Genomic DNA, 121,896 nt, shown 5'->3' with positions numbered 1-121,896 from the left:
CTATGGTCAGTATGGACGGGCTGGGCCGAAGGGTCTGTTTCCGTGCTGTACATCTCTATGACTCTATGGTCAGTATGGACGGGATGGGCCGAAGGGTCTGTTTCCGTGCTGTACATCTCTGTGACTCTATGGTCAGTATGGACGGGATGGGCCGAAGGGTCTGTTTCCGTGCTGTACATCTCTATGACTCTATGGTCAGTATGGACGGGCTGGGCCGAAGGGTCTGTTTCCGTGCTGTACATCTCTGTGACTCTATGGTCAGTATGGACGGGCTGGGCCGAAGGGTCTGTTTCCGTGCTGTACATCTCTATGACTCTATGGTCAGTATGGATGGGGTGGGCCGAAGGGTCTGTTTCCGTGCTGTACATCTCTGTGACTCTGAATGGTTTGTGCCTTCGATTGTCTGACCCTCAGAACGCGCGGCCTCACCGCGCAGGCGCAGCTGGTGATCGTCTCTCGATTGCTTCAGTTTGGACCGTCCGATTGACTCTGGGATCGATACATTGATCTGTGGCCGCAACGTCAACCGTTTTCAATATGGCGGCGGCGGCGGAGATAGCGGCGGCAGCAGTGACAGAGATCGCACTCGGAAGAAACTTCCGGAGAGCGGCTCGGAGTTGAACACCGCGGCCCTGCCTACCCGAGGCTGATGGATGGGTCGCGACCTGAGCAAATAAGCGGCGCCCCAGGCGGAACTCAGCCAACTGGCCCTGGGCTTAATGGCGACCCGAGCGATGCCCCGGGTCCCTCTCCGTCCCGGAAGGTTCGGCTCCAGGCCCAGGACCGGGCGGCAGGTGAGAGCTGAGGGGACCGCCGTCTGGCTGTAGTTTTGAGGGTAATAACCGGAGTTGGCTTATTAACCTTCCCCCCCCCCCCCATGACCCCTCTTCCCCCCCACCATGACCCCCCCTCTTCCCCCACCATGACCCCCCCTCTTCCCCCACCATGACCCCCCCTCTTCCCCCACCATGACCCCCCCTCTTCCCCCACCATGACCCCCCTCTTCCCCCACCATGACCCCCCCTCTTCCCCCACCATGACCCCCCCTCTTCCCCCACCATGACCCCCCCTCTTCCCCCACCATGACCCCCCCTCTTCCCCCACCATGACCCCCCCTCTTCCCCCACCATGACCCCCCCTCTTCCCCCACCATGACCCCCCTCTTCCCCCACCATGACCCCCCCTCTTCCCCCACCATGACCCCCCCTCTTCCCCCACCATGACCCCCCCTCTTCCCCCACCATGACCCCCCCTCTTCCCCCACCATGACCCCCCCTCTTCCCCCACCATGACCCCCCCGCTTTCCCCTTTGCCTGCTTTCTCCTCCCCCCCCCCCCACCTTGTGCAACCCTAATCCCTTGCCCCAACCCTGTTTGCTTTCTTCCCCCCACCCCATAGTGCTTGGCATCTCCGCCCTTGTATCTTCCCCCCCCCCCCCCCCATCCCTTGACCTCTTCCTCCTTGCTCTAGTCCATATTTGACCAGTAAGCTTTAGTGAGTGAATTTACTGATTTTCAAATTTAGATGCATGCGTGCAAATGGCAGTGGCAAATATTTGTCTGAAAAATGTAAATTAATTCTTGAAAAGAAGCACCTAGTCGACAAAGTTGTGCAGTGTTCTGCTTCAGTGTGAATGGTGTGAATGTTATTTTGAAATTAAATTTGTGTAAATATGCTCTAAAACTAATTGGAGAATAAATCGATTTTGTTATTTATCAATAGTGTTAGTGTATGACAAGTATTATGACTGGGTGAAGCCAAAATGATTTGGCTCTCTTTTTAAGGTCTTTGGTCAGTGACAGCAATACTTTTTTTTTACGCAGCTCCTGCACTTCATTTAAAAGTAGCATTAGTCAAAATTAAAGAGCCAATTATAAAGCTTTCTAGAATTAAAGCATGTGGAATGTGTTATCTACTGACTGGACTAATGGTAAACCTCAACATTATACATACGTGCAGACTTAGGTAATAAATTTAAAAGAGAGACTGGGTATAAATGGGAAAAATGAAGATCCTTAGGATTCTTGAGGGGTTAGATTTTTAATCTTACACCGCAGTTTTTGAATTGTTGACTCATCCTCAGTAGTGGCAAAATTTGTAGATGTCTTTGAAGTCTTGTCATATGGTTGTTTCCCCAATTTGCTTTTCTTTTGAGAGGCTGATAGAGACTTTCAGTTCTTTTTGCAAATTCTTTCTTTATTTCTGTGCTGTTGCTCAAAAAAATGTAAAATATGATATTTCCAAGTATGGTTCAATAGTTTTCACAAGTTGAACCATTGTAGGCAGCCTTTGCCTTGTACATGCACTTATCTAATTAAATTGACTATTACATGATGTGAATTTCTTGATGCTGATGGCATGGTGGCACAGTGGTTATCACTGCTGCCGGACAGAGCCAGAGACCCGGGTTCAATTCCCGCCTCAAGCGACTGACTGTGTGGAGTTTGCACATTCCCTCCGTGTCTGCGTGGGTTTCCTCTGGGTGCTCCAGTTTCCTCCCACAGTCTAAACATGTGCGGGTCAGGTGAATTAGCCATGCTAAATTGCCCTAGTGTTGGGTAAGGGGTAACTGTAGGGGTATGGGTGGGTTCCGCTTTGGTGGGTCGGTGTGGACTTGTTGGGCCGAAGGGCCTGTTTCCACACTGTAAGTAATCTAATCTAATCTAAGTTACCTGGTCTCTGTGTCTTGAGGTAAAATGTTGATTTCTGGGCTGACAATTTATTCTATTCTAGTTTCTTGAACTTGCCTCAGTCCGTGATCATGATCAGGTAATCATAGAAACCATTTTAGGTCAGTATGTATCTTTTTAAAAATATTTGCCCTCTAAATGTTTTTGGTATTATAATCAGATGATTTAAATTAAAATTTGATCGTCCACATTTATTGCTATAATTTATCACCAAGTTATAACTTTTAAAAAATAAATCCAAATTCCTTAATAATTGAGAAATTCCATCTTGAATTTTTACTGATTATCCTGAAATCTTTGTCAAGTGATGAATTTAAAATGGCTGTTTAAAAAAAGTGGAAAAGTTGATATTCAAGGACCAGTGACTGTATAGATGTGAAAGTTCACTGACAGAGTATAAAGTTCATTCCAATTTGACACTTAACCATTAACTGTCTGCCAAGAATCAGTATTATATGCATGATATGGACTTAGGTGTGAAGTGTATAATTTAAAAGTCTGCAAATGGTTCCCAGTTTGAAAACTAAATCAACAATAAATTAGATAGCAGATAGCATGAGTTATTGGCTGGTTAAAGGACAGATAATGTGACAAATGACGACAATTTAATACAGAAGTGTAAAGCGACATAATTGGGAATGGCAATGAGGAAAGGCAGTTCAAAACAATGATCAATTTTTTTAAAATATGGGAACAGGCATATGAGCAGCTTAGAAACACAAATGTTGAAATGTGATGAGACAAAATAAAAAAGTTCTTAAGCTTTTGTTGTCTGTAAGTATAACATTTCCCTTGGTGTTTATAAAGGTGTAGAATGCAAGGAAGTTGTACTAAAGATTTACAGTTTTTTTTCTCATTAGAAATCTTAGAGGATGTTTTAGCCAAATTATATCAATGGCTTGGACCAACTAAATGGAGAGATGGGAGAAGTAAGACCTCAGTTATGCTGAAGAAAATATTTCCTCTTAGGGTTGTCTATCAATAAAACCTGCAGCTAGTTTTGTAACCACCTCAGGTTATGCCTTTCAAGAAGTTCTCCTTCAAATAAAGGCGATTTAATATCTATGCTTAAAATTGAGGTGTTTTGAGAGAGTTCTTTGGGCAAAACTGTTTGCACTGCCAGATGGATCATTAATCTGAGGATGTAGTTCTTAGGTCATTGGCACTGTAGCCAAGGTTTGAAGGGGGTATGGAAAGATAAAAGGTTTTCTTTTAATTCAGCCAGTTATGATCTAGATACATTGCCTGAAAGGATGCTGGAAGAAGTTTCCATGTGACTTTCCAAAAGTAATCTTATTTACTGTATTTGAAAGTAAATATTTGGAGTCTACGAAGAATTTTCTGGGGGCCGGGACAGATTTGTAATTCTTTCAAAGAGATGGCTAATGTAAAATTGGCCAAGTGACTTACCTCTGTGGTTCTTCTTACCCTGTGGCATCCTGATTCAAATTTTGTGCTATAAAAACATGCTTTGCTCAACTAGTCTGTGCCAGTGTCTATGCTCCAATTGAGCATCCTTAATCTTTTATCATTTAAGTCTACAATTATATCTCTCTTTCTTTATCCCTCATGCTTGATAGCTTCCCTTAAATACATATTGACTATTCATTTCAAAAACTCTGTGGTAACAAATTTGAATTTTTAGATTAGATTCCCTATTGCTGCACAAGTCCACACTGACCTTCCAAAGAGTGACCCACCCAGACTCATTCCCCAATCCGATACACGTCCTTAATACCGGGCAAGTTAGCATAGCCCATTGACCTGACCTGCACATCTTTGGATTGTGAGAGGAAACCGGAGCATCCGGAGGAAACCCACACAGGCACGGGGAGAAAGTGCAAACTCCATGCAGTTGTCCGAGCTGGGTATTAACCTAGGTCCCTGGCACTGTGAGGGAGCAGTGCTAACCACTGTGTCACCATGCTTCCCCAAATTTTTTGATACCTATCATATATTCATAGCTCTAGTTATGCTGTTCCTCCCAGAAGAAAAATTCCCTCTTTGATATGTATATCAACAATAACTGCAACCATTTTCATATCCACCCCAGCTTTTGTCCTTCAATCGCAGAGAGTGCTATCTTTGTAAGTTAGAATTCAGTGTGAGACATTTTGAAAAATCTATGTGTTCTGCTAACTGGCTACTTTTATTCTTAGTTTCTTCCAAACAAAATTAACTTTATTGGTGAAGGAGACCACTCATTGATACTGAGAACCTAAAAGCCTCTCATATTACCAAGTAGTTATCGAGCTATTTCAAATTTTCTTTTCATGTTATCGAACAGTTTTCCTATTGCTGAAGGCAAGTTTGATTCTATAAATTTGATGTGTTGCCATTTTTGGCTATTGTTGTATTAACATCTTATCAGTCTATGAAAAGAAGCTCTTGTGACATCATTAAACTGTTAAATGAACAAAGAGTTCAATTTGCAGATCTGACAAATTAGAATTTCCTCATCTTCTGTCTCAGGTTATATCTGCATCCATATTTACAAAAATTAAGGGTCTAAATTTGAGTATATAGCATCCAAGAACACAGTCAGGGAAGATTGGTGAAAAGCAGATATTTGAAACCTGAATCCGTATTGTTTCTTGTACATGAAGTGCAGTTCTTATTGGGGGGGGATGGGAAGTGCTGATCACAAGTTTAACTTCCTCATTGACAGATGAGATAATGGAGGATGTAGTTTGCAGTTGTGACCCACTGTACAAGAAAAGGAGTTGGAGAAGAATCTGTTTAGAAAATAACATTTTTGTAACTTTTGAAATTGAATGAAAAATTCTAGTTGTTGAGTTGGCACTGATGAACAGGAGCTCATATCAGGGTTAACTTTAAAACAGATTTGAGCAAAAACCATATTTGCATCAACTATCTGTTTAAAATGAGGATTTTTGAGGAAGTATACTTTGTTGGTCATCACACTCTTCAACAATATTGCTGGGCAAATGGGACACTTTCTACTTCAGTATTCTTGGCCTGATGCAAAGAGTCCTCACTTTCTATTCTTTTCAATGCTACTGTGAGCATTTTTGTTTTCCAAAACTTTATCAAATTCATTTAAATTTTACACTTGGACTGCATCTTGTAAACACTGCATTCAGATATTTCCAGCAGGCTCCATCTGTAATTGTCCTTGTTCAGTTTGCTTTTTTCCATTAATCTGGGTTGGATCTGAAAGAACTGGCATATTGTGTTATCATATAGTCTTGCTCAGCTTATTTCAAATCAAATGTCTTTCTTTCTCATTTAATTACTGTCAAAAATGATAGGAATTCCTTGTTGATCTGCAGTGAATGCTGTTTTGATGTTTGTTAATATTTGTTTCCTAATTATATATTCTGAAGGGAAGTATGCCAAACATTTTTGCAGTTTAGCAAGACAAAAAAGCAGCTGCTTTGCAATAGCTATTTTTAATTTGTTTTAAAGATATTTTTTGCAGCCCTTAGAGGATTACCAGAGGAGTTAATTGTGTACATTTTAGCATTGCCTTTAATTCTTTTGACTTCTTTCATATTACGGTGGCACAGTGGTTAGCACTGCTGCCTCACAGCGCCTGAAGACCCGGGTTCAATTCCCGACTCAGGCGACTGACTGTGTGGAGTTTGCACGTTCTCCCCGTGTCTGCGTGGGTTTCCTCCGGGTGCTCCGGTTTCCTCCCACAGTCCAAAGATGTGCGGGTCAGGCGAATTAGCCATGCTAAATTGCCCGTAGTGTTAGGTAAGGGGTAATGTATGGGTGGGTTTCGCTTCGGCGGGTCGGTGTGGACTTGTTGGGCCGAAGGGCCTGTTTCCACACTGTAAGTCTAATCTAATCTAGTCATATCTAGGATCCTCTTTATAATTCAAAATATTATTTATTTTTCTAGGAACTTATAGATACCCACCTAGGATACTGGAAGGAAGAATTTGCACGGACTTCACGACCCCTGCTGGACAGTGTGTCAACAACTGTGAAGTTGTGAATTTACAGAACTGTGATGTAAAGACAATGTGGTCTTTATCTGTACCAAAATACAAGCACAATTTGCACTGTTCTAGGTATGAAGACAGTAATAGCCTTAATTCTGAAGACTCTGGCATTCCCACGTTAGAAATTGGAAATCCAGAACCCATCCATTGTGGTGTATTGAATGTTCGAACAAACCATGCTGATTCATCCCAGACATCTGGATTGGCACCTGACAAACTTGGCCAAGGTTCAGGAAGTCTACCACCTGGCATGTGTTCACCGGCTGTACGTCTTGAGACTGACAGTGCATTGCGAAAATCTTCAACATTTCCACGATCCGGTTATGATAATGTGAAGCTTTGCAGTCTTTCAAACAGAGGAGCAAACAGGGCAGATGAGATATCTGTAAGCAGTGTTTCAAGCTTGAGCACGGAACTGTCCACAACTTTGTCTGTTAGCAATGAGGATATTCTAGATAGTTTGGTTACCAGTGACTCAAGTGCAATTGTAAATCTGGAAACTGATGAGGCACAGTTCACTGACATCAGTTTAAATTCTTCCAGAGACAGCTACAATCAAGCTGACAGTCCTTTGGAACAAGAGACCAAATATAAAAGACTGGGCACACTTGCCAACTTTTTTACCAGGTATCGTGTGTTCCAATTAAGTATATTTTTGAACCTTTTCTTCTATTCTGGAATCAGAAGGAGGGGTGGGGCTGGTGTGTTTGCTGTTGATATATTTTTGTTAACATAGTTGCCAGGAGAAGGGTAATGGCTTTTCTTCTTGAGCTACTGCAGCCTCTGTAATGGAGGTTTGCCCATAAAGCTATATTTTTATTCTTTGTTAATATGCATAATATTTCTGTATTTGTTTTGTTTTTGTTCTTTTTGTGGGATATGGGTGTTGCTGGCTAATTCCTTGTGAGAAGTTGGTAGTACGTTTCCTCCTTTTAACCACTACAGTCAATGTGTAGGTATACATAGTGGTATTAGGAAGAGAATTCCATGTTTCTGACAGAATGAAGGAATACCAATGTAGTTCCAAATTACAATAGTGTACAACATGAAAGAGAACTGAAGTAGTGTTCCCATGAATTTAGTACCCTTGTTCTTCTGTGTGAGAAAGATGGTGGATTTGAAAGGTGCTGTTTAAAGGCAAGGTTGGCACATTGCTGCAGTTCATTTTGTATATGATATTGATAGTGGATAGAGTGAATATTTAAATGGTGGGCGATATGCTGCATCTCTCATTAGGGAAAGATAATTGGTGGTGGTTTAACCTGAAAGTCACCACGTCTCCGTGAGGGGAAAGGTTGAGAAGGACTGTTCTTCATAATGACTTCAACAGGTGCAGGAATTGAACCTACTCTGTTTCACACCGCGTTGCTAACTGGTTGCCTAACTAGAATTAAAAACACAAATAGATCAGCCATTATCTTATTGAAGGCTTGAGGGGTCAAATGGCCAATTCCTACTCCTAATTGTATGTAAAAGTAATGGTAAATGTAACTTTCTTTTGTCAGACTGTCTAGATCTTTCTGTTGGCACAAACTGTTTCATTATCTAAGGAATTACAACTGTGTAGTGTTCTGTTCTCGTGATCAAAAATAATTCCCCTTTTGACCTTATGTGGCAGAAAAGTTTATTGGGAATTCATTTGGTCCCAGAGCACTGTTCAAAGGAGCTCCCACAGCATTGTTCTAGGGCTGAGATCATTGATTTCCAAAAATTGCAATTTTGTGAGACACGACTCATGAATTCCAAAGGTTTACAGCACTTTAAGTGAAGAAATCTCTCCGTGTCTCCGGCTTGAAGGAGTCATTGACCCCTTTATCCAAGACCCCAAGTTCCAGAGCACTGACAGCAAAGACATTTCTTGGTGTTTGCTGAGTACTTAAGAAATTTCAATTTCAAACTCTGGGGCAATTTACCTAGAACATGCTGCTTCCTTTCTTTTTATCATGTATGTAATTGTGTCACGACCCCCCCCCCCCCCCCGCAAAGTTGAAGCAAAACCCTCAGACTCAGTATAGTTTTACCACATGCATCTGTATTCCAAGTCCTAGAGGGAGAGAGAATGATCACCCATGTCCACAGAGACATGAGCTCTCCATCTTCTCTGGAAGAGCAGTTTCTTAATGAATTCATTTACAGAGAAGAGCATCCAGATAAGGCAACATGTATATTGATTGGGTGACTATTACAATCAGCGAGTATCAATAGCAAAAATTAACCCATCTGCAGTTACACAATGAATGTTCTTAATTTTAACTGGCTCCACACAATACTTTTCACCTTGTTAAACTGACCTTACATACTGAATGCTTCCAATATTGTTAAATGGCTCTACATAATTAATGTTTTTCCACCTTGTTAACCTATTACTCTTGCCTCCAGCACACTGTTGTTAACTGCTAGTTCTTATCTGATCCGCGTCATGCTCAGTTGAACCTCCTTGTTTCACAAAACTCAGAACTTAACTCTTTCCCTACCTGCTCATACTCTATACACATTCTCAATTGTTTTTGTATTAGTTGTATTAAGTATAATGCTGTTCCAGTGCTTGCAGTTAGTAGCATACCCCATAAATAGTAGAATTACATCAGGAAAGTAAATGCAATTTTAGCATTCATTGAGTTCTAGAACCTAAGAGCAAGGATGCACTGCTGAGGCTGTATAAGGCTCTGGCCAGACCACACTTGGAATATTGTGAGCAGATTTGGGCTCTGCATCTGAGGAAGATGTGCTGAACTTGAAGAGGCTCAGAGGAGGTTCACGAATGATCCTGGGAATGAAGGGCATGTCTTGTGAGGAAAGGTTCAGGGCTTTGGGTCTGTACTCAATGGAATTTAGAAGGATGAGAGATTTCTCATTGAAACCCTGAGAATACTGAGAGGCCTGGACAAAGTGGATGCGGAGAAGATGTTTCCACAAGTAGGAGACTATGACCGAAGGGAACAACTCAGTGAAGGGTAAATCCTTTAAAACTGAGATGAGGAATTTCTTCAACCAGAGGATGGCAAATTCATGGAACTCAGAAGGTTGTGGAGGCCAAGTCATTGAGTCTATTTAAGGCATAGATTCTTGATTAAGAAGAGTATAATGTTATGGAGGGAAGGCAGGAGAATGTAGCTGAGAAACTTAGATTGAATTTGTTCCATGATTTGATGGGCCAAATGACCCAATTCTGCTCTTACTTTCTATGGTCTAAACCAGTATGCTGCTTAGCAACTTTGAAGTTGCAAAATGTTTGCAATGCACAACTTGTGCAAATTCATCTCTTGATCCAAGAGGTTATAGGCTCAAATCTCTTTTGTGCTGTGATTTTGCTGCATTATAAGAGATACCATTGATGCAATATGGTTACCGTATCTCATCACAAAGCAGTAACTGCATAATAGTTTGAAGTACTTGGGGCAGCATTGTGATAAGTTATCCAGAAATGTGCAGGTTAGGTGAATTGGCCATGCTAAATTGCCCGTAGTGTTAGGTGAAGGGGTAAATGTAGGGGAATGGGTCTGGGTGGGTTGCTCTTCGGAGGGTTGGTGTGGACTTGTTGGGCTGAAGGGCCTGTTTCCACACTAAGTAATTTAATCTAATCTAATAAATGCAATGTCTTTTCTAATGGTAACTGCAATTTATCATCCTTTCATCCCCACATCTAGGGTCAGTCTGTTCATGATTCTTCATAAATAGGAATTTTGTTTTTTCCTCCTGATAAAACTAGAGTCAAAGGATATTTTGGTGGATGGATATTTTATTTGCAGCTAAATTTGCTGATTCAACTGATATTCTAAAAGCAACCACATATCAAGTAGTGCATTACATGAAGTAATATTTCAGATGTGGTCTTGTCTCATGGAGCTTAGAAAGTCTTATCTGCAGCTACAGGTTCTTTTCGAAACATTGTTTGGGCCAGACGTGTTTCAGGTTCATCTAAGTAGGTAGTAATGTAAGTGGACGCTGAAATGCATAAGGAATCCTCTTGGACGATCATGGTACTGTGCTAAGTTTATTTCTGGCTTGAATTCAAATAGTTCGCCTGAAACGCCAATGCTTTATGCACATGTTTATCCTGCTGCAGCTTATTAAACTGCTGGCAAATATCTGTGCACTGCAAAAGTTGGCATATTTGTGTAAGTGTTTTGAACTTACTTTTATGCTTAAGTCCTCATTTTAGGTTGTGAGGTCACTACTTGTGCTTTGTTTCTCAGGTATCATCTGTACTGTTTACAGTACTGTCAAATGCAGGTACGGTTAGAATTACATAGAGGTCTGAGATGTGGTTGGTTAATTTGTTTCATTATCAAATTGTGTTGTTCATGATTATTTGCCATTCCTCCGTTTTATTTACTTTCCCTCCAAATATAACCGTTTTCAGCTGAATATTTTCATGTAATTTTGACTAGAGAACCTGAGTGTTGCTTTGTCAAAATATAACTTCAAATTTCATTATCCAGGAACTTGCTCCCTAACAGCACTGTGGATGTATCTACACCAAATACGCTGGAGTGGTTTGAAATGGCAGCCACTACCTTCTCATGGGTCAGGGGAGATTAAAAAAAAATCATGGCCAAGCCAGCAAAGTCCACTTCCCATGAATGAATTTTTTAAAAATTAGAAACCTTAAAATCAACAGCACAATGTCTGTTGATAACATCGACTGTAGGATCTTTGGACGGCATGGTGTCTGTGATTAGTACTGCTGCCTCACCACGCCAGGGACCAGGGTTTGCCTCCAGCCTGCAACGATTGTGTGAATTTTACACATTCTCCATGTCTGCATGGGTTACTCCAGGTACTCTGGTTTCCCCCTCAGTCCAGAAATGTGCAGGTTAGATGGATTGGGCATGCTAAATTGTTGATGGTGTGCAGGTTAGCTGGGTTAGCTGTGGGGGATGCAGAGTTACAGAGATAGGGTAGTTGCGTAGGTCTGGGTGGTATGCTGTTTGGAGTATGTGAGGACTCAATGGGCCAAAGGATCTGTTTATTCACTTTAGGGATCCTTTAGGATTGTAGGATGGGGCTCTTGCCTTGTGAGCCCCTTACCTTTTTTTTTTGGATGCCAAATTAGTCGTAATCATTGAGTCATAGAGATGTAAAGCACAGAAACAGACCCATGGAAACAGATCCATGCTGACCAGATATTCTATTCTAGTCCTATTTGCCAGCACTTAGCCCATATCCCTCTAAACCCTTCCTATTCATATACCTATCCAGATGGCTTTTAAATGCTGTAATTGTACCAGCCTCCATCACTTCATTTGGCAGCTCATTCCATACACTCACCCTCTACGTGGAAAAAGTTGCCCCGGGTCCCTGTTAAATTTGCCCCCCCTCAGCCTAAACCTATGCTCACTAGTTCTGGATTCCAACTCTACCCCCCCCCCCCCCCCCCCCCCCCCCCCCCCCCCCCCCAAACCTAGGGAAAATGCCTTGTTTCTTTACAATATCCACGTCCCTCGTGATTTTATAAACCTATCAGGTCACACTTCAGCTTCCAGTGCTCCAGGGAAAATAGCTTCAGCCTCTCCCTATAGCTAAAATCCTCCAACCTCAGCAACGTTCTTGTAAATCTTTTTTGAACGCTTTCAAGTTTCACAACACTGATCTGATAAGAGAGAGACCAGAATTAAATCCAGTATTTCAGAAGTGAGCAAACCAATGTCCTGCAACACAACCTCCCAACCTTTTCTAGGAAGTTTCCCTTTAAACTGAAAGGAGATTAATGCACTGTCCATTGTTTAGTTTTTAAAATACGTAACTGACCCAGATAACTCACGTACTGATTAGATTGAAGTTAGCATTAAAGGAGTCACTTAAGGAAATAATGATGGATGGCATTTATGACTCATTTGATAGAGCAGGACACTTCAAAGAGGTTTCAAGAAAACTTTGTTCTTGTGTATTATTTGAAGAATTCACCATGATGTTAAGGAAAACTCAGTAATGTTTCTGGTCATTGAAGGTAGAGTTTCAAAGGGATTTTGACAAGTTACCTCTTGAGTCTTTTGTCTAATTAGCATACTTGGTCCCTCAAAGTTTCAATCACACCTAAAAGTCTCAAGTCAGAATTGTGATGAATGCTCACCCTGGATAAATCTAACGAACAATGCTCAAGGCTTAATGTTAACCATGATAAAGAAGTTGACAAATAGCCCAGCCACTGGACTAGTGCGGCTGCAGTAAGTGCAATGTTCATTATTGTGAAAATAGAATCTGACAAAGTTTAATTGAATCAACTAAAGTATTAGATTTTGAATGTTCTGCAGAACATAAGATCTGGTATTCTAAACTGTAAAAGAAGCTTAGTTGTATCATTGTGGCCATTGGGAATAGAGAAAGTGAAAGACTGATGGGACCAATGGCATTGTAACAATATGCTAGGGTTACTTCTACAATCTACCATACAAACAAGTCATCCACCTGCCTTTCAAAACTGTTGCAATATCTACGAGGTTCAAGTCAGGGAAATATTCTCCTCCGTTGCAACAATACTCAAGAAGCTGCTCATCACCCAGAAATTGATTGGGATCCCATCTATCTTTTAAAGATTCACCAAGTCTACCACTGGTGCACCCTGCCTGCACTGTACCATCTGCACTGTCACAATTCATCAAGAATTCTGAACAGCATCTCCCAAACTTGTGGCCTTCACCACTGGCAGGAGAAAGGTAGCAGGTGCATGGGCATAAAATCACCTGCCAAGTCCCCCCTCACGTTGCACAACATTGTGACTGGGAAATAATCATAAAATTCTTGCTGTGTAGATAGGGGCTATTCGGCCCACTTAAGTCTGTACCGATCCCCAATCCCCCCCAAAGCACCTAACTGAGATCTCTCCCTGTAATCCCGCATTAAGCCTGGCTGATCCACCTAATCTGCACATCTCTAGACACTACGGGACAGTTTAGCATGGCCAGTCCACCTAACTTGCACAACTCTGTATTGTACTATTATTCCTTCATTGTTGCAGTGTCAATAGTAAAATACCCTCCAAAACAACAGAGTAGGAGTACCTTCACTGCATGGACTACACCATTTCAAGATGGCTCCCCACCACCTCAAAAATATTTAAGACCAAGACCAGGTATGTGAAATTCAGCCTCTTGAGTCTTCTCCGCATTTGATATGATCACGGCTGATCTCCTCTTGGCCTCAACTCCACTTTTCTGGCTACTCTCAACCCTTCAACCCATTTCTAACAGTCTGCCTGTCTCATCAAATTTACTTGGGGAAAGGGAAATAAATGCTGGACTTGTCAGTATTCTGATTCCAATGAATCAATTTTACAAAGATGTGTAGTGCGCGAAGATGATAAGTTCTATTCCATCATAACTTGAACATGCAAGTTAATTCCATCATTGCTGGGTTAGAATCCTGGCATTATTATGTAAATTGTACCATCAAAATTGCTGCAATAGTTCAAAAAGAAAGCCCACCATTGTTTTATGTCCCATGAATAAGTGAAAAGAAAATGTGACATTAGCAACAGGAAGCCACATCCAGTTTTTAATATATACAAAGTTAATGACTTATGGCAACCAGTCAGATAGCTTTGCATGTTTCTTATGCTTTAGGAACTTTGACAAAAGCCTTCACTTCGATGAACGAATTAAAATATGTACTTTAATCACATGATGCATCAGAATCTGGAAGTGTGCATCAAGGTTATGAGAAATGTTGATTTTTACTTCTGATATGTTTATACAGCTTTTGAAAAAAATCTTTGAAGAAAATATCAACAACATTTGAGAAATATCTACAATTGTTTGTCTCTAGTGGGAACTCAGGATTGATTGCAACATTAGGAGATTAATTTTCGACAGATTTATGCATGATTGCAGACTATTTTAAGAAAGTGTTAAGTTCAGTTTAAATTGCTGAACAGATGTTTTAAAAGCAATGCAAAGACTAATTCTGATGTGTTCACGTGCACTGGGAATTAAATCCCTCAGTATATGAAAATAGGTGATCCACATTCAAATAAACACTCAAACCATCCTGAAGAGGGTGCAGAAGTACCTCAAGACTCACCTCAAGATCTCTTTCCTAACTGTATAGCCTCCCTTGACTGCACATGTTTATTCAGGAACTCAGTAAAGACATTGAATAAAAATGCTTGAGTGCCATTGAAAATGGTATTTCTTCCAATTCTCTGTTCTTCATTTTTTTTTCACTTTCTCCCTCAAACCTGGGCTATTGTGATGGAAATAAAACCACCTCTATGTTTACAAAAAACTTCCAAATGGATTGTAAAGTCAGTTCAAGAAGTTAGTCAAAGTCATAGAGATGTACACCATGGAAACAGACTGCCATGTAACTCTTGTTTGTAATTTTAGAAAGAAAAAGATTACATGCCAAACCTGTCTGCTTTCAATATTAAATAGTTGAGCATAACAGAAGAAATATGTGCAGGCATAAATGAGACAACCTGCCTATTGCAGAATTCCATGCATCCATGTCTCCAGTCTCTACTCCACAGCATGAAACATGCCAAGTTGCAGCTGTACAGTACTTTGGTTAGGCCAGTGTTGGAATATTGCGTGCACTTCTGCTCTCCTTCCTATCGGAATGATGTTATGAAACTTGAAAGGATTCAAAAGGATTTACAAGGATGTTGCCAGGTTTGAAGGATTTGAGCTAGAGGGAGAGGCTGAATAGCCTGGGGCTGTTTTCCCTGGAGCATCAAAGGCGAAAGGGTGACCTTATAGTGTTTTATAAAATCATGAGAGTATGGATAGGATAAATAGACAATCTTTTCTCTCGGGTGGGGGAGTCCAGAACTAGAGGGCATAGGTTTAGGGTGAGGGAGGAAGATACCTACAAGGTGCCGAAGGGGCAACTTTTTCACGCAGAGGGTGGTGCAGGTATGGAATGAGCTGCCAGAAGAAGTGGTGGAATGCATCTGGATGGGTATATGAACAGGAAGGGTTTAGAGAGATGTGGGCCAAGTGCTGGTAAATGGGACTAGATTAGGTTAGGATATCTGATTGGCATGGACAAGTTGGACTGAATTTCTGTGCTGTACATCCCCATGATTCTGACTGCAATCTGTATTGGGCTGGGTAAATCATTTAAGCAGAAAAGCTGTGAAGGATGTGTTTGAGGAGCTGCCTTACTGTTTTCTAGACCAGCAAGTTGAAATGCTTACTGGAGGGCAGGCTTTTTTGGATCCAGTAACATGTAATGAAAAAAGGGCAAATTATTTATATTTAATCATGCACATTACATTTTTCACCTTTCAAGATGTGTGACCACAATATGTAGTGGAGGTGCTGGTGCTGGATTGGGCTGGGCAAAGTCAAAACACTGGTTATAGACCAGCAGGTTTATTTGAAACCACAATGTCGGAATTGTGCATGAAATTTGAAAATGAGGTCAAATTGAATAAGGGAAATAATTTAAAGCCTGAAGCACAAGTTGGCTGAGCTGGGTTGGGCAATTATATTAAATCACAATACTGCATATAAGCAATGGACAGTCATTTGAAGTACTATTACATGGCTTACAGCAATTACACATTCCTTCAATGTGCAAAAGCCCAAAGGTCAGTCAACCATTGCTGACAGATTTTATAAGATTAAAAGAAAAACCTTACAAAATGACCAGATTAATAATAAATCTGAGGGTTGTAAAGATGTTATAATAGGCAAAAGAGGGCCAAGAAACTGAAAAGGAGGAACATGCAATCTAGCAAATGGGGTCATGGAATTTAATAGCCTTCACAGGCAGGGAAAAAAAAATTGAAGGTGAGTGAGGATCCATTAAAAGCACAGAGCAAGGAGAATTTATGAAGTGAATTAGAAATAAGAGAACCTAAATGGTGACTTACTTGCTTTTACTGAGCCAGGTACAGCTCCCAGAATTAGAAATCTAAGTGACTCCGGAGAACCAACATTTGAAGGAAGTTGGTATCAGGAAGAAAGTTGTACTGGAGAAACTAATCGAACTGAAACTTGATGAGTCCTCAGGACCTAATATATACAACCTAGACCCTTGAAGGAGGTGGCTATGGAGATGATCAATGCAATGATAATCGTATTCCAAAATTCCATAGATTCTGGAATGATTCCAGCACATTGGATGTGTGCAAATGACACCTGTTTATTTAAGAACAAGCAAGGAAAACAATTTGTGATCTGACCCTACAGCCGTAGATCTATAGGAGGGAAAATGCTAGAATTGTTTAAAAAGAACATGGCAAATGGACATTTGGACAAAATACAGTGATTGGGTATAGCTTGATTTGTGAATTGTAAAACCATGTTGGAACAAATTTGAGTTTTTAGGATGTTGCTAACAAAATTGACAAAGATGGGGGCATTAGATGTAATATATTCAGAAGGCTTTTGATAAGGTTCCCCACTGGAGTTTAATTATCAGAATTTTTTAAAATGCTCAGGGAGATAATGTACTTGGAGTAAGGAGTGGTTACCCTATAGAAAACAACAGGAACAAATGAGTCAATGTCGCATTGACAAACTGTGACTATTGGGTTCTCGCAACTGTTCACAATATATTTCAATGTACATTAGGGACCAAATGTAATATCAAATTAACAGAAATGAATGTTGTGAGGAAGATGTAAAACTTTTTCTAGAGGATTCAGGTAGGCATAGTGGTTAGGCATGGATATAATAAATGATGCAAAATAAGAGTTTTTCCTCTTTGGTATGAAAAACAGATGTGCAGAATATTTTTAAATGGTGAGAAGTTGGAAAAGTATAAATGTACAAAGGTGTACTTAAATCAATAAGTCACTGAAGGCTAACATGCAGATATAGAAAGCTATTGGGCATATGGAATACTAACTGATATCACAAAAGAATTTGACTACAGGAGAAGTGAGTCTTGCTCCAATTGTGTAGTTTAGTTAGCTAAAGTTTGGAGCTTAGTTAGCATGCATTTGGAATACTGTGTGCAGTTTGGTCATTATATATCAAGAAAGATATTTTTGCCATGGAGGGAGTGCAATGAGCGTTTATCAGATTGTTTCCAGAATGGCAGGACTGTTCTATGAAGAAAGATTGGACAAATTGGACCTGTATTTTTAAAGTTATGATGAATGAAAGTGATCTCATTCAAAGCTGTAAAATACCTTTTAGGGAGAGACAGGATAAAATGCAGAGAGCGCGTTTCACCGTCTTGAAGTCTTGTACGAGTTGGCATTATATAAAAGCAAAGCGGACCAAGATGAGTCCTTTTGAATCAGAGGGCGGTGGATCTTTGAAATTCTCTATACTAGAGGGCTGTAGAAGTTTAGTTTATTTAAAGTAGAGGTTGTTTTCTTATTACAATGGCAAAAAGGATTGAGGCGATAGTGAAAGTAAAAGGGTTTGATCAACCAGTGATGTTGTACATTTCTATGACTATGAGTAAGTAGTGGAACTGGTTTAATAGGCTAAAAGACCTTCTCCTGTTCCTGCATTCATGTATACTTGGAAGTCTAACAGACTGATTTTCAGTGAAACCAGAACCTACTTTTTCCCCTTGAGTCTTTTGAGCTGTTCCAAATCCAATAAACTGTAGAAACAAAAACAAGTTGCTGGAAAAACTCAGCAGGTCAGGCAGCATCTGTGCAGAGAAATCAAAGTTCACATTCTGGGTCCCATGACCCTTCCTTGGAACCAGTTCTGAGGCAGGTCACTGGACCTGAAAGGTTAGCTTTAGTTTCTCTTCACAGATGTTGCCAGACCTGCTGAGCTTTTTCAGCAGCTTGTCCCTTTGTTTCTGATTGCAGTGTCATCATGGTACTAAATGGAAATAATGTCCGCATCTGATTAAAAGGGATCATAATGTCTTCACACATTGTAGATATTTTTTAATCAACCTATCCAGTGACGTTGTTACATATCTGAGGAGCAGATGGGTCTTGAACACAAGCCCCCTGGACCAGAGGTCTGGATACTACCACTGCACCACAAGAGTCCATCATACTGTGGATATTCCATCTACATTTCTAATCACAGCATTAGCAAGAAAGTAACACTGAAAGATGTGTCTGGCAGTATACTCCAAAACTAGATTTTCTTAGCAAATCAAAAGCACAATTACAACTATGAGTAAGTTGTCTTCCCAACTCTTTCCATTGTATTTTTTCAAACGGAAAAGGGATCTATAGCCAGTTTGTTGCATTATAAATAAGTTACCATGGATCCTTGGTAAATTATCAATGTGCTGCTGCATTATTTTAATTTCTATGCAAGTTTTTTTATTAGACCATCTTTAATAAGGAAAGAATGACATGAGACTTGCGTAACAACATTAAATATTATAACAAGACAACTGTTAGCTCTTTCCTTTCCCCATCCTCCATGTTTAACATTCAGCTCCATGTCATCTCTGGTTACAGATTACAAATCTCGACGATCCCTGGCTCAAGCTACTCTGACAGATCTGTACAAATACTTACAAGGCACAAAATATTAACTATAAAGTTAGTTTAACTGCATTGGTAATGATTGTCAAGAAAGTAATGTTATGCCTGAATTGATCTGTGAGTAAACTTAAACTTTCCTTGTCATTAAAAGCCAGTGAAGAAATTGCAGTTTGTTCTTTGCGACATAAAGTACTTAATTGCTGTAAAGGAGGAAGTTTTATTTGTGTTCTAGCCAATATTCATCTTGCCACATAATGATAAGCAGATCAAATATTTTGTCTGCAGGTTCTTGTTATGTAGAATTGTGATTGAACTTCAAAAGTAATTTAGCCGCGTGCAGCTTTCTGAAATATCCTGAGCTGAAAATGTGTTGCTGGTTAAAGCACAGCAGGTTAGGCAGCATCCAAGGAACAGGAAATTCAACATTTTGGGCCAGAGCCCTTCATCAGGAAAGATTTTCAGCTCTAATCTCCAGCATCTGTAGACCTCACTTTTTACTGAAATATCCTGAGGACATGGTTCAAGTTCCCAATTCACTCTGTTTTCATTGGGACTTTCCGGGAAGTAGGTTCACCAAGGCAAAATCTAGAGTTATTGAACTTTGTGGTTGAAGATTGCCAAATTTGTGTTAGACACTGGAAATTAAAAAATAGAAGCAGTGCATTCCCTCTAGTTTACCATCTACCTGAGCAAGCAGGTTTTATTTTTCTACCTAATTCTTGTACTATTTTGTTCAATTTTTCCTTTCACCAAAATATTCTAATCACGAATGCTGGCACAGTTTTTGTAACAGTCCCAACCCTGGAAGTTAATTTCTCAAGATGAAGAGTGTCGTCTTGGTGGCAGAAAAAAACTACTGTTCTGTCCTAAATCTTTTGTGTTTAATCTGTATGGATGTGACATTACATTCTAAGCATCTGTCCACATATTTACAGTGTCGCATCCTTGAATAGTGTTTAAACTGTTAAACATATCATAGTCTTGTATTCCCACCACAGCCCCTCTCCCCACGTCTCCCAATCTGAGATTTTGTATTTCCTCATAGCAGATATTGGTAAGTAGAGGTAGCCTTTTCAAAGATGAGAAGAAGAATATGCAAAACTGGTTAAAAGTAATTATATTGTAACTGCTGGCATCTGAAACAAAAACAATGCTAGAATCTCTGTACCTCAGGCAATAGCCACAAAGAGAACTGTTTTCAGGCATGTCTTCTTCAGGGCTTCTTAAACATGTCCCTGAAGGCTCACTGAGTCAATACAAGTTACTCTTGCTTTCCTTTGTTTAGCTGATCTTTAGGGAAATTTTACTCTTTATATAATTGCAGTATCATGGTTCAGAATTATCAGGAAGGTAGTTTAATATAAAACTCCCTCATTCAGGACTTGTTTTGGCAGGTATCTGCCACCCCCCATCTTTATATCCAAGGATTTGGGAATGTTTTGGTCTGCAATATATCTAAATTTCCCTACAATCAGTCATTCAAGAATGCTGTCTCTCCATTCTTCTTGAAACTGACTACGTGTTGAGGGTTTCTGGATTAAATGCAGAATCATTGATTGATTGTAATCTGACACCTGTGAACAGCTTCATTTGAAAATGAGTTTCAGTGGAATTCTATTGCAATTAGCCACACCCAAAGGTATGATACAATTTTGCCCTGTCTTGACTGACAGCTCTGGCTGCTTTTGAAGTTATTGACTAAGCTTAATATTATTTTCTATATTGGAGTTCATGAATATGTACTAGATCACCAGTGGGCGGAGATTCTACAGTTGTCCATACAAAATATTTAGGAGAATGATACCAATGAACAGGATTGATTTTACTAACAAAAACTTGGCTGCATTTTCTTTACTCTTACAAATTGACAGGTACAAAGCCTCCGTGGGTGTATCATACCCTACTCATTCTTGAGTTTGAGTATGTTTGTTAATGCATGACCTAAATTGTGTCATTGGATCTGATATAAGCGCAGTAGGTATGGTTCTCGTAACGAACGATATAAATTAATATTTGCGCATTCTGGAGTTGAGTTTCTCCAAACTAATTTTTTTTTATTATTGCACAAATGTTAGCATAGGAGATAAGTATTTCAATATAGGTAGTTTCAATGAAAATTAAGGTGGTGCCGTAGTGCTATTGTTGCCCAGAGACACAGGTCTAAAACCTACCACAGCAAATGGTGGAATTTGAGTTCAGTTTTTTAAAAAAAATCTGAATTTGAATCTAATAAGGATTATTAAACCATGGTCAATTGTTGTAAAAAACAATCTGGTTCACTGACATCTTTGAGAAGGGAACCTGCTGTCCTTAACTGATCTGATACATGTGCAGAACCACAGCAATGTGTTTTACTCTTAACTGCCCAGTTAGGCACTTTGGTCAGTCCAGTACTTAGTCCCATCATATGTTGCCCACATCATGTGAAAGAATTAACAAAAAGTAATGCTAATCCAGGTTGTTCTGCGATAATATACATTCATTAAATCAATTTCACTATAACAATTGATAAATTGGAGATGTTGTTTCTAAAGTGCAAAGTTTTAAAGCGTGTATTGGTTTTAACTTGATTCTGGCCCCATTAGTTTAAATGGTTCTGGTATTATGTGATTTTTCTTATAACACGAGATTGCATGAGAATGGAATTACCATGCTATAGCAGAACTGACGGTATAGTACTTTTATCCATAGCTGCTATACATGTTGAGCAGAATGAACATTTATAGCTCTTAACCATGTAGGATAAATGGGCCGAATGGATTACTGAACAAATACTGATTTTGGATTCTTTGCATGACTTGAATCATTATAATAAAAACAAAATTCTAGCAGTACCCAAATCCAACAGAATTTGTAGTAAGATTTCAGTTGTAACCTGAACATGAGTTGTATTTGCTTAATTTCTTTATTTCATTTTTCAATCTTATCTTTGATATCTATAATTTTTCAATAACCTTGGTATAATATTCAGCAGTTTTTAAGATCCGAAAATTCAAATTTGAGAACAAATTGTGTAAAATAGTCAAAGCAATAAAAAAATTGGATTTAATGAATAGGGGCATATAAAAAAGAAATTAGCGTATCGGTTTTGCTTCAGTAGTAGCTCTCTAAAGGGCAAATTTAAACCATACATTGTCTTTATCTTACGTTTTGTTCTGGGCATGCGCTTTTTAAAACTTTTATATCTGTGTTGGATGTTGTGTCTTTATAATTTATCACCGGGTTAGCAAGTAATAAAATTGCTCTTTCTTTCACTCAAGCCTTTCGACTCCTGATTTGATTCCGGCCAACTAACAAACCACATTTTTGTTGGAGTGGTATATAGCTGTATGTTGAGGAAAATCAAAATGTTGTGGCGAACCAAAGATAGAAGAGGGGATCTGATTCACCCCTCTTCACCTGATCTTAAGTGTTAATGGAAATCACTTAAATTCAGTATGAACCTCAGTTCAAAGTTGAAATTAGATTGCTGTGTCCATTTCCAGACCCACTGGCAAAATTGATTGAATGTTTTTGCAAGTGTTGACTAAATTTTTGGTGCAAATTCGAGCAGAATTTATACATCTAATGGTCTGGTTTTGGGGAGTGTTGCTGAACTAAGAGACCTTGGAGTGCTAAGTTCATTTCTTGAAAGTGGAGTCGTAGGTAGAAAGAATAGTGAAGAAGGTGTTTGGTATGCTATCCTTTATTGGTCAGTGCATTGAGTATTGGAGTTGGGAAGTCATGTTGTGGCTGTACAGACATTGGATTGGCCACTTTTTGGAATATTGCACATAATTCTGGTCTCCCTCCTATCAGAAGGATGTTGTGAAACTTGAAAGTGTTCAGAAAAGATTTGCAAAGATGTTGCCAAGCTTGGGTGATTTTAGCTAGAGGGAGAGGCATATTAGGCTGGTTTAGGGTGAGGGGGTAAAATTTTAAAAGGGACCTAAGGGGTAACCTTTGCATACAGAGGGTGATGTGTGTCTGGGATGAGCTGCAAGTGTTGGAAGCTGGTACAATTACAAGATTTAAAAGGCATCTGGATGGGTATATGAATAGGAAGGGTTTAGAGGGACATGGGCCAAGTGCTGGCAAATGGCATGGAATTAGACTGGGATGTCTAGTTGACATGGACGAATTGGACCAAAGGGTCTGTTTCTCATCTCTGACTTTGTACGAGCTTGCACCCATCCTCTTGTGACTCAACCACCATCACCACTTCTTTTATTTTTACTGCCCCCCCCCCCCAAAAAAAAAATGGTCATGGGAACATACAATCTGTCACTTTCCTGCTCCACACATCAGATTGTTAGTTTGCAATGTCAGCTGACATTTGTTTGCATTATTTCAAGTTTATATTTATTTTCCTCCTTGTATAAATCTCCTAGCTTGATAGCCTAGCCTTGAAATGTATGCCTTTATGAATAGCTTGTAATGCAACAGAGTTAGAACACATATACATTGAAATAATTCCATAGAATACAAGTCTTCTAGTGCTTCACTCAAACAGCCATATGATATAGCTTGGTTTTTACTATTATGGAATGGTGAGAGAATTTTTCTTGCTTTGCAGAGCCAAGCATGTACTTGCAGCAGAGACCACAGATAATGGTGAAAACTTTGCCCAGATGCCATGAGGCCAACATAGACTTGTGTTGAGACTGACACTTCCTTAATTTGAATACTTTTTAACCTGGATTGGTATTGGGTGCAACATTTAATGTGAATTCTCCAAACTGATGAAATTACACTAAAAAGACCAATTTTTGTGGGACCTTAAGGCAGCTAAATACCAAGTCTTTGTAGTTAGCTGTAAATCCCTTCTGGTTCAGAAGGGCCTAGGTTTAAGTCCCATTCCGGAGACTTAAGTGCAAATTCTGTGCTGACATTCCTATATTGGAAAACACTATCAGAGTGCTTTCTTTTGAATAAGGTATGATCTGCCCTTCAGTGGATTGAAAAAATACCACAAAACTATTAAGAGAAGGGTTATCTTGCTGGCGTTCAGGCCAACATTTATATGTCAACAGTATGACCTAGATATACTGTCTACCAGTTCTCACATTGCTGGTTCTGGGATCCAAGTTGGCTGTTATATTTCCTGCATTATATATAATCTTGAAATGCTTTAGACTGTAATGGTTTCACTTTGTGCTTGGATGTGTGTGTGTGTGTCTGTGTCTGTAAGTATTTTTCAATCTATAGGTAAAAATGCATTGTAGATTGTGGATTTGGATGACTGATATATTGGCTTACCCTTCATATAATTTGTGTAAGATGATGTCATGCAGTCACAATTCACTCTGTTTTGAACAACTCTAATTTGTATAGCTATCAGTAACCATTTGAATTAGAGGTGGAGGTTCATTTGAATACTGCTTTACTGGACTCAAGTTGGATCAATGGAGCATTTACATGTTTTTTTTAAACTTGCTTTTACAAACAATATGCTGCAGCTACAGTCGTAACATTTCTCGATGTAAAAAAAGTTGCTGTCAACATTTCAACACTTTAAAAATGTTGGTTTTTTTGTGATAATTTGAATCTTTCAATTTAACTATCTTTGTCTTCACTAACAGTCAAGGAACAGTTCACAAAGGTATTTCCAATAAATCATAAAATTTCACTGAGCTGTGAAAAGGTTATTGTCATCAATGATCTGTTTTTGTTCAGATGTGACTTGAGATGGATGTAACATGTCAGCCTGCATAAAAAGTACAAAAGTCCTCATTGTAAAGCCAGACCTGTTCTGTAATGTTAGCACACTGCTTTCAAATCTACAGTATTTATTTTGTAGTGAGTTAGTACAGGCACACCAGACTGCCTTGTCTATCCACAGCCTGTGCAATAGAACAGTCAGTAGCACCGAAAAGACCAAGTAGAATTTCAGCAATTGAAGTTTCTTCTCCTAGAATATTCCAAATTGGTGTTCTGCTTCTCTTCACATCATGGTTTAATTTGTCTCCTCTTTACCAACTGATGAACCTGTTGTGTATGACTGACACATTCTGATTATTGCTTTTAGATTTTCATCATTCGCAGTCCAAAGATGTGGAGATTAAGCGGATTGCCCATTGTGAATTACCCCATAATGTTCAGGGATGTGTATGCTTTGTGGACTAGCCATGGTAAATGTAGGGTTATAGAGATATGGGTTAGGGGTTATGGGAGGGTTAGTGCAGACTCGGTGGGCTGAATGGCCTCTATCTCCACTGTAGGAATTCTGTTAAGCTTATTCACACGTATTTGCAGCATTTGTGCCATAGACCAAGCAGGGAAACTGTCTTTTGAATTGGTTTTCAACTGCATTCATGTTTTTATTGCATCTTATACTGTTGAAGTTAAGTGTAATGAAAATATAATTTTTTGTTTATTTTATGTTACTGTTCAGGTACGAGTCATCAATTTGCAAATCGGGTAGTTCTAACTAATGTCTGTTTGTTCCCATTTTACAGGAGTTTGTTTACAAAGAAGCTTAAAGATTCCATACCATTAGAGCAGAATGTTCAAGGTTGGAAATTATTTGGGAGGATGCCTGCCAAGGAAAGCCCTCTTAAAGAGTCCAAGAAAGTTCAACAGGTAGATAGTGATAATGCACAAAACTAAGCTCGCTTGCCTTTTTTAAAGTTATTGTACTTCAAAATGCTATTAGTCATCAGTAAGAAAGATCATCTTTTAGAAAGATAGTTCTCAACAAAGTATATACTGATCTTGGTTACGTGTGTTAATTATAATACGCCAATTATAATACAAGAGCAAAGAGTAATCTACGTTATGGTGCGGTGGAAAGAATAACTTTTCATTCTGGAGGGAGGAATCTTCAATTCTAATGAAATGACAGCAAAGTTTCCCTGCCTTCTGTAACACTAAGTAGTGTAAATGTCAACAAACCTAAATAAGAGACTGATAAGAGCGTAACTAGCTACCACAGAAGTTTGTTTTTGGAGTGTGAAGCCAGTTTTGTAGTGAAATTGACCAAATAGTTATTTTAAGTTTTAACAAACTTAATGAGATTTTAATTCTACCTGGACTAATTACTGTTTCAAAATTATATTCATTGACAGTTTTAACTTTCATGCCCAATTTCCTATAGTTGTATGTACGCCTTAAAATAATCAGTAATCTGCTTATAATAATACTGTGTAATGGGGCAAATCAAAATTGCTGAAACAGTGACTTTTTAAGTTTTTTTCTGGAAACCATACCAGTATAAGCATTGTAGATTTTTGAGTCTGTTTTGTAATCTGACTCTAACTTGCTGAAAGAGAGCTCAGATTCCAAAGGAGGTTGTAAGTATGCATTAAATTTGGAAATCTTATCTTAAGTATTTGAAGATTTGAAGATTTTGACGTAGGTGTTACCTACTCTGAGATTACTTTACTTTTCCTCAGTCATCATGCCCATTATTTATTTTGTAGTCCCTTTCCAGACCTTGAGAGCTCCTTTGGTAAACTGTACATGATTAAAAGGAATTAAAATCAAATCTGCTCATGTAAGTGAGTTTTGTAGTGTTATGTCAATATGTTTCCACTGAAAATGTGTAATTTACTCTTCCTGTATAGAAGAAAAAGGGGGAAAAAATAGCTTGAGCTCTTCCGAGCTAAATCTACACTTAAGCTCTCATAGGTACTTTCACCATAGAGATTACAAAAAATTGTTGGTATTTATAGGTTTAAACATAAAACGGCCTTTTTTTGGTCATGATTGTCTCTTCCATGTGCATAGGTTTAAAAATGGAATGATTATTACAAAAAATTCTGGGAATGCGATTTATTTATCCCCTCGTAATGTTCACTCAAACAATAAAGTTTGAGTTTGTTTCTTGGAAAGTAAGAATTATGAACTGGGCATAAAATAGTTCAAGTCTTCTCTTCCTGCAAGGAGCACATGTTGCTAAGTTGAAGAGTAGAGCAATTTTTTAAAAAAAATAAACAAATATATTTTTGTTTTAGAAACTTGAATTTTTAAAATTGGCAACAGCAGTTTTGAGCTCCGACATTTTGTCCAGTGTGCCTGAAGTAATGTGAAGGAATGAAGAGGAGGAAAAATAAAGATTTATTTTTTATTTTGCGTCCCTGTTTAGAGTTGGTAGTTTTCTCTCTTGCAAGAAAAAGTGGACTTTAAACACAAGTAAAGTGTTTTAGTTGGGGAGGGGAAGGATCAGCCTTCAAGTGCAAATTTTACATTGACCGAGAGAATTGCCTTTGGTGTTTGTTGGCTAGTGCCTCATGATGAAATGTTCACACTCTTGAGATGGATTATGAAGTAAATTATTACAAAATACGAACAGAAATTGAGGTTACCAACCACTGACCTGCTAACATTTATTTTTACGGAATGTTGTTTACATAATTGAAAGCAACTGATTGCACCCTGTGGTACGGAGGTAAATTAAACAGCAATATTTGAAATGTGAATAATATGCATATATATGTTTAAACAAAGCAAATAGTGCAAGGATAGGCAGCAAATTTCCATTCTCTCGCTTTGTGTTACAGCTTTCATTTCAAGGGAGGGGAAAATCATAAAGCAGTTGATGGCAAACTTAAAATAAAATTTTCTTGTAAAATGTAACTTTCTTTTTAAAATAAAGTGAATACATTGCTAACAACTCTAACCAGTTCTGAAAAATGGAACGCATTTCAACATTAAACCTAATGGTCAGATGCAAACTGTATTTTAATCGATTCAATGACTTTGTACTGCAGTCAGGATATTTTCTTAACAAAACTATCCCGAATGGATGAAAACCTTGATTTGCAATTATGCAATGAGATCAGAATGGTTCTTGGTAAGGGACCAACTTTTGTAGCTGAAGATTTGAACTTAACAAAAAAATTCTGGGACAATGCAAAGCCACACAGGATTTTTGCAGTTAATAGAAGACTGCTTTATAGAATACAATAGAAATTTATTGTCATATGTACTGATACATGAAAAATATAGTGAAAAGTTTCATGTTGCCTGACCACAACACCTATTTTAAGTCAGAAGTCATTCACAATGTCTGAATTTTTAAAAATATATTAAAGTTCATCACAGTTCAGTCAACAGCTCCTGGACCTGACATTTTGTACCATGAAAGAACTGTCAATATGGAACTACGGCCCTGCATTTCTGAGGAAATCCTGAGAAGTGTCTTCTCACGTATTGCAGAGCTCCCTTGTTTCATAAAAATGAAGGGCTGGATTGGAATTGCCACTCCTTTAGAATATCTGACCCGATGAAGATAGTTACCAGGATGCTGAAGGGTAGATTTTGGATTATAAAGAGCATTTATGTAAACTGGCATATTCTCAATGGGTATAGAAATACTTGGGAGTTGGTATAAATGGCCTTTTTAAGTTCTGAATGGATTTGGTTATATAATTTGTGAGAATCTATTTTATCTTGTCTAACATAAAGCCCTCAAGGGTGGGTGAATTTCAAGCTAATCTGCAGAAATAATATTATAATTAATAATTTAACTATGGAATAGACTTGTCAGAAAGGTACTGGAAACAATTGTAATGTTTTATTCAAATACGAATTAAATAGAATCTTTCAGAAACATTTTGCTGTTTCAGACATGTCAAACGTGAGGAGGAGCAAGCTTTTGCAGGAGTAGGTAATTTTTGCTGTTTTTCAAACTGGCATTGTGTCTGAGTCCAATGTGGATTGATCAGCTACGGTTGTTAGTCTACATTCTGTTATTGTATCATGTTACTAGAAGATAAGCAAGATAAAATTTTGTGTTTTTACGTTTACTAATTTGTATGGACGTCACTCTCCCTTACCGCCTTTGGACTGAACTGTTTCTATTGCATTCAAATGTCTTTTGATAAACAATTCAGTCATTTTATGGCATGAAGTAAACCATGCATATACTCTTTCAGGATTGACTTGATTTAAATGTGGATTTCGAAGTTAACGATGAAATTCTGCCATGCTAATAGACTTTGTAAGCAAGTTGTCTGTTTAAAAGATTTTGGCCATGTACCATATTGACATAGGAGTGCCAGATGACAATATAGGGACAAACTACATTTTTACCTAGTCATGCCTAGCTTTGCATTATCAAAAAATGCATAACAAATTGATTACTGGAAGATAAAGAAATCATACGGTCTACTTTCAGCTGCTGCATTTGTTGCTGACACCAACAGCAAAATATAATAGTAATAAAAGTAACATATATCCAAATACATCAGAATAACAAGGTGTGAAGTAATGCAATCCCCAATCAGCCGTGTATATATAAAACCCCTCAATTTAGATATTCTCCCTTGAAGTGTGCTATTTAATGTTTGTAATGTCTTTATTCTGACTATTTTGCTGGACCTTAAACCTGTGTGCCTTTCTCAAAATCCCTTTTTAATTTCTTCCAGATGTTCCTTTTGCAAGGCAAAGTGGATCTCCTATTTTGCTAATCAGACATAGCCATTCCTCTGACGGATGAAGAGTCATAGATTTCTTTTTGTGGATAGTAACCAATTCCATTGTTCCTACGTGCATGAACGTTTGAGCTTCAATGCAATGTGTCGAATCATTGTTGAGATAAGACAGGTTATGATCTTTCAGGGACTTTGTGAAACAATATTCTCCTCCAGGTGCATATCCAACTCTGATTATGTTTTCCTGAGTGGTGCGTAAAATTTCAGGCGTGCAGTTCACTGTTTTATTACTACTGGAATCAAAACCACATGTGGCTTGTTCAGTTGTGTAGATGGAGTAAGGATGAAAAATAGTTTTATCAATCATTTGCATTCCTTAAGTGTTGTCCCTGCAAGTCCAAAAAAATTAAAAGGGACCTAAGTGGCAACTTCATACAGATCGTGGTACGTGTTTGGAATAAGCTGCCAGAGGGAGTGGTGGAGGCTGGTACAATTATAGCATTTAAAAGGCATCTGGATGGATATATGAATAGGAAGGATATGGGCTAAGTGCTGGCAAATGGGACTAGATTAGGTTAGGATATCTGGTCAGCATGGATGAGTTGGACCGAAGGGTATGTTCCTGTGCTTTAAGTCTCTACAACTCTGACTCTTAAATCTTCCCTCCCTTTTCTATTGCATAAATTGGAACCTCCTTAACTCTTATTCATGTAGTGTTTGGATCACTGCAATATTTTGAACTATTGTAACATTTAACGATTTTTTTCATCTTCGAACATAACCGGTATCCTTAACCCATGATTTATTCTGCTCCCTCTCTTGCATAAATCACTAGTCAACGGTTTTGTTAATCAGCTTGATTTTACTTAGTTCCTGCCTGACTACTTAGTTTAGTGTCATTATTTATTGCATCTAGTATACCTTCAACTTGAGAAAATAATTGATCACCTACAGCATTGATGTCTAGGCTATCAAGTGTAGAAATACCTGAACCGTAAATGCCTATAGCATCTCCTATTAAACCTCGGTGCTTCCTGTTTTTTCTCTCAATTCTGTAACCATCTTGATTATACAGCACCTTGACCAGTTCATTATAACTGTTGGGTAGATGTTTTGGGTGCCATATTGGAAACTGATTACCTGAGAGATTGAGCATTACTGATACCAATTAACGTTGGATATCTTCACACAATATTTTACCTGAGCTTCACTTGACAATCTGACCTGTGGGTCCTTTTGTTTCCTATATGACTCTCTACAGGGGTTTCAGCCTCTTACGATGTAATTCTGAGTGATCTGAAGTTCTGTGAACATCGTTAGGGGAAAATAGTCTTGACTTGCATAATGTATGCAGAGTGCACGAAATTGTGCATGCAGATGTTTCTGAATGCTGCCAGTCCCTTATTTGGTTATTTGTAGAATATTTGTACAAATATTCTACAAATAATACAAATTTGATCGTGGTTTGGTTATTTGTAGAATAACACATGCATCATATTAACTATTATACAAACCTTAATGGGTCCTGCCAATGATCTGGTTGAGTTCATAGACTTCTGTGTCTCTGACCAAGGGGGTAGGCTAGTGTTGTGTACCCATGGAGAGGCTTATGGTTACTATGTCTACTTCCATTAATCGATGCTAATCTATACTTGACTTGTGAAAGTTAACATTACAATTCAAATAATCAGTTTCATAGTTTATCTAAACTCAAACAAAAGATGAGGGTAATTTCTGCTTTTATTTACAGTTTGTTTACACAGTTCCTTAATCTGAATTTTGTTTTCCAAAACTTGTACTCCTTGTCTGTGAAATACTCGATATGGACACTTCAAACAATTTATTACTCCACAAGCACTTTATCCAGTGCTCTTACTCCACGAGACAAAGGAACTGAGGTTCAAAATTAATTGTACCATTTTAAAAATTTTCTTTCTCTTGTGTTTGTCGCAGGGATAGGGGAATCGATTGGTTTTGGGGTCTGGCTTTTGCTAAATTCCCGTTCCAGTTCCTTGAAATCTAAGGCATCTCAGAAGAATAAGTTGCACTACTCTGACACAGCAGGAGAAAGGTCTCAGCTCTTTGAGTTATTGATTCTTGAATTTATCCACGCCCTCAACTAGTCTAGTCTCAAACTCTGCTGTTTGTTTGTTTCACTGTTCAAAACACCTGGTTTCCAGCCTAATACTGGTTGATTGCCTCTATCTTCATTTATGTTGCTAGATTTTCATTAAATCTTTATCCTTTATTTTGAGCTTGTACCAGACTGGTATATGTGGGTACAAGGAACCTTTACCCAAGTATGACGGAGGGTGCTGGGGTTGAGATCGGGATTATAATGTTCCCTGCCTGCTTCAAATAGCATGCGGCCTCACCCTCAAACATTCCCCAATTGCCATTGCCCCTTTTTTCCCCTGATTTATGTAGGGGTCCCAAAGTACAGAGAAACCTTCGCTGGCTGGAAAGCTGTGACTTCAAGTCTCTTGTTGGCATCTGGAATGATCAGCATTCTGCACTTAATGCAGTACTTTAAGTGCTGGCTGGAGATCTTCACGTTTACTTTCAAGTTCTTGAGTTATTACGTCTGACTCCCGAATCTGCCTCGGTGCCATTTCGGCCCTCCTGTTAATTGTCTCAAGCTGGCTTTTTGATAATTTGAGTTAAATTATCTCTTCCTGATTGTCCATCTTTCTATGCATTTAATTTTTGCATTTAATTGTGTTTTTCAGATGGAAAAACTGTCCTTTCCTGACAGGAAACCTCTAGAGCTTCAAATTTCTGTTTTAGCTCTGTTTTTTGACTGTAATTCCGAGTTTTCTGACTTCAATTCACTGATCTCAGCATTTCTCCTTTTTAATGCATTTTTTACATCCCAAATCTCCGCATAAGAACATGAAATTTCCATCAGCCTGTGTTCTTTGGCTGCATGCTTTCCCAAGGACTTGCTAATTGATACTAGCAACAGTTTGGTGCACAAGGGGACACAATGTCACAAACTTCAGAATACTCCATCCACTTAGATTTATCTTTCAAATACTCCTTAACCTCCCATTCAGGTCGATTTGTTTGTCATGACTTCACAACCAAGTTTCAATGCCAAATTCAAGATTACAAAAATTCCGATGAAATCTGAAAGAAGATGTTGGCATCCCTGGAATTAGGACCACTTGTTGCCTGTATCTTCATCTATCCACTTGAATCCTGGCTGACACATGGGGCAGCTGTCTCCTTAATCAAGCTCAAGATTGATATTTTGAATACAAGTCTGGTGGGTACTGTTTAGAGCAATGTAGGGCCTGAAGGCCAACACAAGGACATCAGTTGTCGTGTGTGAATTACCCCAAGCTACCTTTAATTTTGCCACTTGTTAAGAAATTTCACAGACAATCTATTCCTAAAACAAATAAAGTTTATTGCACATAACAACCAAATAAAACCCCTTCAGTAGCAAGTTAAGCCTCACACAACTCAACTTTGCTATTTCCTGATTAATGATGGACTTTAGCTACACTTCCAACCAATAGCATGTGTGTCTGGTTGTCTGGGATTCAATCCTTGTGTAGCGTGATTCTTTGAGGTTCTGCTGAAGAGTCTGGAAGACTAATTCTTATAAGGTTTTGTATTGATTAATCATGTGGTGTGACATGATTTGTGACACTTCTGAAATCATCAAGTCTGTAGCTTGCTTTCTCATCAGGAGCAGCTTCTCTGTTTCTTGTTACATTCAATGTTCATTGTTTGTGTGAAATGTACTCTGTTACACCATTAACTCTTAAAATTTTTATGCAGGGAATTTTAATTGCCCATTTGTTATAACCCTTTGTTTATATTGCTTCAGCTCCTTTTTTCCCAGGAGTGGTTAATCGGCATATTGCTTTTAATTTCTTGTCCCTTTATCTCCGGCAACATTATTCCAGAAAACTAATGCATATGCTTTCAAACCATGAGCCATTAATCAATTTTAAAGTTTACTTGTCATTGGTATGCCTTAGTAAACAAAAATAATATTGCATTGTGAAAAACAGAATTAAATTGTCATTAAAGGATGCAACAAATGCAATAGTTCTGAAATATACTTTTAAAATATCTTTTGCATTTCCTTAATGCATTCTTAGTCATTCCTTGGTCAGAAAGTTTGCCAGTAATCAGTAAATGGTGGTGTGTCTGGGTTATATGGCATAGCAGAGTTTTTTTTTGCTTCTGTAGCGATTTGGACAGCCTTTGAAGCTAATCATGTAGATCAAACACCTATAAATTCATTATCATAATTTTAACATTTTTTTGTATTGGGTTTAAATGGCTCCAATTTTAATGGTGTCTACATAGGGAACTTGTTCGGGAATTGACCCTCGCATACAAAAAGTAGCAGAGTGCAGGTTAAAGTTATCCTTTGTTTGGTTTCCATAATCTCCAGCTAAAAAGAGAAATCAGTGAAATGATGCAGCATAATGCAGATTTGCAATTTGCAGAGCAGTTAGAAGATCCTCGTGTTTTACTGAAGTCGAATTCGGTAAATGCAGTTTCCCATCCTCATCACAGAAATGGGAAGCACAAACAATCTGAGAAACAAGACTAGGTAAAGTGAAAAGTGACGCTAGTCCCTGTAAAATTTTATTTAATGAAGAAATGTGCTTCCATTTCTGAAAATGTACAAATGAAATCCATTGGTGAACGCCTGTGAACTTTGTCTTTTCATTACCTGCAGTGGGGCTGGTTTGTTACAGAACGTTTTAAAAAGATTTCAAAGCATTTCTGAACATTTGAAAATATTTCCAGTAGATTGATTGAGCTTATGTAATATTTGAAATGATTCACAATTGTCTCTTTGACCTTCGACCTTGCTGCTGTTTCTCTTCCTCTTGTCCAAGATCTTTCGATGGTTGTGTCTGAAGTAATGAGATGAGTGAGAGTTGCTTAGTTGTGTGCTCTGCATGTTGATTCTGGCATTTGAATTGTTTGGTAGTGTCTTCTAACTCCTGCAGAAATCATGCCAAGTACTAAGCGGGGCAAAATAATTTTGATGGCTCCCTTCTCTCTCTTTGTCCAATTCCCATCCTTGAAAAATATAGAATGCGCTTCCTAGAAAGTGCAGCAATCGTTCGTTGGCTGAAAATACTTTCTTTTTAGTCAAGTGTTCAAAAACAGACATGTTAACCCTTTCTCAGAAAGTATGGGGTAACAAGCCTGTACAAATATAGAAAATAGGCCACACAATTCAGCACATGGAGCCAGTGAGATCATGGCTGATTACCCTATTCAGTATCCTGTTCATGCTTTTTACCCATACCCTTCAATCTCATTAAGACCATAAGACATAGGAGTGGAAGTAAGGCCATTCGGCCCATCGAGTCCACTCTACCATTCAATCATGGCTGAAGGGCATTTCAACTCCACTTACCAGCATTCTCCCCATAACCCTTAATTCCTTGTGACATCAAGAATTTATCAATCTCTGCCTTGAAGGCATTTAGCGTCCCGGCCTCCACTGCAGTCTGCGGCAATGAATTCCACAGGCCCACCACACTCTGGCTGAAGAAATGTCTCCGCATTTCTGTTCTGAATTGACCCCCTCTAATTCTAAGGCTGTGTCCACGGGTCCTAGTCTCCTCGCCTAACGGAAACAATTTCCTAGCGTCCACCCTTTCCAAGCCATGTATTATCTTGTAAGTTTCTATTAGATCTCCCCTTAATCTTCTAAACTCCAATGAATACAATCCCAGGATCCTCAGCCGTTTCTCGTATGTTAGACCTACCATTCCAGGGATCATCCGTGTGAATCTCCGCTGGACATGCTCCAGTGCCAGTATGTCCTTCCTGAGGTGTGGGGACCAAAACTGGACACAGTACTCCAAATGGGGCCTAACCAGAGCTTTATAAAGTCTCAGTAGCACAACAGTGCTTTTATATTCCAACCCTCTGGTAACTATATCTAATTCCTTGAAATTGATGTATTGTTATCAACCACTTTCAGGCAGAGCAGTGTACAGGCTCATGACTCTGGTGAAGAAATTTCTCCTCATCATGGTACTAATTGCCCCACCCCCTCCCCCATATCCTTAAACTATGACCCTGGGCCTGGATTCCCTGGTCATTGGGAACATCTTTGCTACTGCTGGAATTTTATAGGCTTCTACAATACCTGTCTCCCCAACATTCCCTCAAGCCCATTCTTCTAAACTCCAGTGAATATGGTTCTAACTGATCGTGCATCAGTCCTACGTTTCCATGAATCATTCTGATAAATCGTTGTCGCACCACCTCCAGAACATTCATCCTTCGATAAGGAGACTGAAACTGCAAACAGCATACCAGTTATGGTCTCCTGAAGACCCTGTATAATTACAGCAAGACATCCCTGCTCTTGTATATGAATCCACTCAATATGAAGGCCAACATAATATGTCCTTCACTGCCCATTGTACCTGGATATATAATTTCAAAGACTGGTGTACAAGGGCACCCAGGTCTTGTTGCACCTTCCCCTCTCCCAATTTATTGCCATTTTGTGACTTCTGTTTTTGCTATCAGTGTGGACAATCTCTCATTTATTCGCATTATCCTTGAACTGATATCCATTTGCCATTTACTCAAACTGTCCAAATCACTGAGGTATCTCCACATCTTCCTCACCGTCCCACATACCTTTAGGATATCTGCAAACTTGTAGGCATTACAATTAGTTCCCTCATTTAAATCATGAATATAAATTGTGACTGTGAAATCCAAGCAATGATCCCTGTGGTACCCCACTAGACATTAACTGCCATCAGAAAAAGACCCACTTTATATATACTTAGAACATAGAACATAGAAGGATACAGCGCAGTACAGGCCCTTCGGCCCTCGATGTTGCGCCGACCGAATCCTACCTAACCTATACTAGCCCAATAACTTCCAAATGCCTATCCAATGCCCGCTTAAATGACCATAAAGAAGGAGAGTTCACCACTGATACGGGCAGGGCATTCCATGAACTCACAACCCGCTGTGTGAAGAATCTACCCCTAACATCTGTCCTATACCTACCACCCCTTAATTTAAAGCTATGTCCCCTAGTAACACCTGACTCCATTAGCGGTAAAAGGTTCTTAGTATCTACCCTATCTAAACCCCTAATCATCTTATACACTTCTATCAGATCTCCCCTAAACCTTCTCTTCTCCAATGAGAACAGCCCCAAGTGCCTCAGCCTTTCCTCATAAGATTTTCCTACCATTCCAGGCAACATCCTGGTAAACCTCCTCTGCACTCGTTCTAAAGCTTCCACATCCTTCCTATAGTATGGCGACCAAAACTGCACACAATACTCCAGATGAGGCCTCACCAGAGTCCTATACAACTGCAACATGACCTCAGGACTCCGGAACTCAATTCCTCTGCCAATAAAGCCCAGTACACTATATGCCTTCCTCACAGCACTATTTACCTGGGTGGCAACTTTCAGAGATCTGTGTACATAGACACCAAGATCCCTCTGCTCATCCACACTACCAAGTAGCCTACCATTAGCCCAGTAATCCATCATCTTGTTATTCCTACCAAAGTGAACGACTTCGCACTTAGCTACATTGAATTCCATTTGCCACATTTCCGCCCAGCTCTGCAACTTATCTATATCCCGCTGTAACCTACCACTTCCTTCCTCACTATCCACAACTCCACCGACTTTTGTGTCATCCGCAAACTTGCTCACCCAGCTTTCAAGTCCTTCCTCTAGATCATTTATAAAGATAACAAAAAGCAATGGTCCCAAAACTGTTTCCTGTCTGCTGACCTGTTCTCTATCAATATCCGTACACTACCCCCAACCCCATGCACTTTAATTTTTCATGCTAATATCTTTTGTGGGATGTTATCAAAAGCTTTCTGAAAGTCTAAATAGACTGCATCCACTGGCTCCCCTTCTTCAATTCGCTTCGTTAGAATCATCAAAATTCCAGATTCGTTCAAGCATAATTTCCCTTTCATAAATCCATGATAACTGTATCACTATTTTCCACGTAATATGCTATTAAATCTTTTAGTATTTTCCCCACTACCGATATCAGGCTAACCAGTCTGTACTTCCTGGTTTACCCAACATTTTTGGGTTGTTATTTGTGTCCTCATTTGTGAAAATTGAACAAATAAGTCTGCCATCTCTTTCTTCAACTACATTTTCCCTTATTTCTGACTAAAAGAGACCTGTGTTCAATTTCACTCATCCATTTTCTCTTCACATACTTATACAAGTATTTATCATTTAGTTTGTTTTTGCAAGCTTACACTCAGTGTTTTTCCCTTACTAATCCTTTTCTCTTCCTCTGGTTCTTGTTCTTGTGTCTGCTTTTTTTCTTTGCATGGCCAATTTGTCTGCCCACTTCACGGATCTAATACAATCCTTACTTTCCCTCGTTACTGTGGTCAGGCCACATTTTCTGTTTTACTTTTGTGCTGGGCACAGTATGCAAAGTTAAGAGTATGTAAAAAGAATGTGGAAAAGTCACAGATGAAGATAGACTTAAAAAGCAACACTTCTTTAAGCCCAGGGAGTGGTAAGCTATTCTAAAGTTTGGAGAGAAATCTGCTTAAGGTTCAGGGTAATTTTAAGTAGCTGAAAATGTAAGTACACTCTTAAAGCTTGAGATTTGTGACTTCTGTGAGAGTGATCTAAAATTCCAAGGCAAACCTCGATAAGGAGAGGTTAGAAATGAGAGTGCTAACTTGGTGCTTAATGCGGAGATGGCAAATTACTGAAAGTTATTGATTGGGTCATGACTGAAATACTGAATACAATTATGGCGTATTATTAGAATTTTGCTCAACCTATCCTGAAGTTTCAGTAGTACGCTCAAAATAAGAGGTGGGTTTGAGGCCACAAATAGATTAGCCGTGATCTTATTGAGTGGTGAACAAGGCTCATGGGCTCTATTGGTCTACTCCTTCAAATCTATTTTCATATGTATTACATTGTGAACCATGATTAACATTATGTGCATTTCTTCCAGTACATGCCCTGTGCAAAGTGTAGAACAAGCACAGTGTACCATCTGTTTCATTATCATATTTTTCACTGGAATAGATCTATAATAAATTCAGAACTTTTTCATAGTTTTTCATTTTTGAAATTCATTTTCAGAAGTTAATTGTTGGAATGAGGAACAAGGCTGAAACTTCCCCTCGGGAATAAATTACCATGCCAAACTGGACTATATTTTGACTCGTAATCCCAAAGAAGCTCTATCACCGGGTGTGGATCATAAGCTATCAATCGTAATTTTACACAGTAGACTTCTAAATCTGTGGCAGATATATTTTAGCATTCTGGACAATTAGTTTTTCCTGCTGTACTTTCACTGGCCCAGAAAATCTCAAGATATGTCCTCTTCCTCTGGAAAAATCAGAGGAAGAGTCGACATTTCAGGCATAAGCATTCCTGATGAAGGGCTTTTACCTGATATGTCAACTCTTCTCTGCTACCTGACCTGTGCTTTTCCATCACCACACGTTTTGACTCTGCATAAGAACTCGAATGGGAGTAAGTTCAGACTGTTTAGCCTTTTGAATCCATTTTAGTAAGATCTCAGTTGATTTTATAAGTCAATTTCACCTTTCTTCACCTTATCCACAGATCTCTGAATATCCAAAATTGTATTTATTCTGTGTCTTTGGGGTGCCTTTCGTCTTGATGAAGCATTCGTACCTCTGTAATGATAAATTCGAGAGAGAGAGAATCCTCTGAATGAAGAAATTTCTTTGTTTCAGACCTAGATCATTCGCCCCTATTTTGAGACTCTGAACCCAGTTCTGTGGCATTGAAAGACCTTCTATTATTTAATGTGCTGAGCTTCTAAAGAAAGCTGTGCTTTAAATGCATTACTTCACAGTATCTTAAGCTTAGGAAAAATAGGCTCAACCTACTCAATCTCTCCAGACAAGGCAATCTTCCAAGCCCAGAAGATAGTGTTGTGGTCTTTTATTGTACACCCAGGAAAACTGGTGGACTCTTCCTTGTGGAAGGAGACCTGAACTGTACAGAATATTTCTGATGTGGTCTCAACGTGGTCCTATATACTGTACTTGTAGTAAATATCTTCATTGATGTGCCCCAATTCCTTTGTAATGAAGGCTAAAATACTACTTGTATTTGAAATTGCTTGCTGTCTGCTTGTTAACTTTTGAGATTTATATGCAATGTGCCCTGAAATCCTGAACAACATTTTTTAGTCTATTTCCATTAAAAAAAATCTAATTTTCTATCTTTTCCAATGAAAGTGAATTAATTCACTTTCTTCCATATTATATAATCCACCTGTCATGTTCTTGCCCACTCCCCAAATCTGACGATATCTCTTTGCATCCTCCTTGCTGCTTTCTTTTCATCTAATTTTTGATTGTAGACAAATTTTGTCTACATTCACTTGGTTCCCTCATTTGAGTGATTGATACAGATTATAAATAACTGAAGTGTTTCAGTACCCAGCTAGTTACCGCCTATCAACCAAAAATTAATGTCTACTATCTGTTTATTAATTTTCAATTCATTCCATGTCCTGTGAACCTAATTGCTAAGTGCCCAATCAATTTTGAACAAGGAATTTCATCTATTTTGTGCAATTAATAATGAAATTACCTTAAGTGGCTAAATCTTTCTTGAAGGAACACTTTTTTTTCTTTCATTTCTCTTTCACATGGCACCTTTCTGTTGAAAGGAAACCATGGTATTCTATAAAGATGAAACTGCAAATGAAAATACAATTTTAGTTTCATTGCCTTTTTTGGTCAGATATTTGTATAATCAATTAAAGAAACTGCTGGTTTGAATGCACTTTAGGATAGAGATAAAATATTGATATAGTTCTGGCAAATGTAACTTTTTTTTATGCATTACAACAGTTGGTGAGTGAGACGATGCCTCCCAATCCACTGAAAATTTTTGAAATCCAGGATTCAGTCACAAACATCCACTTGAATATGAGATACATTGAGAAAACTTTTTGTTATGGATAATTTCAATGTACAAGTAGGAATCCAAAATAATTGCAAATGCAAACATGAACATCAAACGTGCATTCAAGTTTATGACCACGCTGCTGTTCAGGGCTCAGCAGTAACTATTTCTCTCATGTGATGAGTTAAATATTTGTTGTTCTTGTGTGCTACCCAAAAGTTGGTCCATGGTTTATGGTCTGCTGATGCTTCATCTTGAGCTGGTTTCTTGGTAGTTGGCTTGAGTGGTGGAGTTTTGGTCTTATCTATTCATAATTTCAGTTTAATGTTTCAGATTATTATAGTCATCTATATACTGCATAAATCAAGATGATACATTTTCCCCATCCACTAACTATTTTTTCTCCCTGTCTCTGATAAATGAGATGACATTTCTTCTCCAGCAGATTAGTAACATTGCTATCAGTTTATCTTTCTTTATCTGCATTGGCCCAGGTATTCTAAGGATTGGCAATCAGTTAGTGGCTGCACCACTTACTATTTTATGTTACTGCTGAGTTCAGCATTTCTAGCTGAAAATTGTGATTCCAGTTTCAGAAATGCATAGTGTACCCAGGACAGCCATACACTTTGACAGCTCTGGTTGTAGGTTTGCTCGCTGAGCTGGAAGGTTTGTTTTCAGATGTTTCTTCACCATACTTAGGAAGCACTGGTGATATGGCCTGCTTTCTATTTGTGTTTAGGTTTCTGCGGGCTGATGATGTCATTTCCTGTGGTGATGTAATTTCCTGTTCTTTTTCTCAGGGGGTGGTAAATGGGATCCAAATCAATGTGTTTGTTGAGTGTGTTCCCTTTGAAGTGCCATGATTTTAGGATTTCTCGTGCGTGTCTCTGTTTGGCTTCTCCTAGGATGGATGTGTTATCCCAGTCGAAGTGATGTCCTACCTCATCTGTATGTAAGGAGACTAGTGAGAGTGGGTCATGTCTTTTTTTTATGGCTAGTTGATGTTCATGTATCCTGGTGGCTAGTTTTCTGCCTGTTTGTCCACTGTAGTGTTTGTTACAGTTTTTGCAAGGAAGAAAACTAGCCACTGGAATACATGAACATCAACTAGCCACAAAAAGACGTAACTCACTCTCACTAGTATCCTGATATACAGATGATGAAGGACACCACTTTGACTGGGATAACACATCCATTCTAGGAGAAGCCAAACAGAGATGCATGAGAAATCCTAAAAGCATGGCACTTCAACCGGAACACGCTCAACAAACACATTGACTTGGATCCCATTTACCATCCCCTGAGAAAAAGAACAGGAAATTACATCATTACAGGAAATGACATCACCAGCCCGCAGAAATAGAAAGCAGGCCATACCACCAGTACTTCCTCCAGTGGCTCACTCTTTATGTTACCTAGTGTGGTGAAGAAACGTCTGAAAACAAACCTCCCAGCTCAGCGAGCAAACCTACATCCAGAACCTCAACCTGAGCTATGGATCTTCTCAAAACTCACTAACTTTGACAGCTGTTGTGAAACTATAAATGAGTAAGTACAGTGTTAATATGCCAGTTGCTTAAGGACGCCAGGTGGGTGATGGAGGTCTGAGGGTAGCTAGGGCCAGTGGAGTGGAGGATGTCCTTTTGATTCACGTGGATTGGGGAGAGTCAGTTCTTGGGGTTCAGTCACGGTTGGGTACGAGTGGCGAAGTGTTGTTGGAATTATTCTGGGTTGTAAAGATTGTTATCAGGTATATGGGATGAAACAAAGTGCAGCTTCTGGTGGATTTGGGTTGGCAGATGGGTGGTTCAGCTTAATGGCTAGCTGGGAGATTAATTAAGTTTTTAATTGTCTAACCTTTCCTGGGTAACTATTTACCTAATGGAAGCAAGGCCCTTTAAATTCTCTGACATGAAGGGTTTTTATGAGAAGGGTCCAGATCCAGGGATATGACCTATCAGAGTCTTCAGTTTCTTGGGTCGTTCCCACAGAGTACATGACATCTGATATTCTGCAGGGTCCTTGCAAGTAACTCCAGTCTATGCAGCTTCAATGACTGCCATCTGAGCCAATGTTAGCATGTAGAGAGCTTTCCAGCTTTTTGTGATTTATCTTAAAGTACCTTGTACAATTCAATGTTCTCGGTTAAAGGCATAAATTTGATTAGAAACTACACGTGTATAGGTACTTGATCGAAATTTAATGAGCAAGTTTGGGACTTTTTTTTGATTTAGTTAACTACATTATAAGGTTGCTGTAGTTTTTCCAGGAGACATTTAAGTTGATTAAGTATTTTCTATCTGAAATCGGCTGTAATGCCTCTGCAGTCAGCATTTTAGTTTAATCTTCTGATATGCTGCAATGGTACATCAGTAAATGCCGTTAAGCATTGGAGACCTGAATGCTTTCTGAATCACATCACTGATAAAAGACGAAGGCATTAGAGTAGAAATCTGAGAGAACTGATTGGATGCTTCCTCTCTGCAGATGATTAATATGGCTGCAGCCTTTTTCCTCACTGACGATGGTTAACTGCAGACCTCAGTGATTTTGTTTGCAGTTAGATGAACTTGGGGAGAGAAGGTCACAACAGATGAGTTAACTAGCCTGATATGCTGTTGAGTCCTTTGCAAAAAAAGAAGTTAGAGCTTGAAGGCACATAATGAAGGGTTTTCATTGTTGCTTTCCCCTGGATTGTTTTGAGGCCAGCTTTCATGGTAAGTACACACCTTTAAAGCTGTGATATTAGCGTGCCTTTTATTTTTAAAACCAAAGACCGTCTTTAGTTACAGTCTGTAGTTAAATTGATTAGCAATAACTTCTTTTTGACACTAGTTTTCTTCCAGATCTGTTGTGCACATATCGGAACAATGCTGATGAATCATTCTGTAGTTGGCGCTGTGCTTTCAGCTTCATTTTATAAAGATCTCCTCTTCCTGTCTGCTTTGGGGCGGGAGTCTTTGTGATACTGATAGAGTGGCACTGCTAGAATGTGAGACAAAAATTCATGAGCTGGATAATTACTTCATCAAATTTCATAAGTTTTAATGTTTGAATTTATTAGCTGAGTACATGATGTATTTTCTTTAAGGTGAATTTGGTGCTGAATGATTTGAAGTATGTGTTCACTTGTTCAATACTTATTTAGTACTGTATTTTCAAATTAAATTTGCCTTTTTCTTCGAACAGCTGCAAAGGGACAAGCTATAAAATTAGTTGGTTTGTGTGCTAGATATATATCAAATCTGTATAATGACCATAGTTTAATAATTTGTTTGTATTTCCATGCTTCAGTATGTGAAAAGTTTGAAGTCTAATTAAAAGGGAAATCTGATCAATCTACTGGTACTGCTAACATACACTGTTTACTAACCGGATGCAGTCTTGCATAGACGTGAGTGTAAAGGGTAATAATACAATAGGAGACAGTTATGTATGGAAATTAATACACCTTAAATAAGGCTCAGAGCCACATTTACAGAATGAATAGATTTGTCTCTTAGGTGCCATTGTAAATAATGGAGCACTGTGCCAGGTAGTGGACTGAATACATTTTAATTACATTTGCAGATGGTGTATTAAGGAAGTACATTTTGTCTTAAAACTGTTTGACTTTAAAACTATTGAACGCAATGCATCTATTAAGAAAGTGTACATTTGGCTTAATGTTTGTGACGAGAAAAATAATTGAGTAAAGCAAAATGCCAAAATTACATTGAAATCTTGATATTTAATTTAGCTAATTCTGATCCAAGTGCATTATTATTTAATTAGCACAGATTTTATTTGGACTAGTATTTTTGGTTACGCTGAGTAGACGACATTGGATTAATTTCTTATTTTGCAAACTGTCTAGGATAATTTCAGCTCTAAAAACAGATTGGCTGTGATTGTTAGGTTTTGCTTTAATGACTCAGTTGGTGTCTTGGGAACAATTTTAGAAATGAAAAGACTGTGTGCCTAATTTGATTAACCATGCCAGAAAGGTATTAAGATTAGGAACAGGAGAATAAAAGTTGGCTGTATCTACTGACTACTTCAAAACTACTTGGATAGCACTAGTGAAATGTGAACATTTGAAGGTTTTGAAGGAAATATGATCAACACAAGAATTTTCTATTTTGAGTTTCTTTGCTTTAAGTATCAAGAAGGCTGGAGAATGGCAGTTTATCTGCCTAAACAGTTCAGTTAGCAGCTCATCGTGTAATGAGACGTAGAAAATTCTAGATTCTTGTGTTCACTTGAATATCCTTGACCAGGCAATGATGGCAGCACAATTGTCTTCATTATCACCTGAGTTAAAGAAAAGTAAAATTCAGTTTGGGTTTCTGCTCCTTATAATCTCTCAGAATTGTTACTGTGCAGTAGGAGGCATTTGGCCCATTTGCACTTTTGTCTTTTGGGTTTCAGCTTTGTGCTCTCAATAAATACATATGCATAATTGCCCAATGTTCAGACCATTGGTACTGTTATAGGAATTTTCCTAATTTGTAAGACTGGAAACAGCTTTAGTATTGGAGTTCACCTTGCTACATCCTTTTTTAAATGTTATTAATAAGCAGTTAAGCACTGAGCATTATCACATGGAATCTTTTGGTGTAGTATGAATTGCTGTCCCTTGCTAAAGTCCACATTTCTGCTTTAGCTAAAAACAAATTTCAATTTAAACATTTAGATATAAATTGTGAACCACTATCGAAAAAATGATTTAAATTCTGTTCAAATTTGCTAACATTAAGATCTAAATAGCATAAGTTATTCATCTCTCATGAAATATGTGATCAGCTGCAATCTGAAGGTACAACCAATTATTTTAGGTGAGAATAATTTAAATTACTGGTAAAGTGACCACTTTGCTAATTCTGTATACATATTTGACTGTAAATATGTTGATATATTCAGCCTAAGCAATATTACCATGTAATATTAGCATGCAAGCATAGCAAATAGGATGAATGGAATTTTGGCCTTTATTGAAAGGTTGTTGGCGAGGCCACATTGGGAGTATTGTATGAAGTTTGGTTCTTGTAATTGAAGAAAAAGATATGTTGGTGTTGAAGGCAGTTCAAAAGCGATTCAAAAGGCTGATTTCTGAGGTAGAGATTGATCTATCAAGACTGGTGAAATTGTTTAGACCATTATATATTGGAAGTTAGTAGAATGAGGGGTGATCTTAATAAAACATACAACTTTCTGAAGGGTCTTAACAAATAGATGTTGAGAAAGTGTTTCTACTAGTGGAGGAGTCTTGAACCAGAGAAGTAAGGGGATGCTCATTTAAAACTGAGATGCAAAGGAATTTTTTTCTCTCGGTAGTGCATGTTTGGAGTTTGCTCCCCAGACAGTTGTGGTGGCTAGAGCATTGAAAGTATTTGGAGATTGAAATATCAAGGAGTTAGAGGAGTATGAGATGCTGGCCCAAAAATGGAATTGAGGCCCAGGGCAGATCAACCATGCTTAGGTCAGCTTTGAGGGGTTGAAAGGCCTTGCATCACTCCTATTTATATTGTATTTCATTGTGAGGTAGATACATTAGATTTAACTGTTTATCAATTAATTCTAATTAATTTTTGAAATCGAACAATCAATTTGTCAGTAACAGTAAAGGTGCAGGAGGACGTAGATGGAAAAATTAATAATTATCAGAGATATTTAATACTTTGCATCCATCTTTTCTGGAAAATGGGATATCAGAAAGAAGACCTTTGGAGTAGTTATTGCTGAGGTGATTAATATTGTGAAGTATTAAGGATAAATTTCAGTTGTCTTAGTTTGTGTAAGGGATAATAAAATACCTGAACAAGATGATGTGGGATCTTGAAACAGTTCATGCTTGAATTTTTAGAAATTGTATTTCAAGATACAGTTGGGTTTAGATATCTGAATGACAAGTAAACAAAATAGTACCTGTTTTTAAAAGGAAGTTAGGAGTAATCTAAGTAATTTTGGGCTTGATATTGAGAGCACTTTTTTAGAGACTTTAAGGCTGCACTTAGCACATATCAGAAGAAGAATCCCTACAGTATGGAACAGGCTATTTGGCCATACAAGTCCACACTGACCCTCTGAAGAGTAATCCTCCCAGACCCATTCCCCTACCCAATACTCTCGCCTAACCTACGTGTCCCTGAACACTGGACAATTTAGCATGGCCAATTCACCTAACCTGTACATTTTTGGATTTGGGAGGAAACTGGACCACACTCGTGCAGACACTGGGAGGATGTGCAAACTCAACACAGTTCATGAGGCTGGAATCAAGTGCAGGTCACTGGTGTTGTGAGGCTGCACTGCTAAACACTGAGCCACCGTACCACCCTAGATAAAAGAAGAATAGTTTAGCTATCACACACCTGGAACAACCCTCCTTGGTTAATAGAATTTCATGGAAAAATTACAGGTATTGTACATGAGCTAAATGCACTGGATTTGTTGCACACAGATTTAAGCAGTGTTTGCCGTGATGTCACATAGCGTTACTGGAGAAGACCAAAGTCTATGAGTTTAAGAGGATGCAAGAAAACTGGGCTAGAAGTTATTTAGAAGGATGAAAATGATCGTGCTGTCAACTGAAGCTCAAATTTTAAGTTTTAGAGCTGATGTGAATAGTTCATCCTAGCACACTCTGCCTTGTCCCTTTACACTACCTAATGGTTTCATGTCTATTCAACTGTGTGTGATATATAAAAGCATAACTAGAATTTGGAGTGGGCAATTGAGCCCTTCAAGCCTGTTCCATCATTTGATATGGTCATGGTCAATCTCATCTCTGCTTCAACTCCCTTTTCCTGCACCGCTCCATAACCCTTAAACCCATTTCTAATTAAAAAATCTAGCTCCTCAAATTTACTCAAAGTATCAGCATCTGCAGCATTTTGACATAGTAAATTCCACAGATCTGTGATCCATTTAGAGAAATAATTTCCTTAAACAATGTCTTCTCATTCTAGATCACTGCCAATGAGGAAATATCTTTCTATGTCTATTTTGTCAATCCCTTCTAGTACCTTCCAAATCTTAATTAAATCTCCCCTCATTCTTCTAAACTTCGAACATTACAGTGCAGTACAGGCCCTTCGGCCCTCAATGTTGCGCCGACCTGTCATACCAATCTGAAGCCCATCTAACCTACACTATTCCATGTATGTCCATATGTTTGTCCAATGATGACTTAAATGTACTTAAAGTTGGTGATTCTACTAGTGTTGCAGGCAAAGCATTCCATACCCTTACTACTGAGTAAAGAAACTACCTCTGACATCTGTCCTATATCTATCACTGCAAGTATCGGCCTGAACTGCTCATAAGAAAAACCCATCATCTCTAGAATTAAATTGCCTCCAGTACAACTATGTCCCTCAAGTAATAGAACCAAAATTGTGTGCAATACTGCAGGTGTGGTCTCAGTAATGCTGGTTACAGTTGCAGCAACACTACCCTACTTTTATACTCTAATTTGATAGCAGTAAATGCTAAAATGCCGTGCTTATGGACAGTCCGTTTCTCAGTGTTGGTAAGTGCTGACAAAATATCGTAAATTGACTTGATTATAAATGAGCTATCTGCACTTATGATCTTGATCTATGAGTTTTACTGTTCTCATTTAATCTAGGCACTGTATTAAGACCAATCATCTTTGTAATTTGTACTGATAATTCTCATACCATTGTCTTTATAATGATTAAATCTCAGTTGCTTGACCACATAATGATTTTCAGTTATTAGTTTTGTTTCTCACGTTGCATCAATTCTGGTCACCACCGAGATTCTTGGACAAGCTACATCTGCATTTCACTTGCTCCCATTTGTTATTGTTTGAGTAATCAAACAAATCGTGCAATATTTAAACTTCTCCATTGCTGACACCAGTGGAGCGTGAGTACGTTGATGAACCTTTAGAGAACTATAGCATCCAGGAATTTAGGCATTTTCAATCACACGCTGTGGAAAATCTTCTTACAACAAGTTCTACCTACCAGATATTTTAAGTTTGGTATCCAAGAAGATGCTTTTTATATATTAAAAAACGATTGATTTGTCCTAATTGGTTATTAAACGTTGATAGAATTTGTGTTTTAGGCATCATCAGTGACTCTGGTGCAAGTTTCACTCTGAAGTCTGCTGCGCATTTTTGCTTTCGTTTGACTCTATTGAAGACTAATTGATAGTAGTTAACTGGAGAGCATGTTTAGATTATGACTGATAAACTTTGGTATTAATTATTATTGGTGATGCAAATAAATTACTTACTTTGTACAGGAATATGAAGAAAGATCTAGGAGAGCCCAGAAGTCCCCCTCTCCTAATCAGAGATTGAGGAAAAACCTAGACTTCGAACCTCTCTCCACAACAGCACTTATCCTTGAGGATAGGCCAGCGTGAGTCCCTAACCTTTTATCTCACTTCAGTCGTAACAAGGTTGTATACCCAAAAGTACTTTGTTTTTCTGCGGTGTGACATATGAAATCATACTAGATAGAGCTATGATTACTTTGAGCCTGTACTTCTGACTACATTGGCAAATTGGCATGTTGGTGCATTTTCTATTTATATATTTTCATGTGTGAAGAGCCAAAAAGCAAAATATAGTGTTGACACAAGTATTTCTAGATCTCCTCTTTTTTGAAAAGGGAGGGATAATAAGTTCCAAAGTTGAAACTTGGATTATTAAACCATTAAATGGAAGAGAATATTTGCCGCAGATAAACAAAATTAGTAGCATGTTCTAGTTTGCTATATTGTACATAGTGATTATGGAGAATGAGTTGATAGAATCCCTTTGCAAAAACCAGTTATTATAATAATCCAAAGCTTTTTAGATTACGCTGTATAGAGTTGGAATCCTAATGATTTGGCTATCATGCCCCCTTGATTTAATCTTATAAATCTAGTCATTCTAACAGACAGATGATAAGCCATTTGTTTAAGACTGACTTCATTTGAAGCCATATCTCGGGAGGAGTCAATACCACCAGTTACAATAATAAGAAAAAAGCATGCAGAAGAAATAGCCATGGTAAACCAAAGTGCTTATCATGTTACTCTAAATAATTCAGTAATTCATTAGTCAGTATAGTGTAGAACCATACTGTAGAATAATGGAATTTCGCCATATCTTGTATGCAAAGTTCACTAAACTTTGATTCACTGTTCAGACACTGGATAATTTCAAGTTGATTTAAATGGGAGACAATAAACATGTAGGATTGCTGCTGCTCATTTGGTACTCTAGTTTTTTTTTGAGAGGTACAGTTTAAGGCTGAAATTGGGCTTGCCTTGATGCTATAGTGGTCAACTAGCCTATTGATATGCTTTGTTTATGCCAGTATATAATGGGTGTCATGGTGTAGTACCTGTGATGCCACTACTCTATGGCGATATGCCTCAGTGAGTGGTGCCTTTGTGAAGATAGGGAACTGGAAGATGACCGATATGCAAATATAACTTGCAAATCATTAGTTCCTTGCATTCAGTCTTATTAGGACAAAGTAATATTTGTGGAATACTTTTGTACTGATTCAGAATTAATTTGAAACAGAAGTTTCTAAATGCAATCAAGGGATGCCATCGAAAGTATTTACAGCACAAATGTTTAGTAGAATTGAGAAGCTTTCCTGCCTCCCTCTTGTTCAATTACCAGAAGAAATACGTAGCTTCCTAAATGTTAAATAAATTAGAGCACTCTAATTTTCCAAAGTTCTCAGTTTTATCAATGTATGTGGGGATTGATGATGCAAATCTGCAGAATCATCTGTCAAGGAGGTGATTTCTTATGTTAGTCATTTCAAAATGATTGCTTGTTGACTACTATAGTACTATAGCCTTCAGTTTTAATTTGGAAAGAGTATAGTAGTTTAGATGGAAAACTGATTGCAGGGCTACAAATGACAAGAACCATATTGATCTGTTTAGATGTTTGCCACTCCTATAAAGGCTGAGCAGATAATCATGATTGTTATTTCAGTCTACTGAGAGAGCGGTGCTTTGCTGAATTCATATTGAATGACATGATAAAATGAAGCTCATTCACCATTAGTGAATTTAAAAGATCCCATCACACTATTGCAAGAATAGCAGACTTGTAGTTGTGTCTCTTCAGCTAGCACCAGCCTCCAAATTAGGTTTTATCTTGTGATAATTCATGAGCCTTTTGTGTAGAAAATTTTCCTGCACAAGTGCTGCCCTTCAAAATTGTCACTGGCTGTGAAGTACTTGGAACATCCCAGGAAGATGTCATTTGCTGTTCAAATCCATCTGTATTACTTTCAAGTTAAGTAAGGAAGAGTGGGGTCTTGAATAGTTGACCAACAACAATAAAGAGGTAGTGAGTATTTGGTTTTCGTGCTGCAACCCCCAGGCAATAAGCCCATGTCCTCATGTTTTGTTTTGTATCTTTTCTAAGTTATTGAGGATCTTAAACTGAAATTTAGTTTGGGCTATTTTATAATTTTCTTACCACCTCATGGTTTTGGTTAAACATTGCATGTTCCGAATACTCAAACTTAAGTTTAATTCATATAGCAAGTCTTGTAAAGAGGAATTTCGTATACTCATACGCAAATACTCACCAGTGATTGAATTTGTTATACTTTTTCAGAAGGTGCATTTTGTAACTTAGACGCCTATTATATCTCTCTTCTATTCTGAGCTGTTGCAATAGTTGGGGGGAGAAAAATCAAGTAATGATTAAGGACTGTTATTCCTCCTTAGGAATCTCCCTGCTAAACCTGCAGAAGAAGCTCAGAAACACAGGCAACAGTATGAGGAGATGGTGGCTCAAGTGAAAAAACGAGGTTAACTGCAAGTTTTTTCATTGGTTATATGAGTATATTTTTGTGAAAGCTTAAAATTTTGACTAAATCAGATGAGGCAGCACTCTTAATTCAGGTTTCTTTTCAATATGTTTTGGTTTTTGCACCTTTTTTTATTTGCAATTCAACTCCACTTGCATTTCAACCTGAACTGTAGGAAATGCTGGGATTGTATCCATTTTATACCTTGCTCCATTTTACTTTCAATTGGCCAATGAAAAATTAAATTACATTCAGCTTTTATTGTTCCTTCAGAGCAAAAGGATGCTCAGAGGCGAAGGAAGCTACTGGAAGATCGGTGTAAACTTGAAGAAAGCATTGGTAATGCTGTCATTACCTGGAACCATGAAATCCTGCCCAACTGGGAGGCTATGTAAGTAAGGGAAGCAAAGAAAATGCATTGCAGTGTTAGGACGATCTCTGCAAATATTTGCTAGATTCTTAATTTTGTTGCATGTAATAGGAGTTGGAATTAGATTTTATTGTCACATGTAATTCGAGTACAGTGAAAAGTGTACAAAGTCACCATCTTAAAATACAAAACCAGATTTTTAAAAAAATAAAAGAATCAGAGCCAAAAGAAAAAGAAGAACGTCCAGATCTTCAAGATTTTATCCAAAAGAAAAAGTACAGATTTTAAAGTTTTATCTCCCCAGGCCTAGCCCTGGCCTGGAGTTTCAATCAGCCTCCTGTTGGAACCTTTGCTGCTGCTGCTGCTACTAATCACTGGACCAAGCCACTGCTGCCTCCAATCGCTGGGAGGAATCTCCTATAAAGCTGTCTTACGTACTCGGGAATCTACATCAGTCTTGCCCTGTTGAAGACACCGAGAGAGGCTTTTACAGTGGTGGAAAAAGAAAATGAACAAAAGTTTAAAAAAAAATTTTAAAAGCAGATGGAAGCGTAAAAGCCCTGGGCCAGGAGACCGAAAACAGTGCTGCTCCTCCGCCACCAACTTGAACCTCAATTGCTTATTTTTTATAAGAGCATGTCTTAAAGTCGGATGACTTTGCTCTGGTTCAGTAAAGGTATTAAGAGTGAAATTACACTCAGCATCTCCCTTGTGCAATCACTTCTAGTGGCACTATGTCCTGACTGTCTGCCAGCAAAATCCTGGCAGACAAAATAATAATTTTTCCAAATCTTTGTTCTCTTGCAATTATTATTATAGGTGGGAGCGAGAGAGAGTTATAGTTATGAACTTTAAATCTCAGTTGCTTTCTCTAGGTGTCTTAGTTGCCATTTTAATAGTACATGTGTTGCATTCCTGATATTTTCTTGCTCTGCTTTGCTTCAAGTGCTAACCTAAGATTGTTCAACATCCCGACTTGGCCATTCTGCAATTGAAAGCCTTCAAACTGTATGATGTTTTGAGTATTTGAATGAGGGGGAGGGCATCACAGTGGGCCATATCTCAACACTGCCAAATGGCCATAGAGTCATACAATACACTTTACAGAAAATACTTAAACTCTACATTCTAATCACATTTGCTAATTGTACCATGATATAAGGTTTAGGTAAATGCTGTACTTTGTCTTGTTCCTTTAATTTGAGATGGAAACATGTGGAAGTAAATAGCGTACAGTGGAAAGTTAGTAACTGAAGACTATCCTTTGAGTTTGAGTTTGCAGATGTATAGTTTCCTCTTATCCAACCCTTTTATTTTTACCCCTTACTTTGGCTTGGAGCTTTTTTAAAATCTCTTAGTGCAAAAGCCTCTCTGCTTTTCCAATTATTTGGTCTTAACACCATCTCATCTGGTCACAGAAGTGAATGTTCATAAGAAAATTTTGCTCTCCAAGTAGTGGGAAATAATCATGAAAGATGCAAAAACACAGTGAAAATTCTGTCGCCTAGAGATTTTCTTGATTGGAATGGTTTATCTGTTGAGATTGGAATTCTTTCAGCCATTGTTTCCCATAGGTAACCTGAACTGCTTAATATCAGCATTTCTTTTTGCTAAATGACAATGACTTTGATTATTTAAAAAAAGTTGCTCAAGAGAATGTTTGAAAAATATCAAAGACTTTATAGTTTATAAGTAAATTTATGAAAAAAGATTTGTAGTTGTAGTTGCAATAGTTTTCCTTAAATTCCTGAAGGCGTCATTCTTATAAAATTTGTGATATCTGGTGGCAAGGTATGTATGTTTATGGTAACAGATTTATGAGCCATAATTGCAATAGACTTTTTAAATCCCTGAAGGCATCATTCTCGTAAAGTTCGTGATCTCTGGTGGCAAGGTATTCCTCCAAGCGTAAGAGGAAAGGTGTGGAGCTTGGCAATTGGCAATGAATTAAACATTACTCATGGTGAGTGTTGTATAAGCTTTGAACTATAATTGTCTTGGTAAATGTAAAATGTGCCTCCTTATCTTCCAGTGAAAGAAAAATTAAGTAGTCTCTTTGCTTTGACTTCAAAGAAGCCAGAAATGTATCTTTTACCATGGTTTCATATAGCTGCTGATAGGACAAGCCTTGTGAAAAGTGCTAGAATGCTGGAAGGGCTGAGGAAGATGATGCATCTAAATAAAACTAGAAAATGCTGAAGTGACTCGATAGATCTGGAAGCATCAGTGGAGAGAAAGAGTGCATTAACTCTGTTTGACTCTGCAAATGCTGCTAAACCTGTTGAGTTTCTCTTATGCTTTGTTTTTATTTCAGATTTCTAGCATGCGCAGCATTTTATTTTTAATTTAGGTGATGTATTTGATCTATTATGCAAATCATAGTTGAGTCCAAGGGAGCTGCTGTCTATTTTTATCTGTATCTTTTCCATATGCACATTGTGATAATCCTGATATTGGGTAAAAGTTGAGATCAGTTACTGAGAAATACTACAATGTCATTATAGATCAGATTATTGTTGTACAAGACACACAAAACTAATAAGCAATGATGTGATTTTGATTGTTTTATGAGAATTATATGATTATTTTGTTTTTAATCCTACTAACTGTGATGTGTTTATTCTTCTTCTTACATATCCTGTTACAAGATTTGTTTTTAGGCTTATGTTCAAATTTAGAGAATAAGAGAAGGCTGTCTGACAACGGGCTATCCCTAATCCCTCTTTCCAATTCTTGACCTACGGGTAGAGAGGTTATGGAACTTGAACTATATGCTTGTGACTTTTTTTTTCAAATTTGAGGAAGGGTTCTGCCTTTACTATGCTTTCAGGTGAAGCTGCAAGCTCTGGCCTTTAAACTGAAAGATTCTCCACAACTTCCAGTGATCCATTTGCCAGTTAATTTAAATCTGCACCATCTGTTTATTGAGCTCTTTGCTATCCACTCTATCTTGGCCCCTAAATTTTATATATCACAGTTAAATCTCCACTGTTTGTTCCAATAAAAAACCTCTGGCTGTGCATTCTATTCTAATAGCTAAAATTCTCTATTCCTGGAAATATTCTCAAATAAATTTTGTATCTCTCTGCATTTTCTGCAGTGCATTGACCAGGATTTAATGTTTTCTAGTTTTGACTTAATGGTGGCTTGTACTGTTCTATTATAACTTCCTTACTCTTCAATTCTTGGTCTTGGCAAATGAAAGGAAATTATCTGAACGCTTCCATATAAGCACCTTTTTCCACCTGTATGATGACATTCAATTGATGGACCCTCTTCTTTTATACTGCAGTTGCCTTACCATTTATTCTTCTACCTTGTTTGTTCCTACCATATGCACTATCTTCCAGCTATTGAAATTTGATTCCATTTGCCACTTTACTGTACACCTGACCAGTCTATTGGTATCTTCTGAAGTCCACAGCTGTCAACTTTACTTGTAACTGTAAGGCTAGTTTTTGTTATATGCCAACTTAATAATCTTCCTACATTGAAGTCCAAATTATTGATGTGCCAGGGAAGTAGAACGGAATCCTGCAGACCCCTATTGGAAGCAGCCTGTCAGTCTCAAAACATCTGGATGACTCTCACTTGTACTTTCTGCTGCTGAGCCAATTTTTGATCTAACTTGCTTTTCCTTTAATTTCTGATCTACCTGCTATGTCAGATCTTGTCAAATCCTTGTTAATGTCATGTAAACTTGATTTTATTCGTTTGTGGGATGATGCCGAGGCCAGCATTTAGTTTCCATTCTCAACTATCCATTGAAAGCTGATTGGAGTTGCTGTCTTGAACTGCTACAGTAGGGAGTTCCTGGATTTTGTCCTCTCAGTAATGAGCAAATGAAGATATTGGTCCAAGTCTGGATGGTGAGAGATTTGATGGGGAAACCTGCAATGCTGGTATTGACATGCATCTGCTGCACTTCTAGATGGTAGTAATCACACCATCAGAAAAGTCAGGATGAGTTGATGCAGTGCATCTTGTAAAAGAAACATACTGCTGCTACTGTGCATCGGTGCTGAAGGTTAATATTGATAGATGGACAGCTGATCAAGCAGTGTTAAATTATGATATGTGCGTTTGAATTCAGTATAAGCTCTTTGACAAATTAGAGCTCAAGATTTGAATTCCATCCACTTCCTTTTTACTGAACATTGCATATTTCCTTGAATGCTTTCACTGCTCTGGTACTTAGCCTTTGCGTAGCAGAATTCCAGTCTGCTTTTGTCAAATCGCATTTCAGCTTAACAAACGAGCCCTCCTTCAATTCATCATGTGTGTCCTGTCCTTCTCCGTATCTAACCTAAATCTGACTGAAATAATTATCATAACCATCTGCCCATCTTCATTTTGAAAAACTGAAGCCAGAACTGCTCCTTTAATTGGGATAGCTGCCTACTAGCTATAGCAGGGTTTTGAATTCAGTATTTTTAACACTTTTTTTTCTATCAATCTATAGCGTCGATCTACTTTGCAAACAGAGTTATACTGTTTAAATGACAATTGTGTTTAATTCTTAGAATCTTGAAAAGCATTGACATGGACAAGACAAAAAAAACTGAAAACTCAGAATGCTGGTAGAATGAAATTCAAATATAAATGGCTGAAAATATTTTGGGCCAGCAGTATTTGGAGAGACAAACACAAATAAGATGTCATGTCTGTAGCAGACCTTTAATGTTAACCCTATTGTTCTCACCAAAGGTGCTGCTTGACCATCATGGCTTTGGCATTTCTTTTGGTGGTGTCTACATCTTGCAAAGATCAAACTGGTTTCTTCTCTTTCAGAACTCTTAAACATTTGAAACATCTGTAATTTCTACTTCTCCTGTTCTTTTAAGAGCCATTCATTATGGCAGCCAGCTTCTCTGAGGTGTATACTGATGCAGCAACTAAAAACAAATCCGTTTGACTATCAAGCACATTATAAATTTTTGGCACTGTTCATGAAATTCACAGCAGATGTGACTTTCATCTACTTGACGCAAATTAGTTTCACTAACTGTTTATAATTTGAATTGAATTAGTTTTTGTACTTTAATTTCTTCTCTAGATATATAATACATTGACTTTACAAATTGTTTTGTCTTTCAGAACTGTATGATATTTGCTTAACTCGGGCTAAAGACAAATGTAGATCTCTCAGTACAGCGCACACTGATGTTGACAGTGAAGGTACTTGTTTTGAGAGTTTAACTGGTGCTTTTGGATGGGTTTGAGTAGAATTTACGGTTTAGTTTTGCATTTGTTAACATTTGGAAGTATTGTATTTCTGCAAACACTTGATGGTCACGTCAATTTAGCATTTTCCATTTGTGGCCAATATTAAGGGAAGGATCAATTCTAAGGTGTGTTTGGAGGTCTTTATTCATAATGGGTGAGGGAGAAATGCTAAAAGTCGAAGAGAAACGGTGTAGATTTAAATTATTAATTGGACATTAGTTGGCAGAAGGCAGTGTATAATCAGAACTTGGTGATGCACTCAAAGCTCTTTTTTACCTTCGTCAGTTAACAATCTCATTGTTTTTCATACAGTTTTTCAATATACATCTTGCTATGAAACCAGGATAATCTGATTACCCATCGTCAAATACTTTGGTGATTTGATTGAGAATTTTATGTAACAAATCTGTAACTGCCTGGTGGTAGGATCGCCCAATGAACTCTAATTCTGGCCTTCTGGTTTGATTGGATTTAGTATCCTGCCACTTTTATTGCTGAACTGTATCTTAACATAGTGTAGTGTGAAAACTGCCCTCTTTTTAACGCTGTCCAGATGCCTGTAGCAAAGACGTTTCATTCTTTTTAACACGCATTTTATTTCAATTGTAACATAGTACTAGTTGAAATTAAGGAGCCAATTGCATTTTTTTTTGATTGAAAGAGAGATTTTATTATTTCCTAACACCAAGAAAAGTAATAAATCAAACACAGGTGTAAAGTTTAAAATGGGGTGTATCTGGTACAAAAAAAGGGGACTTAAGAGTTAAAGTCCTGCAAATCCTTGAGATATTAGGATTTTACCTGACACCATGGTGATTTAATTGATGTCCGATATCCTCAACAGGTTATAGATAGAATCATAGAACCTTCCAGTGCAGAAGGAGGCCATTCAACACATCATATCTGTACTGGCTCCCAAAGGAGCTACCCAGGCACTCCCATTCTCCAGCTTGATCTCCATATTCCTGTAAATCAATCACTTGCAAATCTCTGTCCAGCCCTCTTTTGAAAACTCATGAAATCTACCTCGACACTCTGTGCATTCCAAATCCTTACAATTTCAAATAAATTCTCTTCATCTCGCTCCTTGCTCTCTTGCAGACAATCTTGATACTGTGACCCTTTGTTACCGACAAACCAGTGAATTTACTCCTTTGTCTTGACAAAAGGAGGTGATGACCGAGGGCGCTTATAGCTAGATTTTAAACGGGGGACCTAGCTCCAAATCCTAACATGGCAGATAGTAGAATTTTAATTTGATCAAAATCTGGAATAAAAATTCTAATGACCATGAAACCAATATTGATTGTCACGAAAAACCCTTCAGACTCATTAGTGTCCTTTTAGGGAAAGAAACTGCCAATATAAAACTCCAGGTGAAAGTGAGGACTGTGGTGCTGGAAAAGCACAGCCGGTCAGGCAGCATCCAAGGAGCTGGAAAATTGATGTTTTGGGCAAAAGCCCTTCATCAGGAATATAATTCCAGACCCACAGCAATGTGGTTGACTCTCACTTAGGGACGGGTAACAAATGCTGGCTTAGCCAGTGGCAACCACACCCTGTGAATAATTTTTTTTTTAAATTGTTAATCACTTTGAACACCTCAATAAGGTCACCTCTTAAAGAATAAGCCCAATTTCTCTAATATTTTCTTGTATCCAGAATCCCTCATTCCTGGCATTATGCTAATGAATTTCCCTGACACAGCTTCCAGGGCTTTAACATCCTTCTTTAAATTAGGTGCCCAGAACTGAACACAATTGTTCAAATGTGGTCTGACCAATGATTTGCAGAGGTATAGTATCATTTCTTTGCTTTTATATTCTATGCTTCTACTTGTAAACCCAAGGACCCTATAAACCAACTTAATAGCTATTTCAATTTGCCTGGTCACCTTCAGAGAATTAGGCACTTGAGCCCCAAAGTCCCCCTGCTTCTGCACTCCCCTCAAATTTATACCATTTGAGCCTATATTTTTGTCTCAATGTTGCTTCTACCAAAATGCATTGCCTCTCATTTCTCTACGTTTGAAATTCAGGTGTCTGCCACTTTTGGCCAACTTGTCCACATCCTCTCAATTCACTATTCTCCTTAGCTAGGTATCATCTGCAAATTTGAGATATTGCTCTCTGCACCCATCTCCAAATCTTCAGAAAAGGCAAAGGTCTCAACTTTGATCCTTGGTGAACGTCACTTTCAGCTTGTCTCCAGTCTGAGAAATACCCATCTATACCTATTCTCTTCCCTTTTCTTATCTTTTAGCCAACTTCTAATCCATGGTACCAAGGCTTCTTCAATCCCAAGCATTACTAATTTGCTAACCAACCTGCCATTTGACACTGTACCAAATACTTTCTGAAAGTCCAAATATACAACATCAGCACAATCATCATCCAGTGCCTTATCGTGAAAGAAGTCAGCTAAGTTTTTCAGGCATGACCTGCCCCTGACAAAGGCATGTTGACTATCTTATTTTTCTGTCAGTATATATTTACCTTATCACATATTATGCGTTCATCAATTTTCCCTCTATTGATGTCAAGATGACAGGCTTATATTATCATGTGGAGACTTTCTTAAAGAGCGGTATCACATTTGCAGTTCTCCAGGAATGAATCCTGTGTACGTAGAGGCCTAGACAAATTCCGTCAATGGGTCTGCAATTTGCTCCCTTATCTCTCTCGGCAATCGAGGATGTATCCTGTCCTGATGACTTGTCGATGTGAAGTGCTGCAAACCTTTTTAACACTACTTTATCTATCACTATACTGCTCAACACCCATGTTTTTAATTTAGCCATTTGGCATCATTTTCTAATTTAGTAAAGACTAACAAAGTACTCATTTTGTACCTCTGCTGTACCCTTTGCTTCTTTGAGCACCTTACCCCACTTGTTCCGAATGGGCCGCACTCTATCTTTAATTAATCTTTCATGGTTGGTATGTTTGAAGAACATTTCACTATTTTAGTGCAGCCTGTCATCCTATCCTAATGATTCCTCTTAGTCGTCTTTATTCTAGTGTTGGCTTCACTTCTGCATTTGAGGTACTCGTCCTGATTTCTATTGTTATTATTCTGGTATAAATCATATGCCGCCTTTTCCTTCCTTATTTTCTCATCAATATCTTTAATTTATCCAGGGTACTTTAGCTTTTGGACATCATGAATTTATTTTTCATGGCTATTTCCTAGCTTGCATCCTATTTGAGTCAGAGTCATAGAGATGTACATCATGGAAACAGACCCTTCAGTCCAACCCGTCCATGCCGACCGGATATCCCAACCCAATCTAGTCCCACCTGCCAGCAACCGGCCCATATCCCTCCAAATCCTTCCTATTCATATACCCATCCAAATGCCTCTTAAATGTTGCAATTGTACCAACTGCCACCACTTCCTCTGGCAGCTCATTCCATACACGTACCAATCTCTGCCTGAAAAAGTTGCCCCTTAGGTCTCTCTTATATCTTTCCCCTCTCACCTATGCCCTCTAGTTGTGGACTCTTTCCTCACAGCCCCCCCCCCCAACCCCAGGGAAAAGACTTTGCATATTTATCCTCTCCATGCCCCTCATGTTTTTATAAACCTCCATAAGGTTTTCCCTCAGCCTCCGACACTCCAGGGAAAACAGCCCCAGCCTATTCAGCCTCTCCCATAGCTCAAATCCTCCAACCATGGCAACATCCTTGTGAGTCTTTTCTGAACCCTTTCAAGTTTCACAAAATCTTTCCGATAGGAAGGAGACCAGAATTGCACGCAATATTCCAACAGTGGCCTAACCGACGTCCTGTACAACCGCAACATGACATCCCAATTCCTTAACTCAATACTCTGACCAATAAAAGAAAGCATAACAAACTCCTTCACTATCTTATTTACCTGCGACTCCACTTTCAAGGAGCTATGAACCTGCACTCCAAGGTCTCTTTGTTCAGCAACACTCCTTAGGACCTTACCATTAAGTGTATAAGTCCTGCTAAGATTTGCTTTCCTGAAATGCAGCACCTCGCATTTGTCTGAATTAAACTCCACCTGCCACTTCTCAGCCCATCTGGTCAATATCCTACTGTAATCTGAGGTAACGTCCTTCACTCTCCACCCCACCTCCAATTTTGGTGTCATCTGCAGACTTACTAACTGTACCTGTTATGCTCACATCCAAATCATTTATGTAAATGACAAAAAGTAGAGGACCCAGCACTGATCCTTGTGGCACTCCACTGATCACAGGCCTCCAGTCTGAAACACAACCCTCCCACCACCACCCTCTGTCTTCTACTTTTTGCCAGTTCTTTATCCAAATGGCTAGTTCTCTCTGTATTCAGTGAGATCTAACCTTGCTAACCAGTCTCCCATGGGGAACCTTGTCGAACACCTTATTGGAGTCCATGTAGATCACATTGACTGCTCTGCCCTCATCAATCCTCTTTGTTACTTCAAAAAAAACTCAATCAAGTTTGAGAGACATGATTTCCCACGCACAAAACCATTTTGACTATCCCTAATCAGTCCTTGCCTTTCCCTCAGGATTCCCTTCAACAACTTGCCCACCACCGACATCAGGTTCACTGGTCTATAATTCCCAAGCTTGTCCTTACTACCATTCTTAAACAGTGGCACCACATTAGCCAACCTCCAGTCTTCTGGCACCTCACCTGTGACTATCGATGATGTAAATATCTCAGCAAGAGGCCCAGCAATCACTCCTCCTCTAGCTTCCCACAGAATTTTAGGCTACACCTGATCAGGTCCTGGGGATTTATTCACCTTTATACGTTTCAAGATATCCAACACTTCCTCCTCTGTAATATGGACATTTTGCAAGGTGCCACCATCTATTTCCCTACAGTCTATATCTTCCATATCCTTTTCCACAGTAAATACTGATGCGAATTACTCGTTTAATATCTCCCCCAACTCCTGTGCTCCACACAAAAGCTGCCTTGCTGTTCTTTGAGGGGCCCTGTTCTCTCCCTAGTTATCCTTTGTCCTTAATGTATTTGTAAAAACCCTTTGGATTCTCCTTAACTCTATTTGCCAAAGCTATCTCATGTCCCCTTTTTGCCCTCCTTATTTCCCTCTTAAGTATACTCCTACTGTCTTTCTACTGTTAGGATTCACTCAATCTATCCTGTCTATACCTTACATATGATGCTTTTTCTTCACCAACCCTCAATTTCTTTAGTCATCCAGCTTTCCCTATACCTACCAGCCTTCCCTTCCACCCTAACAGGAATATACTTTCTCTAGATTCTCATTATTTCATTTCTGAAGGCTTCCCATTTTCCAGCCATCCCTTTACCTGTGAACATCTGCCACCAATCAGCTTTCGAAAGTTCTTGCCTTTCTCCAATTTAGAACTTCAACTTTTAGATCTGGTCTAACCTTTCCCAACACTATATTAAAACGAATAGAATTATGGTCGCTGGCCCCAAAGTCCTCCCCCACTGACACTTCAGTCACCTGTCCTGTCTTATTTCCCAAGAGTAGGTCAAGTTTTGCATCTTGTCTAGTAGGTACATCCACAAACTGAATCAGAAAATTTTCTTGTACACTCATAACAAATTCCTCTCCATCTAAACCCTTAACACAGACTGGGACTGCCGTAACGTTTGGAAAGTTAAAATCCCCTACCATAACCACGCTATTATTTTTTGCAGATAGTTGAGATCTCCTTCCAAGTTTGTTTCTCAACTTTCCTCTAACTATTAGGGGATCTATAATACAGTCCCAATAAGGTGATCATCCCCTTCTTTCTCAGTTCCACCGAAATAATTTCCCTGTATTTCCAGGAATCTCCTCCCTCAACACAGCTGTAATGCAATCCGTTATCAAAAATGCCACTCCCCCCTCCTCTTTTGCCTCCTTTCCTATCCTTCCTGGAGCATTAAGCTGCCAGTCCTGCCCATCCTTGAGCCATGTTTCTGTAATTGCTATGATTATCCCAGTCCCATGTTCCTGACCATGCCCTGTCATCTCTCTTTTTTTTTTTGAAAGTCTCCCATTTTTCATCCGCCGCTATATCCACCAGCATTCAGTTCCAGTCAACCTGCTCCAGTTCAATTTTTACACCCCTAAAATCTGTCCTTTTCCAGTCTGAGATCTTAATCCTTGACTTCATTTTTATCCTCTTCCAACTTTGTATTGAACCTTATATCGTAATCACTTCCCCAATGCTCCCCTCCTTTGACATTCTCCACTTGGCCTGGGAGAAGGCCTAGTACCAGATCCAGCTCTGCTTCCTCCCTGGTATGACTGGAAAGGTACTATTCCAGAAAGATCTTCTAAATGCATTGCAGACATTTTTTCCCCTTCCCTCGCATATTGTATCTTTTTTGCAATCTACCCTAGAGTAATTGAAATCACCAACTGCCACAGCCCTGCTTGTCCTGTAGGTTTCCACAATCTGCCTATGAATGCTATCTTCTATTTCCTCCCCACTATTTGGAGGTCTATAATAAATACCCAACACTGTTCCTCACCTCCAGCCATGTAGATTCTGATTCAGGAACTACATCTCATTCAAGGGCTGTGATCAATCTTTAAGCAAGGCTGCTATGTAGAAAGTGAGGACTGCAGGTGCTGGGGATCAGAGTTGAGAGTGTGCTGCTGGAAAAGCATGGCAGGTCAGGCAGCAATTGAGCAGGAGGATCAACGCTTCGGGCATAAGCCCTTCATCATCCTTTTGAAGGGCTTGTGCCCGAACATTGATTCCCCTGCTCCTTGGGTGCTGCCCTGACCTGCTGTGCATTTCCAGCACCACACACTCGATCCCAAGGCTGCTATGACCAATCTATGATCACCTTCCTTTCTGCCCACCCTGTTTTTACTAAAAACCTTATAATCTGCGATTTTAAATATCCAGTCCTGTTCTGGCTTGAGCCACTTTTCTGACAATGTCATTCTTTGACAGTGGGTCCTCAGCAATTCCCTTCTCATTTGTGGTGAGTGAAGCAACTTCTCCCAAAATCCTCCTTCGTCATTTCTGACTGCCTCCTTCTTTTTGATTGATTTACCAAATTGGTTTTACAATGGGTATTGTTTCTGAGAGACTGAAAGGAACAGAGAGAGAGAGAAAACCTTCCTGTTCTGTTTCCAATCCAATTTCCTTCTCTCCTGCCAAAAACTGTTGGCCTGACATACAACTTGTATGTATTCCCATGTCTAGCATCATTGTTTTCTCAATGATGGATAAGCTGGATAATTGGGTAACTTGCATCCCCAATGTGTCAAACTTACAAAAGAATGTGAAAAGGGGATACAAATCTGAATTGCAACAGTTTTAATTTCAGTTCAGATTATACTTGTTTGGTGGTTTCACTAACCTGGTTTAGCATGGTCAGGTCTTCGCTGTAGCCATTGTAAACTTGTGTGTTTATGTTTTTAAAATCATTTGAATCCATGAAAGGGAAAGCTGTTTTATAAAAAATAAGTTGCTGTCGGTTCAAAATCGATGGATCCATTTTTATGACTAACAACCTGAAAACTGGAATGCAGTTGTTCAACTTCCTCTTCAAAAATCAAACTCTGACATTTAAACACCTGCTGTTTTCCAATTAGGGAAATATAGTCCAAAATTGTGCTTGATCATTTTTATAAATATTCAGTATCATGTTATTGATGAATGAGCTATTAAAAGGTTATCCATTTTGATAATTCAAAAGTTTGATATTTGACTGCTTATTGAAGATTCTCATTTTGTAGCACCACAAAACAAGCTGGTGACCAACATGTTATATGACTCAGAATGATTGCATATTTTGTTACATTCCAGATCTAGAATTATCTGTTGCAGACCGAGAAGCCAGTCTGGAGCTTATAAAGTTGGACATATCTCGCACCTTTCCTAACCTTTGTATATTTCAGCAGGTAAGTGTTTTGAGCCTTTTGATACTGTTTTGTACACAATTGATTAGAAGTCTCATGGCAAATATGCACACACAATGTACTGCAAAGTAGTTTGTGCGATGGATTGATTCTGAAAGTATCTGTAATGAATCATGATATGTCCAAACAACTGTCCAGTTGTAAAGTATACTGGCAACTGAACTTGTCAGCTTGACTTTCAATCACACAAGTAGCCCCACCTCAACCTCCCTACCCCAAAATAACAAAAATCATCATTTTCAGGATTGAAATAAAAACATTCCCAATTTCCAATCAACAAAATTCACTATGGCAACTTTTCATCTAATAAAGCTAGTTTTCTATCATTACAGAATTACCAAGTGGGAAAAAAAACTTAGACTTGAATAAGTGCAGGCAGTTATTGTTAACTTGAATAAAACATATATCTTTTAAGAGGCTTTCAATGCTACTGAATTCTAATAAACTGAAGTTTTAACATTTGCAATGCTGTTGTCCATTTCTTTAAGACCAGTCAATAATTGTCATCTGCTATGATCCCTGAAGGGAACTAATTAATTAATATAAACAAACTTACTAGTCAACCACTAGAAAATATTTACCAACAAGATTTCACTTTTTATAACTTCAACATGAATCAAAATCAACATACATGAATTAATGTTACTTTAAATAAAAAGGTAAATTTCACTGAAATAATTAATACAATGAAGATTTTGGATAGCTGCAAAACTCTCCTGCAGCACATATAGTGTAGTTAGGCAGTAATACAACATGCCTTTTATTTTTAAATTAATGCAGCAGAAGTCAGGTGTTCCACAACCGCTTTCATCCCTAAATTTCATGGTCCTGATTATTAATAATGAGGCAGACTTCAGTGAAGCCATTCTCCGTTCTGGTCACAATATTCCTAATTTGTAGCTTTGGAACTCCTTTTCAACCAACAACATCTTGTTCAAGATATGACTGTTTCTGAGAAAATGTCTCTTTTGCATCTCCAAGTTATTCCCACTGCTTTCTGGGTCTTGGATCTCTTTTAGCTAGCTTTTATTGTATCTTCAAGAGCTTCAATCTCCTTTTTTGCCACACAGGAAAAACTGACCCTTCCTGAGAGTGATTTGCTACTTGTGCAAGTATTCATTATATTTCTTTTTGTTTCTCTGCCTATGTTTTCTGTGTCTGCCTCTGGGTCATTACTTTCAACTTCATCTGCTTAGCAGCTCTCATTTACAGTCTGGTAATACTTAACCTCTTTCCTGTTAGTGATGCTTCCAGGTCATAGATTGTTCAGTGAAATGGACACTTATTTCTTATTATGCTAGGATAGTACTATTGGTCCTTTTTACAGTTGATTCAAATGGTTAAAGTTTATTTACAAATATTTGTGTAGAAGTCAAATTTTGTAGACATTTGTTAGGGTTAAATTAATGGGGTTGACTATTACATGGATACTACTATTGAGGGTCTGAAATTCATGCACAGCGATTTATGGTAATACAATGAATGCTACAGGGGAACTGAGCTCGGCTGAGCTGCAGACAAAGGGGAATTGTCACCTGACTCTGACCTGATGCATCCTAAACATTTCCTTCCATTTTCTCTTGTCTACTGTTGTTTTAGTTTTTCAAGCCAAAATTTTTAGTTTTTATTTCAGATTGGAAAAGGTTACCAAAGTTTTGACGCTCATAGTCACACCAGTCATTGTAACTGTGAAAATTTGTCAACAGTTGCATGGTAATTTTGGTGAAATAAATGCATATAGGCCTATCTTGTGTTGGAAATGATGGTGTGGTAAACTTTCTATTATGCTGATTATACTAATTGTAGTGCTTGTTAGATAACGAACTTGAGAAATCCATAGCCTAACATTGGTGTGAATTGTACATCAAAACATATAATAGGACCAAACTCAAAATTCATTTCCTTATCATAACATTTATGTACAGGATAACACCTTGACTGTCAAATGTTGACCTATTATCTGTGAAGAACTTGGGCTGATTTTTACATGAGATATATGGAAAATTCCAGATTTTTGGTCACAAATAGAGGATCAACTTTTACTCGAGTATATATGGTATTCTTATAAACAATAGGATTCTGCAGACATTTTAACAAAATTACAAATTTTCATTGACTGTTTCTGGGTCAATGGTTGTCATTTCATATTAAAATTAGAAGCATGATGAATACTTTTGTAGAGTCTATTGCTGCTTGAAAGCAGATTCTAGTTTTTAAAATAGTATATTTTGGAAACTTCATTCCAGTTTGAAGTTGGTCCTGTCACAGCAGGATTTATTCACTGTTACATTTGTATTATCGTTTTCTAAGTATTGAGTTTAAAATTTGCACTAGCATTAAACTGATAATTCCTTATTTTCACAGGGAGGTCCTTATTATGATATACTGCACAGCATTCTAGGTGCATATACCTGTTACAGACCTGATGTAGGATATGTAAGTTTTTTTGCATATTTACCATGTTTCCAGCTCTGTCCTACTTTCTTCAATTTTTAAGACATTACTTAAAACCTACCTCTTACCAAGTATTTTAACTCCCTTCAGCGTTAAGTTTTGTTTGATGATGATAACAAGCTGTCATGTGCATTTGAATATTTTTGCCAACAACTATATAATTGGAAGTTGCATTATAAGTAAATGAACTGCAATGATTAAGAAATTTCTCTTTATGATTTTAAGACTATAATGAGCTTAGAAATATACACATTAACCCTGGAAGAAGGATGAGAGTGCTTTCACATGGTAACATAGTTGAATTCCATGTTTAATCCGGGACACTGTAGGACAAGGAGAAATTGAGTAAAGAGCCAGTCAATCAATGTAATTCATTCATATGCCCTTGTGACATTGACAGTGCTCTGACTGCAGGGTTACTCAATTGATTTCTCTAATTTGGAAGGATCATGGTAAAGAAATCAGCAGCTAGGAAAATGTGGAGAGAATTAAGTAACATCATGTTGCTTACATTAGAAAAACTACAAATGCTCAAACTGAAGTAAGCCACAACTGCTGAAAATTCACAAAGACTTGTTAATGAGATAAAGCATCAATTAATTCAAAGCTTGGGAGAAGATTTGTAGCTCGGGTGCTCGTTGTTGTGGTTCTGTTCGCCGAGCTGGGAATTTGTGTTGTAGACGTTTCGTCCCCTGTCTAGGTGACATCCTCAGTTCTTGGGAGCCTCCTGTGAAGCGCTTCTGTGATGTTTCCTCCGGCATTTATAGTGATTTGTATCTGCCGCTTCCGGTTGTCAGATCCAGCCGTCCGCTGCAGTGGCCGGTATAGTGGGTCCAGGTCGACGTGCTTATTGATTGAATCTGTGGATGAGTGCCATGCCTCTAGGAATTCCCTGGCTGTTCTCTGTTTGGCTTGTCCTATAATAGTAGTGTTGTCCCAGTCGAACTCGTGTTGCTTGTCATCTGCATGTGTGGCTACTAAGGATAGCTGGTCGTGTCGTTTCGTGGCTAGTTGGTGTTCATGGATGCAGATCGTTAGCTGTCATCCTGTTTGCCCTATGTAGTGTTTTGTGCAGTCCTTGCATGGGATTTTGTACACTACATTGGTTTTGCTCATGCTGGGTATCGGGTCCTTCTTCCTGTGAGTTGTTGTCTGAGAGTGGCTATTGGTTTGTGTGCTACCACTACCAGGGACACCATCACACAAACTGGCTAAAGAACTACAGCAGAAACTGAAACACCTGATCAGCGGATCCAGACACTCAATACAGTCAACACAGGAATTCTTGGACATCATCAGAAATATACACATAGACAAGGAAGAAACTATGGTCTCATTCGATGTAACGGCACTGTTCACCTCTATCAACAAAACCCTAACCAGAGAAACAATAGCCAACCTGCTGGACATACAGAACAGACAACAGGACGTTGAACATATCAACAAAGACTGCATACTCAAACTACTGGACCTGTGCCTTACAACACACTTCACATTCAACAACCAAATATATGAACAAATCAACAGCACACCCATGGGCTCACCCATCTTTGGATTCATAGCAGAAGTGGTCATGCAAAAGTTAGAACAAACAGTCTTGCCACAAATTCAACCCAAATTCTGGGTCAGATATGTAGATGATACCTTTGTAATCATTAAAAACACAGAAATAGAGAACACACATCGGATCATCAACGCCACACTCGCAGGAATCCGATTCACTAGAGAGGAAGAAAAGGACAACCAACTCCCATTCCTAGACGTGATGGTACAGAGAACACCAAATGGAGAATTCACCACAAAGGTATACAGGAAAGCCACACACACAGACCAAGTCCTAAACTACGAAAGCAACCACCCCAACACACACAAACGAAGTTGCATCAGGACACTATTCAAAAGGGCCACAGCACACTGCAGTACACCAGAACTGCAAAAAGAGGAAGAAGAATACCTATACAGTGTATTCGCCAAAAACAGATACCCCCGCAATTTCATCAACAGATGCCTAAGGGAAAGACAACGGAACGAGGACATGCCACAACCCAAAGGACTAGCCGCACTACCATACATCAGGAGCATTTCCGAACTGACAGCCAGGCTACTGCGACCACTAGGACTCATAACAGCACACAAACCAATAGCCACTCTCAGACAACAACTCACCAGGACAAAAGACCCGATACCCAGCATGAGCAAAACCAATGTAGTGTACAAAATCCCATGCAAGGACTGCACAAAACACTACATAGGACAAACAGGAAGACCGCTAACGATCTGCATCCATGAACACCAGCTAGCCACGAAATGACATGACCGGCTATCCTTAGTAGCCACACACGCAGATGACAAGCAACATGAGTTTGACTGGGACAACACTACTATTATAGGGCAAGCCAAACAGAGAACAGCCAGGGAATTCCTAGAGGCATGGCACTCATCCACGGATTCAATCAATAAGCACAACGACCTGGACCCAATATACCAGCCACTGCAGCGGACACCTGGAACTGACAACCGGAAGTGGCAGATACATATCATTATCAATGCCAGAGGAAGCATCACAGAAGCGCTTCACAGGAGGCTCCCAAGCACTGAGGATGTCACCTAGGCAGGGGACGAAACGTCTGCAACACCAATTCCCAGCTCGGTGTACAGAACCACAACAGCATCAATTAATAGTTTGATGATAAAATTTTTTTAGAAGTGATAAGACTGCATGAGAAGTCTTGTTTCTCGTCAAATTGTACAATAATGCACTAATTTTCTATGTCCTGCAGTTATGCTTTTAATTGTGCTATAAATTTTATTCCTTAAGTATATTAGAAACACCAAAATAACTGTGATTAAATCTTGTCGTTTTTAATTGTACTAACCAATGGGTTAAACTTTTAACATTTGAAGTTTATCATCACACATCTGTAGTAACCAATGGGTTAGTACAGGAATGTGATGCTTATCTTCAAACGTTGAAATGTTTCTTGTCATTTGTGCCGTAAATCCATCCGAGTGATGCATATTTCATGACTTTTCTCTGCACTGTAAGCACTCCAGAATGGAGTGAATTGGAGTACTCATTGCGTGTATTTACCTCACTGTTGGGGGTCAGTTAGCTCTGTTGACTTTACAGCTGGTTTTTGATGCAATGTGATAGCAACAGCTCAGGTCAATTTCCTCACCAGCTGGAGTTACCATGAAGGTGTCTCCTTCGCAACCTTGCCCCTTGCTTGAGGTGTGGTGACCCTGATGTTAGAGACAACACGAGTTACCACTCAGTCTGGGACCATGGTGACTTAACTGTACCAGCTCACTGTATAACGTTGCAGTGTAACTTTGAATTAGCTCATCTGAAGGCTACACTTACACTCCTTTGCATCTTGACTAACATTGGTTTGTGGGCCATAATGTTGGCTTATGTGAGAGTTGGTCTGACTCTATTATTAGCTTAGTCTCACCAAATATTGAATAATTAGATCAAAAATGTGCTTTAGCTGCTCTGTGATGGGATCTTATTGTTTCTGAATTTCAGCAGTTCTGCAATATGTTTAAGGAAGGCTCAAACTGTAATTTTCTGGTGCTGGTAATAGGTGGGGTATGATGTTTTAATGCTGTATTGTTTTAATACTTGCCTTTTAGTTTGAAGTTAAAACATAGGACAGTATTCTTAAATATATACACTTGAACTATTAGCATTCAAGTGTAAGGTAACAATAAAAACATTCGCAGTGAGAGTGACCCAAAAATTATTCTCTGAAGGGGGTGCTAACAAGTTCAGGTTAGTTCTATCTTTGGTTTTAGGGTACATTTTGTAACTTTGCATTTAGTTTTGAAATCATCATCTGATTTGGCTGACATCTGTAATGTTTGTGGATGAAAGCTATTCAGTTGATTAAATTTCATCCACTTTATATTCACTCTGAATTTTCTCTCTCAAAAGGTACAGGGAATGTCATTCATTGCGGCTGTGTTAATTCTAAATCTGGATACTGCTGATGCCTTCATTGCCTTTGCTAACTTATTGAACAAACCATGTCAAATGGCATTTTTCCGTGTGGACCATGGCCTTGTGAGTATTTTGATGTCTTAGTTTTGTCATTATGAATATTCCTTGGTGTAGAGGAAATATGAAACGTTGATGAATTTCAATCGTTTAGTGAAATGACAGAACTAGAATTTAAGTAATATTCTGTACAGAGAAGGCAGCTCATCACCACTTTCTGATGGCCATGAAATGCTAGCTTTGCCCCTGACATCCTCGACCTATGAACAAAAAACATTTTTTTTCTCATTCTCAGCTAGGCTTTTTTAAATTAAGAGTGGGAAAGTAGAGGAAAGGATAACTTCCTCTGTATTTAGTTCTGTTGAGACTTTGTCTGTAATGCAGACTGGTACTGTTGAGCAGAAGTCATACCTGATATGCTTTCACGTTGCTAGTGTTTGCAGTTTTGGTCATATTAGTTTGTATCAGAGAGAAATGATGCAACAGATTAAGAAAACATTTTAGTAGTCACTTGTAAATAGGAATGGGAATATTGCATTGATAATTTTACCACTTGAATTACTGAATTACTTGGTATCAAAGAATTTGTTTCAATAATGTAAAGCATTAAAACATCACATTTTTACGACATTGTCAAGTTCCTGCTTAATGTACTAAATTGCTACAGGTAAACCTTGTACTACTCTAACTCTAACAGGTCAGTTAATGTATCATGTTTTCAGGATTAAACCAAGGCTCCTTCTGGTATATAAAACTTTTTTCACTGGGTAAACTTGCTGAAATTCAAGTGATTGTAGCAATTATTTTGAAGCTAAGTGCATTGTGCTGTTGTTTTTCATAAAAATATTAAATATCAAGGCACAGATTGTTGTGAACCTTAATCTATTCTAACAGAAATATCTTGCCTGTTTGCTAATGTTGCACAATTAACTTTGTTAAAGAACTGCAACTTGAAGCACCTGTGTTTAAATTGGACAGCCATTTGCACTTAACAAAAAGCAGCAGTTTCTATCCTTTTGCAATGAGGTCCATTTCAAAGAAGCTGGTCCAAAAGTATATTAAGTTTATGGGGTCAGAGGGGTGTGAGGAGGAAGAGAGGTCCAGCTTTGCTTATTTTACACCTCCAGAGGGTCAAAGATGGGGTAAAATAATCAAAAGTCTGGTGACCACATGAACACTACATAATCTTGAAAGCTGAATTTGCCAAGCTTTTCAAAAAAGTCATGGATGGTTTATTGGATCAAAACGTCTCGCTGAAACTTTATAGATGACAGCAAGTATATTCAAAAAACCTAAATTAATAAAATGCGCATGGGAACTTGCATCAAAATATTAATGGATAGAAAGTCTGCAGCTTGTTATAATGGTGTTTGCATGTGGCAGACAAATGACTTTCGTACAGATGCACTGTTGTTCCTATATAGTGTTTTTATGAAAAGAACTTTATTGTTAAATTAATTTTAAAAGAAGGGGAGGAGGTACGAGAAAGGGTTTGAGAAATATATCAGCCATATGAAATAGCAGAGCAGACCCATTGGGCCAAATGGTCTAATTCAACTCTTATGTCTTATGGTCTTAAAAGACTTAAATAATTATCATGAGTTTTATAACCACTGCTTAGTAATCTGAAATTGTGAATTAAAATCTTTGTAAGCTAGGTATTCTTAGTTTTTTTTATTGTAACTAACAGAAAAAAGGACTTAGTTATTTGTTATTGTGTTATATATTGATGCGCGCTTTCTCCCCCTCTATAGATGTTGAAATATTTTGCAGCCTTTGAGGTATTCTTTGAGGAAAACCTACCAAGGTTATTTGCACATTTCAAGAGAAACAATCTTACCCCAGATATTTATTTAATTGACTGGTAAGCAATGTTTTACTGTTGTCTGTATTTGCGTGGTGTCATGAAGTTTTTGGCTTTTAACTAATTTACTAATCCGAGAGCCAGTTATTACTAATATCCTCGCACAGTGTTGGAAGGCGAAGTATCATTGAACATCTTTTCCATTACAGTGTACTTTCCCACTGAGAGTGGGAAAAGATAATGGGAAACCTCCATTTTCATAAGCCAAAAAAAAATGTTCTGTAACACTTGTTTATTTAAATCAATGGAAACTCTAGCTCAATATTTAGCACACTTTGATTTTGTTTCCACCATGGTTGAAATTGCTTGATAACTACAAAGTCAAGATAAAGTGGCATTCGAGAATATCAAATAGCTAGACTAACATACATTGATAAGTGTTGTTCTGTTTTTGTTTTTCAATTTCTCTAATAAAGTAAAATGTTTATATTAATATGGAAGCTACCTGCATCACATGCACTATTAATGCCTTGTACAATACGTTGTCTATAGAGCTAAATGATGCAAACCATTTTCTAGTACCATAAAAGTCCATTCAGAAGCTGCCACTTATAGCAATAATTGTAGCAAGGAAGTGATTGCCCCTCAGGTAACAATCTATAGGCTGTGTTGATTTTATCCAAACTCTGGTCTTCATACAGTTTAAATGAGCTCTTCACATTTTAATGATATTCCGGGTACAGCTGCTGACAACTCTAAGTGAAATTTTCTGTTTTTTGTGGAACAGAAGTTCTTGTTACTTCTAGTATCCATCATGTATTACAAGCAAACCCCATGAGCACCAATGTACATGATATAAATGAGCAAGGAGATTTATATTTACTATACTATAATTATAGTTGTACTACAGATTCACTGAGGAAAGGATGTAATTACAGTATGACATTTTCTGCAGGCACTTTCTGATATAAATATGGACATTAACAGTTTTTATCGAAAAGATTAACATATGCTACACAGAGATGTAACACTAACAGCACAAGCAGATTGCTTCACACATTTGTATTTGTACTGTTACGAAACATTAGTAATATGTTTATTATTAATTTATCATAGATTTATAAAGATTACAAGGTGAAGTGTCAGGTATTGACCAGGGCAAATGCTAGCCTTTCCTGGCTAGGGAGTCCTGGTAAAATGAAAGATGCATGTTTGTATTTCAGATTTTAAAATAAAACAAAGCTGTATTTCTTTAAAGTATATGGCTTTGCTTATAACTTGTATAAATAGGTCCATTAAACATACAAGGAGCTGAAATTCCCCCATGTTCATGTTTGGTCCTTCAGTTGGAATAGGGCTTCCTCCCATTAAGTAGAGTTTTGTATTTACAAGAAATATGTTTAAACTACCATGAATTACCATGAAATACCATGAGGATAAACTTTTTCCACACAGCATGGTGCGTGTCTGAAATGAGCTGCCAGAGGATGTAGTGGAGGCGGATACAGTTACATCATTTACAAGGCATTTGGATTGGTATATGGATAGGAAGGGTTTCAAGGGATATAGGCCAAATGCTGGCAGAGGACCAGATCAGTTTAGGATATCTGGTCGGCATGGACAAGCCGGAACGAGAGGTCTGTTTCCAAGCTCTGTGATTCTGACTCAATAGCAAGATTCCCATCTGGACTGACTTGAACAATATGTTTTTAATCGTAAAGTCATTTTCTATAGATCTTGTTTGTCAGGTGTCTGTTATTTTTGAAGTAAATATATTTCATTGCTATTGTAATTCTTCAGTTATACTCAAGGCATAATGGTTGCGTTTAATTTCCTTCAGGATCTTTACTCTGTACAGTAAATCTTTCCCTCTGGACCTTGCATGCCGTGTCTGGGATGTGTTCTGCCGTGATGGAGAGGAGTTTCTCTTTAGAACTGCTCTGGGAATCCTAAAATTATATGAGGATGTTTTGACCCAGTTGGATTTTATCCACATGGCACAATTTCTGACCAAACTTCCTGAAGACATGTCATCTGAGGACCTTTTTGGAGCCATTGGAGCCATTAACTTGCAGAGTAGAAATAAAAAGTGGGCTCAGGTAAGAATGGCATGAATCCCTTATGAGAGAAAGATACTGCAGTGTATTGATTTTGTTCAATATTTAAATTATTGCAAAAAATCAAAGCTAGTTGTGATTAATTTCCATCAGTCAAATTTATGATTTAAATTCTAGAACTGGGCTGAATTTTATTGTGGTTGTGCAGCTGATTTGACAATTTTGCTTGTCGATCCATCCCAGGGCCAGCCTGCTTGTCCGACTAATTGTCCTGTAGTTCTTATTTCTGTATCTAACCTTTTTCGAATACTGATGTTACGTTTACTAGTTTCCAAACACCTGTGATCATTCCAGAATCTAGGGAATTTTGGAAAATCATTGTCAGTACGACCACTATTTCTGTAGCCATCTCTTCTATAACTTGACGATGTAGGCCATCGTGTCCTGGGGATTTCAGATTTTAGTCCCTTGATTTTCTCCAGTACTTTTTCTTTCCTGGTGTTAGTTACTTCCAATTCCTCACTCTTATCAATCCCTGTTTTACAGTTTATTTCTTGTATAAATGTTGGTGTTGTGAATACAGGCCGAAAATATTTATTCATGTCTGCCAATTCTTGCCTCTAATTCCGAAAGATCAACATTACGACTTACTTCCTTTTTGGATGCTTGTAAAAGCGTTACGTTAACAGTTTTATTATATTCTTGGCTAGTTTAGTTTCATTCTACTTTCTTCCTTTCTATTAAGTTTTGAATAATCTTTTGCAGAATTTCAGGACATCTCAGTACTCAAACTTACCACAATATGCAACATTGTAAGCTGTTCCTTCTAATCTATACTTAGGTTCAACATTTTGAATTTTTAAAAATGTTTCCTGCTATATATTACTGACATTTCTATATTTTCCATTCAACTGTAGGCAGTTGTAATTTCCTATCTCTCTTATTGGCATTAAGTTGAAGATTTTTAAGATTGTATGAAGTATGTTGTTTACAAACAACAAATTCAGTTGTTTTGTGATTCATATTTCCTTGTAGATATTTTACTAACATTACTGATTAATCCTGCCTCATTACATACCATTAGATGTAAAATTGTTGTAATGCTAGTTGGTTCCACAGTACATTGCTCTCGGAGACCATTCCAATACTATTCTATAAATTCGTCTTCCGACTCACCTTTGCCAATTTATTTAGTCTAATCTACATGGTTCAGCTCATCAATGGGACTGTTGTATTACCTTTGTCCTAACCTTCAATAATTTCTTGTTTTTTGACTTTGCCCAGTGGTATAATTAATATCAAGTCATTTATAAACTACTGCAAGCATTTGGTTTATGATGCTTGCTATTCCAAATGATTACTCATATTTATTCTTCCAAATATTTGTGGCAAAAATTCTTCATCAATATTGTCCTTTCACATTATGTCCTTACGTCATCCCTTATTGTCAGGACTACCATTTCTGCTTGTCTTTTCAAAATGTTCTGTACCCTGGAACATTTCTTGTGTATCTTGGTAACCTAATTGCCATGTTTTTGGTGGTGAAGCTGGGCTTCTTTATTTGTGCCATTAGTTTATCAACTTTATTTCAAATGCTCTGCACGTTCACGTGAAGTGACTTTTTTTATACTACCATTCCCTGCATAAATGTTACTCTGTTACTTTTAAACTCTGCCCCTTTCTATCCAACTCGGCTTGCCTTTGCTCATATCAATATACTTTTCCATTGCATCAACTTTTTTTCTTTGGATATCTAGATCTCTAATCACCTGAACCTTCCTCACCATCCATTAGTTTGAAACAGTATTCCTCTATTCTGGCCCTATTTCTTGATGCACTAATGTCTGTACACCTGTGCCTTACGGACACTCGCTGGTCACCATGTCTGCGGTCTTTGCTTGTTCTTGGTCTTTAATTTGCCAAATTTCCCCATATGATGTGAGCCTTCCATGCCCACCATTCGGTTTAAAACCCTCTCCACATCTTTGTAATGATTCAGCAAGACACTGGTTGCAGTGGTGTTTTGCTGAAATCTGACCTGACCATTCCACACACACAGTTTCCTCAGTATTGGTGCCAATGACCCATTGATGAAAATACATTTCACTCCACCAGCCACATCATTCCTGGAGTCTTGTTAAAACTTCTGACCTTCATGTTCCCAAGGCCAGTTTGCGTGTAACTCAGGTAGTATTCCAGAGGTTAGGTGTTTCCTTTTGTGATTCTGGTATTTATTTTGGATCATAGCTGCTAAGACTCCCTTGAGACTCTCTTCCTTGGCCCTACTATGTTGTTAATACTCAGGTGAACCTTGCCAACTGGATTCTTCTCCTCCATTGCCATGTTCTTCTCCTCTACTTTCCCCTCCAGCCCAAAGGAGCGATCATTGACTCTTGTACTGGGTAGGCAGTACAGCCTTTGGGACTTGCTACATGTTGTAGAGAATAGCAAGTATCTAAATCTCTGCCATACCTTTGTACATCTGCATACCCTTTTACTATTCCCAGTTGAATGGCTGTCTGCACCACATGGTGTGCTCAGTTTTCTATCTGAAGCAACCCCATTTATCAAGATTTAACTCCAAGTAATAATCTAAAATGTTGCAGTGGTTTCAGGATTCTTTAATTTTCAAAACCTTTTTCACACTCAGGTATTATCAGCATTGCAGAAAGATACAAAGGAAGTGGATAAAGGAAGCCCAGCCCTGAAACGATGATTGACATCATGGCGCGTTTGGTGTTATATTCAGATCAGACTTTGTGAATTGCAGAATTGGGGTTCTTACTGTCTTTATGATTATGCTCAAGTTACCTGGTACACTGAGGTTAGCCTTAAAAGAATATATGTGTATAATTGAAATCATGGATGTAACTTCCAGAATTTTGAATAGCCGCATCCAGTGTATCATATGACTTTTAGTTGAACAATTTTAAATTTCATAGTACAACAGAAGTACAAAATTTGGTTGCTTTTGATCAACTTTCGCATAAAGCATTTTATTTTCATACCACTGCCTGTGAGGTCATAAATCTGATCAGTATGTGATCTAACAAATGCATCTGTCGAATTTCACATAACATGTAATGGAAAGGAGTCATAAATTTGATAGCATGGTTTCCCTTTCATTTTGGCTGCCCTTATTTCACCCAGCATCTTAGTAATGTTGAACTTAGACCATAGATCCATGTTTCCAATTATTTTATGGGGTTTTGTAGTTGGAAGCATCAGACTTCAGCTCCATTTCAAAGATGTTGGTACTTCATCTTCCCACTTTTTTAATACTAGTTTTTTAAATGGGTACCTGCATTCCTAATCATTTAACACAAACCTTGTCTCACTTTGAGTTCAAGAAGGTGGCTAACTGTGGCTGTATCATTGCTGTTTATCATACCACTGAATCTTTTCATTGGAATGCAATTGTCATTTCACTGCTTAGACAAATACGTATCAGCGTAATGTTAAACATATTGAATAATGTACAAAAATATGACTTTCAGGAGCAGTGTTTCTTTTTGCACGCTACACATATTAATAGTTTCTCCACCAGTCATTGTTATAAAACTTGCATATTCATTTGTGACCATTGCTACAATCACTTACTGTGTCCATTGCAATTAGTAAAGGAGAAATTAGCTTCCACATGTAATTGAGTTTAATGTTATTTCATGGTACAGTGAGATGCCTTTGGTGCTTGTGCAAACAAATGTGTGGCGAACTGCTTGTCAATATCCAACTCAAGGCTGGGTTTTGTGATCAAACAATTAATAAGTGTCTTGATGTATACCACAATGTTAAAAAGGGAGGTTAATTAGCAGGGTTTTTAAATAGCTGTTCAAAACAGTTAGAAACAGTCTCATTTGTCATTACTAAATTGTACCTGTAGCTTCATATTATCCTTTTAATATATTGAAAGTATGAATGTGGGAAAAAAAACAGTTGGATTCTGGTTCCCATCATAAATCATTCACTTGGTTGTAGTGACTCTGTGAAAAAGACGATGTGTCTAACCCATAATGACCAATAGTAGTCGGGTCTGATCCTTAGACTGTCCACAGCAACTTTTACCTCCTATTTGGATTAGAAATTCATACCAAGTCCCAGTTCCTAATTGCTACACTTTATTTCCATTGAAGGTCCACATATATGAACATCTGGTAGAAATAAAATGGTTGGTCTCTAAGGCAACACAGTAGCTGTGATGCAATTTAGTTGACACCTTCGAGAGATGGAGAGCTGAAAGCCTTGAGGAAAACACTGACTGCAGTTTGGCATTCCAAGCATGTTCCTAACTTAGCTACTCATTCAGTTCATTATATCACTGAATTAAATTATCGCTTTGTAATTGTTAGCTATTGGAAATGTATTTTAATTTGAAGTAGCAAAGGCCATGAATACGATAATTTTCAAAATGTATGCGCATTAATATTTCTGATCATTTCTGCATGAACTGATCAGTCCGTTCGTGGCTTTTGTCTGTTCTTCTGAAGATAACTTGTTTGAGTAGACTTATGTTAGCACAGCCAAGTGGCTCAAGTGCAGTTTGAGCTTAAACTGTGACTGTTGGTAAGCATTTCGAACACCGTATCATAATTGCTGTTCACCCTGCTCCCTCTCAACAGGTACATTCCAGCAGAAATAATTTAATATTGACAATGACCACTGACCATTGTTTTCTCTCATCAGCTTGAGAAATGAATTCTGTATCGAACTGTAGTAGCCCACCATCTGTAAGTTGCAAACAGCTGACTTGCAGAAAGCAATGAAAGTAGAACCTGCAACCTTAATGTCTGTTTAGCATAAACAATCACCAAGGTACCTCTGATATTTTTGACATGTGAAGTTAACCAGCCCAGTTCTGAAGTGAAATCTAATTGCTAATTTTTTTTTTGTTATTGAGGTTTGTTATGATACATGTTTGGATGAGTTACTGAATTAACAGGAATGTGTAACTTGTTCATCAGGACAGTCGCTGACCAACAATATGCCCAGTAACATCCTGAGTATGAGCTAACACCAAAAGTTTAAAACGGCAACATTTAGTTGCATCACTGGACTTGTGTTCCATGCTGTCAGGTTAATATATTTGCAGTTATCAGGTCAACTTCTGCTAAATTGCTTCCAAATTATTGCATTCTCAATTAACCTCAAACACTGCTTATATTTCACCTTTAAAATGCTTTATAGTCAATATGCAATCAAGGATGTGTATGTGTTTAAACTTAACATCATCATTATTTGCATCTCTAAAGATAAGGAAACTCGGGTTTATGAACAGAAAGATGTGATGACCTCTGAGTCTCCATGTCATTTTAGTTGTTGTACATGTGACCTAAGATTTCCTTTTGAGGAATGTAGATGTCACTATCAACTGTTTTACATTTATGTGATTATTATGCAAACTACTCAGTGAATTCATGTGTATTAGGACTTTAATCAGTAGAGATGAGGCAGCACTAAATCATTCCCAAATTGAAAAAAGAAAATACAAAACTGATCTATACTTGAAAACTCTGCTTGTAACCAAATACAGCAAAAAATTATATATTTTGCAGATTTAAAATTTAACTGAAACGAAATGTGTGTGACATTACCCAAAATAAATCATATTCCTGTATTATTGAGTAATGTGCAAAATTAGCTAGGTCAAAGTTAATTATTTATCTGGATTAAAACTTCTTTGAAAAATTGAAGATACAGTGTTGCCAACAGTACCGTTATCCCCATAGAAAAGGTAACAGTGAGCTATAAACTTAGCCACTACTTTCCCACTGACTGCAGTAAGAGATTTGAATGGAATGATATTGAAAGCCAGTTAGCAGAAGGTAACTTATTTGCACTTGTGTAGTATGTTACAGAGTTTGTCTAACTTGTTAAGCTACTTTTTTCAGTTTTTGTGCATAGATGTGAGTCATCACATAAATGAAGATTTATTGTAGTAGTATGAAGAGTTAAATGCTGCAATAAGTAAATATTTGCACAGTTTCTTTTTGAGAGAATTTATCATGAAATATCCCTTATTTGGGGTGCTATTGAGAATAACATTTTCTTTAATTTGATTAGATTTGAGGTACTTAATGACAAAACAATGCAATTGTGATGTGTATATAAATCTATAAATCTCAATCAAATTAATTGTTTCAGGTTGTACAGAATGAAATGTTTAAAGTCTACGTTTGTTCATATGTTTTGGAGGACCATGCACAGTACTTTTTCCTTTTCCCAGCAGTGTGATTTATTTCTTACACTTTTGTTTGGGATGGGTGACACTCCTGATTTTTGGATTTTGTCGTTTCTGCAATTTTAACACTGGAAGTGATTTTCACACATTTTAACTGCTTTAATTGTATAATCACTGGAATGTAATTGACATTGTTTCAACTTTATGAACTAATATTTAAAAAGGCGCACCTGCCATTTTTAATAATGGTACATACCCTATTATTCTTTGGTTGTAAATTGAGACTGGAGAGTGTTTGTTCAGCCAATTGTGAAATAAGCTAAAGTAATTACAGAATATAAAATTTTCCTTCAAATGTAAATAAGATGTTTTCCACAAGATCTCTAAATAAAGACATAGTGAAATACTTGACATTGTACGTTTTTGATCTGATTCAGCAGCTCCACGACTGTGACTACATTTCCATATTATCAAGTTGAGAGACTGTTCAGAAAGGAGCTCATCAATATGCCCATATCCATAACATCAGGGCAGAACTTAACTTTTAAAGATGGAATCAAATATCATGACACTGCCTTCAGCAAGGTTTTGGAAGCTTGAACTTAAAACATCGCCATATGACTGGCCAAATGCAGCATGATATTCTTTTCCGTCTCCTGCTATATCGTCTACTTGAATTTTCATAGCATTACTTTACCATTTCTGTTTAAAATATTGCTGCATTGAAGTAAATGTTAAAATTGCAGTGTAAAAGTCTGAAGCTTAGTTTTAATTAAATGCCTGTCTGGTGATAAAATTCCTTGTCATATTCTACAATGGAATTCAGTTTCCTTGGTCTGAGGGCAAATTAATCATTACAAAAGCATTTGAGTGGAAGTCATTGAAAAATCAATTTGTCCATTTTCTTTTCTGTCTATCCACACCATGTTACAATGAGTGTCGATTCATCATATGATTTTTCTTTACCTTTAAGTCTCTCATCTTCTCAAGTCTCAAAGCACAATGTAGATAACTGGAATAACTGACCTTTTCAAGATAGAACTTGGCATCTGACCTCAACTATTCAGAAGAGAATTTTCAGAGTGAATATATGACAGCTGGTCTGCCTGATTACTTTAGGGAAAACCTCAAATTAACTACAGCTCTTAAGTTTTCACTTTTACTACAATATTAAAAACAATATTAGTTTACAATAAAACAGTATAAAATGTACTACAATATTAAGTATCTTTCTTAAAATCAAGCTACAAGAAGCTAATTTAATTTCTGCCTATATCAGCTCAACCTGGGAGTTTCACTACATTGTTTCTATTTGCAGGACAAACCACAGCCACCTTCAGTAATCCAATGTCACTGTGATTCAAAGATGGTGGTAGTTAAATTACAAACAAGAATTCTGCCTTTGGCCTATTATTGTCAGCTCGGTGTTTCAAGCCCCACTCCAGGATGTACATTTTGCTGTCACTTACTGATATTTCAGTGCAATACTAGGTGGTGTCATTCCCTGGATGCATGAAACACTAAACCAAGGCTTTATCTGACCATTTATAACATTAATGGATTGAAGAATGAAAGGTGAAGGCAACTTTATCCTTAACCAACATTTATTCGTCAACAAACACCACTGAGAAACAGAATAATCTAGTCGTGTGTCTAACTGCTGTGTGGAAGGTGCTGCTCAACATTAGCCACTTTGTTTATTAGATTAGATTACTTAGTGTGGAAACAGGCCCTTCGGCCCAACAAGTCCACACCGACCCGCCAAAGCGCAACATTCCCCTACATTTACCCCTTACCTAACACTACGGGTAATTTAGCATGGCCAATTCACCTGACCCGCACATCTTTGTGACTGTGGGAGGAAACCCACGCAGACACGGGGAGAACGTGCAAACTCCACACAGTCAGTTGCCCGAGTCGGGAATTGAACCCGGGTCTCTGGCGCTGTGAGGCAGCAGTGCTAACCAGTGCTACTTGTACTTGATCTAGTCATTTATACTTAGTAATTAAGTCGCAAGGTTTGTGAAAGTTTGTAGCTCAGGTTGAGGTTTAGGGTGTAGGTTTGCTCGCTGAGCTGTAGGTTTGATATTCAGATGTTTCATTACCTGGCTAGGTAACATCATCAGTGGCGACCTCCAAGTGAAGTGAACAGGAAATGACATCACCACAAACCCCAGGAACCCCATCCAGGACAAACATATGAATAGAAATCAGGAGACAACAGCTTTGCTTCACTTGGAGATCGCCACTGATGATGTTACCTAGTCAGGTAATGAAATGTCTGGATATCAAAGCTACAGCTCAGCGAGCAAACCTACACCCTAAATTAAGTGGCCTTGCAGCACTGCAGTTCTGGTTACATGCCTGTACCTATGCTCATATTTTGGCTTAGAGGAGGAGAAAGGATGTATAGTGGGTGAGATTCCAGCACAGTGACTGTTTTCACTTGTCACTAACTTCATTCTTTTCTAGACAAAATAGAACTTAATTGGTCTTCAGTTCAGTGGAAATTTTGTTCAGTTGTCACATAATTTTACACAATCCTAAGCCATAGCAATAAGCTATTTGGTCTATTCAGTTTTCTCTTTTTTGAATAGCTACCCAGTTTGTCCAACTACCCTGCGCTTACCTCATGACCCAACAAATTATTTCTCGTGTCTCAAATTCCCTTTCTGAACATTCCTTTTAATGCTTCCAATACGATTCCAAGTCATATGTTGCATACGTTTTGGTTTAATTTCAGGTAACACGAAGAAGTGATGTGATTTTTTTTTTAAAAATTGCACAATATCTCCGTTCTCCTGCAAAGTTTGAATACAGTTGCCAAGTTGTGTGCTGGTCATACACTCAAGTCAGTCACCTGAGTACATTGTGGTAACATGGCTACAATCGCTTCTGATGTATTTTATCTAAAAGTTGGCTGTTTGAATGACGTGACAACCCAAATGCTGTGATGTAACAACCCACTTTACACTACCAAAGAATTGTACAGTGCATGATCAAGCTGTGGCAAGAATCTGCCAACATGAGGACCAGATTGAGGCATGACATGAGTTTTGCTAGTCTTTTCAAGTCAAGGTGCAGAATAAGCTATTCAACATCTGTGACCCTTTGACATTTGGCAACCTTTCGAGCCTTGTAGAGCCAGAAGATTACATGCTATCCAATTTGGAAAATTTAATTATGGTCTAACTAAAACCTATTTCAAATGCAAGGATGTCTTTTTGTAAGTTTTGTAGCTTTTCACTCTTGGTTTTCATTAACAATGAATGGTCATCAAATTCTATCAAACCTTAACCACCCATTCCATCATGTTTATTGAGTTTCAGAGTGCACTCACAAGGTATTGGCCATGGTTCAGTCAGTAGCGCCATTATCCTGTACTGGTGTAAGGACAGGCATAGAAGTGGCATGTTGGAGCCTAGCACCTCTGAAAACACACTACAAATTTGTTTCTAATCACACATGCCTTCTCTTACCTCATTCTTGGTTCAGATAAAAATTCCCTTTCTTGCCACCACTATCGCTTTTCTATGCACTCTGACAACTGTTTGAGGATGACTGCATTTTTATAATACAACTGCCCCAGTGTGGACCACCACTGGATGAGAGTCATTTCAGTTTCTCACTAGCAGTACTGAAGCATGTGATGGATATCTAGTTTCAAGGTGTAGGTATGGATGCAGTTGTAAAACAATCTGCAATGCTACCTCCTTCACCCCGATGCCTAGCAGCTGTATGATTACAATCCACATATAGAGTTGTTGTTCAAGCAGACAATGGATGTGAAGAATGACAGTGGGATCATGCCAGAACATCTTTCACAAAATCCTTTGTATTGTGTCCATGTATAATTTACCATCCGATAGGACTAACTGTGGTGCACCTGGAGAACTACTGCAGCGGAGGAATAAGCTCAATGAGCAGATTTCAGGTGCAGACAGTTTCTTGATAGTCAGGATGTGATCTTTGATTGAAGGCTTGCTGTCAAAGCGTTTAGTCTTTGTCATCAGACTACATGCAAGAGTGCCACATTCCAAGGGAAGCAACAGTTTATATTGCATGAGCATAAACTCTGATCAGGGATGACCTGAATAGAAATTGAAGAAAGTTCAGGGTGAATTTCAGGGCCAACAGAAAGATGAATGGAAACACAAGTTTGTTTATGCCAGCGTCCCCAGTGGTTAAAACTGTGAATTTTTTTTTCTCGGTTGGTATGGATACTGCCATTCTTGCCAATGCCTGGTCTGGTTGTTTCATTGTGAAGCCTCACCCAGTGCTGCTAATGAGATTTCTTTGTGACGCAGTTATATTCAGAATTCCCTTGCCAAGCTGAGTTTAAACCAGGAATGAAGTAGTGAAGCAAAGCAGCCATTTACAGCTCCTGTTTATATTTTACATTAAATGGCTAAAAATAAGTCAGCAAAAATGCAGCATGTTTCTCAAAAATGAATTCCATTTCTGGAGAAACACATTCAACATACCTTTCACATGCAGGTGGAAGGAACAGCATTTGGAGTTTTTTCCACAGTTTGCATTTAATTTAATTCCAGTGCAAGTGGGAGTTCCCCTCTTTTGGACTGGACAGAATCAAAGCTTTCATATTTATTACAGAAATCTTGATTTAAGGCATCATTGCTGATCTCTCTCTTATTTTTCTCTGGGTATCTGTCCCCAGAGTACTAGCTGCAGTGTAACAGTAAACACAATGTGGCACCTGACTGTCAGGTAAACAAGGAGGTTGTGGAGCCGAGCCAGGGGAATAGTGACAGCATGTTTTCCTGTCATGAGAACACAGCTGAAAACTTTGGCCTTGTATCAAGGCGATTGTAATACTCAAAAAGAAGAATGTTGCAGCTCTGCTCTTTGCCCCCTCCCTGCCCCCCACCCCACACATGGATGGCACAATTCTTCAGTAGATGCATCACAGTACCTGTCAGTTGGATTGGAAACTCTGACATGTTACCTGTAGAGGCTGCTCACTGGAGAACTTCATCCACATCCTTTGGATTCCTCATGCAATTGGTATGGTCCCAAACATACTATATTGTAAGCTTCCATTTCTTGGTCTCTGATTCTTCTACATGGTGAATTTGATTCCCTATCATTTGCATTTTATTACAAGTCAAGTTGCATTAGTTTTTTTCTAATTCTGTAAACTGAATTATTAACCAGTTCAAATTTTGCTCTATGTTGTCCCTTTTAATTTTACTCTGTCTCTTCAGATCACGTTGTATTTTCTTGGTAGGTTTACATCAGTCTTACTATCAGTGTGTCCCATCGTTTAGGATAAGCATTTTCACATTTGCAATCAGATGTTGAACAATTCAAACAAAGAGAAATATTAATGTTGGGCTGAAATTTTCACGGGGCTTTTCATTGGGAAGTCGGATTTACTATTCAGATTTAAATCATCTGTATAGATGTTATAGACTGCAGCATATAAATTGACTATTCCCCATTTTTCAGTGAATAATTGTATCATAAAGACTTTGCATTTGGGCTCAATTTTGCTGCTCGTATACACATTTAGCATTCCCAAAGATACGTAGGTTAGGTGAATTGGCTATGGACAATTGCCTTTAGTGTTCAGGGATATGTAGGTTAGGTGCATTAGTCTGGGGTAAAAACAGGCTAATAGGGTAGGAGAATGAGTTTGGGTGGGTTACTCTTCGGAAGGTCTGTGTGGACTTGTTGGGCTGAAGGGCTTGTTACACTGTAAGGATTCTATGCACCTGTAAGTCAGTGCAGGCGATTGCATAGGTAGTACAGGCCATGCTACTAAAAGATATATGGCTTTTAAAATGCAAATAAACAGCAGACCAAGTGGAGCATCAAACAAATGGGTCTTCCAGTATCCACACTTATCGTTCACATTTTATACTTTGCCCATCCAACAGCACCGCAGTCTTTGGAAAGATGTTTTCAAGTTTCAAGAGTCAACTTGTCCCCTGTGATCAATGGTAAATATTGATCAGGGTAGTTAGAGAGATTTTCTCTGAGGAACTTAAAACTGGGACGGATGTAGAATTTAGATTTGTGGAGGAAAATCAGGAAGCATTTTTCATAATAAATTGTAGAAATCTGGGATTCTCTTCCCTAAAAGTCTGTGGGTGCTAGTTGACATTTGGAGATTTGAAGACCGAGATGGCTAGGTCGTTGTTAGATCAGGGAATTGAGGATCTCTGGCTAAGATAAATAGAATTCTGGTGGGTTAATAGGATAAATAAGAGTTTGGTAATTTAATTGAATGGTGTAACAAATGCTAGAAGCTAATCCTGTGTCAATGTTGTTATAGAACCTCGGACAGATGAATAACGACAATACAGCATTGACATGAATGTCTAGATTCTGTACTCCTGAGTAGGCATTGAACCTATAATCTGAGAAATGATACTAATACAACTGAACCAGGCAGTGTAAACCTTAAGTGTGATGCACTGAGTATTTGTCAAAGCGTGAATAAACTTTGATTTCCTCTGAGATGTATTCCTCAAATGAGGACACAAAAAAACCCTTCTTTACATTAAAATTGCTGGAAGGTGGAAACAAACTTGCCTTTATATGTTCATCTTCATGTTTTTTGGCATTCAAAAGTGCCATTGAGTGCAATCAGTGCCAAACAGGCAACTGCAGCGGCCAGTTTGGACACAAGTTCTCATAAACAGTAAGGAAGTGAAGGACCAGTTCATCTGTTTTGGTGGTGGGTGTGATAGATAAATACTTGCCAAGAGATTTGGAAAGTCCATTCTTCATACACTACTATTGGATCTTTCTCTTCTATTGTCAGTAGAAGAAGGGCATTGGTTTAGCATTTCAACCAACCCACTGGCTCTGACAACAGTGCTCCCTTCGTAATGCATTATAAGGTGCTTAAAACCCTATACAGAAGCTTCAACCTATGACCTTTTAATTCAGAACTGCAAGTGTGACAACTGAGCCAAGACAAACACTAATAAGCTGATTATAGTGCACTAATCTCAGCATGCATGATTCATCTTATTTCCCTGGCATCCATTGTATGCAGCCAATTTAAGTTATCCAATAGAAGCAGAAGTTGAAGTCCGCTTGAAACTGATCATTGATCATTTGCTCATTATTATAATTCCGATTCGAAAACAACCTATTATTTCTAAAGAGTTTTAAAGAAATGAACTGATCTTTCAAAGTACTGTTGGGATCCACGCACGCAGGTTATGAAAGCTAGCTAGCTGGTGGATAAAGCACTTACAAAGGTTAATGGAATAATAAGCTTTACCATAATAGATGATGAATGTCAAACCCAGCAATAGAAATGCACAGCATAGAAACAGACCCTTCGGTCTGACCAGATATCCTAAATTAATGTGGTCCAATTTGCCAGCATTTGGCTCATATACCTCTATTGTATACTCATCCAGATGCCTTTTAAATGCTGTAATTCTACCAGCTTCCTCCACTTCCCCCAGCAGCTCATACCATACACGACCACCCTTTGAACGAAAAAGTTGCCCCTCAGGTCTCCTTTAAATCTTTCCCCTTTCACTGTAAATCTATGTCCTCTAGTTATAGATCCACCCAACTCAGGGAAAAGACCTTGTCTGTTTATCAGTCTCCAATGCCCCAGGGAAAAGCAGCCCCGGTCTATTCAGTGTCTTCATATAGTTCGAACCCTCCAATGCTGGCAATATCCTTGTAAATCTTTTCTGAACCCTTCCAAGTTTCATAACACCCTTCCAAGTTTCATAACACCCTTCCTGTAGGAGGGAGACCAGGATTGCACATAATATTCCAAAAGTCACCTAACCAATGTCCTCCCAATGGTGTGGCCTCCCTGGTGCCAGAATCAAGACTATCTTGGAGACAGTACAGAAAATTCTCAAAGGAAGTGAGACCAGCAGGCGGTCATTGTACACATTAGCAACATAGGAAGGAAAAAGGAGGAGATTCTGAAGGGAGAATATCGGATGTTAGGAGTTTAAAAAGAAAATCTTCAAGGGTAGTAATATCTGGATTACTCCCAGTGGTACGAGTTAGTGAGGGTAGGAATAGAAGGATAGAGCAGAGGAGCTGGTGCAGGGGCGAAGGGTTCACATTTTGGGTAGTTGGAATTACTCCTGGGATAGAAGGATAGATAGCACTGAATTGGAAGAGGATTAATATACTGGGGGGGGGGCGATACTAAATGAATATTTTGCATCAGGGAACAGGGTATGGAAGATATAGAATGTGGGGAAATAAAATGTGACATCTTGAAAAATGTCCATATTACAGAAAAGGTGGTGCTGGGTGTCTTAAAACACATAAAGGTGGATAAATCATAGAGTGTACCCTATCACAATCAATCGCTTGGAACCTGATGTACCCCTTGTTACATTAGAGCCAATCTTGGTACTGGAAACTTGGCTGTTTGTGCTACATTCCCCTGAGAGTCCATCATCCCCTACTTTTTCAAAACTGCACATTTGTTTGAGAAGGGGATAGCTACAGGAGACCCCTGCACTACCTGTCTCCCTTGCTTACCTTTCCTGGTGGTGACACATCTATCTGACTGTATCTGCAGTTTTTCACCCTTCCTATAACTGCCATCTATCATACCCTCTAGCTCCTGTAAATTCCTGATTGCTTCTAATTGCTGCTCCAACCGGTCTATGCGATCTGAGAGGATTTGTAACCAAACATATTGCAGACATAATCATTAGTAACGTGGAGATTCTCCTAAATCTCCCATATCCAACAGGAAAAGCACGTAATTCTACTAAAAGAATTTTGCACCTTAAAAATCTACAGAAGATAGCACAGTCTTATTGCTGTAAAAATCACTGCTCCATCCTAACTTAGTACCTATGTTTTAATTATAAAATTTTAATTAAGAAACAGGTCTCAATAAAACATAACCAAAAAGAACCCACTCTACTCATTATTGAAAAAAGCCAGCAAGGTTACAGTTTAAAACCATGCACTTATCTGCTCAAATGCTGTGAATTCTCCCACACAGGTTCTCAAACAATAGTGAATAAAAGTTGGGAAATCTTGCTGAAATTATATAAAGTATTATTTACACCACACCTGTACTAGTATGAACAGTTTTAATCCTTTTATCTAAGGAGAGATACATAAGCATGTGACCAGAGACGTTTCACAAGGTTCATCCTGGTACAAAGGGATTTTTTTTAAATGAGGAGAGGTTGAACAGCTTGATCTTTTCCTCACTGGAGTTTAGAAGAATGAGTGGTAATATATTGAAACATACAGGATGCTTAGGGGCTTGACATGGCCGATGTAGAGAGTTTGTTTGCCTTGTGGGATAGTCTAGGACCAGAGGGCATAATCTCAGAGTAAACGGTTGCTCATTTAAAACAGATGTTGGGGAATTGCTTCTCCCAGAGAATAGTTGGAAAGCTGTCGAGGCAGGGATATGAATCTATTCAAGAGTGAGATGGATTGATTTTTAATCAGTAAGGGAATCAAGGCTTATGGGTGTAAGGGAGGATAAGCTTATCAAGGTTTATGGATGTATGGGAGGAAAGTGGCATTGAGGTTTATCAGATCAGCCATGATCTCATGAATGGTAGAGTGCAATCGATTCACCAAATGGTCTATTTCTGCTTCTGTGGCGTAACTGCAGATCGTGGAGATTAGAGCCAAGAATGTGGTGCTGGAAAAGCACAGCCGGTTAGGCAGCACCCGGGGAGCAGGAAAATCAATGTTTCGGGCAAAAGCCTGAAGGAGTTTGCACAGAAATAGCATCAACACTGACCTGGAGAGAAAACCTACAGAGGAAGATCCAAAGAAAAGATTCCACAGCTGGCTGGTTTTGAAATTTGATGTTTGTTTTATAAATCTTAGTCGGGGGTTTTATTGGACTAGTATTGTGGAGGGGAAGGTAAAAGATAGGTTTCAAGAAAGTAGTTGTAAATAGTTGTTACTTAATGATTCTCTGTTAGATTTTAAAAAATAAAGTTGTTAGTTCTTACTTAGTGACTTTTGGGATAGTTCTTTGCCTCTCGAATATTAACAGATTGCAGCAGGAGATGAATCTTTTCTGTGTTGCTAGTTTAAATTAGCAGACGGGTTTATCCCATGTCATAACAAAAGCCTATGGGCTCAAGCCTCACTCCATATACACATAATTGATGCTGTCACTCCAGTGTGACACTGAGGGAATACTACATTATTGAAAGTATTGTCTTTTGATATGGTAATCAATTATCTAGGACCTATCAAACCTTTACAATTCTTCATTTGCTTGCTAATGATCCCTTTCACATTATTCCAACATCAGCAGAAAATGTTATCTCAGCACCAACATATTAGGTTCATTGACCCTTTAACTCATTACTTTTGTGGCACCTTGCTGTTTGTAAATTAGCTGCAATGTTAACTAATAGAATAAGAGTGACAACATTTCAAAATGAGCAAGTAGTTGTGAAGTGCTTTGGGATGCATTCAGAATGTGTGAGCACTGTATAAATGCATGGTCAGCTCTCTTTCCTTCTTCCATCTTTCATTGGTGAGTCAGAGATTAGAAATTGAGCAACATTTTAATTTATTTTTTTGACTCTCCATCCAAGCTGCACTGAAACTTTGATCCATAATTCTGTGAGCCTCATTATGACCTCTGAGAACACTCACACAAACTGCCAGGTCAGAGGTCACAAACAAAGTCAACATGCATCAAACTGATATTCCTGTCCAGATAAACCAAAGAAAAATACACAGTGCATTTGAGGTAGCCAGTCACTTTTCTGTCACTTTCCCTGAATTGTCCAGAGAAACTGCACTAACTGTAAGTAGAGTAGATTTCATAGAGTCATGATGCATAGAAACAGGCTGTTCGGCCCACCATGTATATGCCGACAAATACCAAACTATATTAATCCCATTAAGTTGCACTTGGTCCATAGCCTCCTATGCTCTTTTTAAGGGCTCGCCCAGATGCTTCTTAAATGTTGGAAAAGTACCTGCCTCCATCAGCCTCTCAGGTAGCACATTCCATATTTCTACCACCCTCGAGGTGAAATTTCTTTCCTCTTCAGATCTCTTCTAAACCACTCACTCCTCACCTTAAGCTTGTGTCCTCTGACCTTAAACCTGTCTGCCATGGGGAAGAGATTCTTAGAATCTGCCCTGTCTTTGCCTCACATAATTTTCTATACATCAGTCAGATCACCCCTCAACCTCCCCAGCACCGAGGAAAACAAACCCAGCCTATCCAGTCACTCCTCATAACTGAGACGTTTCATCCCAGGCAACTTCCTGCTGCATCTTGTCTGCAACCTCTCCAGTGCAATCATATCCTTCCAATAGTGTGGTGACCAGAATTACAGTATTTCATCTGTGTCCTAACCAATGTTGCGTAAAGTTGTAACAAGACTTCCCTGCTCCTATATTCGATGCCTGTCAAATGAAGACAAACATTTAATATGCCTTCTTCACTACGCTGTCAAACTGTGCTGAGTTAAAAATCACACAACACCAGGTTATAGTCCAACAGGTTTAATTGGAAGCACACTAGCTTTCGGAGCGTCGCTCCGAAAGCTAGTGTGCTTCCAATTAAACCTGTTGGACTATAACCTGGTGTTGTGTGATTTTTAACTTTGTACACCCCAGTGCAACACCGGCATCTCCAAATCAAAACTGTGCTGACACCTTCCGGGATCCAGAGACTTGTACATCAAGGCACCTTTGTTCCTCAGTACTCCCTTAGGAACCTGCTATTCATTGTGTATATCCTCCTCTCATTAAACCTCCCAAAAGGCATCAATTTACATCGGTCAGAATTAAATTTGATAAACCATTGCTCAGCCCTATTTACCAGCTGATCAATATCAGACTGTAGCCTGCGATAATCCTTCTCATTATCAACAACATTCCCACTATTCAAGTCATCTGCAAACTTACTGATTCCATCATCTACATTGATAGCTAGGTTGATAATGTACATAACAACCCAGTAAGGATCCCAGCACCGAGCCCTGTGGTCACAGACTTCCAGTCACAAAAGCACCCCTTCATTATCACTGTTTGCCTCCGATTTTGGATCCAGTTTGCCAACTTGCCTTGACTTCCATGGGTTCTTACCTTTTGGAGCAGCCTTCCAAGTAGGTCCTTGTCAAAGGCCTTACTGAAGTCCACTAGGAGAAAGAGGACTGCAGATGCTGGAGATCAGAGTCAAGAGTGTGGTGCTGGAAAAGCACAGCAGGTCAGGCAACATCTGAGGAGGAAGGGAATCGACATTTCAGGCATAACTCCTTCAACAGGGAATCTCCTGCTCCTTGGATGCTGTCTGACCTGCTGTACTTTTCCAGCACCACACTCTGGACTCCATATAAATCACATTAGCTGTACTGCCCTGATCAATATATTTAGTCAACTTTTTTAAAAAAAGACTCACTTAAATTAATCAGACAGGATCTCCCTCTGACAAATCCCTGCTGACTACCTCTAATCAATTCCTGCCTTTCCAAGTGTTGATTAATTCTGTCCCTCAGAATGTTTTCCAATATTTTTCCTACCAGAATTGCTCTACAATTACCTGGCCTTGCCCATTGGCTTTCTTGAATAATGGAATCACATTAGCTAACATCCAGTCATCTAGTACTTCTCCTAAGCTAGTGAGGTATTAAATATCTCCACTGGGGCCCCAGCAATATTCTTCCTTGTCTCCCATAGCAGCCTGGTATACATCTCATCAGGAATTATACACTCTTATTCCCTTCTAACAAATCCTATACCTTGTCCTTATTAATTTTAATGCGTTCTACAACCTGATCATCCCAACTGATATCCTCATCTACAATGTCTTTCTCCTCTGTTAATACAGATACATCACCCACATTCTCTGGCTCCCTGCCCAGGTTGCCTCATTGGTCTCTAATCAATCCCACTAAGTTCCCTGTTATTCCTCTTATTCTTAATATACTCATCAAAAAGCTTGGGGCTTTCCTTGGTCCCTCTCTGCCAAAGGTATTTTGTGACCTTCTTTCCCCTCCTATTTTTTAATAAATTATCTCCTACATTCTCTATACGTTTGAAGAGTTTCCCCTGTGTTTAATGTGCTGCAGCTGACATATGCTTCCTTTTTATTTATGAAACTGTTGATATCTCTTGATAGCTGAAAATGTGTTGCTGAAAAAGCGCAGCAGGTCAGGCAGCATCCAGGGAACAGGAGATTCGACGTTTCGGGATCCTCACTCCCAGCCTCAGTGTGGACTCAGACTCCCAGCCTCAGTGTGGACTCAGACTCCCGGCCTCAGTGTGGACTCAGAGTCCCATTCTCAGTGTGAACACAGACTCCCGGCCTCAGTGTGGACACAGACCCCCGGCCTCAGTGAGGAGTCAGACTCCTGCCCTCTGCAGGGACTCAGACTCCCGGCCTCAGTGTGAACACAGACCCCCATCCTCAGTGTGGACTCAGAATCCCGGCCTCAGCGTGGACACAGACTCCTGGCCTCAGTGTGGACTCAGATTCTCAGCCGCAGTGTGGACTCGGACTCTCGGCCTCAGTGTGGACTCAGACTCCCGGCCTCAGTGTGGACACAGACTCCCGGCCTCAGTGTGGACACAGTCTCCCGGCCTCAGTGTGGACTCAGACTCTAGGCCTCAGTGTGAACTCAGACTCTAGGCCTCAGTGTGGACTCAGACTCCCGGCCTCAGTGTGGACACAGTCTCCAGGCCTCAGTGTGGACACAGACTCCCGGCCTCAGTGTGGATTCAGACTCCCGGCCTCAGTGTGGACTCAGACTCCCGGCCTCAGCGTGGACTCAGACTCCCGGCCTCAGTGTGGATTCAGACTCATGGCCTCAGCACAGACTCAGACACCCGGCCTCAGTGTGGACACAGACTCCCGGCCTCAGTGTGGACTCAGACTCCCAGCCTCAGCACAGACTCAGACTCCCGGCCTCAGCGTGGAATCAGACTCCCGGCCTCAGCGTTGACTCAGACTCCCGGCCTCAGCGTGGAATCAGACTCCCGGCCTCAGCGTTGACTCAGATTCCCAGCCTCAGTGTGGACTCAGACTCCCAGCCTCAGCGTGGACTGAGATTCCAGGCATCAGTGTGGACTCAGACTCCAGGCCTCAGAGTGGACTCAGACCCCTGTTGTCAGTGTAAACACCGACTCCCCGCCTCAGTGTGGGTTCAGACACCCAGCCTCAGCACAGACTCAGACTCCCGGCTTTAGTGTGGACTCACACTCCCGGCTTTAGTGTGGACTCAGACTACCAGCCTCAGTGTGGGCTCAGACTCCCGGCCTCAGTGTGGACTCAGAGTCCCATTCTCAGTGTGAACACAGACTCCCGGCCTCAGTGTGGATTCAGACTCCCGGTCTCAGTGTGGACTCAGACTCATGGCCTCAGCACAGACTCACACACCCGGCCTCAGTGTGGACACAGATTGCTGGCCTCAGTGTGGACTCAGACTCCCGGCCTCAGTATGGATTCGGACTCCTGGCCTCAGTGTGGACTCAAACTCCCGGCCTCAGTGTGGACTCAGACTCATGGCCTCAGCACAGACTCAGACTCCTGCCCTCAGTGTGGACACAGACTCCCGGCCTCAGTGTATTTGCAGACTCCTGGCCTCAGTGTGGACGCAGACTCCCGGCCTCAGTGTGGACACAGACTCCCGGCCTCAGTGTGGACACAGACTCCCGGCCTCCGTATGGACTCAGATTCTGGCCTCAGTGTGGATCCTCACTCCCAGCCTCAGTGTGGACTCAGATTCCCGGCATCAGTGTGGACTCAGACTCCTTACCTCAGTGTGGACTCAGACTCCAGGCCTCAGAGTGGACTCAGACCCCCGTTGTCAGTGTAAACACCGACTCCCCGCCTCAGTGTGGGTTCAGACATCCAGCCTCAGCACAGACTCAGACTCCCAGCTTTAGTGTGGACTCAGACTCCCAGCCTCAGTGTGGACTCAGACTCCTGGCCTCAGTGTGAACACAGACTCCTGTCCTCAGTGTGGACTCAGAGTCCCATTCTCAGTGTGAACACAGACTCCCAGCCTCAGTGTGGACACAGACCCCCGGCCTCAGTGAGGAGTCAGACTCCTACCCCCAGCAGGGACTCAGACTCCCAGCCTCTGTGTGGACTCACACTCCCGGCATCAGTGTGGACTCACACTCCCGGCATCAGTGTGGACTCAGACTCCCAGCCTCAGTGTGGACTCAGACCGCCGTTGTCAGTGTGAACACCGACTCCCCACCTCAGTGTGGGCTCAGACATCCAGCCTCAGCACAGACAGACTCCCGGCTTTAGTGTGGACTCAGACTCCCGGCTTTAGTGTGAACACAGAATCCCGGCCTCAGTGTGGAATCTCACTCCAAGCCTCAGTGTGGACTCAGACACCCAGCCTCAGCACAGACTCAGACTCCCGGCCTCAGTGTGGATCAGACTCCCGACCTCAGTATAGACTCAGAGTCCCAGCCTCAGTGTGAACTCAGAACCCTGGCCTCAGTGTGGAGTCAGCATCCCGGCCTCAGCACAGTCTCAGTGTGGATCAGTTACCCGGCCGCAGTGTGGACTCAGACTCCCGTTCTCAGTGTAACCACCGACTCCCGGCCTCAGTATAGACTCAGAGTCCCATTCTCAGTGTGAACACAGACTCCCGGCCTCAGTGTGGACACAGACTCCCGGCCTCAGTGAGGAGTCTGTGTCCACGCTGATGCCGGGTGTCTGAGTCTGTGCTGAGGCCATGAGTCTGAGTCCACACTGAGGGCAGGAGTCTGAATCCACACTGAGGCCGGGAGTCTGAATCCACACTGAGGCCGGGAGTCTGTGTCCACACTGAGGCCATGAGTCTGAGTTCACACTGCGGCTGAGAATCTGAGTCCACACTGAGTCCAGGAGTCTATGTCCACACTGAGGCCAGGATTCTGAGTCCACACTGAGGATGGGGGTCTGTGTTCACACTGAGGCCGGGAGTCTGAGTCCACACTGAGGCTGGGAGTCTGTGTCCCTGCTGAGGGCAGGGGTCTGACTCCTCACTGAGGCCGGGGGTCTGTGTCCACACTGAGGCCAGGAGTCTGTGTTCACACTGAGAATGGGACTCTGAGTCCACACAGAGGACTTGAGTCTGAGTTCACACTGAGGCCGGGAGTCTGAGTCCACACTGAGGCCAGGAGTCTGAGTCCACACTAAGGCCAGGAGTCTGAGTCCACACTAAAGCTGGGAGTCTGAGTCTGTGCTGAGGCTGGATGTCTGAACCCACACTGAGGCAGGGAGTCAGTGTTTACACTGACAACGGGGGTCTGAGTCCACTCTGAGGCCTGGAGTCTGAGTCCACACTGAGGTAAGGAGTCTGAGTCCACACTGATGCCGGGAATCTGAGTCCACACTGAGGCTGGGAGTGAGGATCCACACTGAGGCCAGAATCTGGGTCCATACGGAGGCTGGGAGTCTGTGTCCACACTGAGGCCGGGAGTCTGTGTCCACACTGAGGCCGGGAGTCTGTGTCCACACTGAGGCCAGGAGTCTGCGTATACACTGAGGCCGGAAGTCTGTGTCCAGACTGAGGCCGGGAGTCTGTGTCCACACTGAGGCCGGGAGTCTGTGTCCACACTGAGGCCGGGAGTCTGAGTCCACACTGAGGCCAGGAGTCTGTGTCCACACTGAGGCCGGGTGTGTGAGTCTGTGCTGAGGCCATGAGTCTGAGTCCACACTGAGGGCAGGAATCTGAATCCACACTGAGGCCGGGAGTCTGAATCCACACTGAGGCCAGGAGTCTGAGTCCACACTAAAGCCAGGAGTCTGAGTCCACACTAAGGCCAGGAGTCTGAGTCCACACTAAAGCTGGGAGTCTGAGTCTGTGCTGAGGCTGGATGTCTGAACCCACACTGAGGCGGGGAGTCGGTGTTTACACTGACAACGGGGGTCTGAGTCCACTCTGAGGCCTGGAGTCTGAGTCCACACTGATGCCGGGAATCTGAGTCCACGCTGAGGCTGGGAGTGAGGATCCACACTGAGGCCAGAATCTGAGTCCATACGGAGGCTGGGAGTCTGTGTCCACACTGAGGCCGGGAGTCTGTGTTCACACTGAGAATGGGACTCTGAGTCCACACTGAGGACAGGAGTCTGTGTCCACACTGAGGCTGGGAGTCTGTGTTCACACTGAGGCCGGGAGTCTGAGTCCACACTAAAGCCAGGAGTCTGCATATACACTGAGGCCGGGAGTCTGTGTCCAGACTGAGGCCGGGAGTCTGTGTCCACACTGAGGCCGGGAGTCTGAGTCCACACTGAGGCCGGGAGTCTGAGTCCACACTGAGGCCAGGAGTCTGTGTCCACACTGAGGCCGGGTGTGTGAGTCTGTGCTGAGGCCATGAGTCTGAGTCCACACTGAGGGCAGGAATCTGAATCCACACTGAGGCCGGGAGTCTGAATCCACACTGAGGCCGGGAGTCTGTGTTCACACTGAGAATGGGACTCTGATTCCACACTGAGGACAGGAGTCTGTGTCCACACTGAGGCTGGGAGTCTGTGTTCACACTGAGGCCGGGAGTCTGAGTCCACACTAAAGCCAGGAGTCTGAGTCTGTGCTGAGGCTGGATGTCCGAGCCCACACTGAGGCGGGGAGTCGGTGTTCACACTGACAACGGGAGTCTGAGTCCGAAATGATGTCGGGAGTCTGAGTCCACGCTGAGGCCGGGAGTGAGGGTCCACACTGAGGCCAGAATCTGAGTCCATACGGAGGCCAGGAATCTAAATCCACGCTGAGGCCGGGAGTCTGCGTCCACGCTGAGGCCGGGAGTCTGAGTCCACACTGAGGCCGGGAGTCGGTGTTTACACTGAGAACGGGAGTCTGAGTCCACACTGCGGCCGGGTAACTGATCCACACTGAGACTGTGCTGAGGCCGGGATGCTGACTCCACACTGAGGCCAGGGTTCTGAGTTCACACTGAGGCTGGGACTCTGAGTCTATACTGAGGTCGGGAGTCTGATCCACACTGAGGCCGGGAGTCTGAGTCTGTGCTGAGGCTGGGTGTCTGAGTCCACACTGAGGCTTGGAGTGAGATTCCACACTGAGGCCGGGATTCTGTGTTCACACTAAAGCCGGGAGTCTGAGTCCACACTAAAGCCGGGAGTCTGTCTGTGCTGAGGCTGGATGTCTGAGCCCACACTGAGGCGGGGAGTCGGTGTTCACACTGACAACGGCGGTCTGAGTCCACACTGAGGCCGGGAGTCTGAGTCCACACTGAGGCCGGGAGTCTGAGTCCACACTGATGCCGGGAGTGTGAGTCCACACTGATGCCGGGAGTGTGAGTCTACACTGATGCCGGGAGTGTGAGTCCACACAGAGGCTGGGAGTCTGTGTCCACACTGAGGCCAGGAGTCTGATCCACAATGAGTCCGGGAGTCTGAGTCTGTGCTGAGGTTGGGGGTCTGAGTCCACACTGAGGCCGGGAGTCTGAGTTCACACTGAGGCCGGGAATCTGATCCACACTGAGTCTGGGAGTCTGAGTCCATACTGAGGCGGGGAGACTGAGTTCACACTGAGGACGGGAGACTTAGTTTATGCTGAGGCTGGGAGTCTGAGTCAACACTGAGTCCGGGAGTCTGAGTCCAGTCTGAGGCCGGGAGCCTGAGTCCACATTGAGGCTGAGAGTCTGAGTCCACGCTGAGGCCGTGAGTCTGACTCCACACTGAGGCTGGGAGTCTGAGTCCACACTGTGGCCGTGAGTCTGACTCCACACTGAGGCTGGGAGTCTGAGTCCACGCTGAGCCCAGGAGTCTGAGTCCACACTGAGGCCGGGAGCCTGAGTCCACATTGAGGCTGAGAGTCTGAGTCTGTGCTGAGGCCGTGAGTCTGACTCCACACTGAGGCTGGGGGTCTGAGTCCACACTGAGGCCGGGAATCTGAGTCCACACTGAGGCTGTGCATCTGAGTCCACACTGAGGCCGGGAATCTGAGTCCACACTGAGGCCGGGAATCTGAGTCCACACTGAGGCTGGGAATCTGAGTCCACACTGAGGCCGGGAATCTGAGTCCACACTGAGGCCAGGAGTCTGAATCCACACTGAGGCTGGGAATCTGAGTCTACATTGAGGCCGGGAATCTGAGTCCACACTGAGGCCGGGAGTCTGAATGCACACTGAGGCTGGGAATCTGAGTCCACACTGAGGCTGTGCGTCTGAGTCCACACTGAGGCCGGGCATCTGATTCCACACTGAGGCTGGGCGTCTGAGTCCACACTGAGACCAGGAGTCTGAGTCCACACTGAGGCTGGGCGTCTGAGTCCACACTGCGGCCGGGTGTCTGAGTCCACATTGAGGCCGGGAGTCTGAGTCTGTGCTGAGGCCGGGAGTCTGAGTCCACGCTGAGGCTGGAAGTCCGAGTCCACACTGAGGCTGGGAGTCTGAGTCCACACTGAGGCTGGGAGTCTGAGTCCACGCTGAGCCCAGGGGTCTGAGTCCACACTGAGGCCGTGAGTCTGACTCCACACTGAGGCCGGGAGTCTGAGTCTGTGCTGAGGCCGGGATTCTGAGTCTGTGCTGAGGCCGGGAGTCTGAGTCCACGCTGAGGCTGGGAATCTGAGTCTGTGCTGAGGCCGGAGTCTGAGACCACGCTGAGGTTGGAAGTCCGAGTCCACACTGAGGCCGGGAGTCTGAGTTCACACTGAGACCGGGCGTCTGAGTACACATTGAGGTCAGGAATCTGAGTCTGTGCTAAGGCCGGGAGTCTGAGTCCACACTGAGGCCGGGAGTCTGAGACTACGCTGAGGCCGGGAGTCTGAGTCCACGCTGAGGCCGGGCGTCCGAGTCCACACTGAGGCCGGGAGTTCAGGTCATTGCCAAGAAGAAAAGAAGAAAGAAACACACAAAAGGGGAAAGCAAAGAGAAAAAAGAAAGAAAAGAAATAGATGGAGTGAACCAGCTCCAGTTGAGTAGTCCTGTTCAGCTGCCATCTTGGAATCACGAGATATTATTTTAAGGGAAAAGAATTTACAGTTTGAGATGGTGAATGGCCTTGTGTTTCTCAGTAACCCGAAACCAGCAAAATTGCAACCAGGCTTAGGAACAGAAAAGAAGCAGTATTGTTAAACATTTAAATACTGGGGTAATCCAGCTGTAACTCTACTCTGTGTATTTGATGACTCTGTTACTGTTGAAATATAAGAAAGTAATGTCAGTGTTTCTAACAAACAGGAAGTGGTCCATTTAGAGAGTACAGTAATAATGCCTGGCATATGTTTTTAAATCCATTTTTACTTGGAGTGAGCCGCAGCTGTCATCTAAATTAGAAAAAAAATTCAATGGTGTGCTACCTTGTGGTGAATTATACAGCTACAGCTTCTGGTTTCATCACAAATAGTAAACAAAGGAAGTCCCCTGAGGGCTCTAACACAGTATTGAGCAGCTATTTTAAAATTACTTGTGGGTTTATTGATTTATAGAGCCCATAGGCGCTTTATTTCAAACTCTACAGCAAACATTATCTGCATTTTTTTGGTTGTTTTCTGCATTTTCACCTATAATGTAGCTGAAAGAGTAATCTGCTCTGTTTAATATATTTTATTCATTCACAGGATGTGGGTGTCAATGGTAGGTCACCATCTATTGCCTTGACATGATAGTGGTGAGTCACCCTCTCAAACTGTTGAAGTCCATGCGAATTATAGTTTTTGCAGCAGTTCTGATATAAGCTGAATGGCTTGCTGAGTCAATGGAAGGGCTACACTTTTGTAGGCCTGGGCCTATCAAAGGCCAGACCAGGTAAGGACAGCAGGTTTCCTTCCTTAGACAGCAGTGGTGAATCCGAGGGTCTTACAGTACAGAAGCAGAACCTTCGGCCCAACTCGTCCATACTGACCAGGTTTCCTAAATTGATCTAGTACCACTTGCCTGCATTTGGCCCATATTACTTTAAACCTTTCCTATCCATGTCCCTGTCCAAATATCTTACAAATGTTGTAATTGTACTCGCTTTTGCCTCTTCCTCTGGCAGCTCATTCCATACATGCACCACCCTCTGTTGCCCCTCAGATTCCTTTTAAATCTTTCCCCTCCCACCTTAAACCAATGCCCTCTAGTTTTGGACTCCCCTACCCTGGGGGAAAGGAAATGCCTTGGCTATTTACCTAATCTGTGCCTCTCATGATTTTACAAACTTCTACAAAGGTCGCCATCAATCTTCTACGGTCTAGGGAAGCAAGTCCCAGCCTTTCTAACCTGTCCTTTTAATTCAAATCCTCCACTTTCAGTAAATTGTTTTTGCAAGCTTTTCACTTTAAAAACTTCCTTCCTGTAGCAGGGCGACCAGAATTGTACACAGTTTTCAGAATACGGCCTTGGTTGAGGTTCTATGACAGTCTGGTTGTCTCACAGTCATAGCTATTATTAGAAGTCATTTATTCAGTTAAATTTCATTATTTAAGTTTAGTTTCTCCACAACCCTGGTGGATGAAGTCAGCAACCTAGATTATGAGTGGAGGCCTCTGCATTACTACTCTGTTAAGATATGGTACAATACCTATAAACCTGGTCCACAAGATGAGTATGGACAGTTTAGAGCATTCTGCTTGGTGATTCCTATCATTAAGAAGAAGGGCCTCTTGTCATGAAATTGCAGATCTGAGCGATAGTTTATAATGTCATTACCAATAGAAAATAAAGGAATTCCTCTGATGGTATTGAACTTTTGTCAAATCCTTTAATAACCCGGTTGTGGGGAGAATTATCTTCTGCACGCTATTGTAAATGTGAGTACAGGGAACTCAATTACTATTTCTCTGCCAAGAACAAACAAAGGAAATTCCCCTCAACAAGGAAGTGCATAGACACAAAGCTGCTTCCTGTGCTGTCCTGACTCCGTGCGAATGAGTAAATCCATTGTACCAATCCCCCACAAGATTTCTTTTCAATCACTTCCTTTATTTTTGCAACCACCAATTAATGAAGAGGTTTGGTTTCACATGAATAAACCATCCTCAGTTACTTAACCTGTGATTCCAGGTATTGAAAGGCAACTAGTTATTTGACAATTAAGGTGTCACAGTCAGTTCTCTTCCACTTCGCTATTTACCGCTGACACACAAGACTCCCAGTAAACATCCCTAGATTACAAATGTATCTTCTTAAAATTCATTTCAGGGATGTGGGCATCGCTGGTTGTTCCACCTTTCAATGTCCAACCCTCCTTACGCTAAAGAAAATGTTGGAGGATTACCTTGGGTGTAGGAGCACTCGCAGTTTTGTTTGGAAGGGTGTACCCAGTGACATTGAATGAACAGTGATTTAGTTCCAAGTCAGGATTACTTATGCTGCAGGTGGTGGCATTTCCATTTATCTGCTGCTCTTATCTTTCGAGGAAGTAGAGATCATGGATTTGGAAGGTACTGTTGAAGGAGTATTGGTGAGCTACTGCAGCTTGCCAAACAGATGGTCACTGCTACCACTGTTTTGTCAGTGATGAAGGGAGAGAACATTGTTCGTGGTGGATGCAGTGCCAATCAAACAGGTGTGCTTTGTCCTGGAAGATGTCAAGCTTCACCCATGCAGGCAAGCGGATCGATCAGATTCCTGGCTTGTGCCTTGTATGTGGTTAACAGTCTTTGGAAATGCAGGAACTGTATTCCTAGCCTCTCTTCTGCTCTTGTAGACATTTTTATGCAGATGCAGTTTCAGTTTCTAGTCCCTGGTTTCTAATCCCTGACTGAAATCTCCCCTCCCAGCCTATTAGCAATGTGTCCACCTATATTGCCAGTACTTCTAAATGCTTCAAAGATTTATTCATGTATACCAGCAACAAGTTACACCACAGCAACCTGCCAGGCAGCAATTTCCAAATCAGTGATATCTAACACTTGGAAGGACATGGACGGCATACACCAATAACAGCACACCTAAAATCCCCTCAAAGCCACACACAATCCTGGCTTTGCAATATATTATCTTCTCTTCATTATTGCTGAGCCAAAATCCTCAAGTCCTCTGACTGAGCAGTGTGGGTGTAACTACACTCTTAAAGACTGCAACTGTTCAAGAAAGTGGTTCACTGCAATTCTCTGGAGGATCAGTATGGATGGTCAATAAAGGCTGGACTTGTCAGCGACTCCCATTATCCACCGCATCGAGTGAGATCAATGAACGCAATAGTTTCGTTCTATTCTATACAGGGTTAAGAATTTATAAACAAAGAGGGATCGTGAATTCATTAAGGAGACTTAGGAACATCGAAATGTTTTAACTACATTGTACAGGAGAAAACATTCTCCTCTACATTTCCCTCCTTCCCACTGAGTTTCCCACTGTGATTCTGGATCTCATTTACTCACATGAATTCAATCATTTTCTAAAATCTCCATTAACTTTCTCTTCTCCCACTCCTCTGGTGGTCTGGTATACAATTCCGCCTACATTTCATATTTTCAGTTGACATCTATAACTTTCGATTGTCTTTGAGTTCACCAGTCCTGTAGTCAATGGAAGCCTTTTACTCAGTGTATGAACATACAAAAAAAAATGGATTTCCCTGGTGAGTAAAGCCTTAGGATGTAATACAATCGACCACAGTCCTGGCCGGAAAGCTATTGGTATTTCATGTCATGTTAAATCTGGCATATTTACTTTGAATTGTTGCTGAAGAAAAGTTAGATCAATGCCGCACAACACAGATAACATTTTGGTGTTAGTAGTTTCATCTGATTTTCACTTTTAAGTCAGTCACGCCCCATTTGTTTACAGCCTATCTGCACTGATTTCAAATTGATGCTTACAATTTTGTAAGGCCGACAGAAGAAACTCTGCCTTTCTATGAACATACAGCAGGAGGCCACTCAGCCCTTCGGGCCTGCTCCACTTTCAATATGATCATGGCTGACCTGATTACTTCTCATTCCTCCTACCTACCCCAATAACCTTCCACCCTTTCCTAATTAAAGATTTATCTACCTCGGCCTTAAAAATGTACAAAGACTCTGTTTTCACTGCCTTTTGTGGAAATGAGTTCTGAAAACCGAGGCTGCATGAAGAAATCTTCTCTTATCTCTGTCATTAATGAGTGAGCCCTTATTTTGAAACAGTGTCCCTTGAGATTTAGAATGTCCCTCATGAGGAAACAACTTTTTCCACAAATAGTCTTTCAAGACTCCTTTAGATCTTACATGTTTCAATAAAGTTGTCTCTTAATTTTCTAAACTCCAGTGGATATAGCCTGTCCAATCTATCTGTAACCCTTCTCTGAACTGCTTCCAAAATATTTACATCCTTCCTCAGGCATGGAGACCATTAATATATATAGAACTCCACACCTGGTCTCACCATATATCCCCAACTCTCTCAGGGTCCTTGGAATTGTTTCATTTACAGATGGTTTCCAACTTAGGAATGTCCAAATTATGAGCACGCATAGGCAAGATCCCATATTACTATTAATTTTAAGGATTTAAAGTCAGTGTTCATTCATACTTACAAACAGATATTTTACACTGTGCTGTACTGTGTTCCAGCTTGCCTACAAATCAACTTATGAAAGTACTCAGGAATAGAACCTGTTTGTAACCCAGGGAATACTGCAGTTTATGTTGTCTGCCCTCCAAAATTTGTCCTTGCGCAATTCTCTGCATTAAATTTAATCTGCAGGCCAAGCTCTCCAGCTTCATCCCATTGAATTCTATCACCATCTTTCTCACAGTGACAACACTTCCAAGTTTTATGCCATCAGCAGATTTTGAAGCTATTCCATGTAATAAAGGTCATTAGGTCATTAATGTTAAGCTAACCGATTCAGTTAAAGTTTAGTAATACATTTTTATTCTCAAAGAAACAAAGTCCTGAGTAAGCAAGCTTTAGTCCAGGGTCCAAATTTTTGCATTTACAGTTGGAGATTGTTCTATCAAACTATTCTAAATGATGACAGAGATGTAACTAGGAAACCATGCTACCATTCAGGTCAATGCACAGTGTCTCAGCTTTGTCCACTTCATGCTAACATTGAGAGGGCATTAAGAATAGAAAAGATGCCTGATGTAACAGTTTCACTGAAATCAATTAAAACATACCTGATCGTATGCACAGGAGACAAGTGGTTCATTAAACAAGGAAGAAAAACCATGGGAGGAATTGACTGCTTACGTCACTTATATAGCTTTATTCTCAGCATGCAGCCTCAGCTATGGCAGGAGTTGATTGCTCTGATATTGGAAATGGCTCCCATGTTAGCTCAGTTGTCCCAATTTACCGACCACCTTGGTGGAGTGGGCAGTCAACCCAGTTCCAAGCTGATCCCTGGAAAAATATCCCCTGGAGAAGGGAATGGATTAGGGATCTGTTCCAATTTTCCCACAGCCCCCATTACACCTTGCCGCCCCACAAATCCCTCCTAGTGCTCAGTGTCCAATCCCGACTCCAAGTGGATGGTAAATTTCAATATGTTGCACTGTTTGAGATCACTGAGGCTTCGTCAGGACTGATGAAAGATCATTGACCTGAAATACTGGGTGGGAGTTACAGTCTCCACGTTAGTGAGCAGAGTAGTAAGTGAATGTAATCAGACGAGAAGTCACAAATCAGACCCTGACTATTGAGGAAAACTTCAGTCTTTAAGCTTTCTGGTCGCAGGCCACCTACCATGTGGGCGGCACGGTGGCACAGTGGTTAGCACTGCTGCCTCACAGCGCCTAAGACCCGGGTTCAATTCCCGACTCAGGCGACTGACTGTGTGGAGTTTGCACGTTCTCCCCGTGTCTGCGTGGGTTTCCTCCGAGTGCTCCAGTTTCCTCCCACAGTCCAAAGATGTGCAGGTCAGGTAAATTGGCCATGCTAAATTGCCCCTAGTGTTAGGTAAGGGGTAAATGTAGGGGTATGGGTGGGTTGCACTTCGGCGGGTCGGTGTGGACTTGTTGGGCCGAAGGGCCTGTTTCCACACTGTAAGTAATCTAATCTAATCTACCTCACCAACAGCTGACAAGAAGCCAGACTGCATATATTTGCATCTCATTATTTCCACTACTCACTGGAATTAATTTCATCTTCCCAATTAACATCTACCCAAGTGAGAAACCTGGCAGCGAAAAGCCGTTATGTATCTGGCAAGAATCAATTCTTCCTTGACCTCAGGGTAAGTACTTGCTATCTGGTCTTTTACAGGGCTAAGGCTTTCAACAATGTTTAAAGATGTTAAAGGACGGGCAACAAGTTGGTAAATGGAGTATAATGTGGGAAAGGTTAAAGCTGTTCATTTTGGAAGGGAGATCAAAAAAAATCTATTGTTGAAATGGGATCTGCAGAATGCTACATCACAAAGGAACTTGGAAGTATTTGTGCACAAAACACAGAAAGCCAGCAGACAGTAGAGCAGGTAATTAGGAAGCGTGATGGAATGTTGGCCCTTATTTCAAGGAGGTTGGAGTATAAGAGTAGGGACATCCTATTGCAACTGTACAAGGTGCTGGTGAGACTACATCGGCAGTAATATGTGCTGTCTTGGTCCCCTTATTTCAGGAAAGATAATATTTCATTGGAGACAATGCAGAGAAGGTTCACTTGGCTGATGCCTGGTATGGAGGGATTGTCTTAGGATAAAGGGATACTAACGTAAACCTAAGATGAGGAGGAATTTTTTTTTCTCTCAGAGAGTTATCACAGAGAGCTGTGGGGGCCGAGTCCTTGTGTATACTTAAGGCTGAGATGGATTCTCGATCAGCTGGGGAATAAAGGTTGTGGGGAAAGGGTAAGAAAGTGGATATGAAGAATGGTGGAGCAGGCTTGAGGGGCCAAATGGCCTACTCCTGTTCCTAATTTGTATGGTCTTCTGATCTAAAGTCGCATGCACACTGACTTCTTCAAGGATGGTATGCTGCCCGTGCCACGTGCTAGTGAGGCGAGGAATAGGGAGAGAGAGCAGATGAACACGTGGCTACACGGATGGTGCAGGAGTGAGGGTTTTGGATTCTTGGATAATTGGGGCTCTTTCTGGGGTAGGTGGGACCTCCACAAGCAGGATGGTCTTCATCTGAACCAGAGGGGTGGGAGGTTTGCTAAAGGCTATTGGGGTGGGTTTAAACTAATCCAGCAGGGGGGGATGGGAACCAAAACTGTAGTTCGAGTATAGAAAAGGTTGAGAGTAGGGAGGGCCGAAATCAAGTTTCAGGGACGCAAGATGGCACCGGTAAGCAAGAAGTTGGTTTGAAGTGTGTCTACTTCAACGCCAGGAGCATCCGGAATAAGGTGGGTGAACTTGCAGCATGGGTTGGTACCTGGGACTTCGATGTTGTGGCCATTTCGGAGACATGGTTAGAGCAGGGACAGGAATGGTTGTTGCAGGTTCCAGGTTCCAGGATTTAGACGTTTCAGTAAGAACAGAGAAGATGGTAAAAGAGGGGGAGGTGTGGCATTATTAGTCAAGGACAGTATTACAGTTGCAAAAGAGGATGTTTGGGGACTTGTCAACTGAGTTAGTATGGGCTGAGATTAGAAACAGGAAAGGAGAGGTCACCCTGTTGGGAGTTTTCTATAGACCTCTGAATAGTTCCAGAGATGTAGAGGAAAGAATAGCAAAGATAATTCCGATAGGAGTGAGAGAGACAGGGTAGTTGTCATGGGGGAATTCAACTTTCCAAATATTGACTGGGAACACTATAGTATGAGTATTATAGATGGGTCAGTTTTTGTCCAGTGTGTGCAGGAGGGCTTCCTGACACAGTATATAGACAGGCCAACAAGGGGCGAAGCCACATTAGATTTGGTACTGGGCAATGAGCCCGGCCAGGTGTTAGACTTGGAAATAGGTGAGCACTTTGGTAATAGCGATCACAGTTCTGTTATGTTTACTTTAATGATAGAAAGGGATAGGTGTATACCACTGGGCAAGAGTTACAGCTGGGGGAAAGGCAATTACGATGCGATTAGGAAAGATTTAGGAAGCACAGGATGGGGAAGGAAACTGCAGGGGATGGGCACATTAGAAATGTGGAGCTTATTCAAGGAAAAGATCCTGTGTCCTAGATAAGTATGTATCTGTCAGGCAGGGAGGAAGCTGTAGAGCACGGAAACCATGGTTTATGAAGGAAGTGGAATCTCTGGTCAAGAGGAAGAAGAAAGCTAATGTTAGGATGAGATGTGAAGGCTCAGTTAGGGCGCTTGAGGGTTACAAGGTAGCCAGCAAAGACCAAAAGAGAGAGCTCAGAAGAGCCAGGAGGAGACATGAGAAGTTGTTGGCAGATAGGATCAGGGTAAACCCTAAGGCTTTCTATAGGTATTTAAGGAATAAAAGAATGATGAGAGTAAGATTAGGGCCAATTAAAGATAGTAGTGGGAAGTTATGTGTGGAGTCAGAGGAGATAGGGGAAGCACTAAATGAATATTTTTCGACAGTATTCACTCTAGAAAACGACAGTGTTGTCGAGGAGAATACTGAGATACAGGCTACTAGACCAGGTGGGATTGAGGTTCACAAGGAAGAGGTATTAGAAATCCTGCAGAGTGTGAAAATAGGTAAGTCCCTTGGGCCGGATGGGGTTTATCCTAGGGTCCTCTGGGAAGCCAGGGAGGAGATTGCCGAGCCTTTGGCATTGATCTTTAAATCGTCATTGTCTACAGGAATAGTGCCAGAGGATAGCAAATGTGGTTCCCCTGTTCAAGAAGGGGAGTAGAGACAACCCTGGTAATTATAGATCAGTGAGCCTTACTTCAGTTGTTGGTAAAGTGTTGTACAAAATGTGGAAGAATGGGATTGTAGGAGATATAGCAGTTTGGATCAGTAATTGGCTTGCTGAACGAAGACAGAGGGTGGTGGTTGATGGGAAATGTTCATCCAGTTACTGGTGGTGTACCGCAAGGGTTGGTGTTGGGTCCACTGCTGTTCGTTATTTTTATAAACGATCTGGATGAGGGTGTAGAAGGGTGGGTTAGTAAATTTGCAGACGACATTAAGGTCGGTGGAGCTGTGGATAGTGACAATAGATGTTATAGGTCACAGAAAGACATAGATAAGCTGCAGAGCTGGGCTGAGAGGTGGCAAATGGAGTTTAATGTGTACAAGTGTGAGGTGATTCACTTTGGTCAGTACTGGGCTAATTGTAAGGTTCTTGGTCGTGTAGATGAGCAGAGAGATCTCGGTGTCCAGGTACACAGATCCTTGAAAGTTGCCACCAGGTTGACAGGGTTGTTAAGAAGGCATACAGTGTTTTAGCTTCTATTAATAGAGGGATCGAGTTCTGGAACCATGAGATTATGCTACAGCTGTATAAAACTCTGGTGTGGCCGCACTTGGAGTATTGTGTACAGTTCTGGTCACCGCATTATAAGAAGGATGTGGAAGCTTTGGAAAGGGTGCAGAGGAGATTTACTAAGATGTTGCCTAGTATGGAGGGAAGGTCTTATGAGAAAAGGTTGAGGGAACTGAGGCTGTTTTCGTTGGAGAGAAGAAGAGTGAGAGGTGACTTAATAGAGACGTATAAGATAATCAGAGAGTGGACAGGGAGAGCCTTTTTCTAGGTATGATGAGGGCGAGCACGAGGGGGCATAGCTTTAAATTGAGGAGTGATAGGTATAGGACAGATATCAGAGGTAGTATCTTTACTCAGAGAGTAGTAAGGGTATGGAATGCTTTGCCTGCAACGGTAGTAGATTCCCCAACTTTATGTACATTTAAGTTGTCATTGGACAGGCATTAGACGTACATGGAATAGTGTAGGTTAGATGGGCTTCAGACTGGTATGACCGGTCGGCACAACATCAAGGGCCAAAAAGCCTGTACTGCGCTTTAATGTTCTATGTTCTGTGTTCTATAATGGTCAACCTGTCCAAGGACACTTGGCACGTCTTCCCTTGAACCACCTTCATTCCCAGCTGGCACATGACATCCGAAGAGGTCGCTATTGACGAGGAGTCTGTGGATGGGTGCTCAGCTTGAGCTGCCCTTAATTGTTACAGTGTCAGCTGATCATCTGGGCTTGGGGATCTTGAGTCACAGTGGTAGTGTCCCTATCTGTGGTACAGAAGGTCCAGGTTCAGGTCCCACTTGCCATGGAGGTGTGTCATACAAAGTCTGAACAGTTTGATTAAAAAGATACAAAAACAGAAATTACTAGAAGATCTCAACAGATCTGGCTGCACCTGGGGAGAGAAATCCGAGGTAACATTTCAGGTCCAGTCACCCTTCTTCAGAACTGAGGGATAAGACAGAGGAGTAGGGGGTTCTCCCCTGAGGACGGAGCTGGTCCTGAACGTGCTGAAATAGCTCAAAAAGGGGCTCACAGACAGCAAGATAAAATGACAAAGTGACACTGAGCTGAATGGATGTGTTTCTTTCTCTGGTTATGGACCAGCAGACTGGGAGCCCACTGTGTCCTCTATTCAACATTTCATATTGACTGAGAAGTGTTCCATTCGCACTATTATTTGGAATAAAAGCAAAGTCCTTTTTGTGACTCCTTATGATGTGATAACTTTGAGGCAGAAAGCCTAGCGGAGAAACCCACTGGGCTCTGTATTTACTTTTTCCATCTGTAGATGTAACACCATAGTTAGTCTCTCAAACAAGGGTTCAGGGTGGCCTGTCAAATTCCGGGCCACTCCTGTATTAACATGAAGACTGATCAGGGGACATTCAAACCCAGGAACGTTCCCAGGTCCATGACACAGCGTTAGTCCCATTCTGTCCTCTCTCCCCTTCCGGGCCTGTAGAATGATAGCATAGTGGAAACTAGGAGTAGGAGTGGGCCATATGGCCCTTTGAGCCACTTCTAATATTCAATATGGTCATGGCTGATCTTCTATCAAAATACCATATTTCTGCTATAAAAATATTTATCTCCTGCTTGAATATATTAGGTACCTCGGTCTGTATAGCCTTCACTGGTGGAGAATTTCATTGACTTTGAGGGAAAAGAATGGTCATCTCAGTCCTGAATGGTCCACTTCATGTTATGGGAGTGTGACCCCCAGCTTGAAGCAGGTGAAGGGGTGACCCAGTAGTGGTGCCAGAACCTTTAGCCCCAGGGATCATTCCAGTTTCCAGACATTGTGAGTAGTTCCAGCCTTTTCTGTTTCTTTTGTGGATCTTCACTGTCTGACGTCATAATTACTCTCCAAACAACATGCACTGGCAATTCTCATTTTAAACGCCATTAATAATGTATCATCAATCTCTGAATAGCTAGCCGGATAAAAGCACTTTGAAGGTTGGCAGCAGGATATACAGCACAGGAAGATTACTCCAGTGTGATCCATGATCCATGCTGCTGTGAAAGCTGTTCACTGGCCATCAGTTATTGACTTCAGCAGAAGAGGATCTGAGAGAGAGAAAACAAATCATTGCTATTTTTGTTTGATGGAGACACTGGAGAAGGATGTTGTGTGGAAAATACATTAACTGTGTCAGTCAATGTAACTCACTTAGTAATTAGCATCACTTTTGACATGGTTTGGTTTTACACAAACTTACCATCACAGGCATATACCTCTGTTACAGCCTTCTCCAGTCAATAGTTTATTGTAATGGCTTCAGTGAAGACAGTGCCACTGACCACAAACCTAGCAAAGTATGGGAGAAACTGCAGTGTCACACCAGATGCTTAGAAATTCTATGCAAGTAAAGTACATTCTTTGAATGATTTAATGGAATTTCTTCTTTCAATTGCAAGTCAATAATAGGACAATTATTATAAACATGGACAGTTTTGTAAGACCAGGTTAAAATGAAGAATGGTCAAATGCTTTTTTTTACTTTTAAAATGTATTATTAATGATGCAGCAACTTTCGAGTGAACATTCTTTACTTTAATGAAAGAAATATTAAAGTCAGGACAAGGTGGAACTGAGAAATCTGCAGAAGCTATTATCCAGAAATACTTATAGCAAGGTTTGAATGTAGTGGCGTCTATTCAATAACTGCATGGGTGTCTAAATGTGGATCTATGGGGTGTTTTGATTTAAAAAGAAACTCTAACATCAGAGATGGCTCAATTCCAGTCACCTTTAGGGCTTTCTCTATCACTGAATGAAAGAAGGGCATTTATACATGGCGCTATACACTTTGGACAATGAAATGGTTGTATGACAGAATGGAGACCTCTAGTGGTTCTGATGTGTATAACAGACAGAGGGGAAGGTGAGTTCTACAGATACTGCCTTTTGCTGTCATTTTGTGTCAATTACTGTTTTATAAAGACTAAGGCAACCATTTACAGCTAGCTGCAATTTACAAACTTGAATAATATCTGTACAGTAGTGATAACATGGCTTGATGTTGTAGACATCTTAATACGGCAGTGCCTCACGGCAGAAAACGATGATGGGAAACTTTGAGACATTTAGGTTCTAGAAGTTATTGAGCCAAGTTTTGATTAGCTTTGTGCACTGCTATGTGGATGAAGAAAAGAAAAATGCTGTAAATATCTTTGTTTGTTGGTGACACAGACTGACTGCAATGATTTCCGAATAAGTACAATCACCACTCAATCATTAATTCACTGTGGATCGTTTTTGAGATTTATTGACAATCGATAAATTGGAAATAAATACAAACTTGCTTCAATTTCTATGGCAGTCCTTTGCACTAATCAGTGTGGTGGTCACACATCCTTAATCTCAATTTATACTTGAACAGTTTGGGAATTGAAACGTGAAAGCACAACAGAGAGGAGGTGACAACTGGCCCATCTTAATTTGTTTATCAAAATTAAACTGCCAATCCCATCCAAGATTTCCCCAATCTATTCCAATAATTTTGTCCTGAATTGGAAGTTCCCATTGGGATCAGTACATTGCCCAGCACCAGCCCTAAATTTGCTACTGCATTTACACCCCCTTTTCCTGTTCTCATTTTTTAACAAAATATTTCTTTTCATATGCTAATTTCTAATCCCCCAGCTGAAAACTAGACAAGCTACTGAAGGTGAAGTCTCAAAGCACCAAAGCAGTCTAGGCATGACTTGTGTTTCACTAGTTTAGCGATATAATTTGTTATAGACTAAGCCAGACCACTCAAAGCATTCTTAAGCAGGCAGCTCAGATCATAACTTTGCAATTTGTTTCGGTAAGTGTACAGTGAAAATTACCCAGGTTAAGTTAGCGAGGTTGACAACTAGATTTTAAAACAGACAAAAGTTTATTCACAAAATTATACAATGGAACACAAAGAATAGAATAAAGAACCCCTACAGAACTCAGCCTATCCAAAGTAGGCTTAATTATGCTGTTCCGAATATACACAACAGTCCCAATAAGCGACAGTCCCTTTGAAAACCAGTATAAATGGAACATATGCTTACAGGTTGAAGTTGAAGTGCAGAAAGAGAGAGAGAAAGTTTCCACACAGCTCCCTGTTGAACTTCTCACCAGTTCAAGACTGAAATAAAACTGCTCAGCTCAGAGAGCTGACCACTCCCCTCTCTTTATACAGGTTACTTCTAAAACATGACCACTTAGGCCTGAAGTCTCATCTGTTTACATATAAACAAAAGGCCTCTCAAAATCCTTTTCATCTCTGTACCAAACCAGACTGATGGGAGCCCGGCCTGGTTTATTACCCCTCTGAAAAATATCAAGGACAGAGTCTCCTTGAGCTAAGGAACAGCTTTTAGAAAAAAAAGGGACTAGCTTTGTGACAAATTCTCCATTCCAATAATCTTGCCGATTGCAGCTACTCCATACCTGCTAAGTGTAAAAAAAATCCATCAATGTGGGAACAGGACTAGGCCAATTGACAACAATAATAATAGCTGATCTGTGACCTAATTTCACAGAACCCTACTTTGCTTCATTACCCTGAATAGCTTTGGTTGACAAAAATTCTATTAATCTTAATTTAAAATTAACAATTGGCCTACTATCAATTGCCATTTTCAGAAGACATTCCAAATTTCTTTCATAAAAGCCAATCCTGTAAGCCTGGTTCTAATTTTAGACCTTAGCCTGCTGTTTATCCTATTAGTTCCCTTAATTTCTTGAAAGCTTCAACCAATTCATTCAACTTCCTGAGTTAAAGCAGCAAAAATGCTTCATTGGCTGCCAAGTGCTTTGGAATGTCCTGAGAGTCCCGAAAGGCTTCACGCAATTTGTACATTTTTTTCTTCACTTGAGCCATTCATCGAGTAAAGAAAGGATGAACTGTAATGTAGGATACACAACAGCCAATTTGTACAGAGCAAAGAACACAAGCACCAATGTAATAGTGACCAAGGAGTCAGTAAAGATTTTATTGATGTTAATGGTGAGAACAATGGAACCCTGACTATGCAGAAATAAGCCATTCGGCCTATCAAGGCTACACTGACCCTCTAAAGAACGTCCCACCCAAACTCAATTTTGGTGTACCCACAGCTGGTTTGGGAAGGAGAGCAGAGAGGGGGTACAGCAGTCATAGATCAGGTAAGTGACTGTGGGTTCGAAAAATTTAGATCATAGGTTGAGGGATCTGAAAGCTTCTTGATAAGTTCTAAGGGGAAATTGGTTCATTACATAGAATATAGAACATTACAGCGCAGTACAGGCCCTTTGGCCCTCGATGTTGCATCGCCCTGGCATTCCAATCTGAAGCCCATCTAACCTACACTATTCCATGTACGCCCATATGCTTGTCCAATGACGACTTAAATGCACTTAAAGTTGGCAAATCTACTATCGTTGCAGGCAAAGCATTCCATACCCTTACTACTCGCTGAGTAAAGAAACTACCTCTGACATCTGTCCTATATCTATCACCCCTCATTAGGATTAATCATCACAAGATCTTTCTTTACAAACAAAATGACTAACACTTGGAATGGGCAGATTGTCGGAGGTAAATTCCTGGAATCGGTTCAGAATCAATTTGTCTTTGCAATGGAGTGTAGGGTTATTCTGAATGGGATGTTTTTCTAAGATGAGATCTATGGCCTTCATCACCCTTAAGTATTTCAATAATCTTGTGAAATTCACAACCAGAGAACGTCCAGACTGCATGTAGCATGCCAGAGTAAGGATCCAGAATGGACAAAAAATCATGGTCAACAAAAGTCACCATGACAACATATTGTGTACATATCCTCCACATAGAGTGGGTGACACAGACTAGTTTGGTGTTTTTTATGTTTTGTTAAAATTTTCCAAACTTCTTCGAATCAGCTCATGAGACTTACTGCTATCTGATGGTACCTATCATCCAAAGATCTACCAAAATGTTTAATGGTTGACTTTGCATTAAGGTTAATATATCATTCAATGTAGAAAAGGGCTTCAAAACCCCGAAACTGAAGCCCCAAATCCATTACACTAAACTGGCAGGAATGTTAGTGTATGAGTTGTAACTTTGTATTCTTAAGTTATCTTGGATAACCTGTGAATCTTTCAAGCAAGAAACTTCAAAATACCTGTGATTTTGAAAATGGTGGTGATATTTATATGTTTTTGGGACCCTGATTAGCATTTTAGTTTTCCTGCTTGAACAGCCTAGCCATAATTATATGTAGTGAGGACCAAGCTTCAGAAGGTCTGCTCCACTACCTCCACTTGTTCTTTTCCCTCACCTTTATCTGTTCACCTCCTGCTCCTTCCTACCGTGCCAGAATGTGTCAGAAATCCTGTTGCAATTACTAGGACTCAGAAATTTCAGAACGTTTTAACAGGAATCAAAAAGGCGCACTTACACGTAAGTCTAGACTGAAAATCAAGCTGTAGTTCTTTGATCTCAATCTTGAATCACCTCAGGTCATTTATTAAGTTAAAGTCACAATATAATTAGTCAGTAATATTACTGACAGACAGTTTCATTCTGAAACCAAAGGCTATCATTCGGAATTATAATCAAAAAAATGTATTTTTTAAATGCTGTAGGAGTAAGTTTTGAAATAACCATTAAGGTCTCAAAGAATATTTTATGACATTCCTTGCACAATGTAAATGTAACTTCTTTTCTCCAAAAGCTCCAATTTTGCCAAACACTTATTATTAACTAGTTATATTTTGCAGAATAATACAGTGCAGTGTTGTCCTCTTGTCTCTTGAATGCATTTGCGGTATTAGATAACCAAATTTATTGAAATGCTCTCGGTCTCCAGTTCTCCTGTACTGACTAATCTTTCCCCTACGGCCGACAGATTTGCAATGAACATATTGGTTAAACAAGAATCATATAATCAATGTTGAAGGGTATGAAGTTTGCAAAGAAGGCTTTAATCCCATGAGGGACCATTTGCAGAGCCAGTCGTATAATCTGGCTAATCCCAAGTGCTGATTGATGTAATTGCTTTTCATTTCAACAAGGATAATAGATGCTAAATTACAAATAATTTGTCTTGATTTGATGAGCTACTTTTTTTTTATTTGATTGAACAAAACCAATATTAAGGACAACATGTCTCAGTGCCAGAAGTAATTAAATAACATGACATTTATCAGTAATGATCTCTAGGTACACCCTGTAGGTTTGGTTTGTGTAAGTTATCATTTGTTAGTCCTGCATTTGTATAAAACAATGTCCAGTTGCTCATAATTATATTATAATCTTTCAATAAACTGGATGTAATGAGGTTGTCATTTTTCTCTGTTTCTTTGACGATTTCTCCACAGACAAAGGTTTTGGAAAATATATGTTTTCAATTCACAGATGCTTTAAAGCAATTTAAGTTTTTAAAGGGGGACACACAGATAAAAGGCTGGTTATTAGGCTAAGAGGAAGTATAAAAAGAAATTAGCCTTGTTCAGATGAAAGGCCATTGACCTGAAATTTTCTTCCTCTGCAGATGTTATGTTTTTTATTCAGATTTCCAGCGTTGGCAATGTTCTCTTAAACATTAACGATTCTTTGGGTGTTCGGATGATCAGGAAACATCTCTCACCCAGTGTGTTGGAAACCTTTTGATCTGTCTTTGAGCTGAGAGTTAAGAAAGAAAACAGACACCAAAAGGTCAGCCCGGCTTCAAAACAGGGCATTGTTCAGGCATTCAGAGAGCAATGGGTAGGCTCATTAAAACAGAGCTGAAAATGTGTTGCTGGAAAAGCGCAGCAGGTCAGGCACCATCCAAGGAGCAGGAGAATCGACGTTTCGGGCATGAGCCCTTCTTCAGGAATGAGGAAAGTGTGCCAAGCGAGCTAAGATAAAAGGGAGGGAGGAGGGACTAGGGGAAGGGGCATTGGAAATGCGATAGTTGGAAGGAGGATAAGGTGAGGGTGATAGGCCGGAGTGGGGGTGGGGGCGGAGAGGTCAGGAAGAAGATTGCAGGTTAGGAAGGTGGTGCTGAGTTTGAGGGTTGGGACTGAGACAAGATGGAGGGAGGGGAAATGAGGAAACTGGAGAAATCTGAGTTCATCCCTTGTGGTTGGAGGGTTCCTAGGTGGAAGATGAGGTGCTGTTCCTCAGCCGTTGTGTTGTTATGGTCTGGCAATGGAGGAGTCCAAGGACCTGCATTTTCTTGGTGGGTTGGGAGAGGGAATTGAAGTGTTGAGCCACGGGGTAGTTGGGTTGGTTGGTCCGGGTGTCCCAGAGGTGTTCTCTGAAACGTTCCGCAAATAGACATCCTGTCTCCCCAATATAGAGGAGGCCATATCGGGTGCAGTGGATGCAGTAAATGATGTGTGTGGAGGTGCAGGTGAATTTGTGACGGATATGGAAGGATCCCTTGGGGCCTTGGAGGGAAGTAAGGGGGGAGGTGTGGGCGCAAGTTTTGCATTTCCTGCAGTTGCAGGGAAGGTGCCGGGAGTGGAGGTTGGGTTGGTGGGGGGTGTGGATCTGATGAGGGAGTCACAGAGGGAGTGGTCTTTTCGGAACGCTGATAGGGGAGGGGAGGGAAATATATCCCTGGTGGTGGGGTCTGTTTGGAGGTGGCGGAAATGACGACGGATGATACGATGTATCTGGAGGTTGGTGGGGTGGTAGGTGAGGACCAGTGGGGTTCTGTCCTGATGGCGATTGGAGGGGCGGGGCTCAAGGGCGGAGGTGCGGGAAGTGGACGAGATGCGGTGGAGGGCATAGTCGATCACGTCTGGGGGGAAATTGCAGTCTTTGAAGAAGGAGGCCATCTGGGTTGTTCGGTATTGGAACTGGTCCTCCTGGGAGCAGATGCAGCGGAGATGAAGGAATTGGGAATATGGGATGGCGCTTTTACAGAGGGCAGGGTGGGAGGAGGTGTAGTCTAGGTAGCTGTGGGAGTCGGTCGGTTTATAGTAAATGGCCGTGTTGATTCGGTCGCCCGAGATAGAAATGTAGAGGTCTAGGAAGGGGAGGGAGGAGTCTGAGACGGTCCAGGTAAATTTGAGGTTGGGGTGGAAGGTGTTGGTAAAGTGGATGAACTGTTCAACCTCCTTGTGGGAGCACGAGGCAGCGCTGATACAGTCATCGATGTAGCAGAGGAAAAGGTGGGGGGTGGTGCCAGTGTAGCTGCGGAAGATGGACTGTTCCACATATCCTACGAAGAGGCAGGCATAGCTGGGGCCCATGCGGGTGCCCATGGCCACTCTTTTGGTTTGGAGGAAGTGGGAGGATTGGAAAGAGAAGTTGTTCAGAGTGAGGACCAGCTCAATCAGTCGAAGGAGGGTGTCATTGGAAGGGTACTGGTTGGTACGGCAGGAAAGGAAGAAGCGGAGGGCTTTGAGTCCTTCGTGATGGGGGATGGAGGTGTACAGGGACTGGATGTCCATGGTGAAGATAAGGTGTTGGGGACTGGGGAAGCGAAAATCATGGAGGAGGTAGAGGGCGTGGGTGGTGTCCCGAAGTTTCCTCATTTCCCCTCCCCCACCTTGTCTCAGTCCCAACCCTCGAACTCAGCACCACCTTCCTAACCTGCAATCTTCTTCCTGACCACTCAGCCCCTCAACGCCACTCCGGCCTATCACCTTATCACCCTCACCTTAACCTCCTTCCACCTATCGCATTTCCAATGCCCCTCTCCGAGTCCCTCCTCCCTACCTTTTATCTTAGCCTGCTTGGCACACCCTCCTCATTCCTGAAGAAGGGCTCATGCCCAAAACGTCAATTCTCCTGCTCCTCGGATGCTGCCTGACCTGCTGCACTTTTCCAGCACCACACTCTTGACTCTGATCTCCAGCATCTGCAGTCCTCACTTTCTCCTCATTAAAAGAGAGGACTTGGCAGGGGACAGGGGTGCGATTTAGAATGGAGCACCGAGGAATCAAGCAAAATGCCTACCAAAGCGAAATAGGTATCATATTTGTTATTGTTATAGAACAGTACAGCACAGTACCGGCCCTTCGGCCTTTGATGTTGTGCCGACCTTTTATCCTGTACTAAGATCAAACTAACCTACATACACTTCATTTTCATATCACTCACGTGCCTATCTAAGAGTTGCTTAAATGTCCCTAATATATCTGACGCTACTGCCACTGCTGGCAGTGCATTCCACACATACACCACTCCTTGAGGAAAGAACCGACTGCTAACATCCCCCTAAACCTTCCTCCAATCACGTTAAAATTATGACCCCTTGTGAAAGCCATTTCTGCTCTGGAAGAACGTCTCTGACTATTCACTGTATCTATGCCTCCCATGAGCTTGTACACCTCTAGGGTGTAGGTTTGCTCGCTGAGCTGTAGGTTTGATATCCAGACGTTTCATTACCTGACTAGGTAACATCATCAGTGGCGACCTCCAAGTGAAGCGAAGCTATTGTCTCCTGATTTCTATTTATACGTTTGTCCTGGATGGGGTCCCTGGAGTTTGTGCTGATGTCATTTCCTGTTTGTTTTCTGAGGGTTGATAAATGGTATCTAGATCTATGTGTTTGTTTATGGGGTTGTGCTTGGAGTGCCAGGCCTCTAGGAATTCTCTGGCATGTCTTGCTTAGCCTGTCCCAGGATAGATGTGTTTTCCCAGTCGAAATGGTGTTTTTTTTCATCCGTGTGAAGGGCTATAAGGGAGAGGGGGGTCCTGTCTTTTTGTTGCTAGCTGGTGTTCGTGTATCCTGGTGGCTAACTTTCTTTCTGTTTGTCCTACGAAGCGTTTGTGGCAGTCCTTGTATGGAATTTTGTAGATGACGTTGGTTTTACTTAGATTAGATTACTTACAGTGTGGAAACAGGCCCTTCGGCCCAACAAGTCCAGATCGACCTGCCGAAGCGTAGCCCACCCAGACCCATTCCCCTACATTTGCCCCTTCACCTAACACTACGGGGCAATTTAGCATGGCCAATTCACCTAACCTGCACTTTTTTTTTGGATTGTAGGAGGAAACTGGAGCACCCAGAGGAAACCCACGCAGACACAGGGCGAATGTGCAAACTCCACACAGGCAGTTGCCCGAGGTGCGAACTGAACCTGGGTCTCTGGCGCTGTGAGGCAGCAGTGCTAACCACTGTGCCACTGTACCACCCGTGGTTTTGTCCATGGGTTGTACCTAGAGAATTCCTAGAGGCCTGGCACTCCAACCACAACGCCATAAACAAACACACAGATTTAGATACCATCTATCAAACCCTCAGAAAATGAACAGGAAATGACATCACCACAAACCCCATCCAGGACAAACATATAAATAGAAAGCAGGAGACAACAGCTTCGCTTCACTTGGAGTTCGCCACTGATGATGTTACCTAGCCAGGTAATGAAACATCTGGATATCAAACCTACAGCTCAGCGAGCAAACCTACACCCTAAACCTCAACCTGAGCTACAAACCTTCACAAACCTTGTACACCTCTATCGAGGTATATACTTCCTAAGTTGTATCAACTGAATTAACTAAATCAGATCATAACTTTTGATCTATATGATCATCTTTCTGTGGAATAAAACAATTTCACAGTCATAATGGTCCATATGATACTTGTACATTAGAGCGTAAGAAACAAGAGGAAAAGTAGGCATTCAACTCATCAAGGTAAAACAGCAAGCAGGCACCACTGGGATTTGAACCCAGGATCTCCTGTTTACTAGACAGGCACTTTAACCATCTAAGCCATGGTGC

General features: G+C 40.3%; 1 protein-coding gene and 1 non-coding gene across 2 annotated transcripts in view; one reads left to right on the top strand and one right to left on the bottom strand.

Moving 5' to 3' along the window:
- The first annotated feature begins 481 nt into the window (after positions 1-481).
- Positions 482-81,488, top strand: LOC132833323 (TBC1 domain family member 14-like). The gene is made up of 14 exons (XM_060851493.1): positions 482-794; positions 6,559-7,288; positions 25,463-25,586; positions 48,573-48,691; positions 51,024-51,106; positions 51,380-51,497; positions 53,333-53,439; positions 56,574-56,654; positions 64,477-64,571; positions 66,954-67,025; positions 70,981-71,109; positions 72,798-72,907; positions 74,688-74,946; positions 77,555-81,488. The coding sequence occupies exons 1-14, from the start codon at positions 650-652 to the stop codon at positions 77,618-77,620; spliced, it is 2,238 nt and encodes a 745-aa protein (XP_060707476.1). The 5' UTR covers positions 482-649; the 3' UTR covers positions 77,621-81,488.
- Positions 81,489-121,823: 40,335 nt separating this feature from the next.
- Positions 121,824-121,896, bottom strand: part of trnat-agu (transfer RNA threonine (anticodon AGU)) — a 74-nt gene continuing 1 nt past the window's right edge. The window contains exon 1 of the tRNA in view: positions 121,824-121,896. This exon is cut by the window's right edge and continues 1 nt beyond it. This is a non-coding gene — a tRNA (tRNA-Thr).

The sequence above is a fragment of the Hemiscyllium ocellatum genome, chromosome 36, assembly GCF_020745735.1.
Source record: "Hemiscyllium ocellatum isolate sHemOce1 chromosome 36, sHemOce1.pat.X.cur, whole genome shotgun sequence".
In the NCBI taxonomy this organism is placed as follows: Eukaryota; Metazoa; Chordata; class Chondrichthyes; order Orectolobiformes; family Hemiscylliidae; genus Hemiscyllium; species Hemiscyllium ocellatum.
Note: the sequence above shows the minus strand (reverse complement) of the source record. Positions and strands in the feature narration are given on the sequence as shown.

Coding starts and splice junctions, on each gene's coding strand:
- LOC132833323 (XM_060851493.1), top strand. CDS start 650: ATGGATGGGTCGCGACCTGAGCAAATAAGCGGCGCCCCAGGCGGAACT. Junction 72,908..74,687: donor GATATTTATTTAATTGACTG/GTAAGCAATGTT, acceptor AATTTCCTTCAG/GATCTTTACTCTGTACAGTA. Junction 74,947..77,554: donor GAAATAAAAAGTGGGCTCAG/GTAAGAATGGCA, acceptor TTTCACACTCAG/GTATTATCAGCATTGCAGAA.